Here is a 122,793-nt window from a genome sequence, read left to right as displayed (position 1 = left end):
GATTTATGTATTATTATGTCTAAATGGAAGCAATGTACCGTTATCGCGTTGGTGAGAAGAATAGTTAAGTATGTATTCTTAAGTTGTATATGCATCTATGAGAGGGATGAGCTCGTTTAGAGCCTAGGCTCCTCGACTCACTAACAAGAGTCAGTTATGAAATAGTCTTTTAGTCGGCTTTCTCGTTCTTAAGGAATTTCTGTTGATGAAGGTATATATTTTAGAGAAATTTGTACTATTAAAACAATAGGCTTTATCATTAATGAGAATGCTCTAAAATTACCATTCTTGTTAAAACATTGGAATATTGCTCTTATCTTCTCCTTTAGTTCTTTGGTCCTTTGTTACTTTTATACTATACTAGATACTAGACCGTGCTAGCACGGGACCAACATCATCGTATCTTTTTATTTTAATTTATGTATATATGTACAATTTAGAAAATTGAATAAATTTAATATGTCTTTTAGATATATAAGTGGTTAATTACTTTTTGTTTGCGTAAATTTATTGTGAAGAGGTCCATTAAGATATTTATAATTAAAGTATTTTTCGTCGTTGACCGTTAATTTTTTTACTCAAAGTAGTTACAAGATATAACAAATATTACCGATATTCAAAATAATAAAGCAATAACTATAGAATATGAATTTAAAACTAAAAGTCATAGCTAAAATGGATTTCATAAGTTCGAAAATATTATACACTAATTAAATTAAAGTAGAACGAAAGCAATACTAATTTTTAATATTTTTTTTTACGTGTCTGCTTCAGCGTGAAGTCTTGAATTTAAAACTAAAAGTCATAGCTAAAACGGATTCCATAATTTTGAAAAAATTATACACTAATTAAATTAAAGTAAAACAAAAGCAATACTAATTTTTAATATTTTTTTTACGTGTCTGCTTCAGCGTGAAGTCTTGAATTTAAAACTAAAAGTCATAGCTAAAATGGATTCCATAATTTTGAAAAAATTATACACTAATTAAATTAAAGTAGAACAAAAGAAATAAAATTTTAAACCGTATCAAATTAAAGTAGAACAAAAGAAATAATTTGTTTAATTTCTTTTCCAAAAGGACGCTGAAGCAAGCATGTCAACGGAGACGTGCCTGCTTCAGCATTAACTATCTCTTATATAATAAGAGAATATATGATGTTTTTGCCTTGAAAGAACTCAATGATTTTACGACATGACGATGATTAAAGTAAATGATTCCATTGTTTTTATTAGGAATAATACATAAATTGTCCTCTAAACTTGTCTAAAAAAATCAGACACTCACTCTAAACTTTAGGAGTGTCCCATTATCCCTAATTTATGCTCAAAGTGATACTAAAATCCCTCTAAGATAACGCAACTAGCTCGATCGATTGTTAGAGTTTTTCGAGACTTAAAATAAGTAACTTTGTGGGATCAAGAAATTAGGGCAAACACTTAACCCCAAAAAGGTATCACAAGGTTCCAAGCCCTTCGTTTCACTAAAGATTTTTAGAATTAATTTTACGAAACTCTTACTTTTAAATTAGAAGCATGTAACAATGGAAGAATGTGGTATATTGAATAGGGTTGCTATTTTTAAAAAAATAGAAATCACAATTTCGAGACTTGAATAGAGAAAAATAAAGAATACTACGTGTCCTATCCGTCGCGTATACTTGACAACTTTCATCTTTGGTAAAAATTACTAAAAATATACTATTGATATTGAAGAAGCAAAGATAATTAACTACAAACATACTAAACCTGTATTAAAAGAAAACAACAAAACTTTAAACCTAAAAGAACATAATCAAAACAATACTCCATAAAAATAACAATAAAAAATCAAACTAAAAACTTCTAATCAAAGAGACTAAAATTAAAATCTTCTTCATCAGACTCTTCCACTTTCTCAACCTTCTTTTCCTCTTTTTTCTCTTCAACAACATCAATAACTTGTTCACCAGCACTGGCATTATTATTATTATTATTTGTACATCCAAAAGACATACAAGTAGTAGAAGCCAATCTTTGTTTACCAGCAGCAATTAACTCATTAATAACTTTGCCTTCAACTTGTGACAATAATAGTTCAATTTTCACATCATCAATTTCAGCACCAACAGAATTCAAAATTTTCTTCAAATCATTAGCTGATGGGTTAGAATTTCCACCCAATTGAGCCAACAAATAAGCTGCTATCACCTTCATGATGTCTTAGTTAAAAGTTTAAAGATACTTCAAAATTGAGAATTTTGTTTTGTTTTTGGAACTATGAGAAATATTTGTGTTTCTAAAGGGTATATATAGGCAATATGGTGAGGGGGTTTGTTGTAGGAAGTCTAATTTGAGTTTAAAAAGGTAGACGTAATTATGACCATATTTTAGTTGGATTTATGGAATATTATTCCTACTATATATAATAGGATTGGGAAAAAAAGAAGGAAAATCTGAAATCCAATGCGTACAAGGAAATACCTATGATTCCAACTACTATTAGAACTAGTAGAGAAACATCGACTCAAGTATTATAATTAATTGGTGATATTAGAAAATAGTATTTTTCTTGGAGTTCCTTGTCCTCCGATTTCTGTTACTATCTACTATCTTTGTACTTCAATTATCACACTATTTTCTTGCAGTTATTTGTTCCTTTTCTTCTTCAGAATCCCTCACTTTTCTTAGTAGCATCTCTTTTCCTTGAGTCAGAGTCTATTTTCAATAGTCTCTCCACCTTCTCAAGGTAGGGATAAAGTTTGCGTATACTCTAACCTTTCCAAACTCCATTGAAAATGTTGTAAATTTTCCTTAAGTCGAGGATCTCTCTAAAATAATTTCTCTACCTTTTCACGCTTAGGATAAAATCTGCATATACTACCCTTTCCAGACTTCACTGAGACTGTTGGTGGTGGTGGTGTGAAACTAGGAAAGGAAGAAAAGAAACAAAAAAACACAGTTGAAACGTTAAGAAATGTATACTATATCTATGTGTGATGTATACTATATTCAGATAGCACAAATACAGCAATTTCTGCTGCCCCAGTCCAAACCCTTCAACGATCGCTCTCATCGTCCTTGGGTTTTAACTTGGGAAAACTACACAACATAGCAAAACATGTGCTATATATTTACGAAACACAGCTATAGTTTAAATATATTTACCATTCGAAACCACCTTTTCGAATGTATAGATAGCAACTTGAAAAAATTAAGACAAATAATCTGCGGCTGTAATAATGAAAAAGCCCATAAGTTGGGAATTAAAATGACTTTATGAAAGAAATTATAAGTTCATGGTTCATCTTTCATAGGAGTTCATAAAACCTCTATATATCTCTAAAGGGGAACTAGACTGGGTCTCTCTGTATGAAAAATACACCTCGAATCTTTTAAAGATGGGCATGTATCTGCAATAACCAAACTAATCTCAGCCACAACACCACCACCCCCCATCACTTCCTGAAACCTAAACCAGCAAATCATAGACATTTGAAAAACAAAAAAACGAAAAACTTGTTCCTGAATTGAGCTATATATATGGTACATAAACTCTATCAAGGGATTCCTGAACTACCTGCCTGCTAACTCATTACTGAAAGGTGGGCTAGATATGAATCATCATGACGAACCACTTAAAGTCGGACTGCCTGGTAGGAACCTAATACGACTACACTGTTTCAACTTTGTGAGAGCTTCTTGTGTCTTCCCACACAGAAGATCCACGTATACTGCAGTAAGAATAGCTTCAGGACGTTGAGGTTTTATCAAAAGTGCTTGTACCACATAAGTTTGGGCCTGTTCAATGTCTCCTTGCATAGCAGACATGGCAGCTAAGTTTGCAAAGAGAATTCCGCGGGCCTCTTCCGGCTTAACAAACACAAATGCTTGAGATTCCTCCGAAGGAAAGGAGTTCACAGCAGCTGATCCAACATTAGTATCTTCCGATTCCAATGTTTTCTCCTGTTTCCACATTTCAGAATCCTCTTCACTAAAGGGCAGATCAACATCCTTGCCACTGGAGATATAGGTTGACAAATGCTCTGCAGCTTCCTTTGCCCGGTTCAGCAAGCATAGAGCTTCAGCAGCATACACATTACCAAGAAAGATGTATATTCTAGAACATTCTTGGACTTTCAAGAGAGATCGTGCAATTGTAAGAGCCTTCAATGGATTTCCCAATTCCAGCTCTACAAAAGCCAAATCAGTCAATGCAGCTTGCTCAATCATCAGATTCTCTTTTCTACATGTGGCTTCATACTCACCGAGAGAATTCAAGAAGGAGGCATTTTGACTGTTTGCACCCTTTTGCTCTTTCACCTCCCCATTTGCATTAACCTGACCAGATGCTGGCACGTTCAGTGACTTAGGGTCAGTTGATCCATTCTTGGATGGTACTGCTTCTCTTGTTTCACTTTCTTCCAGACCAGAAGCATGAGACTGTGTGGACTTGTTACCTTTTGATTCAGAACTGGTCAATAAATGCAAAGCATTCAGAAGACACTGACGAGCAAGTAGTACCGATAACTTCGGTTGTCTTCCCTTAGTAGCCAAATCTTCCTTACCTGAAAAACTTTCTTGTCCATTTCTTGATATTCCATCTTCCATAACAAGTTGCCTCCATTTTCCTTGTCCAACAACATGAACTTTAACTTCAGACCTGTCAGAAGTAGCAACACCACTGGACTTGAGCAGTCCCTGCTCAAGAGCCATTAGACAACATTCTGCAACTCGTAACCATAAAAGAGGCCTATTGTGGAAAACCTGACTAGCCTTATAGAAACAGCCTGCCGCCAGCAATGGTTTCCCACAAGCCAGGTACTGCATACCACAGTTATAGGTTATGAGAAGAGACTTATCCTGTGAGATGGTTGAGAGCTTTAAAGGTCGCTCTTTCCGGAGAGATGAACTATTATTCAGAGCCTTGGCAAAAAATACAGAAGAAGTGTGATGCTTGCCAAGTCGATAATATATGCAACCCAGGTTGTTGTAGTATAAGCTAGAAATTCCCGTTTCTGCCCGATTACTTGATGCCATCAAGAGCTTGATTGCTTTTCGGTGATTCCCACGAGTATATTCAAGCTGGGACTTCAAATAGAGAGCCATAGAATGATCTTTACCCCGTGCTGTGTTCATAGCCATCTTAACTTCACGCTTAGCTGCCTTAAGATTCCTGGTGAGGAGAAGAAATTGGACCTTGCAAAGGTGCAGTTTAATCCTCATTTCAGCAGTTGAGATAAATTCATCAGCTTGGTTCCTTGTTGGATCATTTGAAGATTTCAAGCCAGACTGTCGTGGTAGGTTCTGCCCACCAATCTCCATGGATGATATTAAATGCAGATCTTCAAGTCCCTCTTCTGATAATGTCCTAGACAAAGAGCCTTCGGAGGTTATCCCAGCAGCAGGTGAATCTGGAGTAGATGCATCAGGAATACTTGAATTGCTGGGAAATGAAGCCGATTTCAAAACGGCTGAAGCTGTTGGCAGTGCAGAGTTTCCGTTGTCAACTTGACTCAATAAACTACTGCTACAAAAGACCTTCTCCACGTAGCTGATCACATCCTGGGAGCAAGAATCATAATTAAACTGTTTGCAACAAAGATTTTTAAAAAAAGTTCGCTACATAAAAAGGGAAAGAAGCAATATACTAGACCTAGAAAACAAACATGAGACTCCAACACAGATTCCACCATCTTAGGAAAAGTACGGCAAAATTTCAACAATGGAACAAAAACCAAAAACAACTATCCTTCATGAAATCAGCAATCTCAATTATCTATAGAAATAATAAAACGACAAATGGAGCATTAACCACAATAATCAACCTTTTAAATAGAACAATAATGACAGAACTCTTAAGGATTTTCTTCTGTGCTGGCATAGAAAGGGTTTGAACAAGTAGTTAAAGAAGACTTTGTATCCAATTCCTGTTTGCATTTGGTGGTGCACATGGAAAGAAAGAAAGAAACAAAATGTGTTTTGAAGATGAACAGAACTCTGTGCTGAAAGTAAAATCTGATCGTTTTATGCTATCTTTTTGCTGCAGATTAGATTGGGCAAATGAAGCTTAAACACTGTTACAGTTCATAGAATCTTTTGTCCAGGCAGTCAGATCTTTTCTGTTATTCTCTCTCCAGTAATCTTTTGGATGTAACAATAGCACCTTCTTACTGCTGACATCAATACTACTTACCTTTAAATAAAAGAACTAGATTAACAATGACTAACTAGTCTCAACCCATTAAAGGCAGCACACTAGCTCATTTCAAAAACTACTGCAACAGCTGCAAGAAGGTACATGACAAAACTACTGATATTAAACCATCCATCACAAACATCAAAGCCTGCAATATTTCATATAAATGTGTTAAACCAAAACTCAAAGTTCACCACCTTGCAATATTTTATATAAGTGTGTTAAACCATAATTCTAAGTTCACCACGTTACAATTCCCCTAGCATCACTCACTCAGAACAATATCAGAATGAAGTTATCAAAAGGAAGAAAACAGATACAGCAATTACAAATGGTATCCCAGTAGAAATGATACTAGGTGAATTGATTCCATGTATCGTAGGTTAGAGACAGAGGCATCAACGCCATTGTCATTACAAAACGAAATAGAGTAGAGCAAGTGTAAATGGCAATCTCTCACAAGGGTATCAGATCTTGGTTTTTTAAATTGTTATTGGGAATCTCAAAGTAACATCAGCTGCTTCGGTGAGTGAACTCACTCAATACAAACTTTGGGAAGCAATTCTTAAACTTTAGATGTCGCATCTTTATGATCATTGGAAATCACAACATCAATGTTTCTAACATTGACCAAAATGGGAAAGACCAGTGTGACATCAGAAACTTTTGATTGTTGCATTATGCTTTTATAAGAGACTAGGAGTGTTTATTGACTATCGCATCAAATGTACTACTCTTATTAATGGTGTTCACAAATTAATCATTTCAATCATGTGAATTGAATTTAGAAAAGGTATTTAAGAGATTTGACATTACTACTTCTCATTATTCAAATAGTTATTTTATAGATTCTTTATCATTTGGTATATTCCTTGTATATGGGCAGTTTGGCCATGTTTATGAATGAGAATAGATTTACTTGATCAACTACTTTTTATTCAAATAAATTTTCTTGTCATCCAAATATGTTACTATTAGATCCATATTATCTCTTATGACACAACTGAAAAAAGAAAAGAGAAACCCAAACCAAGTTTCTTTTGGTTTGGATTGGTACCATTTTTTCAAAACCGAATGCACACCACTAGCTCCACTAAAGTAATCCATCACTGATTAGAATTACAAATAGACTAATGACTTCAACATCATCACATTTTGACCTAAACTCAAGACCCCCATAATCATCAATATTTCCTTAAATCAAAAACTAGTTGCTTCCATCATAAACTGTTGGAAAGATCATTTCAAATGCAGTAAGTAAATCATGATATTGATAAGACAGCATAAAAAATCAAAAGATAAAATTATGAGAAACAAACAGTTGGGTATGTACACGACTTACAGCTGATCTTGCTGCATTTCGAGTAAGTAAAGCAACATCCAGCAGTAAGAGGCAAATGCGCTTGGCTATTTCCTGTGGGCAAATTCATTAGTCCATAAGCAGATTTGAATTTTTAACATTTCAGAATCTACGGTAATTGTTTACCTCGTCTATTGGTTCAATGTTCTGAAACAATCCTTCCAAAATTGAAAATGCTTTTGCATGTTCATGCAAATGAAACCAGCAAACTGCCTGTATAATTCAAATGCATATATTACCACAAATAAAGGTCCATCAAAGATAATAGGCCATAATTCTTTTAACAAAACCAGCCAAGCCAATATCAACTTAACATACTAGATTGTATGTGGTCACTGAGGGATCAAACTCATCAGCATAAACAAGTTCGGAACTATGTTGAGCAGATAGATGCCGTGGTGCACTGTTATTTCCACTAATTCCTGTCACAGCTTTGGCTCCACCATTGCTAGCAGGATCTGCCTGGTCGCCAGCAGCACAAGCAAGCTCTTCGCTTCTTTTCTAAACATTGAAAGCAACAATAATGTATCACAACAAGGAGACAAGAACACTGAAGCACGGGTATAATACTACAATAGAATATCTTTCTATTATTGATAAGGTGAAGGTTAATACTACCATAAGAATTATAACAACCAAATAAGTCAGAAAGGGAAGAAAAATAGAAGGAAGAACTAAGAAAGCACAATTTCTGAGCTACTCTATACCACACATCCAGAAACAGATTAACTAAGTCGAAGGCTCCCCTTACCTGCTAGATAACTATCAAGTAACCAGAAAATTCACATAAAAGGGGAACAGAGGTGCCACCACAAGCATCAAGACCATTAGATGAAAATCACTCTGGCAAAAGAAACGAGAAAATAAAATGCAGAAATCGAAGTTCACTAAAGGGACGCATAAAGGAACACCCAAGACTTAAGCAGAACAACATCCATAAGCAAATAATAATTTCATTGTTCTAGTTTGTATAGAAATTCAATATTCTAATCACTCAAAGAGGAAAAACAATTGAAGGATTAAAATCCCTTCTGCTGCTAGTCATAAGTGCACTAAATATAAAATGATCATATGCACCTGTTGATGCTACCAAATTAAGAAGTGCAGAATATGTTTAATGAAAAAGTTTAAATTATTTCAAGAAGCTATAACAACAAAGAGAAAATTAACTAAATTAGTTGAAATTAAGTTACCACTAACTTATACAATATTGAAGCATCATGAATGAAAGAACACAAGACCAAGACCAAGACCAATCTATCTGATCATTCCTAAAAAATTAGTCCAGAAATCTGATTCTATGTGATCACTATTTGATTAGAAATGGAAATTAAGAAGTTAAAACAGGTCCAAATATGTAACTTGTAATAGTGGAAGTACTTACATTCTTAATTTCTGTTATCTTTGATTTATAACTACTACTGTAGTTTTATGCTCATCAAAAAGAGAAATCAAGCATGTAGCTCCTCAATTACTTCAAATCCTTGAACAAAAACTTCTAGAGAAAAAAATCCCTTCTGAAGGAAAATGAAAAGCAAAGGCTTAGTTGATCTTTTTTTTTTATGACCATGGTGTTCGGGTCAGTTTATGAAACATGCCACCTCCCACCAACAACAGGTACCAGGTAACTCTGTCCTAGCCTTTGCTAGGACAGATGGGAAGAATCATCTAGTGTTTTTGTCGTCTCCCACTGAGTTTTGAACTTGAGAACTTAGAGTTCACAACCACTTCATTGACCACTAGGCCACACCCTGAGATTTTTACTAAAGGCGTGGTTTAAGTATGGCATACCAAATAGATTGTACAATTTCTTCAGTCATAGAGATGCAGATCAAAGCAAGATATAAAGGTTAGTTGATCTTTATATCTTGCTTTGATTTGTATCTCTATGACTGAAGAAGTTGTAAAATCCATTTGGTATGCCAAACTTAAACCATGCCTTCAGTAATAATTTGATCCATAGGAATAGGGAAGACTTCCAACAGATCCTGCAAGAAATTGTTTTTCAGTGCAGTTTTTTTTTTTTTTTTGAAATTGGTAACTGTTTTTCAGTGCAGTTTTCATCCAACCATGTACAGGAATGAGTGACAAGAGGCAGACTTATAATCCCAATGGCCAATTCAACTCGGTGAGAACCTTTATGTACATATTTTTTTCCAAGAACGTTTTGACACACAAACACCCCATATCCCACCACAAACCAACTTGCAGTGTCTTACTTTGATGCAATTCACAATGTTCCACAATCAATATTTTACGATAAGGGTGTTCACCACTTTCCTTGTAATCAAGGATGGCTCCTTACCTTTAAAAGGCTTATTCACTCATTGGGGTGCGCTAATGCCAGCTAGAATTATATTCTTAAATATCCTTTTGGACTTTATGACTGTCCTTAACCGTTAGAGGTATATGCATATACAAAAAGAGTGAAACAAGCATAAACTTTGCTTTGTAAAAGCCAAAGCATGTATAATTCTTTCCCCAGTTGAACTTCTGCAGAACAAACGAGGCCCCTCCTTCTGCTGAGGTCATACATCATGAACAGAGTTGCTCTCGCAACAGAAAACTTAGCAGCAATAGAGCTCTAAGACCAAATCTGCTTCTTGGAGCTCATAGCAAATATAGAATCATTTAAACATGCATAATAGGATAAAACAAGCAGTACCAAAACCACGGCATTGATGAACAACAAGATTGCTATACCTCAATATCTCAATGATACAGCTCTACGTACCTTAGCATTATTAAGTTCATCAATCAGCTTCTTAGGATTGGAGCAACCATCTTGAAAGTTCACAGCAATCGCAATGTTATGTAGAACCTAGCAGATGAGGAGCAAAGAACACCATAAATAAAGCAATTAGAAGTGGAAGTAAAAATGACAGAACATCATCATGAAACCAAAGCAACAAGAAATATTAACAAATCCAACGGTTTGATGACTTGATTAAAATGATTATGGTGCATTTACCAAAAATATCAACTATTCCAATCTTCGGGGTGGCCCAGCGGTTTGGGCTTGGGACTTCCATGTTGGAGGTCTCAAGTTCGAAACCCCTTGCCAGCAAAAGCAAGGGGTTTGCCTTTTGGGTCGAGCTCGTCGCATTGGGCTTGCCTAGTGCGGGTTACCTCTCCTATGTGGTTTGCGAGCTATTGCATAGGAGCGGGGGTTTTACCCTGTGCGCACCCAAAAGGGTAGAGGCTACAGGTTTCCCTTGTCATCAAAAAAAATATCAACTATTCCTAAATCACCAATGACTTGGGGTCAGTATGATAAACGATCTATATTCATTATGCTTTACTCAAAAGCAATTTGCTAATTCCAATGCTGGCACATGCTTTGTTTTTATGTCTTGGTTAATGATTCCTAATGCAAGTGTAAGAAAAACAAATAAGTCCCAACTAGTTGATATCGCATACGTAGATCATTGGTTTGATTGTTTTTATTCTTAGCTGATATCGCATTTGAAATCTCTACCTACTCAAGGTAAGGCACCACCCTCCCCAAACGGCTCTTGTGAGATTACACTAGGTATGTTGTTGTTGTAGCTGATATCGCATGGTATCTCATTTTTTGAGTCAAAATAACTTCTCACCGTGGTTTTAGGCCTAGCCAGTCCCTTTTTAGCACTTTCAATCATATAACGCCATACCTCTGAACTGATGCATTTGAAGGTTTATGTAGGATATCGTCAACATACACTTACTAATGGACTCATGAGTTCCAAATGAATATCAAATACTTGACCCTCTCAAAGTGACATTAAACTAAACCTCCAAATTTAAACATAACACTGGTGCATATCAGGTAATTGATAAATACAAGATTTCTTTCTCCAAAGACCAAACACAGATATCTAATTATCTATATTGGACTTATTGTTTTGCTCCAAAAACTAAAATCAGCAATGGCATACTAAATTTAAACCCCAACTGTAGTTAAAACTAAAGACACCTTAAATATCTCTGCTGCAGCAGGCCTTGTTCTTCCAACTACCCAAACCAGTAATTCATATTCCAATGCAAGTACTACCTCTAGTATAAAATGAGTTCAAAGATCTTGAAACGGTTACAGCCACAATGCCAGTTAAGATATTCCAAAACCAACTACAATGAATCAACAGATGCCTCAGTTTCAATGAACTTATTTAACTACCCACCAATCAAAAAATTCTCAATTACCAACAGAGTATTTCACAGAAACAATCATCACCCACCAGAGAGGACCATAGACATATTTTCATTCAGCTCTATGTCAACTTAAGAGATGGAAATGGGAAAAATCCACGCACCGTCTATTTATGAGGCAAAATACTGGACCTTTGGTTATGACGCCATTAGGTTAATTAGGATAAATAAAAACAAATATAAAAAGATGTATAGTATAACAAGAATAATTACAATTCAAAACGATTTTGAACTAGAAAACTGCATTTTCCAACGAACATCACGTGCAAATTGAGCTCAAAGCCATCAATTCAATTAACATCCTTGAACTAGAAAAAAGCATTTCCCATCAAAATCACGTGCAAATTGAGCTCACAGCCATCAATTCAAAACAATTTTGAACTAGAAAATTGCATTTTCCATCACAAATCACTTGCAAATTGAGCTCAAAGCCATCAATTCAATCTTCCATCGACTTTGAACCGGAAAACCGTATTTACCATAAAAAATCACGTGCAAATTGAGCTCAAAGCCACAATTTTCCATCGAAAATCACGTGCAAATGAGCTCAAAGCCACCAATTCAATTGACGACAAGAAAAGCGCAAACTACAAATAACCATAAATCACTTACTCACTCTGTCCCATTTAGTGTGGCACATTTGAAATTTCAAGAATCAAACTTCTAAACTACTATATATCACAAAAATTAACACATTCAAATATCTAACAGTCATACAAAAAATCAATCAAAAAAAACTTGGTTAGCTCTCAAAATTCCAAATGTAACCTATAAATTGAAACCGAGTGAGTATATATATGCTACAACAAGTTGAGAATGTATAAAGATACCATAAAACAAAAAAAGACAGATTTAGTCACCTTTGGATCGCCTTCTTTTTTCTGCAACAGTTGATACAAAACTCTAACACAATCAGCGTAATTCCCCGACTGAAAAAACAAAGCTGCCTCCTTTGCAAGTCCTGAATTGACAGACATCGCGCCGTCATCCTCCACCGCGGTCGGCGTCATCGAAGACGGAACATCCTTGTTATTCGCTACTGCATTTGACGCTGAAGACGACATCGTATCCATTTCCAATCACACAGATCCACAAAAACAACCAAAAAAACAAAAATCGAACTGAACCGATTCAAAAACCCTCAGTTTTCCAGCGCCGCAAATTCAAATCTGAATTCCGATAACCTAAACCCTAGAGTTGCGAAGATGAACAACACACATATATATGTATCGATCGATAGCGATTTTTAGAGAGAGAAACAAAGGGCGATTTTTCCAAAATGGGGAGAATTCGGATAGAGAGAGAGAGCGCAGGGGGGACTATGTTTTAACACTTCATCACTATAATATATGAAAAACTCAAAATGGTCCACTATTTTTTGACTTAAAAGATCAAACATAAGTAATTAATAGTGTATATTCTTTATCAAAATGATGCATTTCTAATCCTAATCTTAGTAATTAGAGAGATAATAAATGTTGCTTTTGTTTAATGATTTTCTGGATTTTGAGTTTCAATGTATTCAATAGGTTTATGAGATGAATGTTTATGTTGTAATAAATAAATAAGACGTTAATATATTTTCTGGATAAATGAATAGAATCGATCAAATCAACAATTAAGTTCGTAAATCAATACCACATTCGAATTTTCAGGAACGGAGAAGGTTAAATGATATTTATTGGAATGGGCGTGTTCCCCATTGTGCTGCTATTTATTACGGTCATACTCTTTTTTTAGTATCTTTTTAGCTAATCTTTTACTTTCAATCTTAATCTTAATTGTCGTTAAGTGTTTTAAAGCATCATAGAGATAATTTGTGTTTGTTTTGCTTTAATCGGTATTTGAATTTTTAACTTTAATGTATTTAATAGCTTTATGAGATTTAGCTTTGTGTTGCAGTGAATAGACAGACAGGTCAAAAATGTATTTTTGGGTAAATGAACAAATCTATTTTACTGGACTTGTCAATAAATCGGTCAAATTAGTAATTATGTTCATGAAGAAGTACCGCATTCGAGATCTTAGAAACAGAGAACCTTAGACGATATTTAATGAAAATAGAGATATTTCACTGCTCTGTTGTTTATTATAGTTATACTTTATTTCGTATTTGGTGGTTAACCTTTTACTGTGAATCTTAATCATAGTCATTGTAAGTATTTTAAAGCATTAGACAGATACTTTGTGTTTGTTTTGCTTTAATCATTTTTTGAATTTGGAGTTTTAATGTATTCAATAGTGTTATGAGATAAGCTTTACGTTGTAGTAAATAGATAGGTCGAAAATATATTTATGAATAAATGGACAGATTTATATTTACTGGATTTGTCAATAAATCAGTCAAATCAGTAATTAAGCTCATGACTCAGTATCGCATCGAGAATTATAGGAATGGAGAAGCTTAAATGATATCTAATGAAATGAGCATATTCCCCATTACTCTGTTATTTATTATAATTGTGCTCTGTTTCGTATCGAAGTTAGTCTTTCATTTTTAATCTTAATCATTGTAGTGTTTTAAAGCATCAGAGAGATAAATAGTGTTGTTTTATTATTTTTTGAGTTTCGAGCTTTAATGTATTAATATCTTTATGAGATGAGTTTTCCACTGTGATGAACTATGTTTTCTACAGAAATGAATATATCGTTGCTTACTTAACTTGCCAACAAATCGATGACTTATTATAATTATGCTCTATTTTGTATCTGATAACTGGTTTTTCGTCTTTTTTGAGCGTTCAAATTTTTCCATTATTCATTAATTGTTTTGGGGTTTTCCATCTTTTATCATAGATTGATTTTGTTATAAAATCGTTTATAAGGGAAAAAAAAAATAAAGTGTGCCAAAATAGCTTTACCAAAATTCTTAATTTTGAGGTTTAATGAATTACCAGTAATAAATATACAAACTTTTATAATAACCTTCTCCAAAATTAATATTCATAACATTTCAAATGATAATTGAATCATATTCATTGGTAAAAACACATAATATAAAAATATATGTACATAGTTGACAAAAAAAAAATAGAAGATGAGAATTTCTTTAACTTCTTTTTCAATCATATTCTTTAAAAAAATAGTGTGTACATAAAAGCAAAAATGTGGTGAGGTTCAGTTTTTAAGGATATTTTTTACTTTTTCTGTTGGTTAAACGATATTAATAAAAGGATTGGGACAAAGGAAGTAAAAACAAAATAAGGAAAAGCTTTAAAAAAAAAAAAAAAAAAAGAGACAAGAAACAAGGAATTGTAACGGATGCTTTTTGCAAACTTTTAATCAATATTTAATTTCTTAAAGTTTTTTTCAATATTCAAAATAAGTTAATTATTCAGATTTCAAGAGAACTGCTGAAAAATTCTTCTATTCTTGTCTTTAATTTACAATTTTTTACATGATAAATTCAAAGAGTTAGTTACTCGTATTTATGATTTTACTTTAAATTATTTTTATTTTTAAAATAGTTTGAGAATAACTTATAAAAAAAGAGTGAAAAGAGGTATTTAATTTATATCCTAATTTTTTTCTTAATGAATGTGCATTGCCTCACAAATTCACCTATTATGGATTAGAGCGAGCAATTACTAACACTCCTATATACTCCTCACGTCCCATATTAGTTGATCATGTTATTAAAAATAGTTGTCCATCTTTCTAAATTAGGAAAATATTATTACATTTTTTCTATATTACTCTTGCTACTAATTATTTTTGAAAGTGTTCACATTTGTTTCTAAATTTATAAAAAGAATTTTAATGAGTGAATTAGTAAAATTTTCTTCTTATTTATGATTTCTTAATATGCGTGTTAAAACTTAAAAGGAAAATGATCAACTAATATGAGACAGAGGGAGTATAATATAAATTAATTTTGAATGTATCCTTTTTATATATTTTTTTAAGTTCAGTATGCAAAAAAAATATTATTTTAAAAATATTTATATATAATATAGACAAATACATAAAATCTCACTAAATTAATATAGGTGGGACCATGAAATATTATTATTTTGTAGAGGTATAATATAATCCATGAATTAATATTTATTAATCTAAAGAGTGTTTTGAGATTCAACAAAGGTTATTTTTTATTATATCAAATTAATTGTATCTTACTAATTTATGTATTATATTTATTGAATTCACATAAAAATAATTTTATTATACATAAAGTACAATGAATACATTAAAATCTTTGTATCTTACTGAAATATGTATCATGTTTATTAAATTCATATAAAATGTAAATCCATTATACATAAAGAACAATGTATGTGTATGATTCATTGTAATATTTTTTTTGTTAAATGATTCATTGTAAAATAAATTTAAGAAATCAATGATTCTTTGTAAAAATAAATTCATTATACATAATGTTCATTGTTTCTTAAGAATCAAATATTATTCATTGTATCTTCACTAAAAACATTGAATGTTTGACGGTTAGAGAATAAACTATATAAGCAACATAAGAAATTTCTTGAAACCATATCCAAAAATGATTTCTCATTTTAAAGGTGTCACAAAATCAGCAGTGATAGATCAAATACATAAAATATTATTTGAGTATAAAGGAAATCATTCTACATACACTAAAAAAGATTTGCAAATGTGGCAATACCGGAACTTTTGGATGCAATAAGAAAAGTTATGGATAAGCTTCAACTAGATTTAAATTTTAACAAAAAAAACAAAACATAATAGGATCATATTTCAGTAAATTATCTTAGATATATTAGTATTTTTAAAAAAATATTAATTTATAATATTAATGAGACCGTATATTTATATAAGGGTCTTCTGAAAATTATTATCTTTTCGAAATAAGTGATTTTTTCCATTGATCCAAGTCGGTACTAGAGAAAAATATTATCTTAGAGAGATTATTAATTTATCGACTATTAATTTAGTGAGGTTTTAGTGTATTATGAGAGATGAAGATGGAAGGTAGGAGGTGGTGGGGATGGGACCAGTGACATAGCCCCATAGTGGTCAGGGTGTCCAATTGGACACTTTTCGTCGAAAAAAATATCGTATATATAAGTAAAATGATACACAAAATGATTAAATAACATATTTTGGACACTCTTAACATAACAAACTATTATAGTCCAATGGTTTCATCTCCTTGGAATGAGGAAGTGCTCGTGTGTTCAAATTTATTGTGCTATTTCTGGACACCTTTTGTGAAATTTCTAGCTCCGCCACTGGATGGGACTGCCGTAATTGGGGTAAAGATGACGTTTGTTGGAAGATGGAAAAGGCAGTATCATTTTAGAATATCACTTTTATAACTTGTTTTCCCTATGTTCTTTATGGAAGTCATTTTCCTCAACTTTAAGGACCGTATTTCCCAAGATAACATGTTCTCCAAATTTTTTTGACTGGCACAAACATGAGAAAGTCGAAAAACATTTCCAAAATATATTTTCCTATGTACCTATCGAGCACACTCAATCTTGCCAAATTTCTCTCCCCTCCCATCTTTCCAAGGTTATCCATCACACGAAACACCCTGGATCCTATCATAAGTCGCCACCACCAATTATCACCATCAACCACTATTGTCAGCTATCATCACTACTAGCTATTAGCCACAACAAATATTATTCAAACCATGCATTGAGATGTTGAAAATTGAATGGTCATAATTATTTAATATTCAAATCTTAATACATCTTAATATTCAGATGTGTATTTGAACTCAACCATCTAGATTTTAATGCACATAATAAAATTCAAATGTGTATTCAACGTCTTAATCTTAATGAAACGAAAAGACCACCTAAAATTTCAACAAAATATCAGAATGAAAAACCTTAACAGGATTAAAGAATGATGATGCTCCTGATGAAGAAACAACAACATTTTCCATAGCAGAAACTCCTAACGAAATAATGCAGAGAAAAGAATAACAGGGCAGAGCCAGAACGAAGCAGCTTTAGAGACGAAGAAGATTGGAAAACATATATACAAAGCATAATCATTGATGTTACAACATTGTATAAAGTTAAAACTAAAAATTTACTTAACTTTGCGCAGCATTTCCAAAATAGTATCTGCATCTCGAATGTCCTGGCTTTCTTGTGATTCTTCATTTCCTTGAGAAAAATCAACACTGGTATATGTCCTGATTCCTGGACCATGTCCGCTACAATCCATTGATCGGCCTTGTTGTGCTCTTCTCACTTCTTTTTGATGCTCAGTCAGCTCAGTGTGTCTTCGTTTCGACTTTGAATAAATTCTGTCATTTCCTTCTGAACTATTAGCTGCATTCCCCACGAGTTCAACTCGTTTTGAGCACCTATGCAGTGTTGTTGGCACCTTGTATCTATTTGGAACTGTAACTTTATCTACATCGGCACTGTCCTTAGTATTGGTTAACAGGCTGCTTTTTCCGACTTTTATTTTTCCTCTCCTTGACAGCTTGTCTAGGACTGGAAGTAAGCTTTGAGGGTAGTCTAACTTGGTCTGCTCTCCGAATGTAGAATTCCAGAAGTCAACAGTGGAGTTGGAAATGACGAGATCTGGATGATCAAGAGTTTTCTCAAGAAGAGGCTCTTGGAGCTGAAGAAAAGAGGAATTGAATTCTATTATTGGTAGCGTTTTCTGCAAACAGCTCAGTGTCTGAATCCATAACTGTTGAAGTTGATCTTTGAAGTTACTGTCTTGAGCTTCAAAATGTGACAGCCACAGAAGCAATGTACTGGTCATCATCTGATGACAGAAAGCGGAATACAATTTAAACTTTTGTAATAGTAGAGAAAGGGAAAAAACAAAAGCAAATTAAGTAATGGCTTTATACTGCTGCTAATCGTCTCTGCTTCCTTCCAATCATCCGATTGGTAGAGAGCAGCACACATATGGGAAAGATAATTAAAAGATGGAAAGGAAAGGAACGGAATAAAAAAACATGGAAACACACATTATGAGATGAGAATAACATAGTAGCGTAGTTTAAGCTTAATAGTTCATACATATTTTCCTCCTCAAGACTAGAGTCTAAGTACAAACCTCAATGAATAATGTTATATCCTTCTGCAAGTTCAAGCAGCCAACAAAGTGAACCAGTGATGATAGCAGCCTGAAACTCTCAGTTAGCAGAATTCTGTACTCCATTTGAAGAAACTAGTTAAACGGGAAAGTCATTACCTTTTCTCAATGAGGCTGGTTGATAGATTAGTTTCACCCTTTGCCCTAGATAACTTCACGAAGCTGCAGAAGCAGTGGACATATAAGAAACATGTAGAGAATTGAAGTACGCGCAGAGTAAAGCTTATGCAATCAGCTTTTTCCAAATATCAAACAAATAAAAAATGGTATCAAATGTAGGCAATTTTGATCTCCTACACTTTTTTCAACTATTTCATTGCTCAAGTCAATTGATCAGAAACACTCTTTTTAAGGAAATGATACATGACAATGCTCTTCATATCACTGGAAGACTCTTGCAATATATTTTAGTCTGACATCAGTGACAATTACTAAGGACACCATATTAACAACTTCAACTCAGACATGTTGACTTCTACTCAGGAAAGCAAAGGCATACAACAACAACATAACCAGTGGAGTCTAGGAAGGGGAGAGTGTACACAGAGCTTACTCTTACCCTAAGTGTAAAGAGGTTTTTTCCGATAGACCCTCGGCTCAAGGAAAAACAGTCCAGAGAAAGAAGTAACAGAAGTACAAGAAACTACATATAGTAACAGAACAGAAGCAATTCATTTACTTCAACATATTGATGGAGGCAAACGACAACTAGAATATTCAATCAAAATAAGGCTGTCAAAACTCCAACTATTAGTTATGAAGCACTTCAGTGCTTGAACCAAATAATTTTATGTGTATAGTTTACAATTGCATTTACAGCAGCACAATTTTTAGGATTTTTTAAGTGCTCAAGTTATCAATCGAGCAGGAATTTTAAAATAGGTCCAGAATAATTATTTGGTAGAAAAGTTAAAAGGCATGCTGTTGGTTCAACCTGTACTTACATATCAAAAAAATGGTTCAATATTTTTGACCTGTCAGAAGGCCTTTGCTTTTATGCCTTAAATATTTTAAACCACCAATCTCAAGAGTAAGCTAGGTAATTGCTTCAGTAAGTGAAAAATTTGCAAAATCATATTGCTCACCAGGAAGCGAAATCCAAGCTACTTTTGATAATGCTGGATCTCCAACTTTCAGACTCTTTAACTTCAGATTTTGCTATCAAAGAAGTTTGTTCTACGGCACATATCATTGCTTCTCCAAACAATAACAGAACATCAATATCCTGACCATTTACACTTGACTGAGGTTCAGGGACAAGATCGCCATTGGTCAATGCTTCATTGAAATATGAACAAAGCATTGAGAACAGGTCCTCAGTTAGAGTAGGATAACCAATTTCTGATGCCCGGCTAAGAGAAACATGAAGTGATTTCCATACTTCAATAACATGCTGAAGCTTGAGATACACCTTAAGGCAAGAATATGCAGCAAATGGATAACACAAGAAATGTATTGTTATAGCATAACCAGGACTATCCGACTGCAATTTGAAAAGTGAGCGGAAGTTATGATTATCTATGTAATCTTTCAGACAATTCGCCAGAGCTACCCAGATCTCAAAGCAACAGGACATCTTCTCTGTATATAATAAACTAACAAAAAGATGGAGAATTTCCAAAGGCTCGTATAAAGATAGCAAAAGCTTGACATATCTGTGTTTCCCTTCAACTATATCATAATCAGGTGCTTTCAATGTTGCTCTGGTCACTGCATGGAAATAGAGCAAAGTAATATATGCAACTGGTGAGACCTTCTCCATACAATTCATAAAGCTGATATCTGGTATCTTTGCACTTTTGAATTTATACACTGGTTCTGACGTCTCAATATTTTTGAAGTCTACTATCACCTTGTAAAGAGGGGATTGCAATGTTGATGGTTCTAATTCTTCAACAAAAGCCTCCAAAAGCTGAAGTAAAAGAGGTAGCAAATCATCTATACCACCATCCCTTGAATGCATATTTTCATATACACTCTTCAAAAACTTTAACATCATATTCAGAGATAAGATAACCTCGTCATAAGTTATAAGGTCAGACTTCAAGCAATGTTTAACAGATATCAGAAGAGATCGAAACAAACTTGAGGCAGCACCATATGTCACTGTCCTGATTTCACCGGACAGAGTAATATCTGACCCATGAATGATCAGACCATGAATTGTGTTTAAGAAAAACTCCAAGTTACCAAGATCCAAAGGTGACCATTTAATTGGATAGTACTTCCATGAGTATTTTGCAGATTCTGGAAGTCTCATTGCCTTATGGTCATTTAACTTACTATTTACATCTTTATTTCCTGCTGAAATAAAATTATCGAGCAGCTCAATGCAGAAACTCCATGACCATATATTCTTATTGACAGGCCCAACCTTGATGATGACTTCCAAGATGGGATCCCAAACTGTTTTAACCACCGAATGGGAGCTGGCTAACTTGTCGAGCTTATACAGAAGATAAGACCATGTATTCAGGCAGGATACATGGACAGATGCATCACAATTGCTCGACATGATTCCTATAAGGGGAGTCATTACAAGTTTAATGTTTTTGGGAAATCCATCAGCTTCAGTTGGATCACTTCCTTTGAATACCGTTTGATCAGTAGGATTCTTTACAAGTGCATTGCTTTCAGGAGCATGAAGTTGTGAGCAGATTAAAGCATCAATGAGACCTTCCCAGGCCACCTGCAGAAATAAGGCATCTATTTAATTTTAAACACACCCCAGTTATTCAATAAGTTGACTTAGTGGAAGCACTCTATTTTCTTTTTCTTTCTTTCTTTTTTTTTTCATAGGAAAAATGGCACTAAGGAGCTGAATTTCCTGCAATGAAAAAAAGTAAAAAACTTGACAGCACTACAGCAATTGAGTGGTAAAACCTTCACATTATAGCTAATATAAAATGTATGGTATTCATATAGCTACGATGCCAGATATGTGCTATAGGAGGCAAAAATTCCTTACATCAAATTTTTGATGTGACACTCCAAGTACAAGAACACTATTAAATACATTAAAACATGACACACTAAGTTAATAGTAGAAGTCACTCATTAGTTTTAAAGTCAAACTAAATTGATGAACTTACTGCCTTTTATTGGGATAATATCCTAGAGTTCTCCCTCAAGTTAATTATTAGTAGATGACTTTGCATTAAGTTACTGGTGATTTTAAAGAATTCTATAATTTAGTTGATAAACTTGATCTCTTTTATCGGGATGATATTCTAGAATTCTCTCTCAAATCAATCATTCATGGACGAATTTGCAATTTGTAACTTGGTAAAAGCATTACTTAAAGTTGGTTTATTTTAATAGTTTTTTTATGTTACTACCATCGAACAAATCTAACAAAATCAGAAGAATCTATTTATTTTTTAATTGTTCAGTTTAATAATCTTTTTAGATTAATTCAAGCAAGCAAATCTGAAAAAAGAATAAATTTAACTAAAGAGGGCCGCCCAGTGTAAGAAGCCTGCTATGGCGAGGTTTGGGGAAAGGTCGGACCACAATGCATTATTTTCTTTATAGCTAAGAAGTGACTGTAAGAACTAAAATTTCCAATTAAATAGGATAATGCATATATTTGGGTTGGGCACTTGATTGTTAACACCAAAACATAGGCAGATGCTAATCAATGTTCATTAAAGTTGAGTAAATATATAAAAATTCTAAGCAAGGATACTGACATCATATAAGGTTGATTTAGTCATTTTAAAATTAAGAATCTGGTAGATATGTTAGCATGTCAATGATGTAGTATCTGTAGTGCCATCAAAGCTACAGCTTTTTCAGCGGGTGCTCATAAATAAGGATTGGACACATCCCATCTATGTTGCTTGGACACTTCAAAAATGCTGATGACTTTGTCATATCTTTCAAAAGTAGTGCATTTTTTAAGGATCCGGCATGGGTGCGGCAACATTTTCTAAGAGTCAGAGCAACATAGCTGATCCCACTAACAATCAGCGGCTATTGAATCCCATGATTAAAAATCAAATACTAGAACAGGACTTTTGCTTGACCAAGTCGCATTAAATTATCTGGAATTGATGTGTCAAACTTAGATGAACGAATAGCATACCAGTGAAGCACTCTGAATCTGTGGATCATGGTCCGAAAAAGTTTGTTCTGGAATTTTAAGCAATTTGTTGACCAAATGCTTATATTTCATTCCATAAGGTCCGAGTAGACGCAGAAACCATCTCCATACTTGTAGAGTTTGAATCTTCAAGCCTTGGTTCAGCAGCTCCTCCATCGTCAAAAGCAAAGTCTTCTTCAAATCTGTGACAAGGGCCTGTTTAAGAGGCAATAAACTAAAATTGATAAAACATGTCACTTAACAGTTAACATGAATTATAGTCTTTTTATCACAATCTATAAATCACAGCTTCCTTTAGAACGATGATTTTGGGTGGGGAATCTGCATGATCCCTATACTAATAAACAAATAACAAAAATTAATGCCTTGTATTTAACATATACACTTTTTGACTACACTACGTGGATCCTTCATTCACGCAGAATTCTTCAAAAACACTAATATAGATAATTGGACACATGTTTGTTCTGATTACTTTTTGTTCTGGAGATTAAGTTGAAATGCATAATACCAGTGGCGTACGCAAGATTTTTCATAAGCGGTGTCACATTTTAAAATAAAAATAAATAAACAAAAAATTATAATATTATATTAAAAAATTAAGAATTTTTTTTAGCATTTTTATGTGTGAGCGAAATAAATTTAATTAAAATATTAACTAGAATCGAAAAAGGTGCTATTGAGGTTCGAACTCCCAACATCTAACCTGAAGATATGACCCTGAACCAAATGAGCTACGCTACTCTTTGTTATAAGGAGTGTCACTTACTGTATTTGGTCTTGATTTATATTTTGCTTTTTAGTTATTTATACTTGATAAAATTTTCCGACGAAGCCGTGTCACGTGACACGCCTTTGCCTAAGGTAAATCCGCCCCTGCATAATACTGTAGTCTGTATAGATGCACATTTTTGGTCTCCCCAGGAAACATAAGAAACAAAGTGGATTACAGCGAACAAGAATATAAGAACAGAATATTATATGCTACCTTAGAAAGAATTACTGGTGGAGGACATATCACGCTTGAGACTTTTTGTAAACAACGCTCTGACATGTCTCTTTCCCTTTTATCACTGCTGACTAGTCTTCTATAAACTGGAGGAGCCCATATGTTTGACATGGCTCTCATATTTTGAGCTGATGTACTCGCCAACTTCATTACAGCCTATAGTAGTATAATCACAGAGAATAACTCAGAGATGACATGTACCAATACTAAAGAATTGATTTGAGATGATAATATGTATATATATATGTGTGTGTGTGTGTGTATGTGTATGTGTATGTGTATGTGTATGTGTACGTGTATGTATCATATATGTGTATGTGTATGTGTGTGTGTGTGTGTGTGTATGTGTACGTGTGTATCATATATGTGTATGTGTATGTGTGTGTGTGTGTATACATACATGCATTTCGCTGAAGGTTATACATTAAAAGTCCAGTGTACCTTTATTCCAAGTCATTTCGTATATATGCAAGAACATCCAAAATGATGGAAGTGCATTTGGTTTATAGACTATTAAGTGTACAAAGAGCAGTCCAGTACAAATTTGTTTTTTTATTGCGATTCTGATTCTGTTACTATTCAGGTACAAATATGGCTATCTCCTTCCATTTTCTTTTCTCATTAGTCATTACAGTATCATGAGAATAATCCAAGCAGTGGCGGAGCCAGAATTATCAGTAAGGGGGTTCAAAAACTGAAGAAATAGACACACGAAATTGCCGAAGGGAGTTCAACATCTACTATATATACCTAAAAAATTATTTTATCCATGTAAAAATCATATAATTTTCCGTCGAAGGGGGTTCGGATGAACCCCCTAATGATAATGTGGCTCCGCCACTGAATCCAAGGTGTAGCGATCAATTCAGAGAGCAACATTGCTTGCTCTATTCAACAAAAACAAACATTCTACTCCTTTCAAATGAACAAAAATTTTGTGAGAAGCACTATACATAGCGCTCATCTGCTGTATAAAAGAGAAGGTAATAACTCTTATTCAGCACATATGACTATCGATTTTCAACCGGAAGTCTTTTTCTTCACTCATTCTAAAAGAACTTGCTAAATAAACCCTGCTCATACAAATATTTGAAAAAGATGTTCCTCTAATTGTAAGTTCCATGATTATTTCACATTTATCTAAATGAACCATTATTCACGTGTATGATGTTGAAAGGAGTAGCACATGAGTTTTAACTCCTACTATCTGACAAGAATCAAGATCCAAATTTTACTTTGTTATTAGATTAGACACATCATTGCACAATATATTCAGCTTTACCTATCGCTTAGAACCAATCACATTATATTCAGCTATATTCAGCTATACATACCTGCATTGCCTCAAATGTGATTGAAAGAGAGCCAATAGGATTGTCAAGCGCATAAGTAATTGCCCTCAGTAAACACTGGAAATTTGCATCTAAAAGCGATGAGTTAAACTGCTGCATTGATATACACCACACACCCAAGTTGCAAACAGACTGCAATTAACAATAACTATAAGTCAAATTCTCGAATCATGTTTCTTAGCAAAGGCTGCCTTACATACATTACTTTGTTGCCTATCGAGAAGTTCAGAATACCTTAATCTTGCTGGTTGTAATAACCTCAACGAGAGAATCAACAATAGCCCTGGCATCATCACCTAAATTTAGTCATCAAAGCTACATTAGCTCCAGAATTCTGAATCTGCCCCAAGAATACTTGCACAAGTAACAGTAAAGAATAACTCACACGTGTAGCTTTGTGTGAATGACACCAAAACAAGACAAAAAGATCTGTTTATCACCTTCATTATTTTTTCAAAGTACACACTTCAATTCTTTCAACATACTCTTTATCTTAATCATATCCACCCATGCTTTATTTCTCTAATAAATTTGGCAAGAATTCAAGGTGAATTCTTTTTTCTACATCTTGTACTTCCTTAAATCCAACTAATCCAGAAAATGAATTTCTTCTCATTTTAGTCTCTCTGCCAAAGTGTTTGTCACTTTACACTTTTCAACAATCAAGTATGCTAAATTTTGACCTTGGATTTTTCAACTTGTGGGCTCTTTTTCTTCTTTCTTTTGTAGTGTCTGTGTTTATGGGGCTGCTAAATCTCTAATCTTTTTCAAATAACAAAGTTATCTACATCTATTTTTACTCCAACAACAGGTTAATTTGAGCCTTGAAAAGAGCATCCAACATTTTGAGATGGAGGGACTAACTTACGACACCTCTTTTGAGAGTTCAAATGAGCAACTAAACGGGATTCTTATAAGCAAGAAACGGAGAACACTTAAACAAAAATAAATAAAGGACAAAAGATAGAACCTTTGATTGAGCCAACTATAGATGGATGATATATCATAAATCCCAAGCACTTCAATGCCAGAGCAGCACTATAATTTTGAGGAAACATAACCAAAATCAGCTTTTGAAATTATCAACCAAAGAGGAAAGTTAGAAAGGAAAAAGAATAATTCAATTTTATACGCATGTCAACATATATATATATATAACACTTATACTCCCTCCGTCCCAAACTAGTTGTCAGGATAAACTAACATCAGAAAAGTTGCAAATTATAGTATTTTTCGAATAGTTTTTGAATATTCAATATTGAGTTATACGTTATTGAGTTGAAAATTAGTCAAATTCATTATCGAGAAGCAAAACATACAACTAATTTGGGACAGGGGAGTATGAACTTAGAAACCAAGTATGCACTAATTACATATAATATTTGAATTTGACTGTGAACTCGTATATATATTAACTAAGTTCCTTGTAGAAACTCATAAACTTTAAATTACTATTGAAGAAACTCACATTTCCTCGTCGTTATCGGAGACATCGGAGATAATATAGGAAACGATGATAGAAGATGAATCGGCGAGCAGCTTAACGAGAGAAGGATCGGCGCCGGATTGTTGCTGGAGATGAAGCAGCGTCGAGTAAGCCAGCGGTTTGTTTGATGATAAAAGAATTGTTATCTGCTCGAATTGCTCTTCGAAGGATTCCATGTTTCGGTTTGAAGAAAATCAAAGCTTTGCCCTAAATTGGAGAATTTGTGTCAATGGCGGATTTTCGCGCCAAATTCGAGAAACAAAGAGGGAAGAAGAGGGACGTATGTGATAGTTGGAAGTTTTCTAACTGGTCCCTCTAAGGTTTAAAATATGGCAATCTAGGCTACTTATTTTCTGAAAGTTCACATGAGAACTTTGACTGTATTGTTACTTTAAGGGCATCTCCAACCCAATTCTCTATTTTACTCTCTAAATATAGAGTTCTCTATTTTTTCAGACAATCAATTTCAACCCAATTTTTTATTTTACTCTCTAAAAAGAAATTTTTTTCTCTCTCTTCAATAGTATATTATTATTTTTATTTCATTCTTATTTTCATATTTCATAATATAAATCCTTTATTTCTTTTTTTCCCAAATAATTACTTTATATAATTTTTAATGTGATATGAAATTATATTTTATTCTAAAATTTTAAATAACATAAATTGCAAGAAAATATAATATAATACATAAATTAGGGGACAAATTCAAATAAAAGTGACATACAATTACATAAACACTCAATTTTCAAAATTATTACGTTGCTCCCATAAATGCTCTATTAATGCATTACGGAGTTCAAAATGAGCATTTTTTGTCCTTAATTTTTTTATGTCTAGCTAAAAATTGTTCAAACTGGAGATTTTCATCTACCACTATTTCTATAGTTGGAGTTGGAGCCTCTACGACATCTTGAATTAGTGCATTGAGATCACGTTCATCCTCAATTATCATGTTGTGCAATATAATACATGTAGTCATTATATCATGTAGTGCGTGTCGTGATCTTTAGTGCCAACATTATAAACACAACGTTAATTTTTTGCAAAGTAGATAATCCAAATCTACCCAGCGCATCAATGCGTTGTTCGAAGTACGTATCGTGATCTTTAATTGCATCAACAATACGAAGAAACAAATTGCGGGACATTCGATAACGATGGCGAAATATTGCATTATTAAAGCGTGGTGTGGCTGAAAAATAATCATGAAATAAATTATCATCAGCCACCTCATGATCACGATTGATTACCACATGACCTGAAATGGAGCCACCTATGAAAACTTCATTAGTATGATTTTGTAGAACTTGTTGGAACATGTAGTTGTTCATACGTAGCTGATTTATTAAATTATCATGATGTTTTGTACTAGGAAAAAATTTCAAATCTAACGAAGATGATGACGAAGAAGAAAAATCTTCATCATTATTATTAGAACAATCTCCAAGATTGAAATTCGTTTTCAAAGGACAAACCAAATTACTTGAATATGTTTTGAAATGAAATGAATATGCAGACTTCAAGTGGTAAATGGTGTTCATTATATAATATGTAATGTTTTATCTAAAAAATATTAAATGTACTGATGAGAATCTCATCCAACCGTTTATAATAAGATGAAATCCATCTAATGATGATTATGAAGATTACATTTTTAAATTATTGTTGTGATCAATTATGTATTGTACTTTATCTTGTATTTAAATTATTATGTTATGTATTATATTGTATTGTTATCTTGTATTTAAATTATTGTGTTGTGTATTGTATTGTTATCTTGTATTTAAATTACTATGTTATGTATTGTATTGTTATCTTGTATTTAAATTATCATATCATGTATTGTATTTTTAAATTAATTTTTTTCATCTTGCCATTTTAATTTTGCGTATTCTTTATAATTAAAATTACTATTCACGAAAAATAGAAAAATAAATAAAATACTATTAATTTGAAATTAAAATAGTATATATTAAATAATATTTTTAAAAATATTATATTACATTTAAATTTTTTTTATGAATATTAGATATTTAATTAATGGAATTATATGTAAAATAATATGTTAATTAGAAAGTAAATAAAAAAAAAAAAATAATAATGAAAAAGTGAAATAGAGAGTGTGAATAGTAATTCTCCAAATTTGGAGAACTACTATTCACCTCTCTAAATTTGAAGAATAGAGGGTGATTTGGAAGTGGGTTGGAGTGCTCATTTTCTATTTTACTCGCCAAATATAGAGAATGGAGAATAAAATAGAGGTGGGTTGGAGATGGTCTAAATACATACTAAGTATTAAATATGTTGTTAATGATGAAAATTGAAAAGTAAGGGTGTCAAAGAGAATATGAAAAGCTGATCGAGTTTAATCCAATCGCATCGAATCAAATTGATTTATATTATTTTTTAAATAAAATTATAGATTTTTATTTAAGTGTATAACCATCTCGAACAATTCGGATGGTCTTTTTTATTTATAAAAAAATTAAAAAGTTTTCTAACCGAACTAAATAACGTCCTTACGTGTGTATAAATATATTTTATGTATAAACAATGTATTAAATTTAATATATAAATATATTTCATAATATTTTGTCAATTATAAATATAACCTAGGTCCCAGGTGACTAGACGACTTTAGATCTTTGTTCTTTGATTAAGTTTAAAATTAAAAGATACTATAAATAGATATTCCATCCAACAATACGACAAAACTTAAGCAAACACTCCTATTAAATGTTTAAGATCAAACAATACAACAACAAGATTTTACATTCTTAACTTCTTGGTAAATAATTGAAATGTTTCTTCAAGAATGTGCTTGTAAAATAAATATTTTAATAATAATATATCTTGAGGTGATATTTTAAAAATAAAAAATTAAATTAAATCAAATCGTATTGGGAGGTGATATTTTAAAAATAAAAAAAGTTAAAATTATAGAGATCTGCGCTTGAGATACCCGTGCACCACTCACTTGACTGTTCATGTTTGGTCGAACCACTTTTATTTTATTGTTATTATTTTGTTATAATTACTTTATATATATATATATATATATATACTAGACATCGGAATTTGTGCTAGCACGGGCTCAATATATATCATTTTTTGTTTCAATTTATGTGGCAAAGATAAAATTAAAGAGTTAATCAAACTTTAATATTAATTTAAAATAGTTTAAATTTTTAATTTTTGTTAACTATGGTAAAAAATTTTTTATGTCTTTTAACATTCTAAATTGCTAATTATTGTTGTATGATTTGTAATATCTTTTACGCAAATAAAGGTTATTTCCTCTTTCTCAATTTATGTGGTACTAATAAAATTTTGAGATTTAATCAATTTTTTTGTCTTTAAAATATTCTATTGTTAATTACTGTAAATTATTGTACTTTCTAAGTAATTTTCAAATAATATATATTATTTCATTTGTCCAATTTATGTGTCACCGATAAAATTTGAAGAGTTAATCAGATTTTTTACATATTTTTATATCTTTTGAATATTTAAGTAAATAATTATTGTGATTTATAATATTTTATACAATTATTTTAAAAAAAATGAAACAACAAACAAAACTAATTCATCATAGGAAAATTACCAAAGCATCCTTGAATACATCAATAATGGGTCCCACTTTTTGTTTAAAAAAATATGCATATTGGAAGGATATTTTTTGTCCAAAGTGGAAATAGAATAAGTATAAAGCATTAAAGTCTTTTAAAATTTTAAATTGTTAATTCTTATTGTATGATTTGTAATACTTTTACGCCATTTTCAAAAATAGAGGTCATTTCTTCTTTCTCAATTTATGTAGTACTAAAAAAAATTTGAGATTCAATCAATTTTTTTTGTCTTTGAAATATTTCTAGCTGTTAATTACTGTAATTTATAGTACTTTCTAGGAAATTTTCAAATAATATATATTATTTCATTTGTCTCAATTTATGTGTCACCGGTAAAATTTGAAGAGTCAATCAGATCTTTTATATATTTTTATATCTTTTAAATATTTAAGTAATTAATTATCGTGATTCATAATATTTTATAGAATTATTTAGTATAGTAAAATAAATTTAAAAGAAACAAACAAAACGAATTCATCATAGGAAATTACCAAAGCATCCTTGAATACATCAATAATGGGTCCGACTTTTTGTTTTTAAGAAAATGCACATTCGAAGGATATTTTTGTCCAAAGTGAAAATATTGTGTAAAAAATGTGTATTTATTGTGATTTTGAATGTTTTGTGGGGTAATAGGACGCACGCAAAGTTAAGGTGTCTTTTTGAAAATCTGGGACAACTTCAAGTATCACTTAATGTTTTTTCTCAAAATCTAATTTACTTCGTAAACTATGTGTCAGATCAAAATCAGATTAACAAATTCAAAAGGAATGAGTAATAAATATATATAGAAATGACATATTTATTATTTAACTAAATAAAAAAATATGTAACTAAAAATCTTGTTATCTTTTGGTTGAAAACTAACAAGATAGTTACAATCATAGCTGCATTGTGGCTTATTATATATAGAATATATATATATATATATATATATATATATATTATTAAATTCAAATTCATAAAGTTTATTTTTTTAGACAATAATTTCTACTTTTTATTTTTTCATTTTTAGTTGCTCGAATTCAAAATTTCTAATTAAAAATAAAATTTTTGAATCATCTCACCACAACTCATATCGTTTTATCTACCATTTGTTTGATATATTTTTTTCCCTGCAATTAGGGAACCAGATTTCTTGGAAATTGTACAACGCACACAGTGCCTATTTCACCATTTATTTATTTTTTCTTCTTAATTTATTGCAATGAACAAAGAGCTTTCTTTTATTTTTAGTAAACAAAAACAAAGCTACTTGTAAGCAGTTTATGTATGTATTATTATCAAAAATAATTCAAATGAGTGGTTATAAATAATAATGTCTTTTCAGTTACAATTGGGAAACGTAAAAGATAATAGTATATCATATCACATATAAAATTTATAATCAGAAAATAATGTTTTCATGTCACTGAGCATTAAATTTAAAATGAAAGAATTTTTTTAAAAAAAAATCATGGTCTAAAATAAGTTATTAATATTTATTTGATTATAAAATATCTTATTAAGGATAAAATGAATATTTAAAGTTAAATTATTACTAAAAATATAGAAATATGTCATTCTTTTAAAGATCAACAAAAAATATATTATATAAATTGAGACACAAAAAATAATAAATATTAAATTATTATTGAATTCTCCATTTTTCTTTTCTGAATAACTTTAAAAATTCTTGATCTCGAAGAGTTTTAATCTAAGAACTTGAATTATGGTCTTGCTCTTTCAAATATGTTTAGACCACTCGAATACTTGTAGGGTTTGTGGAGATTTTATTAGTTTTGAATCACGAGGTCTTTTTGATTTCTCGTTATGAATTCTGAAATTTGAGAATTCTAATCTATATATCTATATAAAGAAGAAACATGAAGCTGCTAATGTGGCATGTCTCTAAAACCAAGAATAACATTTATCCTTTTTTTTCTTCAAATTTTTGACATTTATTTTTAATTTTTTTATATTTATCTTATTTTAAATATTGTGTAACATAATCAAGTAAATGAATAGAAAAAAAAACGATTCTATTAATTTCAAGCTTTTACTGAATGAATAGGAAAAGACATCCGTTTACTTTCAAAACTTTTGTAACTCCTAAATCCTAATTAACAGATAGGCCTTTATGCACATTGAAAATTATTTATTTTCTTTTGAAGTTACTAATCTTAATATTGTCATTCACGCAACATTTTTTTTATTATAGTGATTCAAGATTTCATGACAATATAATATTATTGTATACTTTCCAAAGTTCTTCTAAAACAAATTAATTTGATTGGACATAATTTTCACTTTCTTATTACAGTGATTCAAGATTTCATGACAATTTATTGACTACTTTTCTTAATTTCATCTAAAAAAAATTAACTTAGGAATATGCGGTTGCACTTATTTTTCACTTTTCGAATTTATCGAAATTTATGTTGTTCTCACATTTTTCTATATTTACTGCATATTATGGTAAATGCTATAACTTGAAGTTTAAGTTAATTTCTTTAGATTTTGTAAGGTATTTTGTAATGTTTTTTTAAATTTATCAAGGCCATGTTAGATGTTGGCTTATGTTGATAATAAATTGGTTTGTGTTTTTTGCTATGAGTTACATGAAGTTAAAATGCAAGTAATTTATTTAACATTTCGGAGAAATATCAAGATTGTTTAAATGTAAAAAAAAAGGTGAGTTTTTAGTTTTTGAATTCTACTTTTCAAAAGTTTTGATTTTATTTTAGGGTAAAAAAAGAAATGTATGTGAAGAATATCTTTTTTTAAAAAAACGAAGGCACTATCCACTGATATTTTCCTTTTAATCTATTATTGTGCTATATTTTAATTAATTTCAATTAATTGTATACGAAAAAAAATGACACCTGAATTTATTAAAGAGATCAACCAATTAACTAATGAAATTTCAATAAAAATATTCATATTTGCAAATGTAATCTAAACAAATAAAATATATATAGATAATTTTATTTTTTATAAAGACTAAATTTATGAAAAAATATATATCTATTCACTAATATTTCTATGTTCACTATAGAAGGAGAAAAAAGTTGTGTCGAGAAAAAATAATTCCGACCAATTAAATTAAAATGATATGATGATCATATTTAATTGATTGATCTTTAATTTGATTAGTTACGCCATGTCACGTTCACCCATGATCTATTCCTTTATCGCCTTGTTTGCAACAAATTTTAAACATATGGAAAATAAATAAATCACAAAATAAAATCTGAAGAAACATAATTTAATTGAGGGTACAATTCTGTTTCTCCGTTAATTCTCCTTTCCTAAGATTTATCCATGATTCGAGGGCCGTTAGTGACATATTTCTCGAACTAGGATGATTTAGATTTGACCTCTATATGAATATTCCATGACTTTTGTGGAATATATCGAGGTCTTGATCTCTTTATGGAATTTTTTAGATGACTTTTAAAAGAATTTAGTACCCTTTATATAGGCATAATAAACTAGGGTTTAGGGTTGAGTAGCCTTCAAGAATCCTAATTTGAGTTGAACACAATTAGTAGAGTCCCAACTCGAATTGAACACATCTTGTAGAGTCCCACAAAATTTCAATGTCTAGAAATGCCCCCTGCTTCAAGGCTTGTCGGAGTGTAGACTTGATGAAACTCATGAAAGACAAGGCTTGAAGTACTCATTCTTCCACCTTTGCAGCTTCAGATTTTCAAATTTGATTTAAGAGACAAGAGAGAAAGGCAAATTTGGTCCCACTGGGCGTGCCAATTTGTTTGCAACAAATTTTAAACATATAGAAAATAAATAAACCACAAAAATAAAATTTGAAGAAACATAATTTTATTCATCAAGATAGCGGGTACAATTCTGTTCCTTCCTTGATTCTGCTCTCCTAAGATTTATCCATGATTCGAGGACCGTTAGTGGCGTATTTCTCGAACTAGGATGATTTAGATTTGACCTCTATATGAAAATTCCATGTCTTCTGTGGAATATATCGACGTCTTGATCTCTTTATGGAATTTTGAGATGTCTTTTAAGAGAATTTAGTACCCTTTATATAGGCATAAACTAGGGTTTAGGGTTGAGTAGCCTCCAAGAATCCTAATTTGAGTTGAACACAATTTGTAGAGTCCCAACTCGAATTGAACACATCTTGTACGTAGAGTCCCACAAAATTTCAATATCTACAAATGCCCCTGCTTCAAGGCTTATCGGAGTGTAGACTTGATGAAACTCAGAGACGAGGCTTGAAGTACTCATTCTTCCACCTTTGCAACTTTAGATTTTCAGATTTGACTTAAGAGATAAGAGATGAAGGGCAAATTTGGTCCCACTGGGCGTGCCAATTAGTAGAGTCACAACTCGAATTGAACACATCTTATACAGTCCCACAAAATTTCAATGTCTAAACACCTCTTTCACTCAATTTAGTATGGCACATAATTTAACATATGACTATTTAGTTTATTTCACGTTTTATTATTTTTGATACATGATATTACTTGACTTGATTTGATACGTCATTTCACCGCTGACTCATTAATATCTTTCATATATGTTTGTAAAAAACGTTTTCAATACGACTAATATTCATAAATTATTTCACGATTGATGTTAGTCAACAAATTGCGATGTCATTTTCTTGACAAACGATTTTTTTTCCCTTATCCTTTTGATATATATATATATATATATATATATATATATATTGATTATAGTAGAAGAAAATAGAAATACGCAAACTAAACCATCACTGTTGATACACATGTATTTGCATATTTTTTTTGAAGTTTTTCATTGTTAGTTATTATCTTTATTAAAATTTGATAAAATTTGAATTCTAGATTATAGAGTTCATTTTTGAGGTATCGTTTTTAATGTAACTCTTTTTCCTTTTCAGAAACTCAAATCCAAAACCGATAAATTGATGATAGAGATATTATGATTAAAAAAATATTATTTTCTCAATGAAATTTTATACTAAAAAATGTTCAGTGACTATTTCGACAAATATTTTGATTAAATTAATGAGAAAATACAAGATGGTAATATTTTCACACGAAAAATTAAAAACATTCAGCATTTCAATAAAAATCTATTTTTCATCCGCATATTCTTTTTGTAAATTTATGACTTTTAAATCACACGAAAGTAATTGTACACGTACCTTACACGATATAACTTTCTAAATACAATAATTATGATCTGAGTTAGTAAATCATCAGCTCCAGCTCAGCATTTTGAATCCAATAATTAAGAATATTAAAGAACAATTAAATCCCTATCGAATAATCCAGGTGTTCATTTAATGATTGTGCTTGTGGGCCCATCTGACTAATCACTTCCTTAAACGCAATATATTTTCTCTAATCACAAAAATTATCTGAATAATTCAACAATTCAATTCTTAGTTGCCAAGAATTAGATGCATTTAACTTTGCTAATCACCTTTTTAATGATTTAAATAATTTAAATAACTCAATTCAAAGCAGTCACGTAAAACTTCACTTTTCAGTTTTCACCACAAAAGCTTGCGATAGGTACATTTTGTAGAATAATTAGATCCAACATAAATAAAATATTTATAATGTAACCATATGTACCAACTAAAAAAAGAAAAATATATCTCATATAAATTAGAATAAAAAACAATTTTAAAAAATCAATCATTTGATTTTTGGTGACATCGAAACATCGATGTGGTAAAATCTTATCGGCTATTGACATATCAAACAATCGAACACTAATCCATGTCACGACAATATATTCAGTGCAATTTTATCAGGATCTAAAAATATAATATATACACAATTTTTAATATTAATATAAAAATAACACAAATTAGAAATAATACGATAATCGAATAATAGGTTTCCTTTATTTACGATATAAATTTTAAAGTGATAAAAATATATAATTTTATTGATATAATCATAAAATAACATTCTACTTTCGTTCACTTTTAATTGTCATAATTTCCTTTTTTTAGAGTCAAATGAAAATAACATTGACTAATATTTTACGATGTATTTTTTCATCATATTGATATGCAAAAAAAAATGGAATTTATAGTACTTTTTGTATAGTTTTTGAATATCTATTTTTAAAAAAATATCAAATTATTATAATCTAATTTAACTTTAAAAATTAATCAAATTAACCTTTGAAAAGTGTAACATAACAATTAAAAATAGACAAAAAAAAAACTATAAAAATTATTTTTGTCATTGACGTATTTCTCAAATTAGAATGATACGGTCAAAATAGTATTGAATTTTCATGAATCGAGGAGTCACACTAAACTTGTCATTATCCTTTTTCTTCAAGTTGGGCACAACTTGGCTGCCCGGAAAACGGCGGTTCAACGTGGCTGTCTGATCCACCGTCACTGTTAACAATCCTTTTCCCTCCCGTAACAGTTGTATTTCCCCATTTAATTGCACTTTTAGTCCTTTAACTATTTATAAAAAATTATTTTGATTCTTAAAAGATTTTTATTTAATTAAATATTTTTAGCCTTTCATTAATTTGAATATATTTTATGATCCTTTATATAAGAAAAAAAGTGCGATATTTAGATTATTTCAAAAGTAATAGTGGTTAATTTAGTTCATGAGATAAAAATAGATAATTCAAGATTATTATTTTTAAAAATCACCTTAGTGCAAAGAAATCAGAAATTAAAAGATAAAAGTTCATATAATCAATTGATTGAGAGTTTTCAAACTTTTTAATTTTATTTTATTTGATAAAATGTATAAATTTATGCTATTATAAATTAAATATCAAACCTAATCCTAGATATTCCATTCTTATCCATCAAAGTTGATGTTATTTTATTCACCTCTCATGTGTCCATATCCCGATTGCGTGCATTTAATATTTCTTTGCACATAAAGAATGCCATTTTTAATTTTTGTCTTTTTATTTCTTTTGTAAAATAAATTAGTCTAAAAATCATATTTTTATAACTATCATCTCTAGATAACTTAGTTGGCAAACAAAATATCCCCCAACCGTAACTCATCACAATACATTAATAGTGGAATGATTTAACACTTAATAATTTGTTATATTTGTAAAAATAATAATCTCAATCAACCAAAAATCACAAGGACTAAAATTAAAATATTTAATATTTAGAGGACTAAAAGTGCAATTTTTTCTTTTTCTTATTAGAACATGAAATTGAGCTCTAGCAGACCAAAATCACCAATCATGTTTGAGTTGATTTCTATTTCTGGCCATCACCCTAATTTCATCATCAATACTATAAATAGGCCAATCCAAAACCCCATAATCCCATCATTCTTCTCTTCTCCAACAACCCATTTTTCATACTCATTCAATAAATCTATTAACCCTTTACAATTCTCTGTTTCATCACCTACCACTTCAATTCTTGCTCACAAAGTAAGTATCTTTTATGGTTTTTTGCATTGTAGTTGTTGTTTTTGTTCAATTTAGTTTCGTGGGGTTCCATTAAATTTGAATTTTATGAAAATCCCATATCAAGACTTAATCACTCTGTCATAGTGGGTTGTGGGTTGACATTATGATATTCAAGAAAGCTAATTTATTTGATATTGTACATTAAAAATCTTATCTTTTGAGTAAATTTCAATGCATTGTCACTTTAGTTTACTGGGGGTCTTTCGAATATGTTGTTGTTGCTGTTGTTGTCTTATTTAATTTATTGACTCTGATTTGAAGTTTTCTGGTTTTGGTACATATAGATGTGTTTCTACACTTCCTTAGTTTAGAAAGTGGTGGGAATAAGCTTCTTATTGTTGGTATGGTGATAAAGATTGTACTTTGATATGTGTTATCTGAGCCAAGGGTCTTTTGAAGACGGCCTCTCTACCTCCACGAGGTAGGTAGGGGTAAGGTCTGTGTAAACTCAACTCTTTCCTGATCTCACTTGCGGGATTTCATAGGGTATGTTGATAAAGATTGTAATTTGGGTTTGATTTTCTTATTTTTTTGGTTTGTTTCAGGGAAGTGAAGTAGAATTTGAGAAAGGGGTAGAAGAGGAGGAAGAAGAAGCAAAAACAGTAGTAGACGCTGCCATGACGATTACTCCAGCGATAAGGATTTCTGACAGAAAACTAATGGTGAAAGACAGAACAATATTAACAAATGTACCCGACAACATACTCACCACTCCCGGTGCTGCATCAGGTCCATTGGAGGGTGTATTTCTTGGTGCAGAATTTGATCATGACAATAGCAGCCATGTTGTGTCACTCGGGAAATTACAGGATGTTCGGTTCTTGTCTTGTTTCAGGTTCAAGTTATGGTGGATGGCTCAGAAAATGGGTGATAGGGGAAGTGAAATCCCAATGGAAACACAATTTCTTCTTGTTGAAACAAAAGATGGATCTCATCTCGGATCCAACAACAACAACAATGATGATAATATTGTGTATGCTGTTTTCCTTCCATTAATTGAAGGTTCATTTCGAGGTGTTCTTCAGGGGAATCCTGAAGACGAGCTCGAATTATGCCTTGAAAGTGGTGATAAGGACACTGTTGGCTCAACATTTAATCAAGCAGTTTATATGCATGCGGGCAGTGATCCGTTTGTTGTCATCACTGAGGCAATTAGGGCGGTGAAGTTACATCTCAAGACTTTCCGGCAACGGCACGAGAAGAAGCTCCCCAAAATTGTTGATTACTTTGGGTGGTGCACTTGGGATGCTTTTTATCAAGAAGTTACTCAAGAAGGCGTTGAAGCCGGACTCGAAAGTCTTACAGCTGGTGGTATCCCGCCGAAATTCATCATCATCGACGATGGCTGGCAGTCAGTCGGCGGTGATCTAGAAGTTGATAAACCATTGATGAGACTTACAGGATTAAAAGAAAACGAAAAATTTCAGAAGAAAGAAGATCCAACGGTGGGGATTAAAAACATTGTGAATATAGCTAAAGAGAAATACGGGTTGAACTATGTGTACGTATGGCATGCGATAACGGGTTATTGGGGCGGAGTCCGACCAGGAGTGAAGGGGATGGAGGAATACGGGTCGGTTGTGAAGTATCCGGATATTACAAAAGGGGTGATGGAGAATGAACCAGGTTGGAAAACGGATGCAATTGCGGTTCAGGGTTTGGGTTTGGTTAACCCGAAAAGTGCTTATAAGTTTTATAATGAAATGCATAGTTATTTGGCATCAGCTGGGGTGGATGGATTGAAGGTGGATGTGCAGTGTATATTGGAGACACTAGGGGGTGGTTTAGGGGGTCGGGTTGAGCTCACTAAACAGTATCATCAAGCTCTTGATGCTTCCGTTGCTAGGAATTTCCCTGATAATGGTTGCATTGCTTGCATGAGTCACAGTACTGATGCGCTTTACTGGTATGTTCACTTTCTATTTTGGTTTAATATTTTCCATTTTTGATGATGAACTTCAAGTCTTTACAGCTGAAATTTAGTTCTAAGTGATTCATTTGATGTTAGCGTGATCTATATTTCTCATGTTAACCACTAATTTTTTGGTCAGTTTCTTGAAATATTGAGATTTTTCTTGATTTTGGGAAGTAGATGCATATCAGAATATGTAAAGATCTGATTTTTCAGGCTTTTCTCTGTCGGTGTTTTGATTATTTTTCATTGAGAAATAGAACATTTCTAAAGTTTTCGACAAAGTAAATTGTATTACCATCTTTTCTTTTTCTTTGGTTACTAGCATACAAAGTAGTGTAAAGTAGTATATTCATGTTGCTTCTGGCTGGCCCAATGTGCCAAATGAAAAATACTCTAGCTGCCATGGTTTCCTCCAAATAGTTGCTGGAATTGCTTAAAAAAATAGTTTTTTGGCAAGTTGATATTTTCTGTATTGATAATATCAATAACAGATAAGGCCCATGTGTCCTTTTTCGTTTTTTTTTAAACTTAATACAGCATTTAGTATGTGGTTACTGTACAGATTTTATAACTTGTTTAATGTTGTATTTGGATCATTTCAATGGAACAGTTCAAAGCAGACGGCAGTTGTGAGAGCATCAGATGACTTCTATCCAAGAGATCCAGTTTCACACACCATTCACATTGCTTGTGTGGCATACAACAGTGTGTTCCTTGGAGAAATTATGCTGCCTGATTGGGACATGTTCCACTCCCTTCATCCAGCAGCCGAGTATCATGGCTCAGCGAGGGCGTTGAGTGGTGGACCTGTCTATGTTAGGTAATAAATTTATGTCCAATGAGTATTTATATGGATCCTTGTTTTGTAACGACAGTAGCATGTGATGATTTGTGTCGAGTTGCTAATTTTTTTGCTCTGTTCCGAATGACAGTGATGCACCTGGCAAGCACAACTTTGATGTTCTGAGGAAGCTTGTTCTTCCCGATGGTTCAATTCTTCGTGCTCGTTTGCCTGGTCGACCTACAAAGGACTCCCTTTTCACTGATCCTTCTCGTGATGGTGTTAGGTACGTGTTCCATTTTCACCATTAATGCAATTTATTGAATGTTCAGCTTAGGTGGTCCTTAGTTGAATTTTTTGAGGTGGAAGGTTGGTTTGTTTAGAATGGGAAATAAGGATAAAGACCACAAGAATGTGCAGTTTATATTCCTCTATTTCCTTCTCTTTTTTTTTTATAACTATGGTTAAGCTGTGGCTGATAATGGGAAGTGAACTGTTTTGGTAACATGATTGCAAATAGTGAGAGTTGTGTCTAACGAACATAATGATGTTTTCAGCCTTTTGAAGATATGGAACATGAACAAATACACTGGTGTTCTTGGAATATACAACTGCCAAGGTGCAGCGTGGAGCACGGTTGAGAGGAAGACCACGTTCCACAAAACCAACTCAGAGGCGATAACAGGCTATATAAGGGGCCGTGATGTCCATTTCATATCTGAAGCTGCCTTGGACCCCAACTGGAGTGGAGACACAGTTCTTTACTCTCATGGAAGTGCTGAGCTTGTTGTTCTCCCGTATAATGCAGCAATGCCTGTTTCTTTTAAGATCCTTGAGCACGAGACATACACTGTCACGCCTGTTAAGGTCTTGGCACCTGGCTTCAGCTTTGCACCTTTGGGGCTCATTGACATGTACAATGCTGGTGGGGCAATTGAAGGACTAAAATATGAGGTGAAGGCAGGCGCAGAACTGTCTGAACTCGAGGCTGGATATCAAGGTGAAGGAAATCTTGTGGCTGAAGATAAAATTGAGAACTTGAGCACAGAAGCAGTTGCAGTAGTGTCGATGGAAGTAAGGGGATGTGGCCGATTTGGTGTTTACTCGTCTGTCAAGCCGAGGAAGTGCAGTGTGGGTGGAGATATGCTTGATTTTGCCTATAACTCAGAATCTGGTTTGTTAACTTTGAATCTTGATGCTATGCCTCCAGCAGATCAGAAAGTGCACATCATTGAAGTTGAAGTATAGATATTAGGAAGGAAGAGATTATTAAGAAGGGGATTTTTTGGGGACTCAAAAAGTGAGATTGGGACTTTAGATAACTTGTCCGGTCCTGCTAACACGAGATGTTTTGTGCCTTACTAGATTATGATCCATAGTATGTGTCCCCACTTATTTGTATCACCATTGAATAGTTAAGCGGCATGGTAGAAGCTGATGATCTAAGAAGGAATTTAATGTGGTCCATTAATAATGGAATATGGTTATCATTCAATAATGTGATTATGATTGTGTTTGACAATGCTGTTTTCATTCTCTTGTTATGTTTGGGCCAACTTGCGCAAACTTTGATTATTCTATAAGACCCACGATAGGTGTAGTATTTGTAGAGATTATGATATTTTTTGGTCCTGTTTGGATTGCTTTTCTTGTAGCTATTATGGTGGAAGAAATGTAAATTTGATTTTCCAGTACCTTCTCCCCCTCTGCAGCTTTGGTTCCTACTACCTCCAAACCCCAGAGCTTTCAGTCCTCCAACGCTCCTACCCCTAGTTTTCGTTCTTATGGCTCAGAGATTGAACAATTTGACAGTAAAAGTTTATGCTTTGTTATGTATCGTTGCTATTGTATATTGTATTGTGTTGTCTTGATGATATAATGTTTGGATAGATTGTGTTGGTTCTCGTTAAATAGTGAGCAATATGATGGACAAATCTACAATAGAATTATTAGATAACAATATGAGAAGAAAAAGATAGGTAATGAGGCTATAATCTCTTTGGATCATTTGTGGCATCTTGTTGAGAGGAAAGATGGAGGCCCTACGTGAAAACACATGATGGATGATCATTCCACCCCTAATATGAGCTATCAATTAGAGATAGTTAAGCTGGTCCTAGAAATGGAGCCACAAGACAATGATTCTTTCTGTGAAGAGTGTAGTTGACGTCAATTTACTTGCTTGGGATTCTCTAACTACCACAAAATCCTTCAATTAGAGAAATGGACATGAAAACTAAAACATCTTACATGTTGGATCAAACTGTAGGTCGTCAAAGACACAAAAAATATAACAAGTAGAGTTCGATTTCATTCTTGTATCAAACTGAAGCGTTGCATACACAACCTTACCCAGACTCCACTGGTGAGATCACACCGAGTATGTTGTTGTTGGATAAAAAACTGAACTAGTGAAGAAGGGAAATTTGGAGAAATAAAAAGAACAATTTTGAATTTCTAGAGAATGTACATTATAAGAAGACAGTGTATTACCAAAAAGCACTTACAATCATACTTATGACTTACAGCTAAATCTTCCAAGACTTTGCCATTTTTACAAGTATAAAATAGTTTAGCTGCAAAAGAATGGCTCCCAACTGAAAATTTCTCTCCCTAACAGAAGCCATTTGAGGGGTCTGTGGACTTTCGTTGCTTTTGATGGAGCTTTTGGCCTACCCTTTTTTCAGTTAATCTTGACAGTTTAATAATTCCATTGATGGTCTTCTGGCCTAAAAAGGAGTCCCTATTCTTCGAAGTCAGATTCGTTCTGTGCAGACAATAACACTTCTTCAAGTTCCTTACTGAAGTCTTCATTGTCATCCTGCTCTTCAGCCACTTCTTGTTGGGACTTATCATGCTCTTCAGCCACTTGTTGTTGGGACTTATCATGCTCTTCAGCCACTTTTTGTTGGGACTTATCATGCTCTTTTCCAACAACGTCAACTGAGTCTTTCACAGGCTGATGAAGAATGCCTGTTTTTTGATAAAATAATTCCTTCTGAGCTTTCCAGTCATCAGCAGTCTTCCCGACCACGTCTCCTATCAATGTCTGGTTTTCTGCTATGTGCTTTATACTTTCTACATCCACAATGTCACTAGCCTCTATAAGAAAAAAACAAGAAAAAACAAGTGAAAAGATGTCCTCCACAACTTTATTGAAGGGGGAGTCAAAACCTTGGATGCAAAAGAAACCTATGAAATTATGCATGCCCAATCCCCTGAATCTTGAAACTAAGATCAAACTTGGGAGGAAAGTTTTAGATTGCCTATACACTATCTGAACAATACTTCTGTGAACGATTCAGGGTAGCTTCACCGCATAAACGTATTCACAGCTACTTCAGTATGTACCAATGCATAATTTTCACTGCTATTGAATACTAAATATCCTTACTTAGCACATCAATAGTGCAGACCACATATAGAAAATGGCAAAAATATATTTCCGACAAAAGCATAAGAAGCTCATTGAGTTACTTTTAATACTAAATATGCCATACTCACACATAACAGTGCTGACAATACATAGAAAATCACCAAAATATATGTTCCGTTAAAAGCTTTAAGCTCATAGAAATACCTTTAATAGCTAGATCTTTCGCCCTTGCATAATCTGCTGACTTTTGCTTGAGCAAATCCACCTCAAGCTCCAATCCCTAGGAAAAATGGGAATATGAATTTAGCAGTCTCAAGTCAAAGATGGAGACATGCAATAGCAGGTTAAGTCACTAGAGACCTGATGAAAGGATTTGCACAACTAATGCAGCCTCCCACCTAGCTAACTTGCTATACTGAGCAACTCCAACATTCAAATAATCCAATAAACTGAAAGAATGCCCACATGTCCAAATAATCCTCTAACAATATATTTGATTTTGGGTCATTTAAAGCTTAAAACCCTCCATTTGAGTTTATCTCATAAACAGGAAACAAGTAAATGGAGGAAACATAAATAACACCTGCATGTGATTCTGAAGATACTTGCACAATTACATTTACAAAAAAACACAGAAACACCACCACGACAGCAGAAACAATATCCTATTCCAGCAAACACAATTGGTTCACATTTTGGAAGGGAGCAATTCCAACCAAATTGAAGTCACAAGTTATAGAAAGTCGATTGCTCTAAAATAACTAAATATTACTTGTATTTTTTATTTTGACGAAGTTGTCACCTGATTATTTTCTTGCAATCAATAGAAGTACAGGGCTACTAAATATTTCCATCAATATGGTGCTTGAGTTCAACAAATCCTTGTAACTAGCCACATCAATCCATATGAACACTGTATGCAAAAGTACAAAGCTGGAAGTATATTCTAGAAATCAAACATACCATATCCATGTGGGTGAAATGCTCGATCCGGCTATTTGCAAATAACCTACATCAGCCAAGGAAACAAGATGAGGGAAGGTTTAGAGTAGACTGTGAAATAACAAGCTGTAGCAGGAAAAGTATCAGTAACGTACTTTTTGCATGCTATTTGGATACTTGCATTTTGTACTTCGGACAGTTCATCTAATCTCTCCGCAGCAGAGCTTTCATTCACATCCACAAACCCAAAAAGAAACATGTTCCTATCTAACATACGCTTGACTACAGCAGGGACTACCTTAACATCTTTGGCCTTTGCCTCAGCAACAACGTTCCTAAGATTCTTTAACTCTCCTGTCAAATGGAATTGACGAAATATCATCAAATCACAGCAAGATAAGTGCATCAAAAGCACGTCAGAGTTGCACAATGAACTAAATTGGTAACCTAACACTAGAAAATTGGTAAACAAAAAATACTAGACGAAGTACCAGATTCAAACCTCCACATACCAATATAAAAGGAATTCACAGACATTAATCAGATAGTATACATCCTAAGTGGAATTCAGCCAGAAGGAACAATAAATTTCAGACTAATATAGCACTATGGTCCAATGGCTTGCTGGAGCACCATTGATCAGCTGTTTAGAATGTCTCCTAGACAGAAATTTCTTTCTCTGATTGGCACTCCAAGATAAGAAGTTGATGGGGTATGCACCCAAAGAAACACCCAATTTTTTTTATATCCTCATAGATCTCCAACTGAAAGAATGAATAGAATGTGGCAATTCATTTATCACACAGGTGTGGCTACATATCATGAACACTGAATTATGGTGAACCAGTCTAGAAGTGTGAACTAATGCATATTGAATCTGCAGATGATAGTTCAAAACTTATAATGTTCATTGGGGTATTTCTGATGCTGAAGATGCAACGACTTCTCATGAATATAGAACTGCCATAAGGTAATTTGAGAAATGAGAGAGAAAGAGAGGAGGAGATCATTTGGTATCCAAGGAGTTTTTCGTAAGAAGTCCTGCTGACTATTGTTCTTTAAATAAAAACACAACATGTCCTTCAAATGAAATTGAAACTACCACTTAAGAACTTGTTCACAAAACTATAGTATAAGCTGATATTGTGATTGGTGGTCTCAGTAACACCAACTTATTCATCACCTATATTTTCATTTTTCATAAATTATCCAAGAATTCCTTGAATTTTGTGCTTTAACTATTACTATGAATCACTGAGAAAACTGAATACAGTATTGACCCACCTGTGATTTCAATTATACAGGTTAATGTCCCAAACCTAAGCCAAGAAAAGTTTTAACATCAGTCGAAGCAACAATTGCGGACACCTATTAGTGGTAAAAATCCATTCACATAACCTGCAAAATATAGAAACTTGATAGTCCAGTTACATGTTTGGAGAACTCTCCTAAAGCAACCTACGTATAGTATGAGTAATAAAACTATGAATCAACATCCTCACTAGAGCAATTCACTATGCCAATGATCTATGGAAAATAAATGTAAATTTTACTTCCTAATTGATCTGATCTAAAGCATAAATTGTGTTAAAATCAGTTTCCATGTTCCATGACACATTTTAAAACAGAAATCTAGGAAGTATCCATGATGACATATGCTCTAGACAATGCCATAAAAAAAAAACAGGAGATTTGCATCTGCATTTCAAGTTTGAAAGTATGTAGTTTGAACATATTGGATTCGGAAATTTGGCCAAAGAATGGTGGAATTCTTTCAACATTATTGGCAGGCTAGATTTCATCTTTTGCAAAGAAACTCTAATTATTGAAAGTTAAGCTCAAGGAATGGAACATGACTTCTTTTGCACAATTGGAAAATAGGAAATTCTTCATCCTTAACAGGATTATGAAATCGAACCAGAATCCGACAATTCTCCCCCTTTGGATGAGGCATCAAATGTCAAAGGCGCACAATCAGATTGAGCTGGAGGAGATTTTCAGATTGGAAGTGAACTCAAGGGGACCAAAATCGAGGTGCTTATGGTTGAACAAGGGATCATAACCCTAGCATCTTTCATAAGATGGCAAATACTCGTAGGAGATTTAGCCATATTGACAAGCTAGATATTAATGGGACTATTACTGAAGACAGGGATGTGATTGCTCATCAGATTCTTTCTTTATATTAGGCACATAGGATGAAGTTTCTTATATTTCCAGTGATGAAGCTGAGTAACAGCTGCAAAGACATTCTCTTGAAGAGGAGATTCTTGGTGTTATTAGAGCCAGATGGTTTCTCCATGGGTTGCTACAAATAATGTTGGTATACAGTTAAAGGAGACTTGATGTGGGCTACAAATCATTTCCACGATCTGGAGCATTTTGAGAAAAGCTTAAATTCGTCTTTTATTGCTCTCATCCCAAAGAAGTGCTATAAAAAACTGAAGGAATTTTAGACCTAGCAGTTCGATAGATAGTATTTATAAGATTATATCTAATGCTCTTATGGACATATTAAAAGTTGTACTTCCTAAGTTGATCAATACTTCTCAGGTGGGTTTCTTAAGTGACAGAAATATCACTGATGCAGCCTTGATAGCTAACAAATATTTGGACTCAAGGACAAAAATTGGAAAACTTGGAATTCTTGCAAATTGGATATCAAGAAAGCACTTGGATCATGTTAATGTGAAGTTCATGCTGGATTTATTGAGATAAATGGGCGTCAGTATCAAATGGATCATTAGATTAGCTTTTATATTTCATCAGTGAAGTTCTGGATTCTCATAAATGGTGCAGCACATGGTTTTTACTCTAGTCAAAGAGGTTTGAGACAACAAGACCCTTTATCTCCTTTCCTCTTTGTTTTGGTGATGGGGAATGATGGAGGGACTCAGTAAGATGACTCACAACGTGGCTCAAGCAAATTGAATTTCTGGTTTCTCTTAGGGCCCTGAAGGTTTGAAAACCTCTCATATTCTTTATGCAGACGACATAAATCTTCTATGAAGCCAAGGAACAGCAACTTATGTTCTTCAGGATGTTTCTAACAATTTTTAGGCTGTTTCAGGCCTTGGTGTTAATTTTGCCAGAAACTCCATATTCCTGGTCAGCAATGTCTGATATTTACAGTTTGGTGTATCTTATGATGCAACATTAGATCCATCCCTACAAAGTATTTGGCACTTCCTTTGGGGAAAAAATACAATTCAGCGGCCATTTGGAATGAGGCTCTTGGAAAGATGGAGAAAAAATTATCCAACTGGAAACGACAATAATTTTCTATGGGTGGAAGTGTCACTCTAATCTACAGTGTTCTGAATGCTCTTCCCACTTGAACAATATCACTATTTCCTGCTCCTGCTTCAGTCTTAACGTGCATGGACAAAATTACAAGGGATTTTCTATGGAAATGAAATAAACAGTCCAAGTCTTTTCCCAAATAAAATGGAACAGTGTCACCAGAGATAAGAAGAATGGCAGTTTTAGCATTAAGAACCTAAAGCTTCATAATGTTAGTCTCTTGACCAAATAGCACTGGGAGGTTTAACAGGAAAGAGAGCACACTTTTGTAGAGGATTCTAGTTGATAAGTTCACACTAGATGGTTTTGGCATACCAAAGTTTCAAATGTCCCTCATGGAGTCTGGAAGCATATTCAAACACATTGGAGTCTCTTTGAAACAAATGAAGCTTTCTGGTATGTTGTAGCAGAAGCTTTAGATTTGGGGAAAATGCTGATTTTTTTATGAACATAGTTAGAATCTTTTTCTCCAACAAAGCATAAATGACCAGGAAATATAAAGAGCATGCTCTCTTTTGAATCTACTTGTCACCATAACAAAAGGATGATACTTTCAAATGGAAACTTTTCAGTGAAGTCATGCTACAAATTGTGAAAAAATGGCCATACCACTTCTTGGGGCTGGAGGAAATTTGGCACAACGAAGCAAGTAAGCAACCTTCGAAGGTATCTTGCTTCTCTTGGTTGGTGGTTGAAGAAGCATGTCTCAATCAAATCTTGAGAGAAGAGGAATACAACTATGTAGCAGATGTCCCCTTTGCAAAGAGAATCCTGAAGTGGCATGCCACTTATTTTTTCACCACAAGATCACTCACCAGATTCAAAGATGTTCTTTGCAATTTTTAACATGAAACGGACAGTGCCCCACTCTATTCTAGAATTTCTGCATAGCTGGAACAGAGTTGGGCTCAACAAGAAGGCACACAGTTTGGAACACATAGACCTTAGGTCATTTGGTGGGCAATTTGGATAGAATGAAACAACAGAATTTTTTAAGGCAAAAGGAGGAATATACATAGGCTTAAGCTTATGACACTTGTTAGCTTTCTGGTGCAACTTGGCTATGTAAATGATGTTGATTCCTTCTTTAGATATATCGGGGAGCTGCACAATATGTAAATCTTGATGCACTTTCTTAGTCCCATCCTTTCCATTTATAAAATTTACCATTACTTATCAAATGAAAGAGATTAGCAATTAATGAAACAACTGATTAAGAATTGGATCTAATGTTTTTTAATTAAGATTTTGATGTGATGTTAATTTTTCTCATCTCATTAGACCAATCTTGCACCACAAAGAGAGAATCATCACATATGCAGAACAATTTCATTCATATCATGTTAAGAAGATAGTATTTATACCCAGAGATATATAAATCTTGAAAGGAGGCTTGAATGGCTGTGTCTCATAGAGGCAATATAGGCAATATAGTCCACCCAGTCTACTCAAAAGAGAATTAGTAGACACCATGTAACCTGCAATACATTACATTTGGTTAATCTGCTGAAAGAAAATGTCAGTCAAGATGAAAATCCTATTGTATGATGACTGCTCCTTCCACCAAAATTTTAAGAGAAAAACGAAGGCTTTTCTTTAAAGTGTCATGACTTTACACTCCCTTTTTTTTTGAAGAGGGAATGAATGTCATCATAAATTGAAAATGATTTGGATTTTAAGGTTTCTCTATATTTCTGTTATGTTTTGTGATATGGCTCTTAGTTCGTGTTCTCCGCATTCTTACTCATCGACTGATAGACCAAGTGGAATTTGGTTAAAATAGCACATGAAATGCATCATATTAGCAATCAAATAAATCTATGACCATTTGTATTTGTAATACGAAACCACATATATCAAATAAATAAACGGTGTTCCCTTCATGAAATTGATTTGAGTCCTACTTAAGAGAAAAAGGCATAGGCATCGCAAATCTACTGGTACTTCAATGCTATAAATTTTTTTAACAGTCCTATAGTGTGCACCTCATGATGGTCGTATTCACATTAAAGGTAGAGAAGATTATATATCTGGTTGGTCATACTTTCTCTTTCTTTTGTTTGGGGTGCAGTAGATGCTAATACGTCATACATTTTAGTATGCCACAGTAATCAGAATCATTCTCTCCGGAAGAAACTAAAAATATGTTACATTAGGCAAACCAACAGAGTCTAGAATGGAAAAAGATTAACATACCAATGCAGTAGGCATAGAGTGATTGTATAAAGCATGCCTGATCTTTAGAGGGACTAGCCTCGAAAATATAGGAGAACTTTTTAGAAACACACACTCTCTTCATTTCTGCAAAAGTAGGAGATCCACCCTACAACATAACCATATTATCAGTATGAACAATCATGAGAAGTGCAGGATAAACAAATAGAGATTGATATCTACTGTATACTTAAACTGAAGACAACATGCATAAACAAGTTAGTAGTACCTTTGCAAACTCATTTATAAGCTCGTCAATGTCTAATTTGAATGGTTTAAGGTCCATATAGCTAACCTTGACTTCTCTTTATGGCCTACAAGAAGAAAATTTCTTGTAGAAAATATTAATGCAATATCATTACAGTTAGAAAATATGATGACTAAAAACATACAATAAAACGCATAACAGACCTCTGTGCGCTAAGATTGTCTGGTTCATTGGTAAAGTAAATCAACATATTTGCAGGTTCATCGAGCAATAACTTAACAATTTAAACATATCTGTGGGTAATTACTTGTTAAATACGATGGTTAGTTCATTCAAGAAATAATTAGTGTGAATCATACTTTTCAAGTAACAACAAATTATTCCAGTAACGCTAAGCATATAAAGAAATTGTAAGGGCATCTCAAAAAGGGTAAGAATATTTAAAGTACAGGTTCGATACAGATCATCAATATAGTTAAAATTGTTCCAATAAGATGCAAATTCTCACATGCAATATTCAAAATATTCGGCAACACAATTCATTTTCAATTCGCTTCCATGTAAATTATGTATAAATCATGCAATTTGTGAAAAAACAAGTTGTGGAAAATTCACTACTCAGTACTCACAACACTCGTGCTGAGATACCAAATGTGTCACAACGAGCAATTCATTTGACTTCTTCAACTACCTAATATCACTAAAAGAATCTATGTGTTAGCTTTATGAACTTCTATCATAATAAATTCACTGTAACTGACCCTCAACTTGTCCAATCGTGTTTGTCCATCTATGAGTAGCTCAAACCAATCAATAATCCACCAATTACAACCTATTTGTATCATTAAATTCATTCGGTTCATCAAAAGTTCCATGGATTCTCTTGATTTTCTTAACCCTAGTATTTCAACTATTAATCTCATCCCAACTCTTCAAAACAATTCATAATTTAGTTTATCCATATCATATAAAAGTCAAATCAAATCTATAAATTTTTTATCAAAAAAATAAGTAAAAGATTACCTTGAGATCAAATTTTCAAAGGCCTTTGACAGCTTGTTGAACTAGGAAGAAAAACAATTGATTTCAGTGAGTATGAATAATGAGATTCATGGATCCCAAAAATGAAATTTGGCTTTAGGAACGGCGGAAGGGATCAACAGAGGTTTTTTTGTCTCTGTGTGGTTTTTGCGATTCTCTTTGTGAGAGAAAGAAATTATGAGGTATAAAACTTTGGGGATTTGCCTCCTTTTTATACTGGATAGTCCAGCAGTGGTACCCCCCCCCCCCCCCCCCAGCTATTCCCTTTTATTTTAAATATATGTTCCTTAGCACTAGAAGTTCTTCACATTTTCTGCTAGCATATATTTTTTTGATAATTAGGTAATCTCCGAGAGCCAGTGATGCACAATTTGAAACTTGGTCGTTAATGAGGTTACCCCTCTACCCTTCTCCACTTAAATACAAGATTTTGTGTGGTAGGGTTCAAATATACACACATCAAGTGCTATATAGTCTTACCAGTCTACTAACATATAAATCAACAATACTAAAAGACTCCTAATAAATATTGACCTAAAGTAAATATACGAACATGACTAAAACTTAATCCCAACTAATTGATATTGCCTATATGGATGTTTCTTCCATTATGTCATATTTTTCTCTAAGTTTACATGGATTTCAAGAGTTTGTAGGTCTTTGAGAAAGCTTCATTCCATGCGACTTTAGGTTTACCTTGGTCCCTTTTTAACACCTTCCACCATCATGATTTCGCATCGTGCATTTGGAGCTTGACATAAAATATGACCAACCCATCTCAATTGACCTCTAGTTTTATGATTTTACCTTTATGTTTATTACTCGCACCTTCTAAAATGTGTATTATCTTGTCTAATCGTGTGTGGTTGCATATCTATCTTAATATTCACATTTCTGAGACACACATTTAGTGGATATGCTAGACCGTAGAGGTCCAACATTACCCCTATATAACATTGCTAGTAAAATGAGCTTATTATAGAACTTGCATTTCACTCTGACAGATATCCTTGTCTGAAATAACACTTCAGTGCCACCTCTCCTATTCAACCATTCTATTTTGGTTTTGTGTTACATTTTCATCTTTTTTGATCAAGTAAATGTATTTTCATTCATAACATGTAACAAAGTGACTGCTTTATTGTAAACTAAGTGCTTAGCAATTTGTTCCAAAAAAGTGACTGAGGTCTAACCAGTCACTATGCTTATAGATCAGCTAATAATTCAGAGAAGTTCACTCTGAAGTAGTAGCTTTCTACAACAATAACTTACCTAGTGTAATTCCACAAAAGGAGTCTGGGGAGGGTAGTAGCTTTCTGTTCTAACAATCTTTGTCGGTTACTACCTGTATATAGAGTGACAGTCTCTTTATGAAATCTAATAGAAGCTACTTCACTCCCATTTGGCCATTGATTCTGGGAGTAGATTTTCAAAAACAAAAAAGAAAATTGAAAAAATAGTTTGTTCATGGAATTTGGTCTGTTTTTTAAAATCTATCTTCACACTGGTCCATACCAGGTGAAAACACAACATCATGGAATTTTGAATTTTTTCAACAAACTTCAAAAACTCTTCTTCTTTGTTTTCCAAGTTTCAACTAATCCTATGTCCAAAAAGCTAGTTTAATTTCAATTCATAAAAGAAAACAATGCAGACAATTAGGAAGATTTCTAGTGAAGTTATTAGCATAGTAGTATCAACCTATGCATCAGCTAATAGCTTAATATATTACTACTAGTCTTCTTTCACTGGTTTCTATGTTGTCTGCACACAATACCAAATAGCAAATATGCACCCAAGGATGTGACTTATTGGTCAATGAAGTGGGTTGAGCACCGTGAGCTCTCAAGTTTAAATCCCAGCATAGACAGAACAGGGCAATTTCTTCCTATCGGTTTTCGTCTTGGTGGACACATTCACCCAGTAGGAGGTAACTGGCATGTGGAATTAGTCTAGTGCTCGCAAACTGAGGCTATCAAAAAAATAAAAAGAATACCAAATAGCAAATATATGCAAAGAGATCCTTGACCTCAAGGATCTAAATGAGGAAACATTGTCGTCAATACATTAAAGAAAGATTCCCAAGTAGCATGATCTGCTGATTTTTGCTTCGAAATTGAGCTCTGCTTTGACAAATCATCAGCAATTGATTCCACAATGTTGTTTAGAAGATCCTTAGCCATAATCCTCTCAGGCATTTTCTTACCTGCTCCACCAAGGTTAAATCCATTTCCACAATATTCATGTGTGTCCTGAGCTAGTGATGGCTGCAAATGGTCGTCCATTCTGCCCAGAAGATGCAGTCCCTTCAACTGTCGGACTTGTGTTTATGAATAAAGGGCCAGGAGAGTGGAATAACATAAACAACTGATTGCCTCCATTCTCCTTGAGATCCTCAGTGGTGGAATATCGACTAGAACCTCGATAATTGATGGCTTCTAATTGTGCAGCAATGCAACAATTCACAAAGTACACATCATGATCACCTATTCTCATCCTCAATTGTATTACTTTCTTGTTCTCAACCCACACTTGTGCTTCTTCCTCTATAATTAGGTCTGGTCTTTCTACTGTTACTAGAAAGAATGATTTCTCAATCTCTTCCCATGGCCAGATTTTTTTACCCCAATTTTCGTATCACTCTCAAAGTCGAAACATAAATCACAACAAGTCATGATCTTGAAAACAATTAAATCAAAATGAGCTTCCGCACTTCCTTCCAATCACTATCTAAAGATTTTATATCCATATCACTCTCATCATCAAAGGAAAAGCCACCTGTGATGCATATTTTCAAAATCACTCTCATTATCTATAAAGAACGCATTACAAAACAAATCTTCAAAAAAGCTTCAGTTTTATTGTTTCTCTCAATGGTGCCACTATACAGACAATCTACATCTAAATCTCTTTTAGGCATTTCATCGAGAACCTTGCAAGCATATGATGTCTTCTCCTAACTAATTAAACAGCCCGTAACTAACTGCTCATATGGCAAATCAATTCACTTTTGTGTAACAATATATAAAATTCTGAAAAAAAAACAGAAAAAGAAGTGAACTGAGAACTAACCGAGGAAGCTATGAACGGAGATACGACTGAAGAAGACCGACGAACAGGTGGAGGGTGACGGCGGCCGACGATCAGCAGGAAGCAACAATCAGAGCAAAACGATGTCGTATTTGTGAAACTAATATAACAACTCTGCGTGACAAATAAGATTAAGGATTAGGACATGAATTGGGCCACTGTTAGTGAACAAAGGGAGTAGTGACATGCTAAGATAAACGTTCTAATCAACCAAAGTAATAGATCAGAATGTCTAGATTGGATAAACATGAGATAACCCATCTTAGTTAAAACGGATATATTTTTCACAAATGAGCCATCCAAGACAAGTAAATTTATTTAAGGTTTCCGGACATGGTTCAGCAAGAGCAAAGCACCATAAGTTTTGACTCCAAATAACAATATATATCAATCCAATGCCTGTACTAGATGTTAAAGTAGCTTGAAAGAAGATGAAGTCACATGGTAATTTGAAATCTAAGTTAAACAAAATGCCTTCTTGAAAGCATATATAACTTTATAATTCATAAGATGAAGTAATCATATTATTATTGTGACACTACTGCCAAGACATTCATATATATATACTAGTTTTTTGAAAGCACGTGATTACCAATTCAGAAAATATATTTATAGTAAATAGTATTGCTTATTTAGGCGAATATTTGAATACTAAGGTTAGCACAAAATAATATTGCAGATTCTTTTGTGAATGTTCAATGTGGATCGTTATTTATATCTCTTATTTACTCGAACCTATGAAGATTGTCAATGAAAATTTTTATTAGTTAAATGCAATAATGTATATATTTATTTCAATTTGATGAAGATGTAATTAGTCGTATCTCATTAATATTACCTTATAGACGATATTTTTTGTGTATTTTTATAAATTTGGAAAAACAGTATATTCCTTCTGTAATGCAAGCATCAGAAAACGCGTGAACCATACATTAAGGCAGTGGCGGAGCCAGGAATTTCACAAAGAGTGTCCAGAAATAGCTCATTCCAAGGAGGTGAAACCACTGGGCTACAATAACTTGTTGTGTTAAGGGTGTCCAAAATATGTTATCTAATCATTTCGTGTATCATTTTACTTGTATATACGGTATTTTTTTCCGACGAATTGAACACCCTGACCACCACCATGTGGCTACGCCACTGCATTAAGGTATAAAACATACAGGGCAAATGTTGAAGCTTAACAAACCAAATGTGAATATTTAAACTTCATTGCAATATGCATAAATAGAAGCTAACAGAACTCCACTACACTACTGACTACTACTTGTACACATAATTCTATGTTAAAACAAAATAAATCGAGTAAATAACCTTTTTTTCCGGCCAGCGTTCTGAGACGACGAGTAAGGTGACTTCGCAACCACTAATCGGAGCTCCAATAAACAGTGGTGGGTTAATCTTAGCGAGAACACTGTTTTTTTCACACACGCTTAAGGGTATTGAATGAATGTATTGTTGGTGAATGGTGAGGATTGGGTTATTTTGGTGTTGGGCTGGATTGGGAAGAAGGAAAATTAAATTAAATTGGGCTAACATTTGAACAAGACTAATTAAGGAGCCTTAATCGAATAAAAATAATTAATTTAATTATAAAACTAACTAACTCAGAATATAAACTAAACTAAATTAACGAAATATTTATTTAACTAAAATATAAAATCTTTTGAGATGATTTTCAAATATTTATAAAATACACTACTTATATAAAATATATATATTATTTAAAAAAGTGACAAAACTATTTAAAATCACTTGAAAAACTTTGTGAATTTTATAAAATAAATTATTTCAAATCGTTCAAGATTGAAGAAACTCGATGATTAATATATATTGTGGAGGATCAAAATTGGGTGTCAACATACATTTACTTATTTGTACATATAAATTCCTTTTTTTGACATGTTTATTTAGGAAGTTAAATTTATCTTTCTTTGTTTGGTAAAAATCATATTTGGTAAGAATTCTAATCAAATACAATAACTATGATTTGTGGGTTTGTTTTCAATTTTAATAATCTAAATTTCCGCCTCATTATTTAAGTTAAGACTCAAATTCGTATAAAAATAAATTTCAAGCAAGATAACCACAACTATCGAAACTATAGCTACGCTACATAAATAAGCAAAGGAAAAATCACCCCATATACACATTTAAGAGTCAATATTACAGGTTTTAAATCTACTTTTAAAAAATTCTTGCTTATAACAGTTTAATTACGGGTTATAACATATCACTAATTATTTATAAATTAATTAAATTTTACTTTATTAAATAAGTAATTTTTTGTAATTTTATATTATTATTAAATTATTTAAATAAAGAATACCCCATAATTATCTCTTACACAATTATAGGGATTTTACATTGATTACACTTCTTTATTTAATGTTACACTCATAACCTCCCATTAGTCAATCCCACCACCCTTCTCCCACACCTATCCAACTATACATGCTATCACCCCACTTTAACCTTCTTCTCTCCCATTTTTCTCAATTCAATCTTTCGTCCAAATTTTTTTTCCAAAAAAATTATGTCTAAGAAACCCATTAAAACGCCTCGAAAGAGTCCCAGATTGGGTGAAGGAACTTCTAATGATGATGTTCATGTTTCAAATTTTAATATATTAACTCAACCCCCCCCCCCCCCCTAAAATTGTTGAAAATCCGGCGACGGATGGTTCATCTAAGTTGAAGGAGCGACAAATAGAGAAAAAAAGAAGAAAAAAAAGGTCACCCCTACAAATCAAAAGGGGAAAATTGTTGAAACCCCTTCCGATTCCAATTTTGATTTTGTTACTGAAATCAAAAAGAAAAAAGAAAAAAAAAACAAATATAGAAGTTGGAGCATCTTCAAAACCATCAGCAAGAAGAACAACAAAAAGTTATTTTTTTAAAACTTTTGGACAATTTTTTTGTGTTTAAGTATTTGATGATATATAATATCATATGTTTTCTTTCAGGCAGATACCGTTTACATATGAATTACTAATTGCCTATTACAATTTCAAGATATTATTTTGAAAATATCAGTGTGTTTTCAAACTGTACATTTATTGGATAAAATCTGTATGAAATCTGATTAATATGTGTATGACTACGCTTTAATGTTTTGATTTTGAAAATTTTATGAATTGTGATATAATAATGGTATACAAATGGTATGAATTGCGTTTTAACATTGGTGTGATTGTCTATTAACTGTGTTTATGGTATATATTATTAATTTGTATGAAAATGGTATGATTTGTCAAACTACTGATTTTTTCTAAAAAAATCACATTATGCTTACTTTCTATTCTAAACATTTTTTTGGATGAAACGTGTATGAAATCTGATTAATACGTGTATGCCTATGAGTTTAATATTTTATTGTTGGATATTGTATGAACTATGATATAATATTGATATGCAAATGGTATAAATTGTGTGATTATATGAATTTATCAATTTTTATTAGGGGTGGGCATAAATATCGAAAAACCGAAAAACGGAACCGACCGAAAAAATTTGGTTCTTCGGTGTTTCAGTTCGGTGTCGGTTTTTTTTTCCGAAACTTCGGTTCTTCGGTTCGGAGTTCGGTGTAAGGGTCCCGAAACTACGGTGCACCGAAGAACCGAAGTTTTATTAAATAAATTTAAAAGTATTTATTATATTACTTAATTTTTAACTTTACTTGGCCCATTTCAATTTTTATATTTAGATCCTAAACTTAAATAGCAAAAATCTTAATAACAAAATAGTAAACCCTAAAGACCTAAAGTCTAAACTAAACAAAACTCAATTTAATTCAAGTTTGAGCAGCAACTTGGTGTTTCTACTTTCTACTTTTTTTATCATTTTATGTTGTTACTTTGAAGTGAGAACAACAAATTGATGTTCTTACCTTTTATTGTTAGACGGTTAGTTGTTATTTTGAAGTTTGAAGTGTGAAGTGAATAACAATTATTACTTTATCATTCTCTCTTTATTTTTGTTGACACCGAAAAATCGATTTTAAAACACTGAACTAAACCGAACCGATCTAGTTTGGTTTGAAATATGGTGCACACTTTTCTAAAATCGAATACCGAAGAATCGAACCGAAATTTGATTAAACCGAACCGAAGAACCGAACGCCCACCCCTAATTTTTATACATGTTGTTTGGATAAAACGTGTATGAAATTTTGATTCATATGTGTATGACACTAACTGAAGTTAGTGTGGGAATGAAACACTAACTGCAATTTGTTTTAAATTTATTTATAGTATGACACCAGTTGAAAATCAAATTAATACTCATGTAAACTTACATTAAATAAAATACTCAGGATACTATAATTACCTTTTATAATTATCATTAATATTTACACTATCTTATGTATTAAGCTGGAATAAATTTTATTTTTAACAGTATGCAATCTGTATGATTAATGAATGAACCGTGTATAAAGAATGAATGGTTTATTAAACACTAAGTTTATAATGCACTTCAAACCAATTATGTTTCATATCAAAACAAAACATTAATCTAAACGACAAAATAAAATAAAAATTATATATAGTCTAAACAAATAAACAGTCATTAGTTTTGTACAAGATAATTTGAACATGCTTCATGTTGTGGCCAACTTACAACATCTACTGCAAGTAACGTTTGACCTTTTGAATTTCACATCAGCAATCATCTTTCATATATAATTCATTTCATTTGAAAATCAACATAATTTTCTGTTTCATTAAAAAAATAACAATTAGTCTAACATTATACAAATCAATTAGAAATATGTCAAATAATATTAACTTTTCATTCCAAAGACAATACAAATTTCATCCATAAAAATCATTATAATAACAACAAAATTATACACACTCGTCATTATTTTTTCATACAAATATCATTCAGACAGTACATTACAAAACAAATTTCATACAAAACATAATATTTCACATTTAATACTCACTTAATACACATTTCATACAACAATCATCATTCATACCTAATTTATACATTTTCATACTCATTTAATACACATTTCACACAAAACGATTATTCATTCAAACTATATACATTTCTCGTCCCAAATAATTAATTACTGTCACCCAACTTTATACAGAAATAACAAAACTAATATAAACTCAACAATTTCACATTTAATTCCAATTTAAAACACTTGTAATACACTTCGTCAAGAATTCCAATTTTTTTTTTTACATATTTCTTAACACACTTTTCATACATAATTCATTCGACTTATACTATCATATTCATTATCAAATAAAATAATTTTTCATAAATTCATCAACATTTTAAATTATTTTTACAAAATAATTAGCACACTTTCATACAAATTTCATTTAATTTATTCTATCAAATTTATTCATAAAATCACATTAATTTTATAATTTCACAAAACAACAACCGTATACAAAATAAACAAATAAACAAAAAAAACACTAAATTTTTTACATTTTACAACAGTAAACATAATATGATATCAACAGTTAACAAAATATGACTCCACCTTCAATTAATCGACAGTTTGATCATTTTTGTTTCATTTCGCTATCATTCTAAAACAAACGTTAAACAATAATAAATACTAACCCAAAGGATCCCATCTTTCACCATGTTTGATTAAAATTGATACGTAGTCCATCACAACAAAATCAAGAATTTTCAAAGATGAAAAAAACTTCAATTACTCGAATGTGGGATTTTTTTTTTATTGAAAATTGAAGAGAGAAACGTTGAAATTTTTTTGTTGCAAATTGAAGAGAGAAATGTTGAAAAAAAAGAAGATAAAATCTGAATTTTTATTTGATTTTAACTGATTTGAGTGAATTAAGGATACTAAATAATCTTAATTAGTTTAAATCCCTTAATTCGTGCTATTTATTAATTATCTATAATAAATTCAAATTAAATTAACACCACAATTTCAGTTTATTACCTGTTTTCATTAAAAAACATTTTTTTTAAAAAAATTATTTGTTAGAACTTGAAATTTTTAATGTTATAACTTGAAAGTCTAAATCTACTGCTATAGCTTGAAAATATTACTATAATATATGACATATATAAAATTTACACATAAGCAAATTATAGCTAATGAGGCTTATTATGTTTCAAATCTTAACTATTTATGTAAATTTTTCTAATTTTAACTAGTAGTATTAAGACTTCAGCCCAGCCAAATAGATAGCTCATGAATGCCCAAGCTTAATATATTCAATTGTGGGCCGCTAAAAGCTGGCTTGTTTTCCCAATTATTGGGCTGACCCAAATCTCTTAAAGAGAAGAATAACATAAAATAATATCAATAATAACCAATATTTATAAAATGATGATACTAATAGTAGCTCTAATTATTTTCTACTTTCTTGATAATTAAGGTTTTATACTTTCTTCTATAAATATAAATATTGTTTACTGAAAATCCTGCGTATGCCTACACTATTGAATGATACTATCATAAGTGGTGAGTCATGGTGTGGATGATATATATTTTCTTTAAAGCAATGATACATTAAAGCACGTTAGGCTCTTTCTATTCTCTCTTTTCCATCTAGTGTTTAGTATTTAAATTGACATCTGACTAAATTCCGAATTTGCATTGCATAACTTATTTTTTGGGGGGACACTCCCAACAAGATTTTCTTCCATTCACAATAGCTCAAACCCAAAACTTCTGATCAAGGATGGAGTGATCTCAACCATCCCACCACAATCTATATTACTATTCTCTTTCTACTTGTATTTACTCTTCATAGAGATAGCTATAAGATTTACGGGACAATTACCTAGAAGTACATTTTGTACTACAACCTTTTCTATTCGATAAAAAAGAATCTCATAATTCTAAATCGATCTTACCTAAAATCACAAGAAAATGATACATTGTACATACATGAAGAAAAGGAATATAATTATAAAAAAAAAAATCTACATTTCTTGTTTCTAAATTCCTTAATTGTGTATGGCTAACATCTCAAAGGTGGAAAAATAATCAATGAAAAAGAGTAGGTGAAGGAAGGGGAAATTAGACAAAAGCATAGGTAAAATCAAATAGACAAATTGTCGGACAAAGGTATGTCATATGATTTGTAGTAAAAAGATGATGTAGAATATATATATAGAATTTATACATTAGTCTGACAAAGTTGTACAAGGTGCATTTCCATGCATTTGTCTCCCATCACCCACACGTACTCCAACTTAATCATTTTTGCGCGTCGTGTGTTACGTTCGAGTTCAGGAGAATTCAGTAATTTTCTCATCAGTTCAAACCTTATTCTTGGTATACCAATTGTGTGGACTGTGGAGTATCTTGATCTAATTCTTTCCGTCTCTAATACATATCAAATCACTGAATTTTTGTATGTTCATATTGATAAAGAGTTGTATCTTCCGAACGAAAGACTTATTGTCCTTATAATTTAATAGTACCTATTTAATATGGTTCCTTCGTTATGTAAGAACTAAGAACTCATTTATATATCTACATAAGGGTAAATAAGAAATTTAGTATCTTCTTGTTATTGTGTAATTTTGAACTAAATATAAAAGTTAATAAAATATTACTTATATAATATGGACGGAGGAAGTATTGAAATAATTAATAAATATTTAAATATAAACCGAGTATTATTAAATATTCACTTAAAATCACTATGAAAAATTTATAATTCTTAATTAATCATGCATGTGGATTAGTTAAAGTTTCACCTCAAACAAGAACAGTACTTTACATTGTTTAATGGAGTCCCTCTTTTGCCAACAACATTTTTTATTTTATTTTTATCTTAGTACACATTTGTTCGAAATTCGAAATAATAAAAGAAAAATAATGAAGGATGTCAGATTATTTTATTTTATGTTTTTTAGAAGTTCAATCATGCAACAACGTAACTATACGTTAGTTGTTCTTTCTATTTCTCTGTCAAAATACTTATTGTTAGTAGTAATTAATTATTTTATATTTTATTTTTAGTATAATTATTTTCGAAGATTACAAATACCTTATTTTGTTATTGTATATCTTTTTCCTTTTTTTTTTTTTACAAAATTTAAATACGTGTCACAAAAATAATATTTTACTAAGGACAAATCCAATAATCTTTAATTTGTAGTTGAAATTTGCCATAAAAAAGTATGTTGATTTGAGTAAGGAATTAAATCATTTTGTACTATCTTTTATGTGCATATAGTTTAATATTTGGAATTATAAATAGTACGATAAAAAGGGAATTTACAGATACAGTTCAACCAACTAGTTTACTAACATGGTTGCAACACACACAATCTACATATTGACAATGTATATCATATATATATGTATGTATATTTAGTATAATATAAAGTATACATGATTTCGTACAACCATAACATACCTAGTATAGTCCCACAAGTAGAATTTGAGGAGAGTAGAATGTATGTAGATCTTGTCCTTACCTTTACAAGACAGAGATGTGGTGTTTTTGATAGACCCCAACTTGCTTCAAAAGAGAAGATATTCAATATTTTGTAAACTAGTTGAACGAACGGTCACATTAAATGATTAGTTTGAGTTTCATCTAGAATTCCACTTTTAATTAACCCTATAAATGGATAAGCTCATAATAATATGTTTCTAAGAGTTAGTTTGAGTTTCACTTAGGATTCTACTTCTAATAAACCAAATGCAAGAAAGAATATATGATTATGACATATTTTACTTTTAACTTTATCTAAAAAAATCTCAAGATTTTCATTTAGGAACCAAACATTACATGTTTTCTCCAACTAGAAATCACTTAGAAAATGACATATCTTACTTTCAACTAGTAGTACTATTCTCTCTATATAAACCAATGAAACATATGCATCCAAAATACAACTCACATAATAGCTAAAATTTCTAATAATAAAGTCCCACCAAAAAAACAATAATTCAATAAATTACCTTTCTTAGGTCAAGCCAAATGAGTAGTGGAACTAAACCATGTTCACCATTTCTTGTTTATATATATATGCTCCTCCATTTTTCATTATTTTTGTCAGCATTTTCACTTTTGATATTTCAATTATATCTTGTGATTGTCAAAATATTTTTATGATTGATTGAATTTCGTTACTAACACTTGAAAAAATAACTTAACTTTGGTAAGTCACATGAGCCCTTATACATTTTCACTTTCTATAATTGTCTTTCAAGTAGTTGAAAGTTAAAATTCGAAGTGATATACCAATAAAGAGATTAAAACTCCTTCGTTCTTAACTATAGAGGTCTCAAATTCAAGTCGTTTAAAATTGGAACCCGAAGTGATATATCAATAAGGGACTGAAATACATATTTTCTCCATTCTTCATTAGAGTGTTCGCCTAGGTTTAAGTCCTAAGTACGAAGTTATCTTTATTCAGAAACACTTTACCTTTTAATGTGAAATTTTTCAACGTGGATCAAATTTGAATACAATCATGCCTCACGCTACTAAAAAATAACTATTTTCCTACCGAATTTCCCAGTAAAAATGCTAAGTAGCTATTCCCAAAAATATTTTAATTGAATCAGTGATAAAAGAAAAAAATATTAATAATATTTTCATATGAAAAAATTAGGAAGTTTCCCATTATTTCAGTAATAATTTGCTTCCCACCATGCATTTTCGTGTAAGTTGATTCGGCGAAAAAAGGGTGGAAAATTCATGTTTTATAACATAAATTTTATATTGATTCACGATAGAAAAAACATTTATTTCTAATAGTGTCGATACAAGAAAGGTCCCCCCCCTAACCCTTCACAACCACCACAAAGTAAAAAGGAAAAAAAAGTGTTATCTTTAATTATGAAAAAGATTCAAAAAGAGAAAGTAAGTTAGGTGTGTGGGATATTCTAATCTAATCAAACCAAACAAATAACCAACAAAGCATACATCTTATCTTAATTATGAAAAAGATGACACACTAATTTAGTGATTGCCAGCTAAGTTAAACAAGAACCCACTAACTTCCATTAATATTATTTTGTACTTTTAAAATTCCATGTCCCTTCTCCCAAAATAATTAATTACCCAAGGGTAGATCTATATATGTTGGACAAAACAATTTAAGCAAGGGTACTTAATTAAATCCATTTAATCAATTTGACTCAATTTTTTTTAGGGAAAATGTCTAATTTTTGCCTATAACAAATTGATTTTCGTTTGCCTATGTCATTCGTTAAAATAGATATAAAAGAAAAACACAAAAACAAGGCAAAAAAATGATTTAATCTGAATTTATTTGATTTTATGTGTGGATAACTCACATTTCGTAAAAAAAAAAAAATGAAAAATTCTAGGATACCCTTCTTTTCTTATGATTTATGCTACATTAGTTTCATAAATGAGATGGATAAAAGTTTATCAATAATGAAGAAGATTTTGTATTTACCAATCAATTCGATTAAATAGACCAAGCAATTGTTATAATTTATAAATATTAGCCAAAATAGTGAATTGTGTAATAGACGATCATTACCTTTTGGTGCTTAAACTTGCAAAATACGTTGACACGTGGCATTTCATTAGAATGTATTATCATTATAAAAGAAAGGCTTGGTGAGATATATATATCTTGTATTCACTAAATTAAAATTCTGAATTTACATTCGTTTCCACATTAATATCTACATCTACCTCCCTAGCTCCGTTGACCCGTTAGAATAGAGGCTAAGCAAACTTAACTTCATAGGTTTTAATTGTTAAAATTCTTAGTATCAAACTTATTACAATTTTGAAATTATAAGTTTCAAAAATATATTTTCGAGCACATATTTCTTATCGAAATACATGATTTATTGTAGCTAATAAGAGATGAATCGCATGGACGTAAAATATAAATTTAACGATTTCAAGTTTCAACCTTTGAATTTATTATCCGACTAATTGCATATTTAAAACTATGATTCATATATAATACACGTTAAGATTTTTTATAAAGTTTTCACTTATAAATTTATACTCTAGGTCAAAATATTAAAACCAAATATATGTAATCAAATTATTACATCATGAAGCATACATAAAATTTAAATTTGATGAATTCAGATATACAGAAGCTTTGCGTTTCAATCTTTGAATTTCTTAGCAATATTGAACTCCACCGAAAAATACACCACACCTAAAGAAGCAACAAATAATAAAATAATTATGAAAGCAAATTAATTAAGAGTAATATAATAAAATAATAAAAAATAAAGATGGGTTAAATTTTGTATTTATATTATATTTTTATAGTATTAATAAAAGAGTGCATCGTAGTAAGTATAAAAATGTCGGGGCAACAAACCCATAGTCCGGAAATAACGGGGTACATGTCATTTTTAACAATGTGGGTCACCCTCACATGCCACCATGTGAGAACCCTATGTTCTTTTTGGATTTTTTTTATTTTTATGAATTTTAATTTTTAAACTATGTTCGATATGAAGGAAATTTTAAAATAATAAGTGATTTTCTAGTGTTTGATTAGTAAGAAGGAAATATGAACAAGGTTCTATGGTCGGTCCATGACTCCTGGATGCCGAAGGCGTCTTTCGTGTGATCTTGTAGTTCTTACGGGGTGGAGATAATGGGGTCGGTCTATGAATTTTGTCTCAAAAACATCTAGGTACAATTTGAGAAATACAATGACATCGACCTGAAAATATTATAATTAGAGTCGGATCATCGAGGTTGGGAGTCGGTTTTCTGATCGGGATCAGTGCTAAGAGTCGAGTTTTGAGTTGGGTTCATGATCAAGGTCAAGAATTGGGTTTCAAATTAGGTTCAAGAGCTGAGAACAGGTTTTAAAATGTTTTCCTTACCTTATGTAGAAAAGTCATTTTTCTTAAGTTTGAGAAAAAAATATATCAAGTTTTTAAAACATAAAAATCGATCTAATATGAAAAAAAAAATAAAAAATTTCCATCTTAGTACCATCCATACCTTTAATAAACAAATTATGTTAATTCATATATATATATTTGTATTGAAATTGCTCCATCATAATGACTAAATTTTTTTTCAAAAATATGACTGAAATGTGGCCAATAAAAGCTAATTTTACCACATATTTGAATAGAAAAATGCTCTTATTTATCTATCAAATTAACATACCTATAAATTAAAAAAGGCTTAAATCTTTTTCTTCGAAAGTCAATGTATATTTTAAAATAATTTAAAAAAGAGAATAAAATTAAAACAAAAAAAATAACAAGGTAGAATTAGAAGAAAACCGTGAATTCTCTCAAACTCATTAATATCATAAATCTAAATATGTATATTAACAAAATTTATTAGAAATATATAAATATTAATTATTATTATACATTAATTTAAAATTAATATAAAAATTCATATAATTTAAATTCTAAATCTTCATCTAAACGTAATAATTTAATTGCAACAACCAAATATAAAACATAGGACCCTCTTATATACTATCAAAAGAGAAAATTTTGAAAAGAAATAAAAGTTCCATACCATTATATAATAATAATATTTTTTTCTAAAAATAAAATAATTGCTCATATAATAATATTTAGGAAATTAGGTGTCAATTTGTGGGGTCCTTGAAGATGGAATTCCAACCGCCACGGAAATAGACAGATCTAAAGGTGGGACCCACAAAGTATGATCCAGTAATGCAATAACAGCCGTGAGATCCACAAGGATGAAAATTAATTGAATAATTTAATAAAAAACGTAATTAATTTGCTATCTTATATCAAACTATATTGATACTGTTAAAAATATAATTCATTGAATAATTTAATAAAAAACGTAATTAATTTGCTATCTTATATCAAACTATATTGATACTGTTAAAAATATAATTCATTCGTTCATTTTTATTTATTCATTTTTAAATTCTGTACGTCTTTTAAGAAATGATAATTAGTGAGTATTTTATTTTGCAACACATATCAATTAATGTATTTAGGTGATTAGGTCTTTGAAAACATAAAACTAAACTCTAAATCAAGAACTTTATATACCAAATGGTATGAATGTAATTTGCCAATTTATACTATAGGGTTATCGGGTAATCCGTTAAGAAAAACTCTCAACCCATTAAGAACGATAGCCCTATAATAAAAATTCAAAACCGCTATCAAAACTGCTATATTAATAACTCATTACCAATAAATTAACAAATATTTTTTGATTCAGATTCTCTATTTTGATTTTGATCAACCCTAAAAAGGCATATATACTATCAACCCATATAACTTAAATCATAAAGTATGATAAGTACGATTAGTAATAAGACAAAAATAGTAACCGCATAAAAGTCGTAACTAATTATATCGATTTATGTGACATAATTTTTTTCATTAATTATGTTCCCAAAAACTATGTATCGTATTTTCTCAGTTTGAAATAATTTGATATTCTAAACTTGATATTTTATAATTAATGAGACGATTTACAGTTAAAAGAAATATTTTATTATTTATTTTAGAATAGAAGTTTGAAAGTCATTTTCTTTCTCAAATTCAATATTCAGTAAAATAAAATCGACAAGAGGGAATTGCTCAGATGGTAAGCACCTCTCACCTCCAACTTAAATGTTGTGGGTTCGAATCACCAAGAGATGGGTAAACAAAATGCGACAAACACCTTCACATGAATTGGAATGGATGAGTATAAAATGATACTACGTCCAAATCAATTCATGTGAAGATGCTTGACGCGACACTAAGTTTAAGGACCCATATGATCATGGGAATTATTCACTTCTTTTTTTGATTTTTTTCCCATTTTATTTGAAAATCAACGTTTGGCCATGATAAATCAAATACAACTTTGTATTTGAAAAACAAAAAAAAACTTTATTTTCACTTTTACTATATTTTCTTCTTTCAAATTTAAACTAATATTTTATTTTTATAAAAATATTTCAATTTAAATTATATTTCATATTTTTTAGAAAAAAGTAAATTCAAACAATCAAACATTATTGACAAACTATGATCAAACACAACTTTTAACTTCAACTTCTTCTTCAAAAAGAAGATCAAAATAAAGTAAAAAATATATGTAGTAGTATGTAGTTGCTGGTACATGAAATATAATCTATGACACCATATAACTATATATCGATTTTGATATATTACTCTTCTAGAGCATATGTGATTGTCTAAAGTAAATTAGTCAAATTGACTGATTTTGCTAGCTAGGTTTTAGAAATTTGAGGGAGGGGGATATGAATCATATAGAAAAATTATATCCAGATTCTAAATATTCTTTATAAAAAGTATAGCCAAACACAACTTTAATTTTAAACAATTCAAAAAAAGTGAATGACCAAATGCCGCTAAGAATGAAAAGAATATTTTTGATACTTATGGTTATGGTCTAAAATAAGATAAATATTTATGGTTATAAATTATTGGGATTTTACCAATGATAAATGAGGTGTGTCCTTTTTTTAGACCCTACTAGTGCGAGATACTTTGTGCATCTCACCCCCACTGCCCCCCCCCCCACTCCAAGGCCCCCACTACCCACCCTCTTCTACTTCTATAATATTTTGATAGATTATATATAAATGTTGATAATATTTTTTTTTTGCTTATTTACCACCAAACACTAAAAGATAAGTAAGAAATCCACTTATTTTTCTAGAAAATATTTTCTGGAAAAATAATTTCTATTGAAAACATTTCCTTCATACCAAACACACCCTTAAATATTAAATTTATAAAATTAAATTTTGAATGCGTCTCCATCAAAAAAATTGTACTAAACGAGAAGTAATTGTTCGGATGATAAACACTTCTCACATTCAATTTGTGAAAATTGTCAGTTCGAGTCACCAAAAAAGCAATGTGAAGGTTGTGAGTTCGAGTCCGCAAAAAAGGTGAGTAAACTCCTTTGGGGGGGGGGGTTAAAATAAAAATAAAAATTGTACTAATAATAATTTAATTATTTGAGAAAAGTATATTATAAATGGGATGAAAATATGTAGGCTTTTTAATAGGTTGAAAAAAGTGGGTTTGTGATCAGAGAAGAGTTTCTTTTTAGGCCCAAATATTCTTCTTGGGATTGGTGTGGTTTAAAGTAATCAATTCCCCCCTATAAATACTCCACCCCCTTTCTTCACTTCATCACACTCATAAAACACAGATAATTTTATTTTATTTTTCTAAAAAAAAACCATTCATTTTCTTCTTCTCGTTTTTTTCTTCTATTAGGGTTAAATTTGTTTCCTTTGCAAAAAAATGATCCTTTTTGTGTTTTTCCACAGCTTTCTTGAACTGCATCTAATTACAATTTCAATTCATAAAATGAAAAATTGATTCATATTGTTGTTGCGGTTCAATAAGGCTGTGGGAAGATACAGATAGGATCAAACAGAATTGAATCGCTACGGAGTTAATCGGTTGTTTTGAGTTGAGGATCTGTCAGAAATAAATTCTTAGAGTAAATATGTATCCTATTCTTTCAGATCTCACTATGAAATTACACGGGGTATGTTCTTATTGTTTTATATAGTTTCACGATATGGTATGCACGCTTTTATTTGCAGATCTATATATGTTTAACTTTTTTTTTTTACTATAATTTTATATGATTTTTTTTTACCAACCTGGTAATATTTCTCTATAAATGCATGGATTTTTGCAGAGAATTAAAAGGTGTCCATGATGATCGACTATTGTGTTTGTGGATGTGTCTATCTAAAATAGATAGCTTTGTGTTTCACTATAGATCTGACGGGTTTGGATTGAGCAAGATGTATCAGACTTTATTCTTAATTTTATATTATAGTTTGTTATCGTTCCTTGTTGAAATTGTATTGAATTTCATATAATTTTGTTTAAATTGTACTGACTTTCATATATTTTTGTTTATGATTATCAAAATTTTCATGTCATTTTAAATTATGTCACGTTTCATAATTTTAGTATTTTATTTAAAATTTTATGAAAAGCTATTTGAATTGATGCATTCAAATTTAAGATTTCATATATATATATATATATATATATGTCTTAAATTAATCGCTTCATAATTTTAGTATTTTATTTAGAATTTTATGAAAAGCTATTTGAATTGATGCATTCAAATTTAAGATTTCATATATATATGTCTTAATTAATTTCATATATATGTCTTAACTTAATTATAATTATATATCACTATAAATTTTAAGTAATAGAATAAATTTTTTTTTTTTAGATATTTTTCTCTCAATCTTAACCTCATAATCGCTACAATTTCAATGTCAGTGTTCTGGTACATATCTCCTATATAGCTTGGCAAAAAATAGTTTGTCAAATTGTTTGCAGAGATATTTTTTGGTTCCGTATGTTGTAGGATGATGTTCGACTTTTTATTTAATAAAATGTACTCGTATATATGGATAGAAACTTGGCACAAAATAGTTTGTCAGGATATATTTTCATTCGTTTGATCGGATATGTTGTAGGATGTTCGACTTTTTATTTAATAAAATATATTATGTTGTAGGGTGTTTGAGTTAGTTGTAATCGGAATAATAGTTATGTACATTTTGGAGGCTAAGTTTTATATACATTTTAGTGTTCATTTATATGAAAAGTTTTAGGTATCATCTATACTTAGTTGAACGATTTAACAATTAGTCAGACCTTATGCAATAAATTTTTTAATAAAAAGTTGCGTTCCGTTAATATTTAATATTTAACTACACATTATTATGTTATTATTATATTAGGATGTTAATCATGTTTTATAACACATGTTTTAAAATACAATTTGTTGGATGATCATATTTTATAATACATGTTTTACAATACAATTTGTTGGATGCAGTTGTATAAAGGTATATTTATTGATATAAATTTGAATAGTTTAATCCGGTATTCTAAAATATTTCTACCATCTACAAAAAAATATACAGTTTTTGTTTATTCTTTTGTTTTAAAAAAATATTTTTTAAACTTTTATTTGTTTATACAAACTAAAATATTGTCAAAGCAAAAGTAAATCCATAAAATTCACTATTAATTAAAAAAGTTGGGGCCTCAATTTTTTCTGGGGCCTAAAGTTTTTACCGTCGATCTGTTCAAATTTTAAATTAGTTTGATCAGTTAACTTTGGATATCAAATAATTGACCGAGTCTAACCAATTAACTTTTAATATTGGATAATTAAGCGATTAATCGACCTAATTTGTAGGCATGTTAGATACAAATTTGAATTAGTTGGATCGATTAACTTTAGAAACTAATGATTAAACCTAAACAAAACATGTGTGTGCATACATGGATGTCAGACCAAACTGGACTAGGCCATGCAAGTTTAGCCAAGAAAATGTACACCCCACCCCCACCCACCCCACCACCACAGCCAAAAAAATTTCACCTTGGGAAAGAAACTTGTTTAGTCAAAAAATCTTGCAAAAGAAATAAAACTACTATATAAAAAAAATAAAATTTTTTTAAAGGGTTTTTAACCTTTTGTTTTCCTACAATGGCAAAGACAATTATGTAGCAAGGAACATACACTATATTATTTTGTCTTGTTAAGGCTGACATACCTTTATATCAGATCCCACAGTTGTTGCCTCTTCTTTGGATGGTATAAAGAATATTTTTTTTAAAATAATTAATTTTGTATATTATTTACATTTACTCTAGAGTTGCTTGGTCCATCATCTATACTTTTCAATTGTTTTTTTATTTCTTAGTCGATATCTAATACTCTCATAGGGATCGACTAATTCAGATTCACGCTGAAAAATTTCTATGTTTTGGAGGATATAAGTCATTTCCTGACAAAGGTGATTCAATATTAGAGTTCAAAATTGAGACTTATGATTAAGAAGAACAAAATAGTAATTAACTTTCTAGAGTTTCTTGTCTTTTTGCACTTTCTTAATATATTTCAAAAAATCACATTATTAAAGTTGTTATCATAAAAAAAGAAGTTGTAATCTTACCTTTTTGCTGTAAGATTCTTGATTAGTGCTTTTAATTTTTAATAAATTAATTCAATAGATTGGTTTTTGTTTGCTTTACTTTAGAGGGTCAAGTTCTTTTAATTTTCAGAAACACTGTTGGTTTAAAGTCAAACAGATGGGATCAACATTCAATTAATTAACTAATTATTGTTTGGTAGTATAGTGTTTGTCTAATAGTTAAGTGTAATTTTGCATGTGGACAAATAGATAATGTTGAAAAGTTAAGATTAGACACCTATAACACCTTTTATTTATTTATGGTGGAAAATAAATTATAAAAAAATCACTATATTGTACTAACACATAAAAGAGTTTCAATTGGATCAAACATAATCTTTTATGTTTGATTTAGCTGTCCTTGGAGCTATTTGAACCTCTTTTGTCCACGAAAAGATTCCTCAACAAAATAAATTCATCTAAAAGAAAACATCAAAACTTATTTGTGTAAATTTGTATGTATATCGGTATACATTCAATATAATTTTATAAATGAGATATATATATATAAGGAGGGTAAAGTGTATACACACATCTCACAATTTATTTTATAGAGATTGAGAAATTGTCTCCAGAATACCATCGTCTCAAGTAACACTAATTAACTAACATAATTTGTGTGTTTATATACATTCAATGTAATTTTATAGATGAGATATATATAAGGAGGGTAGAGTGTATATGCACACTTCACAGTTTATCTCGTGAAGATAAAGAAGTTGTCTCTGAAATATCCCCGGCTCAAGTACTAAGACACTCATCGATCAATTAATACATATTTTTGTTTTAGTTTATTACTTAACTATAATAAATTAATATATTGTGTAATTAAATATCGAATACGACTAAATTTTTACATATATATTAGCCACTTGTTGGTGAATTTCTTGTTTATTGCACATGCATGCATTATTCATTTTGTATGCCTGAATTTTTGCTGCTTTGGTGCAGGAAAGATGGGGGGTGGTCTTCTGTATTTTAGGAAGTTTTCTTGGGATATGATTTTATGGGTCATGGGGAAAGTAATTTGACCATATTATTGTTAGTATTTGCTTAAATATTTCGTGCTTGAATTATTTCTTTTGAATTCCAATGCAAACTCTTTCACATTTTCTAAAATTTCCCACTTGCTATATTTTTTTTCTTAATTTGTTTCCTCCCTATGGGGGACTGAAAAAACCTATGTCAAACAAACAATTATATTCAGAATTCAAATATATATATATATATATATATATATATATATATATACTTATTGAATTAAATTAGATATTTTACTATTCACTTTATAGATAATTTTTTTTAAAAAAAATTCTCAACATGAGTAAGTGTAAATAAGGAGGGATAGACCTTACCTTATCAATCTTAATGAGGTAGCAAATATTTACTAATTAATAAGCACGTAGAAAATAAATGCTAGAGAAAATTAGGTATTTTGTGATCCAACATAGAGTTTATAATACACTTTACATTGATATTGCAAATGAGGATTCTTAAGGTAAGAATATAAAAACCAAGAATGAAGTTAAGTTATCAACCTCATGCTTCTTTTTAATATATGCATAGTTGTATACATTTTTAAACAAATAGTTTGCCCATCTAAAGTAAAGTATTTTTATTTTATTGTCATCTTCTTCAAATTTGTCCAATAACATTTGATAATTCATTACTTCTTCTTGAATTTATCTAATCTTGCTAAAATTGTTGACACTGTCATATAATTATCCTTTGTTAGGTAGAAATAAATTTATCAATTACCTTGTCATCCCAACTATATGTTGTCTTCCATCTGCTTTTTTTGCTTTTGTTACTTTCAATTCTTTATTGCCTAGGTGAGAGATCTTCATCCTTGGTCATCTTATCAAAGCATATCATCCTCATCTTCGCTATCGAATATATTATTGCCCAAATCAATATCACCACATGTATAGTTGGACTAAGTCCTCGTCTTTCGTATCGATCGAACATATCATTGCATAAATCAATATCATAAATAAATACATTTAACTAATAATAGCGACTTTTTTAAGAATATTTCGTTATTTTTAATTAAAAAATCTAAATTTAAGCGTTGAATATGAAATCATTCTTCATATAAAATAATTTACTTTTGATATGAAATTTTTCAATATAAATTTGAATCTATCGAGCCAAAAACATATATAGACACCAGACAACACATCAGAAAAAAAGTAAGTTGGAATGTGATGTTGTAAGAGTAGTTGCAAATGTTATTACTACATGACAATTATGGCCATGTTGCAAAAGGAGCCAATAACTATATGTTTAAATTCAAGTCCATTTCATGGTAGACAAAGTTTCCATTAACTGTTGAGGGGCCATTTTCACTATCAAACTTATACTATTAGCTAGCAACCATTTTCATGGAGTTTATATAGTTTTATTTAATGTTATTTCCATCAAAATAATAATAATAATAATAAATAAATAAATAAAAAATTGATGCTAATAGTGACATGACTATATTTCTATTGCTTTCCAACATATTGGGACATAAATAATTGTCCATCTTTTTTGTTTTAACTTTTCCTCTATTGCCATATGCTCTCAAAATCATTGGCCACTCCCATAAATTTTACTTCCATTTTGCACATGCCAATGATATGCACCCATTGCTAATTTATCGCTAAATAGCTCATAATTCATCACTAATATGTCATTAAATAGAATTAACAAAAAAAAATTATCGTTTAGCGATAAAAATTGACATTTAGCTACGTCATTAAAATAAAGAAAACAATTTTACTTTTACAATTAATATAACAGAAAAAGTTATATATACCGTTTCCTCCATATTTATTATTACATATAAATGATAAAAGTATTATCATTTGGTTGGTAATACTAGGTTTTTGATCAAACAATCATAAGTGAATTCAAAATCTAAATTTAGATAATTTAGAATTTGTACGATTTTATTATATGTATATATTTAAATATTTCTTCCATATTCATATACATATATATACATAATTCAAGTCAAAAGCAATGAATCCAATCAAACATACAAAATACACCCCCGCAAATAGCTACACAACATGATCTGCTAGCCAGTGGCGGAGCCAGAGCCACGTGTAATGGAAGTAATTCAATTGCCCTTCATCAAAAATGTGTACTGTACAACCAATATATATATATATATATATACACACACATAGTTGAGATAATATATATTTGAAGAATAAAACTTTTAAAAATATAATTAATTTTTTAATAAAGAGAATTCGAATAAACCCCTTATTATACTCTGACTCCACCTCCGCTAGCAGCTAGCTAGCTTTGGTGTTTAATTCTTTGCATGGTACTATAATTTAATACACATAATTGTGTTGTACAACAATTATTCAATAAAAACTTTATGGTGACAGCATTTTTGCAACTCACTTACATATATCCTGCAAAGTTAGCCAGAGAAAAGAAATGATTTCTCTATAATTAATAACATAACATTCTGACAGGCTTTTATAAATATAATAAAATTATTAAATATTAGCCGTTGCAATAAAGAGAGTAACCACCAAATTACTTTCTAGGGTCTGTTCATCAGGAAGGAAAATGAAACGCGTAGTTTTTTTACTTATTTTCTTAACGTTTGATACATAAGCAAGAAATATTATCTTTAAAATATTTGTGTATAATCTAAACAAATATTCTAAGAAGTGATCGGGCGGCAATTGGGGGTGTAGGTGGTAGGGATGGGGCGATGGGGGTAAATGTGAAGAGTGTTGGAGGGTATATGGGAAGAGACAATCAACGTATGTAAAATGTGATTTGTGGAACTTGTTTTCTCTATTTTCATCAGAAAAGTTATTTTCCTTAACTTGTTTTCCTAAAGACTTCGTTTTCCAAAAATTTCGACCAACCAATATGAAAAAATTGAAAAAATATTTTTTTCTCATACCGAACAACCCTTATTAATCCTCTTCAATTCCCTTTATATGAGGGAGAAACAATAGTATCATAGATATCATATATCTATAAAATTTGACTTATTTATATATAATGTGATTATCCGACAATTTCTTTTTAGATTAATGTAACTCCGACCCCTCTAGCTCCACCCCTATAATTATGCAACACAATTAGAAAAGCAAAATGAACTAAAAAAAAGTATGTTACATATATAGTTAATATTTTTTCTCAATTCAACTCAATACAATACAAACTTTAATTTGGGCATAGTAAATCTTTATGATATGCATTAATTTAGTTGATAACCTAGTAAAAATGATAATTGATCTACTATACATTATAAGTTAAAATTTGCTCATAGTATAAATAAATCTTTACACTACCAACTAGTAATAATTTCACCCCAAAAATTAATTGTTGTTACTATACCTTCCTCAAACATTTATGAAAGTTTGAGTGTTTTAACAAAAAAAACTATTTGTATATTAATAATAATGTAATCAAAGTAGTACTCTCATATCTTTTTAAATTTCACAGAGCAACCATCCCTTATTGTCTGGCCTATTTAAATAACCATAGTGTACCCTAGCTAGCTACCCCACTATTTACCTATATATACATACATTATGGGCTACACATTGCAAACCAACGTTGCTCAGACTCTTTCAAAATATATTACTTTTGAAAGATTGGAAACGTATTTCGTAACATTTTTAAAGAGCATGAATAACATAAATGCTAATATATATACATATATAGTAATTTAAACTACTTCTCCTATAATTTGTTATGAATTGCTTAACTATCACTGGTATGTTGATAGCAACCCCTTTTACCCCCACCCTACATACACACACACTCAAAAAAAAAAAACGTGTATAAGATTTCTTTTTACTATAAGATTGGATCAATGCTTAATTAGTTAAGATGATTAATTAGTAGATATTAGAATCTAAATTATCATTAAGCACTATGGAATAATCAAGTTTACACCTAGTAATATATATATATATATACTAGTTGAATAACTCTGGATTTCTTCATTTTTTTTTATCTCTTTAGTGAAAATTTTAACTTGATTATTCTCATGAATTGGTCAATTATATACAAATGACAAATTTTAAGTACATTAGGTTAATACTCACATTTTTATAGAATATTATCACCAAAACAGAAAGAAAAAAAGAAGCAGCAGCAACATTAATTATGACTTTTTTTTTAGATAAATTAATTTATATCTTTAATCAGTAGTATTATCAAAATCTAAGAGTCTTACTGCCTAACATATATTCTGAAATTTGATGACAAAGGGAGTCCACAATCGATAGTTTTTGAGCGCACACATGATAAATCTGTTTTAATATAATGGCTCACAAATTACACGAGAGATGTAAATTATATCATGCAAATCTCGTGCGATAAATTTAATTGAGAAAATATGCAAGAGATTTCAAATCTCACAATTTAGAAAGGTGTCCTGCTTAATCAATTCAACCACCTTACGTATGTTTATTATATATACTAGTTTTTTGATACGTGCATTGCATGTGATTACGAATTTCAAAAATATATGTTATAGTAAATAGTAGTGCTTATTTAAGCGAAGATTTGAATAATAAGCTTAGCAAAAAATAATATTGCAAATTCTTTTGTGAATGTTCAATGTGGATTGTCACATGTATTTCTTATTCATGCAAAGCTATGAAGATGATCAATGAAAAAATTTATTAGTTAAATGTAATTATGTATATATTTATTTCAATTTGATGAAGTTTATCTAATTAGTCTTATCTCACTAATATTACCTTATAGACAATAGTTGTTTTGTATTCTTCTTGTCATCTAACCAGATGTGCTTTGCATGTGTATTCTACGTTAAATTGTTTAGATGTCATATGAACATGTGAAGAGAACAACTACATTTTATATATTCACATATTTTCAAATTTGTTGTGAGTCTTTTTTTGTTTAAAAAAAGAACTCGGAACATTTTAAAATAATATATTTTGAAGTTAGAAGATCTCGTTAACTTGATAATACATTTGTGACATATATAAATAAATAATAAAAATTAAACTAATACAAACTTCACTCTTTGGAAAAATCACAACCCTTTGAAAAAAGTCATAACTTATCGGAAAAGTCACAACTCATCGAAAAAGTCACAACCTAAGTTAGGGATATTATAGTAATTTAACATTAAAGTTAGGAGTTCATGCTTTTATAGTAATATATATATATATATATATATATATATATATATATATATATATCTTTATAAATGTCAATTTATATAACTTAAAATCTTTGTGTTAAAACTGAATTGAGAATTGAGAATTTTTGTCTTTTTCGGTGTTTTTTATATCTTTAAATGGTAATTGAGAAGGACAAGGGGTGTGGTTAAAAGGATTATTATTTTTTTGTCTCATATATAGTAACAAAATTTTAACCTTTTATTACCCAAAAATAAATAAAATTTAATTTTTTTTTCCACTGAAATGTATGAAAGATCACAGAGAGAGCAAAAACAAAAGGGCAAACAAGATGAATTTATATCAATAATTGATGAAAGCCAGGGAATCTTCTCTGCCATTTTTTTCACTATGTTTTCACCACTTTGATTTTTAAAAAAGTCAAGCAAATCAGGAAAAATATATATTTTTAAAATGGAAAAAAACTATAAATGAAAGAAAATGTAATTTCCATTAAATAATAAGTGTACAAAATGAGAAAAATCCAAAAGTCTCTCCTTTCCCTTTTCAAGAAACAATAAACCAAAAAAAGGGGAAAAATTAAAGCCTTCCTTGGTTTAAAAAATGTGGATCTGATTTTTAGTGGCGAAGGCAGAATTTTTCACCAAACAATTTAAATTTATTCTTTATATATATAATGTAATTTTTCCAGGGTATTTATCACGGCTAATTTTGGGAAATTAATTTCAAAACTCCTAATTTAAGTGATAGAAGTAGAATTTTCACCGATAGAGCTCATCATTTACTCTCCATATATAATTTTAAACCGACACATATTATTTAATGTAATTTTCAGACGAAAGGGTATCTGCTCCGACTGATTTTTCAAAACTAATTTCAGAAGTCTTAAAAACCATAATTCTATATAAAGGTGTATAATAGGTAATTAATTCAGAGAATTCACACTATTAAGTATGCCAAGTAATTGGATTATCTAACTCATGACCAATTTAAAAGTGAATTTAATTAAATAAATAAAAACTATATATTAAAAAAAAAATCAAGAATTTACCATGAAAATTTGGCTTGATAATCTTCAAGTGTACTCCATAGGAAGGAAAATGTAAAAAATAAGTCCAAAGCTTGCCATCTTTTCCCACAGCTTTCTTGGACTTTCATAGCTTCAAAAAATTCATCTCAAAATTATCAATTTAGAGATCAAAATTTAGCAAGAAGAAGTTCAAGAAAGCTGTGGAAAAGCATGACTAGGACTTAGTCATCGTCATCGATCAACTGCCAACGTAAAACTTGTCAATTCTTTAAGATTTAATATAAGGAAAAATTGAACAAGTTTTTTTAAAAAAAGAGAAGAATTTGAGAAAAATAGTTGATTTGTGAGAAGAGAGAAGAGTTAAAGACATAGGCCATATAGATATAGAGAATGAAACAAATTAATGTGTTGGATGGACCACACTAGCAATATATAAATTTTATTGCGTGAAATTTTAACCAGCTTTATAGAGGGGACTAAGGGAAGTAGGGTTCATTTTCCCCACATATAATGCCTACTTTCTTTATTTTGTTAGTGCTATGTGGGGTAGCTAACATACCCCAATCTTAGATGGCTCATAAGTTATATTCATGCATCAATATTCTTTTTAAAATTAGAGCAGAAATTTTGAGTTTGAACCTCTCAGAATGAAAAAAGATATTGTTGAAATAATCACTTTTAGAAATATCATATATAATCGAATTTAATCGAGCTTTAATAGATATTGAATACTAGAAGATAAAGAAAAACAATATGTTAAAAATTTATACGCATTAAGGGTGTGTTTGATATGGAGAGAAATGTCTTTACATAAAATATCCCTATGTAAAATATTTTTGTGGAAAATGAGTGAAGTTTCTTATCTATTTTCTGGTGGTTAGTAAATAAAATAAAAGATATTATCCTATGATCATATTATATAATTAGACAAATATTAGAGAGACAAAGGGTGGTGGGAATGGTATAAGGGTCATTAAGGGTTGTGTTTGATATGAAGAAAAGCGGTGTTACATAAAATATCTTTATGTAAAATATTTTCTTGAAAAATGAGTGAAGTTTCTTATCTATTTTATGGTGGTTAGTAAATAAAACAAAAGATATTATCTATAATCATATTATATAATCTAGACAAACATTAGCGAGACAAGGGTGGTGGGAATGGTATAGGGGTGCGAGTGGAAGCGAAGGTGAGATGTGTTGGAGCTGAGGGTAGAGATGAGACAATTAATACGTAATGTCATTTATAAACTTGTTTTCACCAGTTCCACTAAGGAAAATATTTTCTCTATAATTAAGAATTTATTTTTCTAGATTTTTTTAATTTTTTTTTTACCAATCAAATATAAAAGAAATTAAAATCAACTTTTGAAAAATATTTCCCTCCATACTAAACACACCCTAACTAATACAAGTGGCGGAGCCAGAAAATTTGTTATGGGTGTTCAAATTCAAAAAGTATTTTTTTTTTGTTTAGCTAATGGGTGTTCAAAATATATATTTTTTATTACTAATGAGTGGATGCACCTAGATTTGAAATTAAATTCCATATCATTTAACTAAATCATATGAACATTTATAATTATAAAACTATTATTAATGGTATAAATCAGAACTAACCGGGAAAAGTCAACAAAAAACAGTTTTAACTACTATTCTCTCATTCGTCTTTACTTGTTTGTTTGACTTGACACTCTGAAGAAACAATAAATAGAAGGATAATTTTACTATATTATTCAGTTTAATTATCAGTTATTTAAATATGGAGAAGTGAATAGTATTTAATAATAAGAATAAAATAAACACAATATAATAAATTATCTCTTAATTTTTTAAATTAAACAAATAAAATTGAATAACTATCTTTATTCACTAGACAAGTAAAGATAGACCTAAAAACAATTTAATTATATAAGAAATATTAAATTTTCTCTATGAATAATTTTTTTAAAGCAATAAAAAATTTGAATTGTGTATCATTTTTAATATTGATTTCGTTGTAAAAAAAGTATTTAATGATGTTGAATAAAGAACTAGTTATAAACTTATAACATGCGATTTCTATTTATTTCCCATCTTGAACACACTTACCGCTGGACCATCAGCTTCCACTATGCTTTAGTGTGTGCATTTATTTATATAACGAAATAACACAAAATATATTACCTATACATACGATCTAATATTCCGACAAAGGGTGGTCAGTTGACCACCCTTCACGGGTTGTAGCTCCACCCCTGAACTAATAGGCTAATAGTGTGCAATATCTTTATACAATTAAGTTAAATTGCCTTACAATACTATGTATGTAACTTGCTACAACAAAATAGATTTAAATATATGCACACACAGTGCAAAAATTATTTTCTATAATCAATATAGTTCAACTCTAGATAACAGGTTCCTCCCATATTTTACCAGATTATTCAATAGTGTTTTCAAAATTTGAAATTGTTTTATAAGTGATCTGATTATATAATTATTAGGACAAATTACTTAACTACACTCCTTTACTTACCTTAATATCCATTTATCCCTACTTATTTCAAAAATTTCAAAAATCCCTTATTTACCTATGTATCCCGCATGTATCCCGTGCACAACGCTATGTATCTCGCTATGTGAAATGTATCAAACGCTATGTATCCCGCATGTATCCCGTGCACAACGCTATGTGTCCCGCTATGTGGAATGTATCAAACCTAATGTATCCCGTGCACAATGCTATGTATCTCGCAAACATCATTTTTAAGGGATTTTTGGTAAATAGAAAACTAGAAGGGATAGGATATTATTTAGTACTTATAATATGTGGTTCCTATAATTTATACTAATTATTATTAATGTATTTTGAAAAAATGAGAAGGAAAATGATAAGGGCATCCCATCCCCATCAGGCCATCACATGTCACCATGTGTCCATGATGATTTTTTTTTTATATATATATATATATAATTGTCGGGAACAAAGGGTATGGGGTTTTTTATGGTCCCCCAAAATTATAAGTTTTATTTTCTGCAGAATCATACATATACACTTACTAATATATATTATCTTTGATTTAAATACATTCTTGAATGTAGATTTTTGTTTGTTTAAAGAAAATTTGGGTCATTCTGAAAAAGTTAAGAAAAAAAGAAGTGGACCCTATATATATGGCCTCCATTGCATGTGCATGCTCTTATTTATTTGTTTATTTTTTTCCTAAAATGTAGAGGATTTCAGATGTGGAAATAATGAGTTGGAATCCTGCATGGTGATTTTTCAATTTATCTTATTTTAAATTGGTTAGCGTGACGATCAAAAGATGTGGTGTAGTGAATAACGTTGTCTTTTCCTTCGTTAGAAATTTCAAGTTCGAACTTTAGATATAGAAAAAAATCATTAGTAGAGAGTGTTTTTCCTTGAATGATGCCCTCCACGGCTACAACGTAAAAATCCTTGATAGAGAGAGTTTTCCTTTGAGTGAAATCTACATAATGTGTATCTGAATTAACCAGACTTCCATATAAGTATCAAACACCAGATGAAAATTAAATTAAAAAAATTGGTTATTGTGGGATTTTAATTATTCATTTACAATTATTTAGAAATAAGAATTGTATGGTATAAAAGTGTATAACAATGATAAAAGTGAAATAACATAAAATTATACCATAACTGAGACGAGATCAAATTCCAGCATAGATAAAAATCCTAAGTAATTTTTCTTTTCATATGTCTCATTTTTAGTGGACAAAGTTTATCTAAAGTACATAATTATACATATTTCACTATCATATATATTATTATTATTCGTACTTTTAAAATATTACGTATCTTACCACTAATTAAGAGTTTCCTACCATTATTGAAGAAAATACACTTAGATACATGCATTTTTACTAGACAAAAATAGGGAGAGAGGCGAGTGATATTGGGGAGGGAGGCAAGCGAGATTCGCATGTATCCAGATACATGAGAGAGTGGTGAGCGAGATGGAGAGAAGTGAGTGAGGCAAGCGAGATTTATTATGTATCACATATACATGCAAATTCACTTGGATACAATGTATCTAGAACAAATTACACCTAATTTTGACCTCATGTATTCGAGATACATGCATCTGAACGTATCTGCAGACACAAAAATATGGTAAGATACATAGTATCGCAAAATAGAGTGTATCTAAGTAATTAACTTCTAAACTAATGAAATTTATGTAAGTTCCCTTATTTATATTACTGGAAGATAACGGTGTAGCATGTATCACATAAAATTGATCTGACACCACAATTATCACAATAAAAAAACAGATAACATAGAAATATACGATAAGCGAAAAAGAGATCAAATTTTAGCAAAGACAAACTACTAAGCAATTTCTTTCTATCTATTAAGCTCTCGATGAACAGAGTTATCTGATATTTATACTAATAGAGAACAATAATGTTGCATATATTCCGTAAAATTAATCGATATACGTCTGAATTATTTTCAACACCACGATTATCACAATAACAAAAGTGAGATAACATACAAATACATAATAACTGAGAAGAGATCAAATCTCAGTTGAGATCAAACTATTGCTAGGTAATTTTTATTTTTTTTATCTATTCAAATTTTGATAAACAAAATTACACAATATTTATATTAGTATTAGTAGGAGGCAACCATATAACATGTATCACATGAAATTAGTAAAAAGTATGTAAGTCATGGACAAAGTTAACATATTCATTACGAATTCGATCGAATTCAAATAGATTGAGAAAATAAAAAATACATACCTTAAAAGTAGGGAAAATTATTATTTTTTAAAAATGTAACTCCATATTTGTTAGTGTTGAGGGTGGGGTCTAGCCAAGCATGTTACTTGACCATTGTGTGTGGGATGTGGGTTCCATCTTCTCAATGGCCAATCATAATTTAGCTTCAATTATTTAAAAGGTAAAACAATTTATTTTTATATATACGTAATTTTAAATATATTTATTTTCCGTGCATATATTGTCATGATTGAATCCTCCTCTAGCAACAACCTAAGAAATATAATCAATTTTTTATGAAAATTGGTTTCAAAATAATTATGTCGTTAGAGTAAAATGTTATAATAAAGAATAATTATTATAGAAGATTTCTATCCCCAATAATTAATTTTTACTAGTCACGTCTTATAAGCATTTTGAATCAATAACAATATATTTGATTAGAAGAGGCTCATATACAAAATAATGCGAGTTAATATATAAAACTACATATTCAATTAGTCGAAGTTCAAAAATTTTAAATTGAAATTTCACCTCTATCATCGATAAATTTGATCAAGAGATTACAAAACACGTCCCAAATAAGCTTCACTCATGAGTATTTGAGCAATTATTTTCGTTATTTTTACAAATCTTTTTTATTGTATCAACAAATCATCACTCATAAATTCAATTCCAACATTATTTGATTTTAAACTCAGAGCAATGCTTCACTTGCCTTCTCTAAATTTTAGATATCATTTATATAACAATCATTATTTATAATAATTTTTTAATATTTATATTTTGTGACATATTTGTTATAACGACATTTCTCTCTAGTAACAAAAAATATTTGAAGACTGAATAAATAACGTTATTATAAAGAGATTTAACTGTACCGCCAAATAACTTGTTGAAACTAATCAAACTACATGTTCTCAAAAAACTATAAATGTTTAAATATTTATTTACTCAAATTATATATATATATATATATATGGGTCCACCTCCATCTATCTATCTGTCATTAGTCATCAACCACCCGTGCATCTATCACTTTGATTTCTTCTTTTGTTTCTACTTGGATCAACTTGACACCTATTTCCATTTATATTTATGTATTTAACTTTATATGTTTGTATGTATATATATATATATGGTGATATTATAATAGGGATAAGGGTCTGAAAAATACCTCAACTTTGGTCGGATTTGTTGTTATACTAAACTTTCATGAGGACCTATTACCTTCCTAGACTATTTAATGCCGTATTTTAAACATATATATTTGCCCACGTGGACATAAAAAATAACGCAAAATTAGTGTGTCCACGTGGGCACATATATACCTTTAAAATACACTATTAAATAGTTCAAGAGGTAAAAAATATGGTATTAAATAGTCTAGGAAGGTAATAGGTCCTTATGAAAATTTAGTATCGTAGCAAATCCGACCAAAATTGGATATTTTTCAGACCCTTACCCTATAATACTAATTTGCTCTAAGTTATTAGGAAAGAAAATTACAATGAAGTTATCTTTTAAATGATTTGCTTGTGTAATTACTTTTTATAACGTTAATGCAATTTATAGTTGAAGGGTCTATTAGAAATCTCCTCCCACTTTAATAAAAAGGTAAGATCTGTGTAAATTATAATGGGAAAATTGTATATAATAGCAAACTATTAATTCAAATTAAATGCTATAAATATAGTTTGATTTAATTGTACCTCATAGCAAATTGTTGCTATTTCACCTCTCTCCTGGTGAATCTCGCTCGCCACTCTAGTTCTCTCCCTCGCCTCTCTCATTTTTTATACAAACGCAAGTGTATAAAGTGCGTTTATGTTTGTATAAAGCGAGAGAAAATTGTATATATACATATATTTTCGTTCCCCTCTCTCCCCTCTCCCAGATCTCGCTCTCTCACTCGCCTCTCTCACTTAATACAAAAAACACAAATTGTATAAAAATGTGTTTGTGTTTGTATAAAGCGAGAGAAAATTGTATATATACATATATTTTCGTTCCCCTCTCTCCCCTCTCCCAGATCTCGCTCTCTCACTCGCCTCTCTCACTTTATACAAAAACGCAAATGTATAAAATGCGTTAAAATTGTATATATACATATATTTTCGTTCCCCTCTCCCAGATCTCGCTCGCCACTCTCCCAGATCTCGCTCGCTCACTCGCCTCTCTCACTTTATGCAATTGATCTTTTTGTATATGTATACCAAAACAGATTATACAACTGCTTTCTTTTGTATATGTATAGCGAAATATACATATTTATGTTTGCTATGGAGCACAATTATGCAAACTTTGTTATAGCATACAAATATGAATTTTGTGTTTGCTATATGTGAAAGTTGCTCAATTATAATCTCATCATATTCTATTTTAGGGAATTATATTTGGTATGTTATTATCGTAATACAATTTATAAAATTTAAACTCTTTAAAATGAAATTACTCTAAACATGTTATTGTATTTATTAATTGGACCTTTTAAAGTTGTACATGGTTATATATTTGGACTATTTTAATGGTTCAAATTGTATGTTTCATATTATTGCAATTAACATATAAATCAAGGAATTACAAAAATCAATTTGATAGTTTAGGCGTACTAGATATGAATATTTTGATTTCCTAGGTGGATTCACTATGGCGATTGTTAGAGCCAAGTTAGACAATCGTTAGTATAAAAAGTATATATATTTACGAACGAAAGAAAACAATGGAGGCTATATAATTAATTTGGTTGGTAAATGAAAGGACAAATTTAAGGCAAATCAATATTTTTGGGATATATTTGAATCTTTTGATTGCCTATTTGCCTCCACGATGGCAAATGTCAGAGCCAAGTTAGACAACCGTTAGTATAAGCCATAAGGGCATATTTATGGGGAAAATATAGTGGGGAAAGTCATGGACCGATAGGTAAATGAAAGGGAAAACTTATGGCAAATCAATACTTTTGGGATAAATTTGAATCTTTTGATTGCATGCCTATGTGGCTCCACTATGACAAATGTCAGAACCAAGTTACACAACCGTTAGTATAAGGGTATATTTATGGGAAAAATAAAATGGAAAAAGTCATGGGTTGATAGGTAAATGAAACAATTTTAAGGTAAATTCAACATTTTAGAGTAAATTTGAATCTTATGCGACTCCACTATGGCAAATGTCATAGCCAGGATATACAATAGTTAGTATAAGAATATATTCAAGACAGAAAATAATAAAGACTATAACAAGCCAATAGAACGTGACAGGGCAAATTTAATACTTCAAGAGTAAATTTGAATCTTTTGATTGTCTATGTGACTTTGATCCACAACGATAAATGTCATAGTCACGATAGATAACCATAAATATAAAGAGTATATTTACAAAAGAAAAGAGTGAGGGCTATCATGAACCATAGGTAAATGAATGTGCAAATATAAAACAAATCCAACATTTGAAGGGTTAAACCTGAACTTTTTCTTAATTATTTTTAACCCCTATGCTGCAGTAAAAAAAAATTGAGGTAAAAATTGTCTTACACTGTCATATTCTGTCTCATTTCACTTCTCTGTCTATAAGAAATCAATTTCCATATTTACACTTCAACTGATGCAAACATTGGACATCACTCCATTTTTTCCTAAAAAGATTATATGGTTTCTGACAAAAGAAATTACTGCAGCATCTAAGTTGACATGTCTACAATAATATTACTATTAAATTGTATACATAAATGCGTGAAATGTTTTTTAGTTTTCTCATGTTTGATTAGTCAAAAATTTTAGAAGACGTTGACTCTAAGAAAACAAGTTCTTAAAATTGAGGAAGACAACTTTTCTTAATGAAAGTAGAAAAAACAAATTTCACAAGTGACGGTGTTCATCGGAATTCTCTCGATAAAAAGTTACACATATATATGTATATATGTATATATAGCTTCCCTAAATTGATAGTTGTTAGGATGAAACACATGTGCAAAAAATATGAAATCTCTTAGCAGACTTAAATTTGTTACGTTGTCATTCTTTCAAGATTAGAGGTTGACTCAATTGGTGTAAGGGAGTTCAAAATCACATTGAGGATCTAAATTTAAATCCTAGGAACTACATTATTATCACACCCCCCCCACCCCCCACCCCCCCACCCTCTCTTTTGTAAAAAAATCTTGATCCGTTATAGATTATAGATTTATAGGTTATAGACTTTCTCTTTTTAAAAAATGAGTATTATTTGTAAAAAAAGTAAACTTTTCATGTATGAGGAAATAATGAAGGTTATTAACAACTTTGCATCTTGAAGAACGTCAAGAAGAATAGACTATTTGTGGAGGAAGAAAATAATTAAAGCCTCCATTTGATTATGGCTTTAGATCACTAATGTGTTCGAGTTGTCGTTGCTTCACCCTCGTAGCCCACATCTTCACCACCCTACACTCCGACCTCTTGTAGTGTTTCATGACTAGATTATATATAAATATTTTTTACTTACTTATCAAACACAAAAAAAAATAATACAAAACTCACTTATTTTTCATACCAAACAGCCCCATAATCTTTTTTTTTTTAAAAAGAAAGAAGATATGATAGGTGTTTACCAAAGATTAGCAAACTAATAGAAAATAAAAGAAATATATTTAAAAAGACTAAACAATCTCCATATATAATACTTTACTGTTATAATATCTTTATCTTTAATCCAATATTTGATATTTCTTTTATGACCTCGATTAGTTGAGATTCACGCCACTTAATTAAGGTATACTCTTAGTTAGAATCTTAATATTTTTAAAGTCGGAATTAAAACCTCTAATTAATTAAAAAAAATAAATTGTGTATTCCTCCGCCCATAACTCTCAAGTCTCAACCCTTAATAAAATATACTTTAAAACTAATTGACATGTATAGAGGGTGGACACCAGAGGAGGGAGCGTATAGTTATGGATTTAAATGAACCTAACATTTTTTAATACAAAAGATAGATGCAGTAAAAAAAACTATTAAAATTTTAAGCTAGATTCTAATATTTATTAATACAAAGGATAGAATGGTGAAAAAAACTATTAAACTTTTAATAGATATAATTATTTTGCACTCATAATTTCAAAAATAATGAATTTAGCATTAAAGATCTTAGTAATCAAATGTATTAAATTTAAATTTTGAATATGCTTATGAAGATAATAGTTAGCACACATGACCCTGTTTGGGGGTAAATATACTATTAGTAGTGGAATTAAGATTTTCATCGAAGAGATTTAAAATCTTAAAAAATAAACACACTAACTAGCCGAACGAGGTTCGAATCTATTATATATATAATTTTAATCATATATACAAATAACATAATTTTCTATCGAATATACTACAAGTGACTCTTCCACTATATACCATACAATATATAGTTTTAGATCAGACATTCAATATATGTTATGAATATTAAACCTATTAAATTTAAATTTTGAATACGTCGTGCTATTTGAATTATTTCTTCAAGGTTAGTATTAGGGGTGTACATGGTCGGGTTGGTTCGGGTTTTTCAAATATCAAACCAAACCATTTGTGTCGGATTTTTAAATCTATAAACCAAACCAAACCAATAAAACTCGGGTTTTTTCGGATTTTTTTGGGTTTCGGGTTTTTCTGCTAAAGTATTCATACAAACATATAATTTACTTGTACTTCAAATATTTCTCCAGTCCTACCAACATACAACTATTTAAGGTCTTTCTTAAGAATACAACACCAACAATGATATGATAATTGCACTAAAAATATCCAAAAAAATTAATAATAATGAAATCGCGTAAAACAAATATTGCAAATTAACAAGTCATAATGAAAATGATCATAATTTAAAAGTACTAAATCATGCTAAAATAAGTTTAATAAATATTAGTTACATGACTAAATATTAAAGGAAATTAAAATTAGATTTTGTACTTTAATTGTCTAAACCAATGTAAAACCAAAGAACAAATATTCAATATTATTGTCATTCTTAGTGTTAAATTGATTTTTTTTGCATTAGTATTAATTTGATTTTGATTTAAGTTTTATTATAATTACCAACATCTATGGACTATAATCTTTATGGAACTATTCAAAATTCTAAGTTTCAAACTTGAAATAATATATTAAAAGATAAAAACTATAAAAAAGTATAAGAAATATTTAAAAATTATATCAAAGTAAATAATTTTATGTATAAAATAAAATTTTAAAATTATATATATAATGTCGGGTTGGTTTGGTCTCGGATTGATTTTTTTAAGTTAAAACCAAGTCAACCCAAATATAGTCGGGTTTTTTTTTCCAACACCAAATCAAGTCAAACCAACCACTAGTCGGGTTTTTTTTCGATTTGCGATTTGGTTCGGTTTTCGGTTCGATTTTGTACACCCCTAGTTAGTATATGCGACTGCACTTTTTTGGGGGTGGGTAATTGGACTGGGCCATAAATTGGGCCATGGGCCTGCTCTGACACGGCACGTCGTATGTTTTCACGTGTGCTGCTGGTGCACAGTAGCCTTGCCGGCGCATCTTTAGCGTTTTTTTTCTTTTTCCTATATTAATTTTAGGTACTAATTAACTGCCAACTTCTTCTGTTTAGGAACTGTTTGTTTAGTTCACAATCACAAGATATATGCATGATATGTCCTGCCTATGAAACATCTCTTGAAGATATGACATATGACTGATCTTTTCTCCCTACCAGTGGCGGAGTCAGGAGTTTTAATAAGGGGTTCAAAATCTGAGAAGTAAACACACGAATTAATGGAAAGGGGTTCGACATCTATTATACATACCTAAAAAATAATTTTAAGCATGTATAAATAGTATATTTTCCGCCGAGAGGATTCGAATGAACCCCCTAAATATATGCTGCCTCCACCCCTGCTCCCTAACCCCCCACCACTAGGTATGGTCGAGGGGTTTAGTTGAATCGTTTCTGTGAAAAGTTATGAATCTCTTCTGCTTGTTCGTATATTTACTTTTTTCATTAATTGAATTCTCTTAGTAAAATCTTGACTCTGTCATTATCATGTTGCCTCCCCCATCAATCTGTAATATGGGTGGAGGATATAGACGAATTTAAATTTTAAAATTTGATGAGATTTGAATTTTTTAAGGATTTTCTTCACACATAGGTAGAAGAATTTTCGTAAATAACGCTATATGCATTCAAACTTTTAAAGAGAAATAGCGACACTTTATTTTAATCACGAAACTAAGAAGCATTTTGATTTGATGAATCAAGGCATGAAGTTGGTTCTTCGAGCAAGAGGAGAGAAGGATTCAAAACATACATGGTAGAATATATATATATATGGTATCAGCACACATAATAATAGGAAAATACACTTCTTTGTCTATTGAGATTTCTCCTAGCTAGTCATTATTTTGATAGAAAAAACTGCCTTACTTTGTATTTGTGCTCATATAATATTTTGATAGTGGAAAATTATGTATCCGTGTGCATAGTAATAGTGAAATATATTGTATTTGTGCATATAATAATGGTGAAATACACTTTCTTGTCTATTGATATTTCCCTAGTCATCAATGTGATAGAAATACTTGTCTTACTTAGTATATGTGCACATAATAAGTGTATTTGGGCGTATATAATATGTTGATAGCGAAATACCTTGTATCTGTAGGCATTACAATAGTAAAATACATTGTGTCTCACGCATAATGAGTGTATATATGAATATACAATATCTCCGTAGTAAAAATGCATCCTCACGCATAATAATAATAATGAAATACATTATCTTTGCGCCCAAAATAAGTGAATCCACGCGAATATCTAGGGAGGGGTAAATTATAAAAATGAATTTGCACGTATATAACATCTATGTCGAACTGTATCTATACGGATTATAATAAGTATATTCACACATATACAATATCTCTGTCTTATTATATCTACATCAATATTGATTGTATCCATATGTTTTCAATATCTTTGCCTAAACATAAATTTGCTCTTTAACTTCGCTTTAGCTGGCATTTATCCTCTCCAATTTTGGATATACACAAGTATACACTTTCACTTGTATAAAATTGAAAAAAGTAGACACACGCACATTCTATGTGACATAATACACGTAAGACGCCACATAGGACACAAAATTGTCATGTAGGACGCCACGTAGGATCAATGTCTCTATTTATTTAGTTGTATATACAATTTTAAGTGTCTACTTATGCACACTCAAAGTAAGAGGACATAGATGTCAGTTGAAGCCAAGTTAAAAGGCATAGGCAATAATATTTATGTCCACACATATCTGCTATAGGACTTTAAATTGTTGCTACATTTTGTAATGTTCTTTAAACTACTACTATAAAAAGTAATTAAAGGGTTGAGTTAACTAAATCACATATTTTTTCCTTTTTAGTTTGGAATTAGGTCCATTGCCTAAAATTAGGCCACCTTAGTTCACAATGTGTAATATTACACTTTGATTGTTATCACCTTTTATCTCTTTAGGCAATTCAAAAAGATTGGTTATAAAGTAGAAAGTACAATTATATGATTCAACAAGAACATAGAGAAGCAATAAGTTACAAAAGTCTTATTGAGTACTATTTAATACAGTTCATAAAAATTGGCCCAACTTTCTCATAATAATAACAACTATCCTTATTTCAGTGTCATGTACTACTTTTTCTTTCATGGACCCTTTTATTTTTGAAAAATAATTATTGTAATGAAATTTTAAATTTTATTGATAATAATTTAAAAGTTTTACCAGTAGAATTTGAAATACATGAAAGTAATTATTTTCAATTATAAGAGTTGAAAAGTAATTATTTGTCAAATTTATCTTATTTTCTAGTGTTGTTTTAGTCTTTCAAACTTCTTTTTTTATTATATACTCTCAATAACGAATTACTCACATATTATTTAAATGAAAGAGAAATAAAGAGTAAATTTCTATTATAATATATATCAACATCACCATAAATTTTATAAACGCACCTTAACTTTTTTACTTTCATAAAAAGAGAAAAAAAAAGTTTCTCAATTTTCAAAGTCTAAACTCGAAATCAAATTCTATCTATCTCCACACACAAGAAACATCAACATAGACATGAAAAGAAATTTACCAAACACAACATTTATACCTTGAAATAGCTAAAGTAAAATTTCAAACAAGATATATAAAATAAAAATTAATAAAAAGGAATCTCTTTAAAAATTGGAAGTGTAATAATAAATTACCACATCAATCAATTTCTTCTATTATGCCAACCATGTAACCATAAAAAAGAAATACATTACTACCATTTCTAGGACTGTTATGAGTACTTATAAGGACCACAATTTTACTATTTTTTACAAATTGATTTGCTGGCAAAATAATTTAAAAATTGTACTCAAAGACAAAATCAGTTTCTTCTGAAAAGAAATAAAACAGTTTCCAAAATTAACTATTTTTCCTCCTCCTCCTCTCTCTGTCAACTCCACTTTAAAATATGAAACCCCACCTCAAGTTTGGAAAAAAAATAATATTTTTTTAATTAATTGTTAAGTGACATTTTTGTGATTTTAATTAACATAAATTGAGGTTCAAAATGGAGTTGTTAGTGACAAAGGGCAATATTTAGTCCATTATCAAAAGAGGGTAAAAGTAATCATTTATTTTTTTTGTCCTAATTTATGTGATGCATTTTAGATTTTGAGATTTAAACAATTTTTTTTACCAGAACTTTTTATATTTCTTTTAAATATTTTGAATTGTCAATTATTATGACTTATAGTATTTTTCACAAATTTACTAAATATGTAAATTTTAATTTAAAATTTTTAAAGATTTCATTCCCGAATTTATAATAAAAATTAAATTGTTTGATTATAAAAATGAAAATTATGTCACAGTAAGACGAGTAGCAAATTATTACAAGGTGGTTTTGCACATTGTCATAATTTTTTATTATATATGAACAATGTGAATGGTGTCAGTGTGGTTTGATTTAACAAAGGAAATGACAGAGAGAATGATAAAGATGTTTCTACAAAAAATTATTTATTTATTTGGTCCCATTCCACACGTGGGGAGGGTCTATCTTTCCGTACTCATTATTATTAATTATTATATTATTTTTTGTAATTTTCAAAGGGTTACAAATGGACAACTAGATGAGTTTATACGTAAATTGTTATTATTATTATTTTTGTAATTTTCAAAGGGTTACAAATGGACAACTAGATGAGTTTATATGTCACTGTAAAAGCTTACTCCCATATGATATTTATATCAAACTTAATATATATAACACAAGAGTTTTTCATTCACATTTATCACTTAATCATAATTAAGAACTATGTATTTGCTATTAAATTTTAACTAATTATAGTTAAAATATTATTTAATTTGGTGTAGATAAAAGTGAGATTTTTTAAAGGAAAAATTATATGAAATAGCAAATTATTAATTCAAATTAAATGCTATAACCATAGTTTCTTTTATTTGTAATTCGCAGCAAACATTTCATGTTTTTTGTCATCCCATTTGTATATCGAAATATACAAATGCATGACCCAGTTGTATGCCGAAATATACAAATAGACCCAAATGCACATTTTTTTATGTATATGTATATCGAAATATACAGATTAATAGAACTATGGAGCGCAATTATACAAACTATAGCTATATCATACAAATATGATTTTTATGTTTGCTAAAACTAAAATTTACTCTTTAACTTACATAAATCTCATAGTTTTAATATGAAATTACAATCTATCCCTCATTAGTTTGTAATTACATTAATTCCTTAAAAAGTAACACAAACCGGATACATAATATGTAGCTCGGATACATTAAAGAGTATCTCGGATACATTATAACATAAATCGGATACATAATATGTAGCTCGGATACATTAAAAACTAGCTCAGATACATAATATGTAGCCCGAATACATTAAATACTGGCTCAGATACATTAATATGTAGCTCGGATACATTAAAGAAATAAGAGATTTTAGAGATTTTTAGAAATAGAAGGAGATATTGGAAATAAGGGAAACATAAGACGTGTATTTCAGTAATTTTTCCTTTTTTAAAACTAATTATCTTGGTATATGGGCAATTGGGCGTCTCGTATATGGGCTTCTAGTAGATCTAGTAAGCAAGATCATGAAATAGAAGGCCCAAGGTGAATAAATTTTTGTATGTAACTATACTTTTGCCTTTAATTATGAAATATATATAGCTATAGTTTTCATATTTACAAAATGTAATAACAACTTGTATTCGGGTGTAAGAGAAATGCTTTGTTCCACATGCATAATAAGTGTATCCTCAAGTATATACAATTAATATCTCTGTAGCAATAGCGAAATACAATGTATCCACGTACGTAATAATATTGAACTATATTGTATCTGCACACTTAATAGCGTATTCGTGAGTATATAATATCTATGCCTAACGAACAATATATATATATATATATATATTTGCGCATAACAACTCAAACTACTTAACAAAATGTGACATTTTATATGAGTTACTTTGATTTCGAACAGAGTTTAAGAAAAAAAAGACTTTTGAAACGTGTGATCTAGAATAAGTGAATAAATCACTTTATTAAAGGAAAAATTAATATTCTAAAGTTAAATTGTTACTTAATATGGAAATGTGTCATTCTTTTTTGGACTAATTAAAAACAAAAATAAATCATATAAATTGGGATAGAGGAGTACTATTTGATAAATGAGTAATGCACTACACGTAGCGCTAGCATATTTACTAGTAACTATATAAACTTATAGTCCATGTACTATGTTGATAGGAGATAGCACGTATCTAATAGAATAATTGATGTTCGCACAAGTTGATCCAACCATCATAATCTAGTAAGGGAAAAAAAGGACGATCTGGTGTACAAAATATCCAAGTTATCATAAATCTAAGTCCCAATCCCACTTTTTGAGTTTTCCTTCCTCATATCTATACTTGCAACTTCAATACTATGCACTTTCTGATCTGGTGGAGGCATATCATCAAGATAGAAACTTAACAAACCAGACTCTGAATCATAGGTAAAATCAACCATATCTCCAAGGAACACATTGTTGTATGCCACACTAGCAATGTGAATTATTGGATCGATCGGTTGGATAAAAGTCATCTCATGCTCTTATAAGAGAGTTTTGAGAAATATTTTCCTTACTTCAGGTATGAGTCATTTTCCAACATGAAAAAATTAGAAATTATTTTTCAAAACATATTTCCCTTCATACCAAACAACCATATTCGAAATATTTCTCTTTAGCTGTACTCACAATGTTTTTAATCCCAACCATTGGATCTTCCTTATTCCAAAATTTTTCATTTTCCTTTATCCCTGGGAATTGTTAGAGTGGGTAAAAGTCCCACATTAGTTGCGGAATGGACTAGTGATTTCCTTATATGGACTTGGGCAATCCTCTTCTCATGAGCTAGCTTTTAAGGTTGAATTAGGTTCAGGTGTCATATCTTTACCGGGATCACCACCAACGGAGTGCCACCCGTCGTCAATGATGATGAATTTTGGCGGGAAACCACCGGTGCTGAGACTTTCGAGGCCGGCTTCCAGGATTCCCCTGAAGAACAGCTTGAAATGAATCTTCGATTAATGGAAGGAAAACAACACATAATATTATTGTCATTGTTGTTGTTGGATTCATGAAGTGGGGACAAAAAGTCAAAGTGGTTCAACATCTACTATATATACACATAATTTAAACATTGATCCTACCTGGCTCCGCCTCTGGATTAGAGGTGATCATATCCATATTTGATTTCGACTAGGAGAAATTGTGTTTCCATTGGGATTTCACTTCCTCTGTTTCCCATTTTCTGATCTATCCACCATAGTTTGAACCTGAAACAAGAAAAGAACAGTACATCTTGTAATTTTCCGAGTGGCACTACATGGCGATTGTTGTCTTGATCGAATTCTGCACCAAGAAATACACCTTCTGATGGACTTGATGCAGTACCAGAAGTTGTTATTACATTGTCCGTTACATTTGTTAATATTGTTCTGTCTTTCACCAAGAGTTTCTTGTCAAAAATCATTATCGTTGGAGTGATGATCGCCATGGAGCGTGGCGTCTACTCCTTTTGCTTCTTCCTCCTCCTCTTCGACCTCATTCTCTCAAACTCCTTTTGAATTATGATGGAGTGACAAGATTAGCCTTCTTAGGTTCGTGTTTTGAGTACAAAGTCACCTTTGTTAGGTACACTTTATCTTGATATAGGTAAATAACTCAATATTCAATCAGGTGCACCATAGTATGACTGTCAACAGATAATATTATACTAATTTTAGAAAATATATACATAATATACCTAGTTTTATGAAGATTTTACGAGTTCACCTACTCTATATTTAGGCTATAAATTCGCGTCTAACGAGATTTTGCGAGCAAGAATTGAAGTGGGAGGTGATGAAACAGAGAATCAAAAAGGATTAATGAATTTGGTGAATGATTAAGAAAAATGGGTTCTTGAAGAAGTGAAGAATCATGGGATTATGGTGTTTTGGTTTTGGATTGGAGTATTTATAGAAATCAACTTAAACATGATTGGTGATTTTGGTCTGCCACTTAAACTTTAAATAAGTAGACATACGTCTTCATTCTCCAATTCTGGGTGTGAACAAGTAGGTATATAATGAATAAGTAGACACACACGTCTTTCATGACAAATTGCTATTCTACATGTATTATGTTGCGTAGGAGTATGTGTGTGTCTACTTATTCAATTTTATATAAGTTTAAGTATCTACTTGTAAAATCAAAAGTTGAAGGGTGTAGATGTCAGATAAGACTAAGTTAAACGGCACGTTTATGTATTATGCCAAAATACGTTGATATTTATTGACCTAATAATTTGGCTTACATTAGTTTGCATTGTATCTTTATAATCTTGCATTGGTATACATTGATCCATATTTCCTAATAAATTATATACATTTGTCTGCATTGGGATACATTGATCCGTTTTCACCTAACAAATTTGTATATATATATATGGAATGAAATAATTGGATCCCTAATTAGTTTTTGCTAATACACTCTTCCAAACGATGCATAAGTGAAATAAGGGAAACAAAATAATAGAAGAGAATGAACTTAATAAAGCCCATTACCTAGTAAGAAAGCCCCATTAATCATTGCATCAATAGCCATTTGTAGGACTGTTCTTTCAAACATAATCAGTATTTGCAAAGTATTTAAATTTTAGCCATTGCTTCTTCTTTAGCAGCTTCAATCTTCTCCCATGCTAATCTACTTAATGTAAATTACAAAGCATAAGCGTAAAAATAGAAATTGCTTAAAGGAATTTTTCATACCATTTCGAACCTTCAAAACTCATACGACCTGAAATTTTAATCGTTTACAATAGTTTAATATTTTTTCATAAGAATTTCTCTCAATAGATACTTATGAAGTGTATAATATTTTTAAAAATAATTATTTTTGGCTGCATGATTAATATTCCCAAAAAGGTCCTATTTCCTTTATATGCTTGATAATCACCAAGTTCCTTTAGACAACTATTATGAAAAATCTTTCTTGAAAAAAGAAAAAAAAAATCTTCTTCTTTTAGTGGGTAAAGAATCAAGACAAATTCCATTATTCCATCTATGCATGAAAACAAAGCAAAGTATCTAATGCTGTAAACATAGTCATTATTAAATCTTCTTTTACATAAATTCCAACACTAAAAATTCTTTCGTTAAAAGATATTATAAATGGTCGTTTGGTTGTTGGTTAAGATATGATTTATTTATGTATTAGATTTTGTATAACTTGTATTATAATATACATAATATAAAATATAATAACTAATACATGAATTATCAGCGTTAAATGTGGGCAATTCAAACTCTTTTCAGTGAAAAAATACATTATATATATAATATTTTAATTATCTTTGATGTATATATATAAATTGTTGAATTTTCTTAGCTACTTTGTATGTTTACCTTTTAATATTTTAAACTTCAAATGATGGTCGGTGATTCTTTAGTGAAAATTCTGACATCACATGATTAACTTTTAAAAAAAGTATTAGCTATTGTAATCTAGTATTTATCATTTCCTGCTGGCCATAATGTTGAGCAAGTCAAAATAATTTAATAAACAAAAAAATCAAGAAATATTCTTTGCCTTTATAAAACGTTTTCTAGTCGTTTTGACTCTTATAGAAAGTAAAGTACGTAAGAATTTGGAATATTTACAAAAGGAATCAAATGAAAAAGCTTCTTTTTCTAGTGAATACAGTTTTGGAAGTTTTGGTGGTCTCTTTTTCTTGTTATTTTCTGTCCATCCAAAGTCACATGAGAAATAATTAATATCTTATAAAAAAAAATATTGTCGATGTCAGGTACTCACATTGGAGCTCAACTAAATTTGGATTTGAATTGGAAAGTTTCACATTAGGGTAAAACGTTCCTTAACAAAGGCGACTTCATATTCAGGGGGATTTAAACCCGAGAACTCTGGTTAAGGATGAATGAGTACTTACCACTCCACCACAATCCTTTTTGGTCATATAAAGCTATTAAAGATAAAGATGATTTTTTATTTTATTTTACCTTTAATATTAACTATTTATTTAAAATTATTTTTCAAGTTCACTAAATATTATGCATCAACTAATATAGATATCATTATTAAAATTTGGTTTTTTATTTATGAAGTGTTCAAAATTTATTGTGAACTAGTAAAATTAACAAAGAGAGAGTAAGGACATGTTTGGATCGTCTTATTAAAAGTAACTTATAAGTCAAAAACTAAAATTTTTAGGTAAATTGTACCTTACTTTTGAATTCTGACTTCTTCTTTTTTAAAAAAAATTGATCTAAAAGTAAATGCTTAAAATCACTTTATAACTTTTTCAAATAACTTCAAAATTTAAAAAATATTTAAAAATAAAAAACACATAAAAATAAATTAATCTAAACGAGCGACCAAAGAGAAAATATGAAAGTTTGTTGTGGAAAGTGATGTTTTGGTATTACATTGAAGATTGTGGGGTATATGGTGTAACATTTTACTTGCAATAAAGATGAGGGAATGTTTTTTTTCTTTAATATTGATGAGTATGATAATTTCTTTTCATGATTAAGGTAAATTGTAACGGGCAGAATAATAGAAAGTTATGCTGTCAATTTTATTACTATTATAATTTATCCTTTTTAAAAAAAAATATTTAATAAGTTCTTAAATTTCAACATTGAGCAAAGAGTGTGAAAATTTCTTAGGGAATAAAATTGTATGCATGTCATTTTTTTACATTTTATTTGTAGAATTACATTAAATATGTTGTTGTTATTATTTTAATTTTAATATTTTATGTGGTAAATTTAAGACCACAAAAAAAATTATACATATTTTTAATTTAAGATTATAAGATTCAAGGCTATGGTGATTGATGTACTGACGCATCATATCTAATAAAATGTGTCACGGAGTATGATATATGTCGACGATATAATTTTAATTGACGAGACACATGGTGGAGTTTATGATAGGCTGGGAGTTTAGAGATGGACTTTAGGATAAGTTATGTTGGAATAAGTTATGTTGAGATTAGTTATGATGGGATAAGTTGTGTTGAATTATTTTTTATTGAGTGTTTGGTTTGTTGTATTCAAAATAATAAATTTTAAGAACAATTTATTTGTTTACAGAAATCCCCTTCATTAATGTAAAAAGTGATATAACAAAAAAGTTGAAAGAGACATTTTTGTCATTTACCTATTTTATCCCGGGATTACTATATCACCCAAAGAGAGGGATAACTTATCCCGGTACTAATTATTAATCCCGGGATAAGTTATCCCGAACTTGCCAACCAAACAACAAAATAAGCGGTACTATAATTTAATCCCGGGACTATTTGGTATTATCCCTCACACCAAACGACCCCTTAGAGTCTAACGGGTTCAAATTGAGCAGGACTAAGAGCATGTTTGGACTGACTTTAGTTTTGACTTATAAAATAAAAGTCATAAGTTATGACGACTTTTGGTTAATATATATCATTTAAGCTTAAAACCAGTGCTTATAAGAACTTTTTTAATTTATCCAAACATTTCAAAAGTGCTTAAAAGCACTTAAAATACGTCAGTAAGAATTTGGAGTGCAAGCTCAGTGACGTAACTTACGTGGCAGATCTAGAAGTAAGGATTGACACACAAGACATGGAGGTTGAGAATTAAAATAGAAAATTAATAGTTAATCAAGTATTATCCAGTTCTCTTGTCAGTATTTACAATTTCTTTTGCTTCAATTATCATATTATTTTTTATTGTTACTTGTTCTCTTCTTAGTTATTTTTCAGCAAGACTTTTTCATTATTATATTTGTTCTAAGCACTTAATTTTTATATTCTTACTCAAATTGAGGGTCTTATAAAAAGAACAATCTATTTACCTTCACAAAGCAGAAATAAGACTATTTATACACTACCCTTTCAAACTCTCCTTAAAACTTATATAGGGTATATTGTTATTCTTAAAATTCAAAAATCACTCTTTATTTTCTAAAAATCTCGTGATTGATTGAACTAGGACATCTAAATTAAAACGGAGGAAGTAATATAATCCTATATATATATATATATATATATTTAATTTTTTAAAAAAAAATCCTATATATGACTTTAGGTTTTAGTGTAACGTACAAGCAAGATTTAACTTTAAAAGTAGAAAAATATTAATTTAATTAAATTCTAGACCCCTCCACCCCCCACTCCCCACCCACCACGATCACTCTCCAAAATTGATGGAAGCAACGCGTTTAGAGTTGAAATAATTTATTTACCATTTCACGCGTTTTTTTTTTGGGGGGGTGGGATCAACATTCAAAAATTAATATTCCTACCGCTCCATTTTACGTGACACACTTTTCTTTTTAGTTCGTCCCAAAAAAAATATTATCTTATTATGAATTTTAAACTACCATTTACCCTTAAAAATTGTTTTCGATCATAAATTTCAAAAGTTTTTTTTTCTTTAATATACCGATGACAAATCAAGCTGTGTCACATAAAATGAGACGGAGAAAATATACTAATGATAATAAATATAAAAGTTAAAGCAAAATCACCAAACAAACGCGTTATATTTTCTCTTTACATAATTTAATTTCATTTTACAAAACTACTCAAAAACAACTTAAGAAGCCATTTTTTTCATTTTTCTGTTCCATTGAAATCTGTCAAAGAATCAAGAAAATGTTGACAATTAGCCTTCTCTTCTTAGCATTTCTCTTCATTCTTGGTTTAATCACAACCCTTTTCAATTTTCCCACTAAAAAGTTTCAATCTTGGATCTTTTCCCTCTCTGTTAAACCTCAAACCCTAACCCCAATAACCCCTTCTGTCAATAAAGATTCAATCTTGGTTGAAAAAAAGAGCTCAAAAGTTGAGTTAAGGGGTATTTTTGCAACATTTGACAAGAACAATGATGGGTATATAACAAAACAAGAATTGAAACAATCACTTAAGAATATTGGGATTTTTATGGAAGATGGAGATATTCTTGAAATGGTTGAAAAAGTTGATTCTAATAAAGATGGATTGATTGATATTGATGAGTTTTATGAACTTTGTCATAGTTTTTTGGGAATTGAGAAAGTTGTTAGTGAAGAAGAGGGGGGAGTGGAGAAAGGGGAAGAGGAAGAGGGGGATTTGAAAGATGCTTTTGATGTGTTTGATTATGATAAAGATGGATTGATATCTGAGGAAGAATTGAGTAAAGTTCTTTCATCTTTGGGGTTAAATCAAGGTAAGAGATTAGATGATTGTAAAGAAATGATTAGGAATGTTGATGTTGATGGTGATGGAATGGTGAATTTTGATGAATTCAAGAAGATGATGAGAAATGGTGGAAAGCTTATTCCAAATTCTTAGAAGGGGAAATTCCATTATGCAGCAGTGTTCTCACTTATTCTTCAGCGTGACTTGAACACGTCTTTTTTCCATTCCAACCCAGCATAATTAATAGTGTTTTCACTTATCCTCTAGATTGACTTTGATCCCTCAATCTTAGTGTTTTCACTTACCCTCCAACACGACTCGTACCCTCAACCCTTAGTGTTTTCACTTATCCTCCAGCATGACTTGAACTCTCAATTTATGTGATATTTCTTCTTTTTTTCCATCCCAACCCAAGAATGATCAAAAGTATTTTCATTTATCCTCCAACGTGACTCGAATCATTTGGTCTTAGTGTATTCACTTGCTCTTCAGCATGACTTGAATCCTTTGGTCTTAGTGTTTTCATTTGCTCTTCAGCGTGACCGGAAACCTTTGAACTTAGTGTTTTCACTTGCTCTTCAACATGACTCTGTCAATCTTAATGTTTTCACTTACCCTCTAGCGTGATTTGAACCCTCAACCTAGATATTGGTCGATGATGAAGGTGATCAACTACTTGAGCAAGGTTCACTTTTCTAATCTTCAAGATTGTACAAATAGGAAAAAGAACTTGCATTGAGTGGATTGTGTATAGTTAGTTACTTTTTCTTTAGTTTCTCGTAGAATTTGCTTAAGTTTAAGATTGGATCTAGGTCTAGTTAAGTCAACTAAGATTATTTGTTTTTTTTTTCTCTTTAACTAGTTGGATTAGAGAAAACCACACTTGTGGTTCTGTATTTGATCAGATTGTGTTGTTTTCAGAGCAGACAAGTTTTATGGTTGTACTGACACACTATATGTTTGTTTATTAATTGACTTGTTTTTTTTTTTTGCTTATGGTACTTGTTAATTCATGTTCAAGTAAAGATCTTTATTTTAGAAAGAAAAAAAATCATATTGTAGATCTTGATACTTGCAACATTTCATATGCAATTGTAGAATAGACAAGTGCTAAGGTTTTGCCATGGCTATTAATTTGTTGCTATAAAAATATTAGCATAACATTTTGACAAATGACTTGAACCATGATGATAATTTGGTTTTACTATATGTTGTTTCTAGTAGTTTTGTTACTTTTTTTTCTAAGCTGAGTTCTTACTTGAAACAACTTCTCTATCTTTGTAATAATACGGACAAGGACTTAGACTGACTATATTATTATTGTTGTGATAAAAATTTGATCAAAGAAGATGACTTTGTATATATTTAATTTTCCAACTCTTTAACGGCACTATAAAAAGAAAACCAGAAGAAGTCTCATAACTAAAAGTTTGGTAAAACCAAAAATACTCAAACGGTATCACCAAAAGTTATGGTGCAGTGAATGAAGTTATTCCTTCTTTAATCAGAGATCTCGAGTTCGAGTTGTGGGTATGAAAAAAAATCCTTAGTAGGAGACATTTCCCTAGTCAAGCTCCAATGCAGGTAGTTAACAATGGATGATTTCAGCATAACGGTAACCATTATGTTGAAAATTGAGGAGTGTTTGTCTTTATTTCACCTGAGACTTTAAAGGTAGACTTTGAAAATACTTGGTTCTCAATTGAGGTAATTGGGTGGCATATCATATAAATTCTAGACAAAGTCTAGTCTCACAAGTTGATGACTTGCAACCACAAAACATTTGACTTATTAATATGATTGTGACATTTCAAAGTCTCTCTGTGTCTTCACAAAGTCATCTCAACTTTTTAATGACATGAAATTGTAGTTGCCGTATGATAAAGGGTCAAAAGCCTCTAGAGAAACCTAGTCCAATTTGACAAATCATTTATCATGCAAATTATCTCACCAGAATTTATGTGTTATATAGCGAAACACTATAAGAGCAGTGATTGGTGCCTCGGGTGTCGGAGTTGAAATGGTCAAGGCCCAAGAGGTAGGAATTGAAGGTGTTGTATGGGTGGAGAAGATACGGTAAACATAGAATGTCATTTATAGAAATTGTTTTCCCTACTTTCATTAGAAATTTAGTCTACCAAACATGAAAAAAATAAGAAAACATGTTTGAGTTGGTGTTAATGTGGATATGGAGTAACAAACACAATAATGATGGTTTAAAAAAAGAGTTTGAGTTGGTGTTAATGTGGATCTCAAATCTAGGAACACCCACACACGATAAAGAAATCTAAACCACTTGTAACTATAATTAATTGGGGCGATATTCCAACTACTAAAATTTTAAAACAAAGCACAAATTTTGAAGGACACAAAGTTTTTAGGTAAAGTAGAACATCTATCCTTAAACTTGTCAGTAAATTTTATTATTAAAGCACTCAAATTATTTTTGCTTTGATTGAACACCTAAAAACGTAATGAAGTGTTCCTATTACACACTTTCAATTAAAAAACTGTGTATTCTTGAGCACTCATTACGTAATTAAGTTAACCACTTAAATGTGTCATATCCTCCAAGTATTTACATTAGCCTTCACAAATTGTTAAGCCTCATGCTTGTTTAAATTGAAGCTAATGTTTATAATCAAAGGAGGTAGCATAATTTATGTAATTAACTTATAGTAATAGACGCTTGAGAATACACACAAAAACTTGGTAAGTTTTAAGGGGGGGAAAAGAAGGTGGATATGTTCCGCAGAGGACAACTACAACTGGGACCTTAAAGGAGTTGGAGCTAGGAGGTCATTTCAACTACCTAACATATGCAACAGAACATAATATCTCGCTTGTATAATTACACTGGGTATATTGTTGTTGTTGTTGCAACAAAGCCGAATATATCGAATTAAAACATAATCTAACAGAATGCTAATTATAAGTCAAATAGTTTCTTATCACTAATAAAAGACCAGAAAAGTATAAACTCAATTGTCTAATTTGAAGTACCAACAGAAAAGCAAGTAAAACCATGTCTAATTACTTACTTTGATACTATAGCTACCCTTTGGCTTATAACAGCACCAGGTGGCTTCAACAAGAAAACACATATTCTGGCCAAGTATCATCCCAAAAATTATGTGTTGCTTATAGCTATGGTAGGACATGACTATTGCTATCCTATCCATTAATGAGGACATAATACACATTAAAAGACATCGGGATGGAAACGCCCGGGGATAGAGTTCCCTTGTTGCGCCTGCTTGAGATGCATCGTCAGCGCATAGTTATTGACCTGATCACAACAGAAAAGGGCAATCACTTTGTCATACATGAGAAATGGCATGAGGGAACTGAAGACTTTCACACTTCAAACATTTATATGCGGCATCTAAATACATATGAGTACAACTATCTCTTTAACAATAAAGTTTCTATGTTGGAAAGACAGAGATCGCGGCGGCGGGGGGCCAGGTAGGGGTAAGGTTCCAAACCCCTTTGGCAGAAAATTACTATATACATACAAGGGGTTAAACTTATTTTTTATATATATTAGTACATGCTGAATCCCTTTGGCTTCTTTGTGTACTTACTTGCCTGTTGATATTTTTGAATCACACTAATGAAAATCCTGGTCCCGCCACTGAGGGGGATGTTCATTTTACCTCTTTCTATAGTTTGAAGCATGCTTGACAACCAGATTTTAGTCCTCATATCTCTTTTCTAATTTTTATCTTTGTTCCCATATAGTATAAAACATGTAATAAATTTGAAGAGGGTAATCTGACCTCAAGCGTTCTCAGCTGCTCCTGATACTGAGCCACCATCTGCTTCAGCTGATTCACCTCATTCCCTCTATCTTCAAACTCTTTCTGACGCTCATGTTGAACAGCAAATGCTCGCTTCAAAATATTATTCTCTTGTAGAAGATCTTCTACCTGCTGCTTGAGCATTATGTGTTCCTGAATAATTACATAACAATAAATGTATAGATATTTCACCTTGAGGAAGCGTAACTATAGATGTAGAGATATGGAATAACACTTCTTTTTCAGAAATGGCAAGTCTTTTGATGTCAAAAGCCAACACTAAGAAAGTAAGAGTACCATCTTTTAAGTCCACAAAATTTAAAGAGAATGAGGTAGAGGTGGCCTACCAAAATAAGATCATTAGCCTGGAATAACAGTGCATCTACATCCCCAATCCTCACAAACACTGATATTTGGGGCTTGCTTGTTGGGGTGAGGGGAAAGGAGGGGAGAAGAGTAGCCATAAGGAAAGAACACTACTGATCTATACTAATAGCTAGACCATCAAACATTAATTCCTTGACCATTGAATTTTTTTTATTTTTTTTTAAGAAAGGTAACAGAACCATCTAAACATCAATTGATGTTTTGCTTTACATTCTGCATAAAACACTACTTGAATCTCATTGTGTGTCTGCTTTCCATATTTTTATGCAACAATTGATGTTGCTTCTCAACATCTACATCCTATTGAGGACCTCCAAAAAAACCGTGCCCATATCAAGTGAGAGACTGATGAAGCAAATAAAACAACAGATTACACCAGCCGAACCCAGTCATCAATGGCATGACAGTAAAAATAGAAAAACAAAGAAGAAAACAGAGAGCAAAGTGTTCTCAGACGAGATAAAGTCAAACAGTTCTGAACTACCTGCTGGAAATTTCGAGCTGCTGCCTCTGTTGCACGGGCACAAATGGACTTCTCAAAGGCCTCAAGAGCTAGTGAAGCACGGGCTTTAGCATCATCTATATTTGAGGCACTCGTCATCTCTCTAACAAACAGCTCCACCCATTCAGTACGCTCCATCATGTACAGTTCTTTTGCTGCAGATGAGCATGGTGTGGGCCCACCATTACCTGCACCAAAATGTGTAAGGGGACTACCAGTATAAAGAGACCCTGTGCTAGTGAACTTCAAAAACATCCCACAAATGTACTGATACACCAAAAGAAAAATGGTAAAAGTATCAACAGAAAGTGAGCTCAGGGACATCACTCATCATTTCAGTAAAAGCATGTAATAAGGCAACACCGGTCACAGTTTTATTTCATTGTAGCAGCGGGTTAACTTCAGAACTTTTCAGGTCCCCCATCTTTCTCAACAGGGTCTCGAAGCACAAAATAAGTAGTGGAACATCCATGGCCTCAGCTCACTCAATTGAGAAAACAAGTGTCCGGGGCAAACACACATTTCAGTCTGGTGTCAGGGTCTACAGTAAGGCAATTTGGTGAAAGTAAAGTGCTTTAAAGAAACAAGACATTTCTCTTAAAATCAACTAAAGAGATAACTCATGACAACAAACCCATATTAATAAATGAACAACTATGTTGGGCTTCAAGGGACTCTAATTATCAACATTTTGACAAGTCAAATACAAGCAAAGAAAAGATTTTTTAAAATAACTACTCATTATTTTCTTTACATTTCTATACAACTGCTTCTCCACCACAACCAAGAGTAAACAATTAAGTAGTGCCTTAAATTCAATAAATATGCACCAAAGTTGGTAAGTAATAAAGTAGTGCAGAAATTTACCATAAACAACTGTGGAAGTACTAAATTTGTGAAACAGAATCAAGCAAATAAGTCAGAAAACGTTGACCACAGTCGACTAAATTCTCCAATTAAAGGGTGCAGAAAACACTAGCTACGTGACACTTCTGATAAAAATGGTAAGCAGTTGTTAAGCCTGCATGAGATAAAAAATTGGCATAGAATTGTGATACACAAAAATAGCACGAGGAGTGATCTGCCAGGATACTAACATACATTTTCAACCATGTGAAAAAAAACAAACACACATCAGATTGGACAAGAAAGGAACAGGGTATTAGATTGATCAATGAAAACGTCACATAAATTCACTGGATAATGTATACTACAGTACTACTTAACAAACATCTAGAGGAAGCGAATTATAATTCATACAAACTACAAAAAAAAATACAAAATAATTGACACGTGTATATAACTCGAGTCACATGATCACTTACCACAAGAAAAAAACAAAAAGAAGAGAAATCTCAATTGCACAATTATCTTGTTCTGCAATGATTTTTAGATAGCACGTGATTATTGCACACAAACAAAGGATGTCACAAGAGAACCTACTTGAAGTCATTCCCCAAGTTCCAGTCAAAAAAGATTCGAAGAGGGAAAAAATGAAACATCGGAAATAAGAATCAAACTAAATACTGATGTTTACCTTGAGTTAAGATCGGAATGCCGTTGTCCTGGGTAGCATCAGATCTTCCTGGGAGGGGCCCCAAATTCTCAGCAGACCCCAAGCGAAGCTCATTTAATCTTTTGATGGCAGAATCCAAATCACCACATTCATCCAGAGCTCTCTCAAGCAACTAAAAAAAGTGCATCTCAAGGTTAAATTCTCTCTTTACAGGATAAAGAAAGTCTGATCAAGAAAAGCTATACAAAAATATGCCATACAATTAGATATCTAGATCATAGAAATGTAACTGGAAACTAAAACTAGCTTCTACAAATCAATCCTATCAAAACCTAAAACCAACAACCCCATAGATTACTCCCTCCGTTTCACAAAGAATGGTCTAGTTTGACTTGGTACGGAGTTTAAGAAAATAAAGAAGACTTTTGAATCTTATGGTCCTAAATTAAAGTTATATCAAATGTACAAAATTGTCTTTTAATCTTGTGGTCTTAAACATTCCACGTGGAAAGCTGAAATTAAAATGTTACCAAAAAAAGAAAGAGGTCATTCTTTTTGAAACATACTAAAAAGGAAATGAGGTCATTCTTTTTGAAATGAAGGGAGTATTTAAAAAAAAAAAATAGAACCACAAAATTAGATCCATCAATGATATCACTAGATTAAAACCAACAGACAACATACCATTTTTGGATCAATCGGAATGGATAGAAATCCACATAAAACAAAACAATGATTGTGAATTTCAAATCCAAGTATCAATATTAGTAGAAGAAATTGGAAAGAACTTCTGAAAAAACTAGGAATCATCAATTGAAGAATAAGTAACGGCTCTAGTAGGACTTAGATGAAATGTGTTTCTTAATAATTTATACCTACACTTTATAAGGTAACAAGGCTTTGGATTAGGCTAAAGTCAACATACAAATTGTAAATGACACCTATCAAGAATAAGCTGGAAAATGTGCACCTCCTTAGATCTTTTATTAGTTCCTCTTTTTGGGGGTAAGAATTCTTTCAGAAGTTGAAAGGTATTTGGAGTGTTGTAACAATAAGTTTTTGCAATATTTTTAGATACTACAAAACCTTATTACGTTACCAGAGCAAAGGCCTTTTTTCTCTCTTTGAGGAAGCACCGACCTTCACAAAACTAATGATATGTCATTGGTGTTTGCAAAGATGTCCCTTTTTGTTCTTTATTAATCATACAATGTGTATTTGAAACTAGAGTTGGTGGGTGAGCAATTTCTTACAGGATTTCATCAATTCTAAAACACTAAACAAAAGATATAATGAACCTGATCGAGTGACTTCCATCATGGAATGCTCTAACAGGGTACAAGTACAAGTTTTTACAATTCTCCTTGCACAAGACAAATAGATCAAATAATAAGACAACTAACTTCACTCAGTCTACAACTATTGTAGAAAATTCGCTCTCCCTTCCCCTTAATTCCCTTTCTTTTTTTGGTTAGAATCAGATGTTGAATGCTTTCATGAAAGTTGTCCTTTCATGGTTTGGTCTTAGGAAAATAACAACAGAAACTAATAATAAAGGAGATTACAACTCTTGCACTAATAACTGTACCGCCTAATTGTTCATATTGTCAACACACTATGTTGCTCGTACTCTTCAAAATCCTTGTCGCACTTGTGTTGACATGAGACGGTAGGGGTGTAATTGTGGATCCACACAAGATTCAGTCAACTTACCTTGGGTGCTTTGACTACATCTATGACCGAAAAGTACAGATTGATTGTCATCTATGACCATGAAGAATGTGTGCTATTATATGAGATATTTTATTAATAAAAATGTCTCTCTTCCTTCACCAGGTAGAGGTAAAGTTGTGTAAACACCACCCTCCCCGCACCCCGCTTGTGGGATCACACTGGCTTGTTATTGTATCTTATGACATAAGGAATTTAATTTTGTTAGTTTTAGTCAATAGCTTTGATTAATCAAGATATATACTTTACATACTTGTTTTTTATATGTTTTACTTGAGTCGAGCGTCAATCAGAAACACAACTTCTCTAACTTCACAAGGTAGGAAAAAGGTTGCATACACTCCACCCTCCTTAGACTCCACTTATGAGATTACACCAAGTATGGTGTTGTTGTTGAAGTTGTATGCTAGCACCCGTATCCACACTCAGATTCATTCCTTGAATCCTAAAATTTATGTGATGATGAATCATGAATCCAACCCTTTGGATTTGTATGTATTAGATACCCACACTCGAGTCGAGCAACTTAGGTCAAGCATAAAACTCTTTTGAATAAGACTCCCATGGTTATTTTACAATTTTCATACGAGACTTGTAGTCATCATTATTTTATTTTTTAGAATGGTGAAGTTTTTATACATAAAGTTGACTGCACAAGTTGTGTGGTCAAACCAAAACTTTTAGAGTTTCAAGGGGTATCCTACCTCCTCGCCTATCCAATTGTAATGTAATCTAAAACATTAAAAATATATTTTGCCTCTCCTATATATACTTGTTTACATCAAAAGTAATAAAGGACGAGATTTCATCTACAACGTCAGGATAGAGCATCCTTTATCTTCAAAGCATCTCTGATTTTTTCCTTCCCATATTCTCCAAATGCATGTTGGGACAATAATCCATCTCTTTCTGATGGGGCAATCTACCCTACTAAAACATCCAGTGTACTTTTTGGCATTACCTATCCAATTCCCCTATTTTTGATGAATATTTTCCACAATTTATCTACCCATTCGCAGTATAGAGAGAGACAGTTGATTGTCTCTGCTTGCTCCCCAATTAAATAACATCTGGAACATAGCCAATAACCCCTTCCAGTTAAGTTGACCTATATGTGGACAGTCTTTTATGCCAGTAACCAAGTAAAGCAACTATTTACCAACTCACGTACACCTCGACTATTCCACTGATTACTTGTTATCTCCCACCAGCAAAGATACCGTGTAATTCTATCTACCAAAGCTTAGGCAAATGGGATGAAATCACTATGGACTCGAACCCTGATCTTCTATGGTTTTCATCCACCGTTAGGCCACACCCTTGGGTGTCAAGATGCATTTTTCCTTCTGATGTTGCCCTCCATTCCCTCTTACTTACCTTCTTCACTATTCCATCATAGAAACAGGAAACTCCAAATGGGTTTTTTGAAATAAACACCCATAAGACCAAAGATAATCATCGTAATGCCAATCTTAAAGGGGAAGCACCCACCACAAATACAAGAAGATCAGAAGTCCACAAATACAAGAAGATCAGAAGTCCACAAATACAAGAAGATCAGAAGTACTATCAACCTAATTGGCATGATTGCAAGTTGCAACTAAAATCTAATTTTAGATGATGCATATCTATTTAATTTCCTAAAAATAAGAATTTCCTATAAATAGGCCAAGCAATGTGTTGGCAAGGCAGCCACAACAAGATAAATTTGATGATTTGCCTTGTAAATTGTAGAAGTTAAAATTATTGGAGAATTAGTTAAGTGCATACAAGTGAGTTCCTTACTTGATCTTTATTAGAAATAGATGTGCTGGTACTAAAAGTGGAAGAATTTCCTTTACACCATGCACCAAGTTTACTTATTTTTTAAATTTATTATTACTGATTTTTTTAAACTATAATAATAATAATAATAATAATAATAATAATAATAATAATAATAAAATGAAATTTCAAGGAAAGAGAACACATGTATCCATACCAATAAGCAATTGTGTTTTCTATTATCAGTAAATAATCATAGATTGATATATTGTTACGCTAAGGATAAGTTGTGAACTCGAACTAATAATACCAATTAAATATGGTCAAACAGACAAGATTATAATTTATTAATATCGTCCGCACATGATGCGGGTTCTGATACCAGTTGAATTAAAACATAAGGGAATTTGAAATGGAAGTTGTTATTGCGCCTCAGAATCAAAACTGTCGAACTATGAGAATTTTCGAGAGCACCCAACGGTGTGGGCTAGTGGTCAATGAAGTGGTTAAGAACCCTAAGATCCCAGGTTCAAAACTCAGCGGAGACAAAAAAAACACTAGGTGATTCCTAAGTTGAGCGGACTCTTCACTTTTGATGCCACACCCTTGTTGGATTCTCCAAAAGTAAAGTACTTTTGGAGAATTCGACACGCATCCATTGATTATTCTCATCTTTCCTAGCCTTGGTGGACAGAGTTACATGGTGTATGTTGCTGGTGGGAGGTGAAAGATATCTCGTGGAATTAGTCGAGGTGTGCGAAAGTAGGCCCGGACACCAAGGTCATAAAAAATAGGATTGTCGAGTAATTATCCAAGAAAAATGGTTGTTGAGTACACTTACTTCAACTGCATAACTGTTTTTTATAAGTTGAACAGCATAATTGTGTAACTTATGACCAACGTTACATTTCACTAGTTCAGAATTTCGGAAATTGAATCAGCATTGAAGTGCTCCCTCATTTTTTGATAGAGCATCCGAAAAATGCTCCACTCTCTCTAGCAAAATCAAAGCTCACATGTAACATTTCTATCACATCAAAAGCTAAATCAAACGGAATAACTATATATACAATCAACCCTCTTTTGTCAGCCAACTAATCCTTTCAGGCCTCATACTACAAATTAAACAAAGAAAGTTCCAACTAAAGGATTCCAAACCACAAGCTGAAACCCAAATGAATGGCAGTGTAATTGTTGAATCACTTAATAAAGGGATTGCAAACAAGGGAACCTGTCTGGTCCAAATGAATTTGCACCTCCTAGAAACTTTAAAAAATTCATTGTAATTATCACATGAGCTTTCTTTGTCTTTTAAACATTTCCAATCCTTTATCTCAAAAAAAAACATTTCCAATCCAAAACAACAATAAAGATAGTCAAAGATTACCAACATTCCAATAAAGAACCTCTAAAAGAATTAAAGTGGTGCACATTTTCCAACTTATTCTTGATGGGTGTCATTTATAATTTGTATGTTGACTTTAACCTAATCCAAAGTCTTGTTACCTTATAGAGTGTAGGTATAAATTATTGAGGAACACATTTCATTTGATTCCTACTAGAGTCGTTACTTTTTCTTCAATCGATGATTCCTAGCTTTTTTGGAAATTCTTTCCAATTTCTTCTACTAATATTGATACTTGGATTTGATCACAATCATTGTTTTGTTTTAAGTGGATTTCTATCCATTCCGATTGATCCAAAAATGGTATGTTGTCCGATGGTTTTCATCTAGTGATATCATTGATGGATCTAACTTTGTGGTTCTGTTTTTTTTTTTAAAACCTATGAGGTTGTTGGTTTTAGGTTTTGATAGCGTTGATTTGTAGAAGTTAGCTTTAGTTCCTGCCCACATTTCTATGATCTAGATATCCGGTTCTAGGGCATAATTTCCTACAACTTTTCTTGATCAGACTTTTTTTACCATGAAAAGGCTAGAATTTAACCTAGAGATGCATTCCATTGCAAAGAAAGGATATTTACAGCCAAAATTCCAAAACAATCAAAGAAAAACACTGTTCGTACAAATGAATTGCACTGAGAAATACTTAATGACCTTGGAACTCCCAAAATTTCACTAAAAAACTATCACCTGCCAAATCAAAAGCTAAATCAAATAGAATAACTATATATACAATCAATCCTCTTTTATGTTCCACGTAGAGGTTTCCAAGCCAAAACGCTGAAACTCGAATGAATTGCACTGTAATTACTGAATCACTTAGAAAAGGGATTTCAAATAAGGAAACCTGTCTGATCCAAATGAATTTGCACCTCCTATAAACTTCTAAAAATTCACTGTAATCATCAAATGAGCATTATTTTCTTTATCTGTCTTTTCAACATATCCAGTCCAGTATAACAAACAAAGATAAACAGAGTGATTTCTTGTACAGCTCAAACTTCCAAAACAAAAAATTACTCTAATTAATCAAATATTTTTGTCTATATCAGCGAATCAGCAAAAACCGATATGTGACTATCGATTGCCGCGGACAGAGTCTGACAGAAACAAACAGAAATTCCAAACAAATAATCACTCTATAATCATTAAATTACTTTAATTTAAAATAAAAAAAATAAAAAAAGGAAACCTGTTTGTCCATATCAGGGAACACCGATATGAGATGATCGATCGCCAACGGAGTCGAGAAGGATGGCGGCGGAGAAAACGAAGACGGAGAACAACGGATCCTCTTCGGGACCGGCGGCGGAGACGGCGATGACTGCAAATCTTCAAAAAAATTGGATCTCTTACCGCACACCACAGCAGACATGTTGCGCCAAAAAATCAAATTCCCCTCAACAACAACAATTCTTCTCCCACCGCCTCGCTCATGCAGATTCCAAATATACCAATTCCAAAAACCACAAAAAAAATTTAAAAAAAATCAGATTTTTCTCCGATTCTTCTCAAATTCCTCCCAACAACATCAAAAAATCAAAAAAATCAAAAAAAAATCAGATTTCTCTCCGATTGTTCCAATGTATATAAAAAATTTATCTGTATGAATACATTATTAAAAATAATTAGGTTTTTTATTTCTTTATCGCCTCTTTTTTTTTTATGAGATAAAGATAGGTTTTGTAATAACTTTTGGAAGCAAAAAAATAATCTGAAAATAGCAAAGTAAGATAAAATAACAAGGAGTTTCAGTATATTATGGTGAAGGACAAGTAATAAGATGACACGTGTTAAGTGGTAATGACGTGGAGACATATGATTTGTTGTTTGCTTTTATACTGTTTCGCTGCGTTTTATAATTAGCTTTGGTAGTTGAACGACAAGCGGTGGCTTCCTTATTTGCTAAAGCGGTGTGTAAGGTGATGCATTTATAATTGGGAAAAAAAAACAAAATAGTCTTAACTATTTTTTGAATTTAAGGAGTTGGAGTTTATTTGGTTGTAGGGAAGAATATTTGAAATCATGTTATGATTTAATATATTCAAATATGATTTCAGAAGTAAAAATAAATTAGAAAACATATTATTATATGGGGTAAAATTTCGACTCAACACTTAGACGAATTAATATATTATACATGGTGAGAAGAAGATATATTAATCGTGATGTCTTGAGGATGCCCTCAGATCAAATGTTTGATTGTGTCTGGTAAGGTTTGTCTTGTTTGTAGAGACCTGAAATGGAACCAGGGTCAAGTCAATGACCAGTTAGGATAAGTTCATAGTACAACTGTTACGTAAGAATCCACGATTCTATGTTTTAGTTGCACACTCTATGATGTAATATAAAAATACAAATTACTATAGGTGTGAGTTTCACGCAAGGTAATTATCTAGAGTTTAGTTTACATATATATTTAACCCTTTGTTTGTATCTCATTTCAATATTCTCCACTTACAATCCATTACTCTTAATAACTATAAAGGAATATATAGTTCCCAAAACTCTTAAATTACGTATACACTCTATTGTGTATTAAGGTGTATATTACTAATACATGAAAATATTAGTGATGCAAGGGCTTTTAATGTATGCATTAACATTTCCATACCCATTTCTTACCACAGAGCCGTCAATCAATTTGTTAGGGGTTCACTAGTATATATATTAATTTTCTAAATGAAAAAACTATTGGTTCGTCCGAAACCACGAACCCACACTTAGCTCTGCCTCAACTCTGATGATATCAAGGATGAAGAAATAGTGGTTTAGTGAATGCAACAAGGGAGGAGTGGATAAATAGGTTGAGTTGTGCAATCACATTAACATATAGAAAAAATTACTTAAATGAGTACCTTTTAATAAATAATTACTGATTTTAACATACTTTTTATTTATTACCACTTATAGCAATACACATCAATACTATGTTAATTCTGTAATATGTATTAAAATTGAATTATGTATGCAATATATATGTATTATAGCTGTTTTTCTTAAATAGATTATGTTTGTTTGGTAAGAAATTGACACATTATTTTATAAGTGTATTAAAATGTGTGATAAATGTATAATCCATCAATAAAACTTGTATTATATGTGAATAATAAATTGTTCTTTGTAATATGTATTAAAAATGTATTATAAATGTATTAAAAATGATCAAAGTAAAAAAAAGTATTATTGCTACAGATAGTAAATATTTTTTTAATATAATATATTTATGCAAGTATCCCGTATATATTGGGTTCAATCCAATTTAAATAAATATTTGCATCCAAATTGTATAGTTTCCCTAAGAAATTAAGTACTACTTATATAGTGCTTATGTATTAAACCATCACTCTAAGGGGTCGTTTGGTAGAGTGTATTAGGAAAAATAACGCATGCATTAGCACTATGTATTACTAGTAACTTGCATTAGTTATACACTCTATTGTGTATTAAAGTGTGTATTGCTAATACCATGGATTTCTAGGTATTAGCAATGCAATGATTTTAATGCATGCATTAGATTAACTAATGACAAAACTACCCTCTATTAATAATAATAATAATAATAATAATTATTATTATTATTATTATTATTTTTTTTTTGTAAAAGAATGTGGGGTATTTTTGTAAACAAATATTTTTTTAATAGTCTTTATACAAAGCTTGCTATTTCCAATACATCAAACCAAACAATGTATAAGAAATAATGCAAGCATAACTAATGCAAATATTACTAATGCTTGCATTACTAATGCATGCATTACTAATACATCATATTCGGCATTATTCTTATACACTCTACCAAACGACCCCTAAATTAAGCTAATATTACCCGCGGAAGATTATAATCCCATCGCCAAAATTCCTCACTAATGGCATTAAAACAACTTTTATTTCTACACAATCCATCGCCGGCGTCGTATTCCTCTCGCCGGAAAAATGCATCGGCAGCTACTTCTTCGACTAGCAATTCAATACTTCAACACCCGATGTTATTGTCGAAGGACATTGACAAATTCAAACCACTGGTTTTCCCTAAGAACTCCACCAGGAAGTTGAATCGCTCTGTTACTACTATCAGATCTCAATTGAATTTTCCCATCATTTCTCCGCAAGATCAATGGGGAACTTGGACTGTTCTCTTCGCTACCGGCGCTTTTGGCATTTGGTAATCAACTCACTCATCCATGTGTGTGTATTATTCCTGTCCAATTTGTGTACATTTTTTGTTTTTCGAGATTTGAACTATGTGAACTTTAACCTAACATTTTAAGTATATTTTTTCATCTTTTCGCAACTTATAAATGAGATTTTTGAATCATGTGATCTTAGATTTTTGGGGTCCTAAACTTGCAATATTGGAATTGGAAAACTTAGCAAATCGAAAAATGCACTCTTTTTGGAACAGATCAAAATGGAAAGTAAGACACTCGGAGTGGGAGTAATATTTATGGTATAGTTTTTTGAGAGGCACAAGAGCTAACAAAGAGTATTTATATTTGACTGCCTTAAAGCAATGGGGGGATTGAATCGAAAAGGCCCCTTAATATAGATAGTGTGTTGCCTATGTTTTTTCTGAAATAAGGACGTTTAAGTTTGACTAATAAGTGCAAGTTCTAGTCAATGACCTGAAAGAAGTCACCAGCTTCTTGCTATCGAGCGTGGCTTAGCCTTAGTTTACAAGGAAGTATTGTGGTACTTAGGATTTTAATTTTAAAATATTGAGGTGATCTAATACAACTTTGGTTCAAAGATAACGAAAAGTGCCACAGAAGTTGAGTTGGGACAGAGAGAGTACTTTTTTTTACAATCATGGACGAAAGACTTAAAGTTTCAGATTTTATAGTTATACGCAGCTTGTTGTTTGGACTTATGAAAATTGAAGGTCGGAGAAGACCAAGGTTGGGGCTGCACTAAGTGGTTCACTAGTAAGTGTACTGGGTGGTCTAGCAGCAAGTAACTTGGGCATTATAGCTAGTGAAGCTCCAGCATATAAAATCGTGACAGGATTCTTGCTTCCACTTGCTGTTCCCTTGCTGTTGTTTAGAGCTGATATGCGTCGAGTATTGAAGTCCACTGGAACACTGCTCTTGGCCTTTTTGCTTGGATCAGGTAATGGTGGTCTGCTTCACATTTTCAGAACAACTTATGGCATATCTGCTGGAATGATCAGTTCAAATTTTATCCTTAGAATTGCTGAAACTATTATTAGATCATTGATTTTGAAGTCTTATGTGCTCTATAGTAGGTTTAAGTTGGTCAATATTTCTCCAATTTGATGATTAAAGGCTCCGGATTTATGTTATTATTCTTTCAGCTGGTCATGTACATAATGGCCTTAGTTCACAATGGTTTTCAGCTTAAGTTCACAGACTTGTTTATTCTTTCTTTCAATAGCTAAATGAGGATAGGAAACAAGAGCAAGGCTTATATATAGGGTAGAATCTATATATCAAATCCAGTAAACTTCTTTCCCTTGTATTTTTCATCCAAAAAAGAGGAAACAAAGGAAGCCCTTCTCCTCCATCAAATCTCCCTCCCTCTATACAAAATACAACTTTGATGTTGTCTAGTTTTGTTCATTAACGCATTAGAATTTAGTTCATTCTACCAGGAAAATGATATTGTCAATAATCTTCAGTAACACTTACAGTTAAAGCAATGTGATGTTAGGTTTGTCTACTACATCTACAATTTGAAAGGCTTCTCTCTGAAGTCCAGGAAACCTAACCTCTATAACATAAATCAGTTGATGCTTACTACCAGAGATACTGAAATATCTTACGTATATGCTGGGTAACGTTGTAATCAATGGTATCATTTCAACAGGTATGGGAACCAAACACTATATCCCATTGAAAAGCAGATTTGCCTTATGACCTTGTGTCTGGTATGCCAATAAACCAAGCTTCCATCTTTTTCAGCATTCTTCATGTTGCTTATACATAACGCAAATTTCTCCTTAAATATTTATGTGTCTTTAAAGATTTCTGTTAAGAACTTGGTTCAGTTCTTAGATTAGTTTGGAAAAAGCTAACATGAAGACACTTGCCAGTTAAAAAGTACTAGAAGCTACAGGTTGTTATTTATGCGGAGAAAGGATGAAATAATCTGCTCCCAAGATACTAGCTTAGAACACGAGATTCATCAACCTGATGATACTTGATAAAGAGAGGGGAGTTAGACTTTGTTGCAAAATTTTGGTGCTTTACTCTTTTCTATTGATCAGGTAGATCTTATTGAACTGGCTAGTACCATGCAGGTAATAGGTAATTACAAATCTTTGAGTATTCTACTCTTACCAGCATTTTTGATAAGTTTAACTAGAGCAATCAGATTTCCTTCTGTGAACAGACCATCATTCTTGTGCTATTCCACTTTGCTGGGTTCACCTTACTTATTTTGGATCATACTTATGTGGGACAGTGAAACATAGAGGTCCCCAGAGCCAAGTGAAGTGGAGCGCTTTAAGGCCTCCTATGGTAATGAAAATTATCATATATCATTAAATCTTTTCGGAAAAAAATAAATCAAAAATCAAAATATCCGACATCTTTTTGGTATAATTGTGATGCCTAACTTCTGACTAGACTATGAAATTTTGTTATTTTCATCGTCTGAATATCGAGAAGCACAGACATATCAGTCGTCACAACCCATTTTCATGAGCCGCGACAGGTACCTAACAAGCTGCTGCCCACTAGCCAAACCACTACTATTCATTCTTTCATATACGATTAAACCAAAATGGAAGCATACTGTAGATGAGAGACTAGATCTTAACAACGTAAGTAAAAATAGTCGATACACAATCTAGAACCAACCATAACCCAACAGACACAGTCAAGGGGCATCTAATAGAATCCGAGTGCAAAAGATCTAGGGATGCAATCCAAAAACAGAAATGTAATGAAATAAATTATACAAATGCCAGCACGAACAGATGTGGTCGGCTCAGCTCAGCTGAAAGCTCCGGACGGCGAATGCCTTGAAGTAGATCAAGTATGTATTGGGATAGCACAGAATCTGCATAGAGCAGTAGGTATGAGTACGAGTCACAAGGACCCAGTAAGATCATCGATCTGCTCCTCCCTCTTACCCCGATGAGAAGTCTTCAACAATAGAATGCATGAAAGCAAATAGTGCATATCTCAGTCTATAAATAACCATAGCAGGTATCTAATGATATCAAGCACGTTTGTGCACTAGGCCCTCGTGGTTGGGAGCACTAGACCAATCCATAAGCCCTGTGCAGATAGGACTGCTTGACCAAAAGCATAGGCACTCGTCGATAGGACGGGAGAAGGCTAGATCAAAATTTGTTTCAAGTTTCTAGGACTAGCTAAGAGCACGATGCACACTGTACCAGTGGAAAATCTGCACTAGTGCCGAAACACCCCTGAACCCCTCGGGTCCCAAACCGAACTTTACAACAAGTCCTAAAACATCATATGAACCTACTGGAAGTATCAAATCAAGGAATAGGGTGCTAATACTTAAAAGTCAAAACTAGAGGTTGGGTTGTTACATATAGTTTCTCTCCTCAAGAGCTGTAGTTTTTTCTGTTTCCTAATTGGTTCTTTTCCTTTTTGCTTTGACAGTTGCAACTACTATTGGGACTGTGGTGGCTTTTTTGCATAGTTCCGATGCGATCACTTGGTCAAGATGGCTGGAAGATAGCTGCCGCTCTTATGGGAAGACATATAGGTGGAGGTAAATTCATAGACTCTTGTTTGCTCTGTGGTCTTGTACAATTTTTATTTAGGATCATCCTTTTACATCTGTATTTTCCAATCCTCCTTATGCAAGCTTTTTCCCACTAACTTTCATGACAAAGCACTATACCTTGATCCTGGAGTTCCTGTAAATCCAAAGTGTTCAAAAAACAACCAGTTGGCTTCTCATGGCTGTATGGTCTGTTAATGGTTGACATGGATTTAAGTTTCAAATCTTCTTTTATAATGAATGTCAACACTGCAACCTACTTTATAACTGGAGGTTGTAAGTGTCACATTGAGCATGAGCGGTATCTTTTCCGATTGATACTCCTAGAAGGTTACCTGTGACATTTCAGTAACATTTCTTCTAATTGTTGGTCTGAAATAGAATATTTTTTTATCTTCTTAAGCATTCATGAAACTAAGTTGGGAACATTGTACAATCTAAAGATGATGTCAGATTTAACTTTGGATCTTTATACTTGATTCAGAAACGGTTCTCGGTTTCAAGTTGGTAGCCTCGTCTAGCTTGTTTTAGAATATATTCTAACCTCTTTATTGATAAAGACTTTTATAACATCTTGCTGCCTCTTTAAAAACAAAGACCCAATGGATCCACATAAAAGAAAATTCTATTTCATCATGAAAGTTACTCTTTGAC

The 122,793-nt window shown here is 31.3% G+C and overlaps 7 protein-coding genes and 1 pseudogene across 8 annotated transcripts; 3 read left to right on the top strand and 5 right to left on the bottom strand.

Moving 5' to 3' along the window:
• Nucleotides 1–1,708: 1,708 nt before the first annotated feature.
• On the bottom strand, nucleotides 1,709–2,233 carry LOC125824445 (60S acidic ribosomal protein P2A-like). The gene has a single exon (XM_049503819.1). It carries the CDS (start codon nucleotides 2,192–2,194, stop codon nucleotides 1,844–1,846), a length of 351 nt encoding a protein of 116 aa, XP_049359776.1. The 5' UTR covers nucleotides 2,195–2,233; the 3' UTR covers nucleotides 1,709–1,843.
• Nucleotides 2,234–3,222: 989 nt separating this feature from the next.
• On the bottom strand, nucleotides 3,223–13,040 carry LOC125824297 (uncharacterized). Its single transcript, XM_049503645.1, has 6 exons — nucleotides 12,585–13,040; nucleotides 10,271–10,357; nucleotides 7,855–8,037; nucleotides 7,663–7,749; nucleotides 7,519–7,590; nucleotides 3,223–5,542 (listed from the first exon to the last, which is right to left on the bottom strand). Exons 1-6 carry the CDS (start codon nucleotides 12,795–12,797, stop codon nucleotides 3,602–3,604), a joined length of 2,583 nt encoding a protein of 860 aa, XP_049359602.1. The 5' UTR covers nucleotides 12,798–13,040; the 3' UTR covers nucleotides 3,223–3,601.
• A 4,711-nt stretch (nucleotides 13,041–17,751) lies between these two features.
• LOC125824588 (uncharacterized) lies at nucleotides 17,752–26,933 on the bottom strand. Its single transcript, XM_049503992.1, has 10 exons — nucleotides 26,715–26,933; nucleotides 26,217–26,284; nucleotides 25,481–25,542; nucleotides 25,229–25,378; nucleotides 23,874–24,050; nucleotides 22,868–23,080; nucleotides 19,866–21,469; nucleotides 18,880–18,942; nucleotides 18,742–18,811; nucleotides 17,752–18,444 (listed from the first exon to the last, which is right to left on the bottom strand). Exons 1-10 carry the CDS (start codon nucleotides 26,906–26,908, stop codon nucleotides 17,752–17,754), a joined length of 3,294 nt encoding a protein of 1,097 aa, XP_049359949.1. The 5' UTR covers nucleotides 26,909–26,933.
• Nucleotides 26,934–37,549: 10,616 nt separating this feature from the next.
• LOC125824291 (probable galactinol--sucrose galactosyltransferase 6) lies at nucleotides 37,550–41,923 on the top strand. Its single transcript, XM_049503638.1, has 5 exons — nucleotides 37,550–37,762; nucleotides 38,347–39,707; nucleotides 40,327–40,536; nucleotides 40,649–40,783; nucleotides 41,055–41,923. Exons 1-5 carry the CDS (start codon nucleotides 37,568–37,570, stop codon nucleotides 41,743–41,745), a joined length of 2,592 nt encoding a protein of 863 aa, XP_049359595.1. The 5' UTR covers nucleotides 37,550–37,567; the 3' UTR covers nucleotides 41,746–41,923.
• A 999-nt stretch (nucleotides 41,924–42,922) lies between these two features.
• LOC125824454 (uncharacterized) lies at nucleotides 42,923–54,744 on the bottom strand. Of its 2 annotated transcripts, none has more exons than XM_049503834.1 (8): nucleotides 54,654–54,744; nucleotides 50,562–50,646; nucleotides 50,315–50,441; nucleotides 49,483–49,596; nucleotides 44,971–45,169; nucleotides 44,837–44,882; nucleotides 44,078–44,153; nucleotides 42,923–43,599 (listed from the first exon to the last, which is right to left on the bottom strand). In XM_049503834.1, exons 2-8 carry the CDS (start codon nucleotides 50,616–50,618, stop codon nucleotides 43,241–43,243), a joined length of 978 nt encoding a protein of 325 aa, XP_049359791.1. In that variant the 5' UTR covers nucleotides 50,619–50,646; nucleotides 54,654–54,744; the 3' UTR covers nucleotides 42,923–43,240. The 2 variants fall into 2 exon arrangements, with proteins under 2 accessions (XP_049359791.1, XP_049359790.1); XM_049503833.1 differs by lacking the exon at nucleotides 54,654–54,744 and adding an exon at nucleotides 51,564–51,664 and having other exon boundaries at nucleotides 43,164–43,599.
• A 48,010-nt stretch (nucleotides 54,745–102,754) lies between these two features.
• On the top strand, nucleotides 102,755–103,496 carry LOC125824330 (calmodulin-like protein 3). Its single transcript, XM_049503684.1, has one exon. It carries the CDS (start codon nucleotides 102,788–102,790, stop codon nucleotides 103,463–103,465), a length of 678 nt encoding a protein of 225 aa, XP_049359641.1. The 5' UTR covers nucleotides 102,755–102,787; the 3' UTR covers nucleotides 103,466–103,496.
• Nucleotides 103,497–106,241: 2,745 nt separating this feature from the next.
• LOC125824424 (uncharacterized) lies at nucleotides 106,242–116,054 on the bottom strand. The gene is made up of 5 exons (XM_049503799.1): nucleotides 115,610–116,054; nucleotides 109,542–109,692; nucleotides 107,987–108,192; nucleotides 107,095–107,268; nucleotides 106,242–106,601 (listed from the first exon to the last, which is right to left on the bottom strand). Exons 1-5 carry the CDS (start codon nucleotides 115,790–115,792, stop codon nucleotides 106,515–106,517), a joined length of 801 nt encoding a protein of 266 aa, XP_049359756.1. The 5' UTR covers nucleotides 115,793–116,054; the 3' UTR covers nucleotides 106,242–106,514.
• A 2,232-nt stretch (nucleotides 116,055–118,286) lies between these two features.
• LOC125824463 (uncharacterized) overlaps nucleotides 118,287–122,793 on the top strand; it is a 9,595-nt pseudogene continuing 5,088 nt past the window's right edge.

This window comes from Solanum verrucosum, unplaced genomic scaffold (assembly GCF_900185275.1).
Source record: "Solanum verrucosum unplaced genomic scaffold, falcon-dt-bn FXZP01000022.1, whole genome shotgun sequence".
In the NCBI taxonomy this organism is placed as follows: Eukaryota; Viridiplantae; Streptophyta; class Magnoliopsida; order Solanales; family Solanaceae; genus Solanum; species Solanum verrucosum.
Note: the sequence above shows the minus strand (reverse complement) of the source record. Positions and strands in the feature narration are given on the sequence as shown.

Bases quoted from the DNA above. Each gene is read 5' to 3' on its own strand.
- LOC125824445 (XM_049503819.1), bottom strand. From the start codon at position 2,194: ATGAAGGTGATAGCAGCTTATTTGTTGGCTCAATTGGGTGGAAATTCT.
- LOC125824297 (XM_049503645.1), bottom strand. From the start codon at position 12,797: ATGGATACGATGTCGTCTTCAGCGTCAAATGCAGTAGCGAATAACAAG. The intron at 7,750-7,854 runs GTATGTTAAGTT...TGAATTATACAG, and splicing joins CAGTGACCACATACAATCTA to GCAGTTTGCTGGTTTCATTT. The intron at 5,543-7,518 runs GTAAGTCGTGTA...TCTTGCTCCCAG, and splicing joins GAAATGCAGCAAGATCAGCT to GATGTGATCAGCTACGTGGA.
- LOC125824588 (XM_049503992.1), bottom strand. From the start codon at position 26,908: ATGGAATCCTTCGAAGAGCAATTCGAGCAGATAACAATTCTTTTATCA. The intron at 25,379-25,480 runs GTATTCTGAACT...TGTTAATTGCAG, and splicing joins TTACAACCAGCAAGATTAAG to TCTGTTTGCAACTTGGGTGT. The intron at 18,812-18,879 runs GTAATGACTTTC...TGAGAGTTTCAG, and splicing joins ACCAGCCTCATTGAGAAAAG to GCTGCTATCATCACTGGTTC.
- LOC125824291 (XM_049503638.1), top strand. From the start codon at position 37,568: ATGTTTGAGTTGATTTCTATTTCTGGCCATCACCCTAATTTCATCATC. The intron at 37,763-38,346 runs GTAAGTATCTTT...GGTTTGTTTCAG, and splicing joins CTTCAATTCTTGCTCACAAA to GGAAGTGAAGTAGAATTTGA. The intron at 40,784-41,054 runs GTACGTGTTCCA...TGATGTTTTCAG, and splicing joins CCTTCTCGTGATGGTGTTAG to CCTTTTGAAGATATGGAACA.
- LOC125824454 (XM_049503834.1), bottom strand. From the start codon at position 50,618: ATGGACCTTAAACCATTCAAATTAGACATTGACGAGCTTATAAATGAG. The intron at 50,442-50,561 runs GTACTACTAACT...GTTATGTTGTAG, and splicing joins TTATAAATGAGTTTGCAAAG to GGTGGATCTCCTACTTTTGC. The intron at 44,154-44,836 runs GTATGTTTGATT...CATTTTTCCTAG, and splicing joins ATTTCACCCACATGGATATG to GGATTGGAGCTTGAGGTGGA.
- LOC125824330 (XM_049503684.1), top strand. From the start codon at position 102,788: ATGTTGACAATTAGCCTTCTCTTCTTAGCATTTCTCTTCATTCTTGGT.
- LOC125824424 (XM_049503799.1), bottom strand. From the start codon at position 115,792: ATGTCTGCTGTGGTGTGCGGTAAGAGATCCAATTTTTTTGAAGATTTG. The intron at 108,193-109,541 runs GTAAACATCAGT...ATTTTGGTGCAG, and splicing joins CATTCCGATCTTAACTCAAG to GTAATGGTGGGCCCACACCA. The intron at 106,602-107,094 runs GTCAGATTACCC...TGTTGTGATCAG, and splicing joins AGCAGCTGAGAACGCTTGAG to GTCAATAACTATGCGCTGAC.